General features: G+C 42.8%; 1 long non-coding RNA gene across 1 annotated transcript; it reads left to right on the top strand.

Moving 5' to 3' along the window:
- Positions 1-7,440: 7,440 nt before the first annotated feature.
- On the top strand, positions 7,441-95,357 carry LOC128339757 (uncharacterized). The gene is made up of 5 exons (XR_008313198.1): positions 7,441-7,571; positions 34,513-34,641; positions 47,195-47,307; positions 52,080-52,298; positions 95,318-95,357. It is a non-coding gene; the product is annotated as an uncharacterized LOC128339757 (long non-coding RNA).
- Positions 95,358-144,179: the final 48,822 nt, after the last annotated feature.

Below are 144,179 nucleotides of genomic sequence, written 5' to 3' on the forward strand. Positions count from 1 at the left end.
CCGGCAGCATATGTCATCTGGAGTGCCAGGAGCAGAGCTCTCCTGGCTGTTCCAGAAGTAAGGGTGTGCATGGTTCGGAGTCCCCCCCAGCACGGGGGGACGGTTACTTTAAGCGGGGGGGGGGGGGTAGTACTTCTCCCCCCCCGCCGCTCTTCCCCCTCCGGCGCTGGTCGTTTTAAACATCTTCTTGGGGTGGCAGAGTTCCTCCCTGCCGCCCCTGCCCCTGTCGTTGTTCCTTAAGGGTTGAAAGAGACTAGCGCTAGCGGCGCGCATGCGCCCTGCTCAGCACGCGCGCTCGTCTCTGACGCTAGCACTAGTCATAGATAACTGTGGGAACTGCCCCAGATATAGCTGTTACGGAGCCACAGTTCCGTTCCCCCATCCCCCCGTTCTCCCATCCGAATTCCTACATCATGGAAAGCTCCCTCTCTGCAATCAGCGAGATTACAGAGAGGAGGGGCAACTGGCAGTCTGGCCTTCCTTCTTGATTGAAGGACAGTCCCAACAGCCAATAGCAGCCAGAGTGAGGGAGGAGCTTCCTCCCTCAATGCCGGTTGGTGCTGCATTTGGATGCAACGCTGGCACTGCAGAACCGGAGGTCCAGGAGGCAAACTTCACTACAAGCCAAAAGGTACAAATTGCAGTCTGGTCAGGGAAACTGCAGGTCATTTTTTTTGTCTAAACTGTAGTTGCCCGCATTCAGATAAACACCAAATTAAAACTGGAGGCCCCTTTAGCTCTGTTTTTGTGTCATGTGTGAATGCGGCCTACAGAGTCACATATTAAGCTGGACCCTGGTACAGCAGTAGACTTCCTATCTGTGCCATGCATTTGAGGGATCTGTACATAGGATCACTTTTTAAATAAGCATAGGTACAGTCATTCACACAAAAATGTATACTAGAATACAGACATCTGTACACTTGTACAGCATATGGGCTTATGATTGTTCTGAATGTCATATTTTTAATGCTGGGTCACTCAGTCTGTTCCATAATCGACTGCTACTTCCATACTGCTTTCTTTAAAACTGTTTCTTCTTGCTGACTTCATGAGTTAAGAGAGTTGGGGTTCATGTGCCACAATGCTTAGTTCACAATACTACATAGCTAATCAGAACTGGCCACAAGGTGGTCATAAAGCCAATCCAAGGTGAAATAAATGTATACTGGCCTAACTCTGAATTAGCTTTGAAACTGCACATAATGTAATCAGATTTGTTCACAACAATAACTTCATTCAGATGTTATAACTAAGAGGCTGTACTCATCTACAGTTTCCAAAAATAAGGCAGAAGTCCCATCCATCACATCAATCACGCTCCCCTGCCAGGTCCACCATGCTTACATCCTTCATCTGAAAAGGTGAAGGCTGTATGTGTGATGGCAGCACTTCTGTGATCAGGAGGCTCTGGTGCCCATGCCTCCTGATCATGGAAGGGCCTGCCATCATACTTACAGCTTTTGTCATTTCAGACAAAGGCTGTAAACATAACTGACCTGCCCCCTAGTTATAACATCTGAATGAGGCTATATGTATGTGTTTGTAGTGCTCTTCCCTCCCCATCATCATCATCAATTACTGTCCATGACCACAGCAATTACAGTAATCAACAGTTACAGGCAGTATAACTTAAAACACTCCAATGCGAAATAATAATGAATACAGTTATTCAAAGTGAAAGTAATCATCCTCACTCTAAAGTTCTGCAAGCATTCCCTCTCCCTTCAAAAAATAATTCAAAGGAAAGGAATGTTCTAGAAGAGGTAAAATATCTGCAAAAACAAAATTCGCAAAATAAGCCTTCATTTTACTCATATTATCAGTTTACATGATAGCTGCACGTTTATTTATTTATTTCATTTCTATCCCACTCTTGCTCCAAGGAGCCCAGAGTGGTATACATGGTTATGTTTATCCTCACAACAACCCTGTGAGGTAGGTTAGGTTGAGAGAGAAGTGACTGCCCTGGGGTCACCCAGTGAGTTTTAAGGGTGAATCGGGATTTGAACTCAGGTCTCTTTGGTCCTAGTCCAACACTCTAACCACTACATCACCCTGGCTCATTATTCCATAAAGAATCTCACCTCCCATTCTAGCCTTTGAGGCCAGTGAAGGATTAGATTACAGGATAGAGAAATCTTCTAACTTCCAAAAGGAAACAGCAGCCTTCAGAAGCTTGAAGAAAGTTAGAAACATTTCAAACACTAGAAAGTTTGAAAGTGGGGAGGAGAGCTAGTCTTGTGGTAGCAAGCATGATGTCCCCTTAGCTAAGCAGGGTCTGCCCTGGTTGCATATTAATGGGAGACTAAATGTGTGAGCACTGTAAGATATTTCCCTCAGGGGATGGAGCCGCTCTGGGAAGGGCATCTAGGTTCCAAGTTCCCTCCCTGGCTTCTCCAAGATAGGGCTGAGAGAGACTCCTGCCGACAAACTTGGAGAAGCCACTGCCAATCTGTGTAGACAATACTAAGCTAGAGGGACCAATGGTCTGATTCAGTATACGGCAGCTTCCTATGTTCCTATGAAAGGGCCTTAGGCAGTGTAGGAAGGAATTATGGAGCTATGAGACAACTGCTGTGTGTCAATAAAAGTCGATGATCAGTCAGGTACTCTTGCCTGAGAAGAATAGGAGTTCTCCCCTAAAAAGGCCCAGTAGGAAAGAACTTCCCCTTTTATTAGCCTCATTCAGTTAAATTATGTAAGTCACATGCCTCAGTTAATATGGTAACCATTTTAAATCAATTCCATATCTATTTCACCCTTCCACCAGAAGTGGCAAACATCCGGTTCAGTTTGACAGGGTTCTTTGCCTTTGTGAGGCAGCTCACATCCGCATTTTTTCCAATAACCATCTTCTTACTTTGACATACAGGGCTCCTTGCCTGTTTCTCTTCTCTTTTCAAAGACTCCATCTGGGACCTGTGTGCTGCAGCAATGATAATACTACCAAGAGGCTTATAGTTCTTGGTAAATCAAATGGGGGTTACAGAAGTTAATACTGGTGGCTATGAAAGGAAATCAGGATATGCCCTCTAAACAGGAAAATAGAACATATCATGCAAAGATGAATATAGGACTGCAAGCCAGTAGGTAAGGAATAAGAATAATGTCAGAGAGAGACTTAAATATTTCTCAGCATTCTCCAAGGGGGAGCTTTAAATAAATGAGAAACATTAAATTTAGAGGCATAGATTAAAGGTAAAAGATTTCTGAGAGAATTCTGGCAGTCCCTCATTTCCCCTTTGGCAAGACTGCCTTGAGACAAGGACAAATGAGGTCATTTACTTGCCACACAGTCTATCATCAGAAATAAGGCTATTTATAGTTGCAAAGCACAGGCCTAATGAAACATCATTATTTGAGCATTTCAGATGTACAAAAATACTATCTACACTTTAATTTACAGCTGTGAAAAACAGTAACACAATGCTAATTGTCAAATAAGGAAAATCCCAAAGGGTTTGAGTGGAAATTATATTTACATAACTGTAAACTGTAACTGAGACCCTAAAGAGTCATAAAATGTGCATTTAAAATATAAAAGCATTCTTCTCCACCTATCATAAACTGCAAGTTCAAACCATCCTCAAACAGTTCCTAGAATTAGCAATTACATCTCTTGACGATGGAGCCAAATATTTGCTTATTCCAGTTATAATGTTTTCCTCTGTGAATAAGATATTGTCCAACTAATGTGGTCTAATTGTCAAAATGCTTTCTTAAGAAAACACAGGCCTGGCTCCAAAAGTGCCCTTCTACTCAGAGTCACAGAAGGCTGTTTCTGACTTAATAGAGTAATATCGCATGAGGTGGGGGGAGCTCAAAATACAGACGAGTTTGCACAAGACTTTGTACAAGCTCTTTCACAAAAATTTTATGGCCCACTAAACTAAAGTCTATCTTCTTTATTCATCATATTGCTTGTACTGTAATTCAAGTAGTGTAATGTACTAAGTTCACAGAACAGGACTACATCATTTTTTAATTTCTGCTCACAGTTCTTTGGATCCAAGCCACAGTATTCTGTAAAGAACTGTAGTTTCTTTTCCAAGTAGGGGTGTGTGCGTGTGCATGAGAGCATGTATGTACCATGCAGCTAGTTCAACCTCACAGTAACGACAGAAAATATGGATGTGCTAACCAGAAAATTCCAATACAAGAGTTGTAAAAGCTCTGTGTCACAGTTCCTTAATTTGAAAATCCAGACAGTACTACATAGTTATAGTAATTTTCTCAGATGCATGATAACTGCAGCATATATTATCAATATATTCTGTAATAAGAACATAGGGGCTGTTTCCCTAGAACAAACTGATAGTCTAGCTAGCAGTCTCAAAGAGTTGTCATTATGGAGTTCTTTGGAACATTTTAATACCCCAGCTATCTATAAATTAGAACTAGTGCTGCTACAAAATGCCCCTCCTATTTTTTTCTATCATGTACTCTCATATCCAAAATATAACTCCCATTCACTCTACCAAATTCTCACCAGTCTTCTACAGGCTTCTCTAGTGTTAAACGGATGCTCTGTTGGCAGCCATGGCCTAATTCAAAGAGTTGTGTTGTAGAAAAAATATAAGGATATATAAGTGAGAATTGTAAGGAACCTATACTAACTCCTTAGGAAAGGACGGAAAAACATTTGAACAAGTAGTAAGCACAGATGTATGAGTCTTGAAGGTATTATCTTACCTATGATTACTATTGGTTAGTCACTGAAGACTGCTTTTCATATAGAAATTTTATGAATATTATTATTATTATTATTATTATTATTATTATTAATTCAATTTCTATACTGCCCTTCCAAAAATGGCTCAGGGCGGTTTACAAAGAGAAATAAAACAAATAAGATGGCTCCCTGTCCCCAAAGGGCTCACATTCTAAAAAGAAACATAGGACACACACCATTAACTGTCACTGGAAGTACTGTGCTGGGGGTGGATAGGGCCAGTTACTCTCCCCCTGCTAAATAAAGAGAATCACCACAGTAAACGGTGCCTCTTTGCCCAGTTAGCAGGGGCTGGCCACTCTTGTGAGCAGCGATTTGGACCTCTGGTCTGATCCAACAAGACAATTCTTCTCTTCATGTAATGGCTACCATAAAGTGGGCCCAATAAGGCTAAGAGTAGCGATGTGCACATACACACCAGCCACTTCCAGTCTGATGCTGACCAGGGTAGCAAGAGGGTACACTGCCGCCCCATACCAGCACCGGTAGGGGAAACGTAGTGGTGGGGGTGGAGAGCACCCTCCCTGCTCCTTAAAGGTAAGCCCCCCACTGCCACTGAACTAGCTGTCTGCCGGTTTGTGCACATCCCTATTAACTATGTGGCTTCAGGGAAACCACTCCTTCTTAGCCTCAGCCCCCATTAGACAGCGCCGGTGGGGGAAATGTGATGGGGGGGGGAGGAGAGCACCCTCCCTGCTCCTTAAAAGGTAAATCTACCCAACACTAAAACGGCCAGACCAGTCCAGAGGTCTGGAAAAGGACCTCTGAACCTGTTCGTGCACATCTCTAATAGCTAATTCATGGAAGAGAATTCAAACTAAGAAAGTTCTGATTTGTAGCTCAGTCTCTCAGCCACTATTGAATACACCACTCCACTCCCCAAGATTAGTTTCTTGTAAGCAAATGAAACTGAACTCAGCTGGGCTTACTTTTGAGAAAACATACACTGGAGCAGGTTGCATGGCATACTTCATTGACCTATTTGTAATAAACCAAAACCTTTCAACTTGTGGTTGTAACTTTGAGATTTGATAGGTTTTCTCTTTAACCAGAAGTCAGCAGATAAACAATGGTCACTCAAACCAACAATGACCGTGAACCCAAAACAAATAAGGGAAACTAAATGGGTAACTCTCAGTGTGTGTCTGTGAGAAAGAAAATTTGGGAGCCCACGGTGTTCCTGAATTTGCTTTGAACTGCAAATGTTGACTTGAAATCATTCTCACAGCTGTCTAAAATGCACAGCTAGGTGGTGAAAAAAGGTCTCCTGTTTTTTTAAGGGTTTTTTTTAGTTTAGCTACTTACAGACACAATATTTCAAAGGATGTTGCAGCGTTTTCCCCTTCCATTCTAACCATTGTGAGCTACTGTTCTTCAGAGTCAGCTGGAGAGCTTTCAAGTATTTCCTTTCATTTAAGAAGGTAAATTAGAAGTTTCAGAAGTTCAGAGATCCATTCTGCTCTAAAGCTCTGTGGAGTGCCTCAGCCAGGAAGCAGGAAAATGACATGTTCTAGACCTGCTTTTTTGCTAAAGTCAGCAGTAGGTTTTTAAATCAGTTAAAGGACCCTGTCAGTAGGAATTGAATTTGAACTCTTTAAAGATCTATTTTTATTCTATTTTAATTCACATAATCTGCATTTAATTTTAAGCAAATAATATGGATTAAATCTTAACATCTTTTCTCTATTAAAGATAATTCTGTGAAGTGATTAAAAAAACATACTCATTAATGCAAATACAAAATTAATTTTACCTGAGTTTTTGTAATGTTCTGGGTGGTATGTTGGGGTGGATAAGTTGGACTCAGGTACAGTGCTGAATGAGAAATGAAGTTAGAGAGTCTGGAGATGGGATTTGTAGCTTTCCTCCATTCTTTAGTATGTATGAAATATGGGGATATTGGATCAGGGAGGAGAACTTGAAATTCTTACCTTTAATATCTTATATTATTTGGGCCCAGGGTATGCACCCATAGACAGCTAGATGGTGAATTGGGATAGGCTCTGCTCTCAGTTCCATTGCTGCCTGAGGCTATGTTGCTAGGTGTCTGAGCCAGGATCTTCTTGGTAGCTGCATCCAGGTTATGGATCCAGGCTCTGTTCCCAGTTCCATTGCTGCCTGAGAGTAAGTTGGTAGGTGTCTCAGACAGAGCCTTCTTGGTAGCTGTATCCAGGTTATGGAAGTCTCTTCCTAGCAGGTCCATTTGGCTTCATGCCTCATAACCTTCAAGAAGGTGGTAAAACTACAGAGGAGAAAGTGATCTGCTCTTCATTTAAGTTACTGTTAATTGCAGGGGAGGCTCTTCACTTAGGACAAAGTGGGCAGCACCCTCCCAAAATATCAATGCCACCACCATTTTTGATAACTCACTGCCTCCCTGTGTGTGGCTGCCCCCTACACTTCCCTGCCTGCAGCTTGCCTGCCCAGCAATGTTTACATAGAGTGGGTGCCGGTAGCAGGCCCCTATCAAAAAGGCTGAACAGTGTTCTCCTCTTTATTTAAATATTAATGAGGCAGCAGCCAATGAAAAGGCCTGCCTTTGTTTTCATAAAGCAGGCAGAGCTTGAAATGACATTGAAACGACCTTATAGGAGGCATCATGTGGACTGACTACCCTATCAGCCAATCAGAGTGGCCAGAGGGGAGGGCCATATATTTCAAGAAAGGCAAGACAAAAAGAGCAGGAATCACCATTTTGTTTAGCACTGCAATGGTTGTAGGAACAGTTCCTCCTGCATCGTGTGAGGAATGGACTTGAAAATAAGATGTTCAGTTCAGCAAAGAAGCAAACTTCATTGTTAATATAGCACTGGACAACATTTGACTGTTGGTGGGGGTGAGTTTCTTTGTTGTACCCTTGAAATTTGCCTCCCTGTCTGCCCTGAAAGAATGTGCTTCAACTTGTTTGTGTCTCCTGGCTTTGTAGTTTTTATAACTGCAAATACCATATTTGACATTTAGCAACTGTTGGTCTTGAGGAGTCCTACCTTTCCTAATTAATGTGTAGTAAATCTTTCAACCTGTTAGCCCAAATTTGATAGTTCCCTTCTGAAGACTAGAGGAATGTTTTCCCCCTTTGAGTTGCATATTGTTTTCTCCTGCCTCCTTAACAGTTCTGTTCTGTTTATTCAGACATCATTAAGGTCTTCTGCATTTGCATTAAAAAGGGACCACTCACCTGTTTTGTCTACCTCTCACAGTAGATCTCGAATTGATGGAGGCTTGTTAAAGAGAGATGGAGAATAATTTGGCTAGTGAATGAGAAGGCTTATATGGTGGGTTGTGCTATGGTGATCATATTCCAAAAGACCATACATTTAAACTAGTTCGAAACAGCTTTCATCATTTTGGGTCACCTGACCATAAAAAACAAAAAACCAACACCCCCCCCCCCAAAAAACCCCCACAACTCGTGGGAACTGCAATTTTGCGCAAATGCTGAGAAGCCTTTGTTAGAACCCTTTCATCAAAGAACTGCAGCTGGCAGGGCCTGGGTGGCAGGGGCGTAGCAAGGTTGGAGTGGGCCCAGAGACAAGATTTTAAAATGCCCCCCCCCAAAGTCCAGGGCCTCCGCACACCCCAGGCCCCCAAGGATTTAAGTCTGATATTCCAAAATAAGTATGCTGCCTGCAAATACATTTCACCAGGGGCGTAGCAAGGTTGGAGTGGGCCCAGAGACAAGATTTTAAAATGGCCCCCCCCCTCAAAGTCCAGGGCCTCCGCACACCCCAGGCCCCCAAGGATTTAAGTCTGGTATTCCAAAATAAGTATGCTGCCTGCAAATACATTTCACTGAATACACACACACACGTCACAATATATAGTGATATACATTGAGTACTATACATTTGTATTACTTTTAATGCCTAGAACACACTAAATAAAAGCACCACACATGCTTCACAGTTCTCACTCAGACCTTCTGGGTTGCAAAACAACTTGAACAGAAGTGCATTTATAAATCAATGAATGAATAAATAAAATTAATAAAATACTGTTCCAGAAGTTTTTGCAATTTTCTGCCATGAAACAAGCCACTTATAGGACGTTTTAGATAGTTTTTTTTTAAGTCAGCAAATTTTCCAAGCTGTTTCAAAATAAATATTCAGAGACTTCTCGGTCCCTCCCCCCCCCCATATCCAAGCCCTATGGCAAGCAGATCCCTATATATGGGGCGGGGGGCGGGAAAAGTAACCACAAAAAGGAGTTCACACTCTACCTGGCAAATGCTGGTCTGGGTTAAGCAGGACAGCAAGGGGTCTTCTGCTGCAGAGAACACTCTGGCTGCCTCCTCCTTCCTGGCTTGCTTGGGCCCTACTTGAGTTCAGGCTTCACTGCGGCCTACACGGAGGCCTCCCTGGAAGCCCCGCCCACCCACCGATCAGCTGAGAGGCGGGAGAAAAGGAGCTCTTTGCAGCTTGCCTGCTGCTTGGATTGCGGGCCAGCCGAACAAGCAGGAGAGACGGTGAACAGGGCAAGTGGCTGAGAGGCTATGGGGCTGGGCAGGGGGCAATGGGGAGTCACATGAGGTGCCTCTGGGGTGCCCCTCCAGGCAGTGGGGCCCCCAGACAACTGTCTCCCCTTGCCCTATCATTGTTACGCGCCTTCTGGGTGGTGAGGCACTATGACGATTAAGCAGGTTTGAATCTGGCTTAAAATGTGTAGTGTAGATATGCCCTTAAGTGTTGGGGGAACTGCACCTGTGGAACATTGGTTTTTATCAAAGACCTTAAGGGAACTGCCATTCCTTTTCTTTTTGGAACAGCGCTCCTCCAATTTGTGCAAATAATGTATTTGTGTGTTTTGTCTTTAGACTTTTATTTTATTGCATGAGGTGGTTGTTATTGTGAAGGGCATGTTGCTAATATACAATGTGTTGGAAATAAACATACCTAACAAGTTCATTTGTGAAATATTCCTGCACTGGTTTTGAGGAATATCCCCTTCATCTTCCTGTGTCCCATCCCAACTTGTTCCCAAGGTTCCTACAACCCCCAAAAGTAACCTTTCAGGGAGCTGGTGGGAAGAGAGGTAGAGTTGTTTTTTGGCATCCACTTCGATATGCCCAAGCCACCTAATGGCACAGCGGGGAAGTAACTTGCCTAGGGAGTAAGAGGTTGCTGGTTTGAATCCCTGCTGGTGTGTTTCCCAGAGTATGGAAAACTCCTATATTGGGCAGCAGCAATATAGGAAGATGCTGAAAGGCATCATCTCACACTGCGTGAGAGGAGGCAATGGTAAACTCCTTCTGTATTCTATCAAAGAAAACCACAGGGCTCTGTGGTTGCCAGGAGTTGACACCGACTCTAACTAAAGCCCCATTCAAAAGCTGGCCTGGATTAACCCAGTTCACCACAGTGGTATAAATGTGTTTAAATAAATAAATAGATGTAGGAAAGCCAGGAGCCACTGGGACACAACCATCACGGTTAGTGTGCTGGACTTGGACAAGATGCAGAATCAAATCCCCACTCAGCCACGAAGTTCCCTGGGTGATCTTGATCCAGGCACTTTTTCACATAGCCTAACCTACTTCATAAAAGCCACCTAATGGCACAACGGGAAAATGACTTGAATAGCAAGCCAGCGGTTGCTGGTTCAAATCCCCACTGGTATGTCTCCCAGACTATGGGAAACACCTATATCGGGCAGCAGCGATATAGGAAGATGCATCTCAAACTGTATGGGAGATGGCAATGGTAAACCCCTCCGGTGTTCTACCAAAGACAACCACAGGACTCTGTGGGCACCAGGAGTCGTCACCAACTCAATGGCACACGTTACCTTTACCCTACCTCATAGGGAAGGGGAAACCATGTAAACTCCCCTCAAGCCTTTGAAGGAAGGGCAAGAGAACAATATACTTCCCTCTGCTAGAACCTATAAATAAGATGTGAAGCAGGGCAACAATATCTATATGCATGTAAATTGCATAGGAGCAGAAAGAAGGACGTTTTCCTGGAATTTCTTGCTTATGAATAACACTGGGTTAGGAATGGGTATGAAGAGGTAGGATATGGAAAATGGTTCTCCTCGTGTTGAGGGATGGGATCATTTAAGGTAAATAACAGAAAGGTTTGAAAAGCTGGAAGTCACCCTCCTAAGTCAGGCAGATTATGTATTCATATAAATAAATACTACTGTGGATTCTTCTGTAGGTACAGATTCAGTTTTTTAAAAACCCCTTTGCTCTCCACATAAAACTAGTTCCTTCTTTATTCAAATCTTTTTTGTACAATACAATTTCCTAACCCCACTCACACTCTCATCACAGAGTGAGCTACACCATAATAATTCAACAGCTTTCAGCACTCAACAGAACACATAAGATATGAATTATAGGCATATATAGTTCACATGCTGTCTCATCGTGTTGCTTAATTATACCTTTGTTAGTCACACCCACTACTGCTAGAGTTCAAGGAACCAGCATGACAGGTTAAAAAAAGAAAAGGTACTCAAGCTACCCAAAAAATGGCATTTAGGACAAATATCCAGATATATTAGAAAAAGAGCTAGAGCTCTTTTATGTTGCATATAAGTACAACCTAAAATATAGGTAGCATGAGGCACTTGCTGAGTCTCACAGACCCAGTCCAGGCTTAAGTAAAGCTTAACCTTCTGTAGTTAGAATTTAAGAAGTTCTCACCATCTAGAGGCCAATAATTCAGTGTGATGCAAATGACCCTGGAAAACCAACCCCTCAGGCTCCAGTCTTTGCCCTGTTCCACTCACAGCAGGAGCTGGTTTTCTTCTCTCAATTTTTTTGTGTAGGCATGCTTCATTTGGATAGTCAGTCTCCTTCCCCAAGCCTTCCCTATTGTGTGCAGCCTGATTCGGGGGGGGAAGGGAGATGGTTTTGCGGCGGGCATTCCTTTTGCCGAGACGTTTTGCGTGTGATGCACCTTCACGGCTGTGTGGGCCAGCAGTAGCGAGAGAGAAGTATCTCCCTCTCTCTCTGTCTCCCTCTCTCCTTCGTTGCCTTGGCATTTGATGAGGCATGCACCCATGCAAAAGCGTCTGCCACTGCTGCCGCCATGGCACGCCGGGTAGGGGATTGATCCCCCACCCCAAGGTGGGGAAAATCAATGTCCAAGGCCGCAGGGAAGAACTGTTTCTTGAAGCGGCTGTGGCTTAGTGCCAGCAGGGCAGACAATGCCCCAGCCACAGAGAAGTGCAATGTAGCCAGTTCGCACCTGGCCCAGATCGCACAGCAGCCCTCTCTGCTCGCATTGCTAGAGTCAGCCAAAACCTTCGGATTCAAAGGTTGCTGGGACAGGTTCAGGGGGATCTGATGTGCAGCCGGGCTGATGCAGGAAAGACTGCAGAGGGCAAGGAGGCAGAGGAAGAGGGCCACAAGCGCCTGCAAACAGTATTCAGGCAGATAGTGGCCGAGGAACTCAGTGAATGCCACCCGCCCAAAGATCCCAGCTGCTTGGGATGCAAGTGGATCTCAATCCTTATCAGGGCCTGTGCCAGATCACAGCTCCCTTAGAGGACACTCCAACAAGAGGATCAAAGACAAAAATGAAGATAACAAACCTAAGCCATGATCTAGATGCTCCTCCAGTGGTTCTCCCTCTCCCTCCCCTCGTGATGAGATCAAACGTCCCACCCATCAGCCACCCAATTTATCACCCCATGTGCCTAAGCCTGAGGTTCCTGCTATGCCTGATCAATCTGAACCTACAGGCTCTGAGGTTCCAGAGTCTGACAGAGAAGAAGGGGAACTCTCCAAGGAGGAGGTGGATTTTGCCAAATCAGTGTCCCACAGGCTATTTACTCTGCAGGATTTTCCCATTCTGCTTTATAAGGCTGAAGTTGGAGGGTGCCATTCCCTTGGTCCCCAATCAAGCTAAAGGAAACCCGGAGGTTCTCCAGGTGGCTCATGCACAGGAGGTGGTAGTTTATTTTTGAACACCATTCAGGCTGAATGGGACAAGCTCTCTGAGGGCATGAGTCCCTCTCCTGCCATCAGGAGTTGCTGTTCCAAACTGGTGGTGGACAAACTCTGGTTGATGCTGAGATTGCCAACCTAGTCACAGGTGCGATTCTATTCAAAGATGGGTAAAACTCCTTAAAGAACCAAGAGGACAGGAAATGTGATGCTGCCCTTCTCAGATCACATGAGGCGACTGTTCTCTCCATGTGCACCTCCATGGCAAAATCTATTTTTGCATGCATATCTAAGCTGTGGATCAGGCATCCCCCATGCCTGGTGCCTCCAGAAGCCTCCAAGCTCAGGCAAGGGCTTAATAAGTTTAACAGGGCAGTGGCCTTTATGGTCGACTCATAGCTGGATGTGACTCAGCTATCCGCCCAAACCATGGATGTTTTATGGCTTAAAAACTGGCGGGTGGATCAGAAGTCACATATTAAATTGGCCAACTCCACCTTCAAACGAGGGAAGTTGTTTGGGGAAAATCTATAGCCTGTCCTGGTGGAGACTAAAGACAAGAAGAAGGCTGTGCCTTGGCCTTCTTTCAAGGAGAACCACAGATCTGTAAAAACAGCCCCACCTCAGTATGAAAGCCCAAACTTTTCCTTTCGAGTTTGACAGCCAAGGCAGGATCACCCTTCCTAGTTCAATCCACAGAACTCCTTTCGAGATAACAACAAAAGCTCTCAGTCCTCCCAACCCTACAAAGCTGGGTTCAGAAACAACAACAACAACCAATGGCTAGAGCCTTCCGGGGGGGAGGGGTTGGCTGCAGGAGTTTGCCCACATCTGGTCCCACATGGTCAAGGATGCTTGCATCTTGCAAACTATCTCTCAAAGGTATTCCTTGGAGCTTGTGTTCCAGCCCCCAAACAGGTTTCTAACCTCCCCCAAGTCGAGGACGAAGGGCATACATTCACCAATGTCTGCAATTCAGCATCTTTTACTGATCCAAGCTATAGAACCGGTGCCCCCCCCCCACACACACACAAACTGAACAGCGCCAGGAGGTGTACTATGTTCTCTTTCTTTCCCCAAAGAAGAACAGGAAATGGAGATGCATTCTGGATCTGAAGTTCTTGAACTGCTTCCTCTGGTTCTAGATAGAGATGCCATTCTGATGGTGGTACAAAGAGGGGATCTTCTCACCTCAATCAACCTGAAGAAGGCCTACTTGCATATCACAATTCAGCCCCTGGACAGCAGGTACCTCCAGCTCACTAACAACAGGACTCACTTTCAGTATTGGGCCCTCCTCTTTGGTCTCTCAGCTGTGCTGAGGGTGTTCACCAAGATCACAGTGGCACTCGTGGCACACTTGAGAACCAGGAGAACTTCCACCTTTACTGGGACTTCCACCTTTACTTGAGAACTTCCACCTTTACTGGGATGATATCTTGATCAGATCACCAACGATCCAGAAGAGCCTCAGGGATGTGCAGGACATGTTCCAGTGCCTCCAGGCAAATGGTTTCATTGTGAATGTCCAAAACAGTTCCCTGTCCCCTCAAACCAATATTCTCCATCAACACCATGAAAGGGAAAAGCTGATCTCAGTTTGTCGAGCTCTTCAGTGCCATCTGAGAGCCAGTTTCCTTTCCCTCAGCCAGTTGCAGGGCACCATGGTGTCCACCATAGGGCTCACCCTTGGGCAAGGTTTCACTCCCATCCCCTGGAGTGGGCACTTCTCCACGGCAGGACAAAATTTCTCAAAGGTCATGCCTCTAGTTGTTTCTGAGCAAAGAGGTAGCATAATCTCTGGCCTGGTGGATGTCTCCTGCCACCATCAAGAGGGTGTATTTCTTCCTGGTAACCCAAATTCAGGTTACCACGGATACCGGTTTGATGGAGTGGGGGGGCTCACTGCCAGCTCCTTTGGTCCAGGGAACATGGTCAATAGAGGACAGAACCCACAGCATAAACTGGCTGAACACTGGGCAATTTGGCGAGCGCTCCAGGAGTTCCTTCCCCAAGTCAATCATCAGCACATCTTGGTCTGAATGGACAACACGACTGCGAAAGCCCCTGTCAGTAGACCAGGGGGCATGAAGCCGCGGTCTCTGATGCAGGTGACGGTCCTTCTTCTCTCTTTGGCAGAGTCCAATCTGCTATCTCTGGCTGCAGAACACCTAAAAGGGGAACTAAACTTTTAGGTGACCGATTGGCTCAGTTGGTCACAGGTAGATCAGGCAGAGTGGTCCCCCAACATTCCAACCTTCAGTCATACAGTGCAAAAGATTTGGCAGCCCCCTCATAGACCTGTTCACCTCCCCAGTAAATGTGAAGCTTCCTTGCTTGATGTCCACATATCATGCTCAGGGCACGGAAGACATAGATGCCCTCTTGGCAGATTGGCCAGTTGGTCTGCTTTTTGCCTTTCCAATGATAGCAGTCTTTCCACAAACTATTCATCAAGTTCATGCTCTCCATGCAGACATCATACTAGTAGCCCCTCACTAGCTTTGCCACCCTTGCTTCTCGGACCTGGTGAAGCTTTTGTTGGAAACTCCCATGAGTCTGGAGTTGGATCTTTATCTCCTCAGCCAGGGACCAGATTGCCATCCTGATCCAGGATGGACGAATCTGTTAGCCAGAAGGTTGAACAGGATTCTGGACTACTGTTCTGGATTCAGGATTCAGTCTACTGTTCTGGCTTAAAGATAGGATTTCAGCAGCCCTGTCATTCAGCTCAAGGGGAATGGGGCCTGAGTGCATAGTGGGCACTTGGTCAGGTAGACTTTGGAGCATTAGAATGCAGACTGTGTTACCAATTTTACATTTAAACACTTGAGTATGAGTCCAAAAATATTTATAGGATTTTTCCTTTGGGGCTTTCTATTAGGGCTGTAAAGGTGGAAAAACTGGAGGGGAATAAAATACATAATTAGAAATGTTCTAGTACAGGATCTGGAGGAAATGGTCGACGCTATTCAAATGGATGTCCAGACAAAAGGGGTCTAGTTTGTCAGATCTAAATAACTGTCCTGGGACTTGCCTTGATTGCAGTTTGGGGTGTGGTTGCTCATTTTATCAGGGATCACCTTTTGTCCTAGAATCCCTATTTGCTCCATCCAAAATCAAATCAGAAGGTACCTGGAAAGGTGAGGCTCAGTCTTTTAGAAAAGTTAGACAAAGGATGATCTGCCTTTGGGAGTTTGGGTTCAGGATCTTGAGTTCTAGGCTACCAGCCTCAAGCCCAACTGATAGACTGGGTCTTTCTTTTCTTCTGGTGAAAAAGATTTGACCAGCTGCTCTTCCTCTGTGTTCAGGTCCAAGCTGTTGCTCAGGAATGAGGCCATCATAGTATGAATGAGTCAAAATGTTGTTTTGTTGTATTTTATATACTGCCTGATATAAATATCTCTAAGTGGTGTAGATAATCCAAGTTACAATATAAATTAAAACAATTAAAATACTTTCATACAATTTAAAAAAATTAAAACAATTCAGAGAATAAAACAAAACAATTTCACAGAGTAAAACAACAAAACAGTTTAAAATCAGCTGTAGCTAAAAGCCTGAGAAAACAGGTTTTTAAAAAGACCTCTTAAGGATCTTTTAAAAAGCAATCAGAGATGTAGAAGCTCTTATTTTGACAGGAAGTGTATTCCAAAGCCTTGAAGCAGCCACAGAGAAGGTCCAGCCTCAAGTCGCCACCAGACAAGCCGGCAGCAACCATAACCAGACTTCCCCAGATAATCCTAAAAGGCATCAGGGTTCATGACAAAGAAAATACCCTAGACCTACACTGTTCAGGGCTTTATAGGTAATAAACAGCACTTTGTATAGGTAATAACCAGAACTAGAACTTCACCCCACACATGCCCCAAGAAAAAACACTAGCCAAGCTAAAAACTGGCTCAGAAGCGGCTATGAGAAAGAAGCAAACAGGGGAAGCCAGAGGAATTTTGAGAAACTACAACAGTTATTACTTTGCTTTACTTCCTTAGTAATGAATTTTCTTTCCTCTCATGCACTCACACACAATGAGTTCAAGAAAAAAACGAGAGTGAAAGTCACTTTGGCGAGCTCCATTCTCCATTTCTTCCAGTAGCTGAACTAGTAGAGTACTATTGTGAAGTAGCATAGAGTTATAGATAAGTTTTCACATGAATATGTGATTGTTTTCTCAAAATACTCGCCAGATTGCAGCTCTGTGAAATTATCCTCAGAAGTAAAAGGTTTCCCCAGCAAGTAATATCAGTTCGTAGCCAACCAGCAGTTCCAGCATTAGCATGTCATTTCTATAAGTTCTTCTTTGGTTCAGTGACCTTCTTTATAAAGCAGAAGGAGCTATTCAGCACTGACCAGAAGGAATTCATCAACAGTGTTAGTGACTGTAGCTCTTAAAGTCTGAAGATTAAAAACAAAAAAAGACATATACAATACGTCCTCCACAGTTTTTTTGTGCCAAGACTTTAACTTCCTTGGCGTGTGTGACAATAACTCTTTAGGGAATGAAATTATCCTTTTAAACAGAAGTTTACAGAGACCATTATTCTAAGATTTAAACAGCCAGTAACAAAACGTTCTTTAGATTAGTTTCAGTCCAACAAATACACACCATTTATAGGTTTGGGTCCAGAGCACCGTGTGCTTTAGTACAGGGGTTCCCCTAGGGGTACTTGCAGGTCTCCAAGGGGTACTCAGCACCCTTCTGCTTCCCCACACTGCAGCCATACTATTTGTTCCCCATATGAGGATTGCTGGCTTGAAGCCGACACATCCTCAGTCATGTATCTGCTGTGGAAGGGGAAGGAGGAGGATGAAGATCCTCCTCTGCTACAACCGATTGGCTGGCTGATTGGCTGAGGCAAACCTCAACACTCCCCTCCACCTGACTGACAGGCTTTGGGAAATTAGTACTGACTACTCGCATTGAAATTAATATGACACATAAATTTGTCCCATTTATTTCAATAAGACTGCTTATGAGTAATTTAGTGTGGATGTGAGTCAGTGACTGTAATAGTCTGTCTCCCTTGTTGTAACACTTAAATTTGTCTTATGTGTAACTGTGTGTAATCCATACACAGAAATTTAAATGGGCTCAGCTACTGACTAGCTTACATCCAGATTCAGTTTCTCATAATCAGTCGTACTGAAATTAATAGGAATGGGTTACTTATCCTATTAATTTCAGTCAGAATATTCACCAGTAACTTAGTCTGGATATAAGCCAGTGACTTGGGTAGCCTGTGCCTTAAGTGTTACATTTAAGTGTGTGTGGTTGTACATGCACACAAACAGAAAAACTATCAATGGGATACCCAAGTTGAAGGCACTGGCATAGCTAGGGGAGGGTGGACCTGTGTTCACCCCCCTCCCTGGTGGCCCTGGTGACACATTGCACATGTGGCACCTCTGTCTGTGGTAACACACAATCTGTACGTGAACCCCCCTTACCAGGGACATAGGGAGCTTGGTGGTGGCCAGAGAACAAAGTCCAACTGGCAGCTCCCCTGCCCCCTGGGCAAAGCGTGCACATGCCCGAAGCCACACTCCCTGCATCTGATGTCTAACCCAGCAGAGTTTCATTTCCTCTGTCACCTGTTAGTGGAATTGCTGAAAGGATTCATCCCTCCTAGAGGGGTGTGCCTTGTGCTCACAGCCAGCAAGTGTTTTGTTCACTGGCTGGGTGCTGAAGGGGGCAAGGGCCGAGGGCGAGCCTGGAAAGGAGCTCCCTTTCAGCGATTCCACCAATTGCTGACAAGGGAAATGAAACTCTGCATACTCGACACTAACACCACCACCTTGAGTCTGAAGACAGACTCAAGGGAGGGGCCCATGCCCAGGAGAGGGCCTTTTCCTCCTCCATCAACATTTAATTGAAACTCTGCCTGGAGAGAAGAGGGGTTTGTCTCACACTCACAGCCGGCAAGTGCTTTGTCCGCTGGCTGGGTGCAGAAGGGGGCAAGGGGGAGCCCTGGGGCCTCCTCCTGACCTTGGGGGTCTGGGGACAATTGCCCCCCTCCCCAGTTCCACTGTTGCTACGCCTCTGCCCCTTACCATGGGCAGCTATAGAGATTGACTCAATTAGATTCAGAGCTGAGTGAAGATTTGAACCTGGTTCCACTCTAAATCTCTTAGCCATTGCATTACATTGGTTCTTAATCCACCACCATTTTTACACCATCTAAGATGTCAAAATCAAGCAAGCATTCAACAACATGTTTGGCTTTGAAGAATGTATTGGCATCAGGGGCAGAGCTGTGATTGTGTGGACGGGTTCAAAGAAACTGTGTGCAGCTGCTGCTGGAGCTATCACCAGTTCTTTCTGGGGCTGCCGTGCTCACCAGCAGCACCCCCTTCCCTGTGCAGTGCCCCTTTACTCCTGCTGCACACAGTGGTGGCAGCATCCCTGACAAAGCAGCCTAGGGTAGGCTGCCCCCACTATTCAGCTGGCCGCCGCACTGAATGGAAGGGGCAGGGCAGCCTACCCTGGGCTGCTTTGTCCGGGCGGCCGCCATGCACAGAGGAAGAGAAGGGGAGCTGCACAGGGAGAGGGGCTCCACCAGGTGCCCATCACGGTGAGCCAGGCACCCCTTCTCTTCTGCTGAGCACAGTGGCAGTGGCCCCCAAGTCAAAGCAAGTTGGTGCTAATCCTTAAGGGGATAAGCCTTACGGGGATAAGTCACATAAAGTCCAAAACACACTTTTTCTAGTTCCATACAGTTATCTTCTATCTGCCTGGGTTGGAAGTATTCATGATTAACCAATTCACCATGGTGCTTCCCAGACTGCAAGCTTAATAGCAATAGCAATAGCAATAGCACTTACATTTATATACCGCTCTATAGCTGGAAGCTCTCTAAGCAGTTTACAATGATTTAGCATATTGCCCCCCAACATTCTGGGTACTCATTTTACCGACCTCTTAAGCATGGGAGGAAGTGGTAAGATTGCATGACTTAGTACGATCGTATTCAAAGTGCAAATAAAAGGAAATAAACCAATTAATGCATAGTTTGGAGTAAAGCTGTGGCCGTTCATAATTTCCCATTTGTTATGAAGTTTGGCCACGAGTCCCCATGTTTGTTTGTTTTTCTCAAGCAGAGACTTTCCTGCCCTCCTCCTGCCCCATTTTTGGCCCAAGGGGTTGCAGAGGTGGTGGAGGGGCCCACCTACTCATTTCCACTTAAGCACTTGCCTCTGGGCAGGTAGCAAAGGATGATGTGTACCAGCAGCCATAGTGGAGGGCTAGCTTTCCTTCCCCCCCACTCCACTTTTTTTTAACCATTTTCTCAGTTAATGTGCACAAGGTCATCTGCAGGGGATGCAGCATGCTGTTTCTACTGTCAGCCTTGTGCAAGTTTTGCAATTCTATTGCAAAGCTTGTTGTGCACAAGACCATACAAAAAGAGATTTTTACACGTACACACACACCCCAGACTTTTAAAAACCAGCTATTTATATAGGGCTTGCTTTAGTCCCCAACCTTCTTTCTCTCTCTGGTACTTTCCACCCCCTCCCCCTCCACAAACAGTTAAAGATTTTAAAATATCTGCCAGATCTCTCATGGTCTCTAGCTCCCTTCTCCCAATGCCCTGATTATTTTATGCTGCAATCGTTAGGTTTTTTTAATGGAAATGAGCCCCATCCTTCTCAGACATATGTATTTTTCTATGCATTGCATAGACAAAGGGGCTATTCTCACGAGCAGCAAAAATCGGGCTTGGAGAGCCTAGCCCGATTTTTGCTGCTCATGTAAACCACCGGGCTTGCAGGTGAGCCCGGTGGCTTACAAACAGCTAGCCCACTTTTGTAGCCCTCCCCTAAGCCCGGGTTTGCGGAGCAAGCGCTCCGCAAACCTGGGCTTCCCAATCGTGAGTAGCCACGGTGTGGCTCTGCGCTGCAGATACTCATGAGTAGACCCCCAAAGGGGAAACGAAAAGCTGCCTCCCGGCTCTGGGGGTCTCTCCAGTATGCCCTGCACACTCGCGCAGGGCATACTAGAGCTTCTGGGGGCCATGTGGCCCCCAAGCTCCCCAGCCCCCGCCAGCTCCATCACGGAGCCGGCAATCCTGCCCTCCTCTTGCCCCATTTTTGGCCCAAGGGGTTGCAGAGGTGGTGGAGGGGCCCACCTCCTCATTCCCACTCTGGGGCCCACCTCCTCATTCCCCGCCCTCATTCCCAGGGCTCCCGCTCTGATCGTGAGCAGGGAGAGCGGGCTTAGCCTGTTCTCCCCACTCTGCTGCAGAAACCGGGCCTCACTGATTGTGAGACCCGGCTCAAAGGGTTTCTGTGTGTGGATAGGGTTTTGCAATCTTTTTTGCAATCTTTTCTGATCCAAGGTGGGGCAGGGGCGGGGGGGGGTGCTGTTTCCACCACCACTATCCCAGCCTCTCTTCTTGCAGACAGCAAATCTATGCAGCTTCTTGGGTTCAGTCGCAGTGCTGATCCATCAAAGGAGGTGGACAGTGATGCAAGCTTAAGGGTCCCCTGCCTGGGACAAGCACACCTTCACACACAGCCCCCTCTGCAACCCCATTGGCCAAAAATGGGGCAGGAGGAGGGCAGGGATACTTCGCTCAGCGGGGACATGACTCCACAGAAAATCCAGAGTAGCCCAGCAAACTGTTTTCAACATTAGGAAAATCAGCTACTATTTTCCTATGATCTTTTGTGAACTGGAAATGTCAAGATAAAACTTGGATACAGGCTGTGATTATGTGAATGGCCCTTTGCACTTCCCGTGTGCAAGTTGGTGTCAATCCTCCACTCGTACGTACACACACACACACACTAAGTCTATGCACAGTGAAGCAAATGTAAGTTGCTATCCGGAAAGGACCCATGTGGACCCAGATCAGTAGTGAACCTCTAAAGAGGTATGTAGCTCTTGCACACAGCTTAGTGTAGCACCTGACAGTGACTTGCCTTGTGGTAAACAATAAAGATTACCAATTCACTCATTAAATTCAGGCAAATGAAAAATGGCATCAAGGAATGAAAATAAGCCCAGTCTTGGATTGTGTGAATTAGCTACGTGCAGACGCAATACTGGAGGTGCTTTATGCCACATCAACTTCAACAGTCCCATGGTATGCCTTCTATATCAGGCACAGGGTAAAATATAGCAATGATTTTTCAATAAGCTCTACTCCAACATTAAGCAAAGTATAAATAAAATGGGTGAGGAGAAGCCATCCAGCAAGCACTAGAGGAAGAAGAACTTTCAAACATTTCACCCAACGTTTGATAGTAAATTTCACCTAAGTAACTGTCACTCAGAAAATCTGGTGTTCCAAGAATTGTAAATCTCTGCAGCTTGCCAACAGCTATTAAATGCTGCATATGTACACACAGACCTGTACTCGACTGATGGAGAACATAAAAGTGGCGAGCCACAGTTAAGTGAGTGTAGTTTTATTCTTTCACTCAGAATTCTTAATACCTTTTAAGAAAAATGTAAATTAACTCAAGAAAAAGGAATACACAGTCTCTTGTTACTGCTACCTTAAGGTATGTATTCCTGCAGAGGCCAAAGATATTTACTCTATAGGGGATATCTTTTCATTGAGTATATGGTATCATTTCATAGCAGGTCATGGTTTCCTGATGTCTCACATCTTAAATATTTACATGGCAGGGCTAGGATCTTTGGGGAAGCTACGCCTGTTGAATTTCTGTCTGGATATATGCTCCCCCAGCCCAATATCAACTTGGAAGATCAAGGCAAAATATGGGTGCATGGAGTCTAATTTGTAAAGCCATCTGCATAACATCAGAGACAAAAGCCTCACACAAAGTCATACAATACTTAGATGATGCAGAGGTTAATGTGACCATCTTAACTTCCGATTTTCACAAGTTTAACTTCCATCCTAAACTGAAAGATTTTTAAATATTTAATTATGTTTGGGGTCAGAATATAAATGACTTGTTAATCTTTTTAAAATAGGGCAACTTTGTAGTCCAGATACCTGGTTCTTCTCTCACCCAAAGAAGGGCACATTGAACAGGGAATCTGACATGTGTTGACCATCTTTTTGTTGACTATTAGAATTTCATCAGGGGAGGGGAGGTGTAGAATTTATTACTATTATTTTGAGCTACTGCTTCCCAATAGGCAGATTACAACAGTCAGATAATTTGCCTAATTGGCATCAAAGGAAATAAATTAGTTGCTGCAAGGGCAGATTGCAAGAAGAACTGGAAGGTCAAAATGTGAAATGCCTTCTGTGGCCAATTTGAATGCCACATCATAACTGCAACATGGCACGGCAAGCCATCTTAAATGTCACACTGAGTAATTAGGCCCTGTGAATACAAGTCTGGATTACTTCAGAAAATTATTATGTTCCACATCATTTTTACTTTCTTGATAGTTAAAAAAAAGTATATGCAGTATGGTGAGAGCAGAGGGGGAGTATGATGAAATTGTGAAAAATAAAGTGTTCAATCTTGTTACATTGTTACATAGTGCTAACAGACCACCCTAAGGCTGCTTTGTACAATTTTTTTTTTTTAAAAAAACAGGTCCTAGTTTAGCCTGCAGGGTAATGACCAGTGTGTGAACAATTTCTATGAAAAGCCAAAATACAAACAGCAGTCTCTGGCCATTTTCTAGTATCCAGCAGGCCCGGCAACATTCAGACTGAAGTACTAATCACCTTATTGTGAGCCATGTGATCAAGGAATTAGACTTCTTCAGATATAACCTTCAAATGCTGAATAGGCTCATTGAGAATGTCATTCCTCCAAGCCTGAATATCCCATCTGCAATATGTAAATAGTAGGCTGTTGTGATGTCATGTTCAAAAAAATAGACTGTAAATCACTTTTTTAAAAAAAATACAGTGTACTGTATACATTACTGGGAGCTTCCCTTTGAGCTTCCCTTTCTTCTTGCTAGTTTGAAAATGTGTTGTGTTCTTCTCTTGCTGTTTCTAAAAAGAAATTCTGTTGCAGGTGATATTTCTCAGAATTAAAAACTGAGTTGTTTTATGTCCACTTTTCCTTCTTATTCCAACCCTGAGAAAATTTGCAGCCACATCAAAATGTGCAAAATTAGTAAGTGAAGATCAGAAAGAGCAATTTTACTTTTTCTCCCTGTACCTTGTATTAGTTACACATGCCTCAAATTGTGGAATAGACTTCTCTAATGATACTCTGCAGGTTTTTGGGGATACATATCTAGCGGTCCCATGCCTATTCAGTAACCATGCAACCATGGATAATTGTCTTCTCCAAAGCAAATGGGCACCTCAGAAGAGTGCAATGCATTTTGGGGAAAGCCACAGCACATAAAATGGTATGTATGTGATTTCAGACATCTATGTTATGATTTAATGTAACTCAGAATAGGTGCAAAATTCTCTACACTTCTGTCTGTAGTGTTCTTGATTGGATCAGAAGGTAGAAGTTGCATAAGGCTTATTACTCTTCACTTGTGTTGACTGATTCATGGCCACCTCCAGAGCACAATAAAAGAAGGCAATTTCAGGACCCTAAAAGCAGCAATGGGTTCACTGCCAAAACAGGGCTGCTATCTCACTTCACACAGGCCTGAGTAAAGATAAGAGAGACTGCGATTTGTGTGTTTCATTTTCTTCTGAGGAAGAGGCCCACTGCGAGTTCTTTGCACAGTCACCCCCAAAATCATGAAAACAGGATTGAAGACTCCAAAGATCAGGAGAGCAACCCTCTGTGATGCACATCTGCTGGAATTCTTCTGGATAGTCTCTTGTAAGCCATCATAAATCCTCTGAAGAGCCATCTGGTCTTACTCCCTCCTTTTTCTTGTAATCAGCCAGTCCACAGACCTAGGTGGCTGGCTAAGAATCCCCATCCGTGGAATGTTGAGCTCCTCTATTAGTTATGCGGGTGTGTGGAGAAGGGGGCAGGTGCCCACAGTTTTGGAATGTCCACTTAGAGAGACTGAAAACTCTGGGAGTAATGGAATATTTTTTGGCACATTCTCCTATCAACTCATTGCATATTTTGTTTGCTGTAGGAGGAACCCTCCTCTGGCCATGGACACTTCTGAACTACTGTCAGAAATAAATATTCAGATCTTTCAGGGGCTGGAGCCATGCCAGGAAGGCTTAGCAAGGGTTAGAGACTGGTCCGAAGTTTGAACATCTGCCAGAGAAAGGAAAGTGTTTTTCTAAGTGAAAGCTCTTAGGAATCTATTCGCCCAGGACTAAACCAAGGCTGCAGTTTTCCGTCATCAAAATTCAGATTTACCCTCACTTTGAAAGGCAATTTGAAAAGCTGGTGTTTGGCATGAACACACAGACATTCACTTCAGTTGAGTCTCTGCCCTCTTTTTTACTTCAAAGCTTTCTGAAGGAAATTTACTTCTTCTGTATTAATTTAAGCAAACTTCTAGAATTGCTTCAAGCTCCCCTATATGCATATAACTCTCCATGAAAAAGCCTAGGATGTTCTAATAAAGAAAGCAAAGTCAGAAGCCTCTAGGACTACATAGTGTCATGTGACTATTAAATATTATCTATTTAGCAGATTTATATTCTGATCTGGCAAAGACTTTTAAGGATTGCTTTCAATTTCATGTTCATCAAGAACATGATGATGTAATAGTATTATGTTGCACTTTTCCATATTTTCATATAGTAAGAAGTTTCAAGGGGTGCTTTTACAAGGTTAGTGTGCTTGTTAGGAAACGGTATTGGAGACCCACAGTGTTCTGTTATGTGTATTTACAAAGTGAAATTAAATGGACACTGGTTCCCCTCAAAGCAAGCAGCATGCCCTGGGAGCTTTCCAGGGCTTCTTCCTGCCAACCAGAAAAAAGACTCAAGAGTTTTGCCTACTTTGTACAAATTGCCCCTTGCCACTCATATCCAAGGGAGTGGTGTGTGTCTGGCCTTTAGTAGCGTCAGAAACACACACACACACAGACGCTTATTGACTGTAAACCTTGTACAGTTATCGAACTTAATTGTCTTAAAAGTAGTATGCTTCATCAACATCTGTGATAACGCTGTGGATGTTCAACCATGTTGAAAGAGATCTTCTGATCTTTCAGACGGAACCTGCTTAGTTTCTTCAGACTTTTAAAGATAAAGTTCATCAGATTCATGGCATATTCTCAGCTCTTGAGATGCCACATTTATGTGGCATCTTACAGGCACCAAGCCTATAGAAATATGCAAGCAGAGATTCTAGGCAAGATACAAAGGCTGAAATGCAAAGAATTATTCAGAAGGCAAAACAGAGAATGGCGGAAGGGTGGAAGGCTGATTTCTGATTTTTATTTTTATTGATATACGGCTATTGAACAAAAATGTTCTCAAAATAGTTTACCTAGAAATAAACCCATAAAGGAAACAGATTATTCCCTTTCTCCAAAGGGCTCATGATACAAAAACACACACAAGGTAGAGACCAGCAATAGCCATTGGAAGAAAGCTTTGCCAAGGCTGAACAGGAATCTGATATCTCACAAGACTTTTATAATATTGCAAAGACGCTTTTTAGAAGGTCACATACAGTAACCTGTGTTTGTGAAGCTAACAGAACACAGTCTGAACTGTGTAGAGAACAATCTTAGAGAACAATGTTTGAAAACCAGGGATTTGTGAAATGTAACCCTTTATTTCCACAGATCTTTTCACTTTCCCATATGCTGGCCCTGGATGTCTGCTGATCTCAGTGCAATAGTTGAAAAAGCCTGCAGCTCTGACCATTATCACAGTTGCATGTTCTGAGATGTTCTTCCCTGCCATACCCCCCAAAAAGAAAAATCAAAACCCAAACAACAAAAATCACACAGCTGCACAGGCTGCTACCATGATTGTTTAAAAAGGACTATTAACAGAACCAGATAGACCTTACACCATAGACCTATTCATGCTTTGTAAGAGACAGCTGTGCTCACGCTTACAACTGCAAATGTGGAGACAGGGGTGTAGCAAGGTTGGAGTGGGCCCAGAGACAAGATTTTAAAATGGGCTCCCCCCCACCCCTCACTGAAGTTCAACTCATGAAGTAAAGAAATCTTAAATGAGGCTAAATAGTAGTAACAAAAAGCATAGTAATATACATAGAACCTATGTGCCACCATAGGACATCACCCTAAATTATTTTTTAAAAGGTTTTGTAAATTGTGGACGATGAAAGTCATTTAATGGTACGAGAGAAGGACATGCTGTTCTGGTAGCTCCAGGTCTTAAGACTCACATCAATTTCGAAGGATGAATACAACTGAAGGAAGCCCGGGCGGCTGCACAGCTGGGGGAGTCAGCCATGTGGCTTGTCTCTGGGGGGAGGCCCAAGGCAATGGGCCCCCAGAAAACTGTCTCCCCTTGCCCAATTATAGTTACTCCCCTGCGTGGGGAGGAGGGCCAACTCCACACTGTTACCCACCCCCACCAGCTGGCCCTTTCATGCTTACAGCCCTGGGTGTCTGAAGGGGTTGCAGGCTGCTGCTCACAGAAGCACTGGCCATCACACTTGCTGCACTTCCCCCCTCAGACAAATGGGCTATAAGCATGAACAGGCCAGCTAGAGGTGGATGAGTGACCACGTGGGGCAGGACCTCCTCCCTGCTTTTGCAGCTGAAGTGTGAGCACAGCTGGCACTCATAATGTGTGAATAGGGCACATGTGTTGTCTTTTTTTATCACTGGATTGAAGGGGTTGTTATCTTTGCTGAAATATTTCTTTTGAGGCTGTAGTTGGAAGCAAACCATTTGTTTGAGTCATTCTTGGCTGCTTTTTTCTAGTTTCCCACCAGAAACCCATGCTTATTAGATATCTCTAAGCTTTGGACCTTTGGATATTAGAAAATTGAAGAAACTGTTTTTTGAATGAGCAGATTCAGATTAGTAGTCTTCAGATATGTAGCCCCTACCCCCACCCCAAAAGTGAACCAATCTAGCAAATGACCCGCCTGCATGGCTCAGGCTAAAGACAAAGCAAGATGAGAGAGGCAGAGGTCGTCACTGCAGGGTAGAGAGACAGACAGACAGACAGGCATGCAGCCTGAAATAGTGCAGTGTGCAGACCATTCTAGGGATGTGCAAAATGTTTCCAGATCTGACTTGAAACAGGCAGTTAAAAGTGCTCCGAGCTCGAAAGAAAGTTCTGTGTTTGCCTGCCTTGCTCTCCACACCCCCCAGCCTCACTAGCTGTTCTGCATTGTTTGAGAGTGCTAATTCAGCTAGGAATCTTAGATGCGCCATTCTTCTGTTTTCCTTTTTTTGAATGTACCCTACTCTAGTTACTATGGCTCCATTCAGACATTGCACAAAACTGGAGTTACAGGTTGCTGGCAAACCTGTAAATTTGGACCTGGGATTTCTCCTCAGTTGCACCACTCTAAACCTCTGTTAGAAGGGGCTGTCAGCATGCATCCGCTGCTGTAACTGTGGTTACAGGTTACACAACCAGTGAGAGGCCAGCTCGAGCAGCACAGACAGCAGTTACACTCTAGGGCTTACCCAACACTACATAAAGTGTGTTCCCTAACCAAATGCCACACCCCTCCCCCACACACTTCCTACTTCCTCTGCCTGCCAACAGGCACACCAGGCCCTGCTGCTCTTTTAAATAAAGGGCTAGCAGCACTCCTGGGGGGGCGCTGCTTGAAGTCTCTGATTCTTGCAGCAATGGTTAGGTCCCTGCTGGATGAGTTGGACCTGTAGAAAAAGCCTCTCCCCACCCACCCCACAATCACAACTGTATCAAAAATTGCATAGATACAGTTGGAAGTTAAAGGACTTTGCGCTGTCTCTTTGCCTCAGACAGTGGAGGACAGACTAGTAAGTCAGAGGGCTAGAGAGTCAAGACATTGGTCATCCCTTCTCCACTGCTCTGATGCTATCCCTTTGAAATGTAGATTGCTACTCTTAGGGAATTCAACTTCCTTCCCCTCTCTCTCTTCCTACCTGCCCGCCTACCTTGCAGCGTGGCAAGCCTGTCTCCCTGCACCATATGTGCAGAGAGGATGCAGAATCCATCTGCATCCAGCTAGAAAGATAGATTAGAGATCCTAACTCCTCACTTTCCTATCTAGAATGGAGTTCCTTAATAAATGCCTTTTATATTGATTTGAAACTATGAATTGGCTCCAAGTTACTTTACTCTCAGCATACACACATGCCTAACTAAATCCGCTGTGTTGTGCCTCTGTGCACTCTGCTATAATGAGAAAGGGATTCTCTCACCACAGAAAATTTCCAACAGATACAAGGCTTGAGAGCAAAGGGCTGCTGCCCCTGGGAACACAGAGCTCCTTGTGTGTGCTGGGAAAGGAAGGGTTAACATTTGCTCTCACAGCCAGTAATCACACCCCCTCCAGTCTCCTGGCCAAATGTGAGTGATTTCCTGGCGCTGTGAAGCCATGTCCACAGCCTGGCACTGGCATGGCTGTACAAGTGGGCATAGCTTTCCCCTCCCTCTTTTGGATCTTCTGAGCTTGGTTCTGTACAAGTGGGTAGAACCAAGCTCAGAAGATCAGAAAGAGGGAGTGGAAACTCTAGCCTGCCTCTGAAGTTTCCCAAACTGGGGATGGGGATTGTCTGTGCTGTGATCCTCAATTTAGAATTTAAACTTCAAATTGCGGTTCTGACTTCTAAGCCAGTTCCTGCTATGTCTGAATGCTGCCTAGGTGTTGTTTTTAATGATGAACCAGCCAAATATTATGAACTTATTTACACTTTATTTACAGCTATAGTTTCCAAACTGTTCAATTCTCTTTTTATAATCCTAGAGTGTAGAGCTGCTTACATGCATTTTTCCAAGTCTAAAACTGTTGCTTCTGTCCCCATCACATATCACAATGTTTCCCTCCTGAATGTCACAGTATTTCTTAAAGTGGTATTAACTCAATATCACACTTGGGATGAAACGGGGAATTATGTCTGTTGTAATGTTGCATCATGCCCAGTGCATTCCGGGTTAAAAAAAAATTGGTGCCACCTGCAGAGCCATTCTTTTTATCTTGTGGTAACTCCTCTGCCACCACTTTAACATATTTTAATCATATACAGTGTTACAATATAGAATCTCAGACACTGTATACACCTACACACACACACACCTGTAAAAGGTACAGCAGAATGATATAGAGAGGGTTTTGTTGCATAGCATTTTCCTTTGGTTGTATATACTAGAAGTGCTAGGTTGCTAGATATAGAGGTTGTTCTCACAACAGGTTCTGGAGAGAGGTTACGGAGCAGCCCATGTCATCTGGGCCATCAGGACGCCTCCCAACCTAGCTGCTGCAGACCCAGATAGCCTAGATCCACTACCAAGGAAAAAGTGAGGTAGGAAGGAAAAGCAGTTCATCCTACTTCACTTTTTGGTTGTCTGCAGCACCACGACTCTGAAAACTGCCTCCAGCAGCAGTGGCCATAGAGTGAAAAGCCCAACCAGGATTTTGCAGTACCACTGGCTGCCTCTCCACTGCCTGTGTGGTGCATTGTGGAATGCAGGAGGACTTCCTCACCCCTATCTCTCTTTAGGAACCCACCACCACACCAGTTGTATGGATGCATAAGTGGCAAAGTCCCTAAAAGGCTCTGGTTGTCTGGGGGAAGGTAGGTAGGATCCTGCCTTCCCCCAAGCTCCCCCCACCTCAGTTTGGTGGTATTGTCACCAATATATAGTAAGGTATACATTCAGCTAACTCTTAGTGTTGCCAACATTTTTCTGGCTTGCTTCCATTCCCATTAACAGCTGCATAGGAAACAGAAATTCAGTAGGTAAAGATTTTCTTGTTACGCAGCAGTAGCAATGGGAATACCTTCCTATTGGATGTATGCATGTTACACAAATGTGAAATGCACTTTTAGAAGAAAACCTGGCATCATTAGCCAGCATATTTGATTTTTTTTTTAATCCTTTGGGTATCTGCTTGCTACTACTTACAGCTACCTTCACCTTCCATTTTTTTCTGTTTCAGAAGCAATTCCTTATTTTAGTTGACAACTCTGCTAACTGAGCAAAGAGGCATCTTTCAAATGATGATTCTCTATATATTAAGCCAGGGAAGAAGGATGGAACTACCGTTAGGCAATCTTGTGTACTGAGTATGGACTGCCCAATGGGGCCAGGGCCAGGCATCCAGTGGGGGTCAGGGCTGGGGCTGCACATAGCCTGTCCCAACATCTTCCTGCCTACCTCCTTGTGTCCCTCTTTCATCAGTGTCGGCAATGAGCCAGCATGCATGGGACTGGGACCAAGGCCAGGGAAGCCACTCACCTGCCTTTCTCCATCTCCCTTTGTGGATGTGTCTGTGTGCTAATGACATCACCACATTATAACACATACTGGGCAGGGACATCATTAGTCTGTGCATTGGCTCTTTGCTAGTGCAGGTGAGGGCGGAGGAAGAAAGCCGGGTAGGCCACTGAGAAAGCAGGAAGTGCGCAGCTCTCTAACTCTGTCTCATGCATGCCATTTCACAGCTGGTACTGACAAGAGAGAGAACCACCCATGTCACTGCCCATTGAGATCACCAGGAGAGATCTGTCTGCAGTTGCCACCTGCTCGTCTAGTGGCTACTTGGGGATGGGCCTTCTCCACTGCTGCCTGGAGGCTTTGGAATATGCTCTCTATTGAAATAAGAGCATCCCCATCTCTGACACCTTTTAAAAAGTGCATCTGTTCACCCAGACTTTTAATTAAAGATTGTTTTAATGCTGTTTTAAAATATTATTTTAAAATTTTTAAATTGTTGTAATGTTTTACACTTTTTGTTTTTTGTTTTAACTAATATTTTACTTTTTCTGTTTTTACTTTGTGGTAAACCACCCAGAGATGTAAGTTTTAGACAATATAAAAATATGTTAAATAAATAAATAGATCCACTAAGGGAGAGAGCAATTCAAGCCCAGCACTGCATCCATCCAGTGGCTGTTACTGGTGTCTAACTTTTTAGACTGTGAGCCCTTTGGGGACAGGGAACTTCATTCTTCTTCTTATTTTTCTATGTAAACTGCTTTGAGAACTTTTTTTTTGTTTAAAGCAATATATAACTACTAGTAGTATTAGTAAAGGAGACATTTGATACATTTGTACCAGAAAATTCCAGTCCATAATTTGTAAAGCCTAAAAACGCAGAGAAGAACTTCACTGAAGTTTTCAGTAAGCAATGAGTTGTGTTCTTACAAGCCGTTACACCTGTTGTTCTCTCTCTCTATAGTTTATATTCGATATATGATTTTATATATAAAATCAGTTGCTCAAATCCTGCAAGACTAACCACTATTGCAAACTAATGTAGATAAATAAAAAATTGGCTAGAAGCATAAAAAAAAACATGTGACACTTGAAATAGACGGAGGCGCTCACATTACAAGAATAATACAAGTGATGAGAAATGCATGCCACTCAGATTTTATTTGCTCCATGAAATCAATGGCATAACAGGAGTGCTAGGGAGAAATAAATGGATTGGAATTGTGAATATTATGTATAAACCATGTTAGCAGCATGAGTGGATAAATAATACATTTGCAGCCAATCTAAAAGCTTTCTATATGGAGGATTGTTGTCAGTTCATCTCCACAATAGAAAACTGACCTCCTGCATCTGTACATCAGTGACCATGAAGGAATCTTGAAGACAGGACAGGGTTGAGATATGTTGTGCCAAAGGCAGGATCTCCAGATGGTACCTCAATGTCATTTGGATCAAGAAATCCACATGCTTACTAATATGGTGTGACTGGTGTGGTAGCTATAAGGGCTATTGTTTCAGTCCAATAGGAATATCAGACCAATATGCCTACTATCAGGAATTATTTGAAGGATTTTCAATATGATTGCCAGGAGCTCTAATAGTCAGAATTCTGACTAAAATCCCTGCTTTCCTATCGGAAATCCTTCTGATAGTAATATCGGAACAAAACCTGCCCATGAACTTGGAGACACTTTCTGTCCAAGTCATTCTCAACCTGGTTTTTAAGAACTGCACCAAGGTAACTCCAGAGAGTGCCCAGTGGATGCTTCCTGGAAGGTTACTTTGACTTCCTCACCCCAAATTTTGGGGGTGCAGTCCTTTAAATCCAGGTTTGGAACTGGCTTGGAGTTACTTTCGCTCCAAGCCAGGTTCTTTTGAGGATTATTGGTAAAATATTGTGTCAATGCCCACACGATACTGATAGTGTCAGGAGGCCATATCAGTCTTCCCAGGGTTACATCATTATCAGATTGGCATGGATCCGATATTTCTGGTGGTGAACAGGCCTAACAGCTATGCCCTTTCATTGACAAAAACAAGTTATGGTAGTGGTTTCCAATGCAGGTTTCCAGAAATGCTCCTGCTGTGGTAATGTCTTGTGCCACATCCCATGTGATTGCTGAAGGTGCTTTGACACTTAGCCATGGCTTATTGGGGATTCAGGATAGGGAAGAGGGAGTGAGGAATATACCTTCTGCTAGCAAACATTGCACTAGCATTACTGTGGACACATGTAAGTATATAAATAAATACATAAATCTGTTTATTTATATAAATATAAATCCAGCATTCCCAGGATGGTTCCCAGGATGTGGTTCTACACTCTAATGGGAAATTTTCCTTCCCAAATCCAATCTAAGTATATAGCAGCTCCAATGCTCTTGCATGCTCAGAAGCACCACATAGACGAAAATATGTCTCTGCCACAAGATGCAGTGACAGCCAACAACCTGGATGGCTAAGGGGTTTGGATAACTTCATGGAGGAGAAGTTGATCAACAGCTACTAGTCGGATGGCTATAGGCCACCTCCAGCCTCAAATGCAGGATGTCTCTGAGTACCAGTTGCAGGGGAGTAACAGCAGGAGAGCGGGCATGCCCTCAATTTCTGCCTGTAGGCTTCCAGTGGCATCTGGTTGGCCACTGTGTGAAACAGGATGCTGGACTCGATGGGCCTTGGGCCTGATCCAGTAGGGCTGTTCTTATGTTCTTATGTAACTGGCTGGTCAGTCAAGTTGTGCAGGCCTCTTGCAAGTTACAGAGGCGCCATTTGCATGTAATGGGAAACCAGAGTTCAGTGGGGCAGAGGTTGCTTGTATGTCCACATGCATGGAACCTCTGCCCCATTGGAAAAGCAACATGAGGTTTCCCTCTCCAAACTCCAATTTGAGCCCTTGGTCTGTTGTACGTTTTGCTGCTCCTGCCTGAGGTTAGCAGCTGGCAAACTCAGAACTTAAACCTGGATTCTCTGAAACTGGAGTTGAAGGAGGAAGCTCTTCCCAATTGGCTGCTGTGGCTGTCTTTCATGTGAAGGAGGAAACCAGTGTCTCCGTCAGCACAGCTAGTTCCCCCTGCAGTTCAGGTCCTGGGCAATAAGTCTGAATGCAGGCAGGTAAGCTCACGGGGGTGGGGGTGGGGGTGAAGGGTGGACCACAGGTCAATTGGACCCTCAGTTCCACATTATGTGTGAATGCAACCAGAAATAAACTGTGGCTAGCACTGATGCCTCAGTAAGTATTTATTTGCTTTGCTACTTTTAGAGTGCATTCTCTGTGGATTAAAACCACATCTATTCCTTATTTCAACTCTATTATGTCTTCATTATCTTTTGTTTTTACTGTCTCTACTTTTCCTTTATATTGCAAAGATAATCTCTCACTAGGATCAAGATAATTAAGGTCTTACACACCAACCTTTTAGAAATCACATTGTATAGTATTCCCAGGTAATCATTTTAGGGCTTCTGGTTATTATTTTGATATGGAACTGGGTGCCAAGTTCCACCCCTACTGCTGAATGACATCATAAGCATTTTCCCCACCCCCTGCCCTGGATTTGTAATCATGATCCTTACTAGCAAACCAAAATTATGTCCAACCTTTGTAACTCCTGAACCCACAAACCACAAATGAATTTATGATTTGAATCTGCTGATTACTATTTTGTTCTTACCAATTACAGTGCCCCTAAATTCTGGTAAATAGCCTCTTAGCCAACTGGAGGAGCTGCAGAAAATATGACGTGCAGAAGGACTGGATATAAAGCAGGTCACAGAGCTGAAGAGAGACACAGCAGCTGCTCAGCAAACAGGTAACATATAATATAAATAGGACACTCTCAATTTCAGGAAAATTTGTTAAGACTTTTGTGTGCCAGAAATGTATCTGCTGTAACACTGAGAGAGGGGATATTACATACAAGTGGATAATTGAGAGATCTGACTAAATTTCAGTTCAGTTGTTCCCTTCTTTGTAAAATGGGAATAACAACAACCTACCCTTCAGGGAATGAGGATATGAAGATTGTGAATATGAAGCATCTTGTACACTAAAAATTGTTGAACAAATGATCCATAATCAGTTCTAAGATAATATGCACTTAATCAGGTTACAAAACAGAGCTTATGGATGACATAGGAAATAGATTAGTGGGATGATACCTGTTTCATTTATATATTTCACTCAATTACTGGTAATTTTCACAGCAGCCTGGAACTGAGTATTTTTGGACTGTGGCAAGATACTAATTAAGGTCCTTATGGTGAGAGAGTTTACATAGCTGGTGCTACTATATCTTTCAGAGGCTAGTTAAATTCTATATTGCTCTCATTCAGCTGAGGTAGAATATTGCAGCCATGTTAGTATCAAAGGCCTCTTTTTTGGATCATATTATTCTCATTTTGTTTGATTTCCTCTGACTCCCCATGAGTTTCTGGGTTCAATTCAAGGTGCTGGTTATCACTTTCAAGGACCTAAATGGTTTGGGCCTGGGGTATCTGGAGGATTGTCTGCTCCCCTAATTCTGTCTAACTATTAAGATCTTTCAGGGATGCACATTCCATATTCAATACTTTCCAAGATTTGCTAGTCCATTGCTGGGAGTGGGGGAGTGCCAGTGGGGCTTAGAAGGTCCATCGCCATGCCACAGAATCCTGGAAGGTGTCCTCTTGCTGCCCCCACCTTGGCCACCCTTACAGCACTTTTAAAGGACCCCCCAGCCCTTTTCTTCTAAAGGGGACACCTCACCAGATTCCCCTTTACAAGCATAGAAACCCAAACTGGGTTGAACTAGTCCTTATCGGACTGGGTGCAATTGGTTTGAACTTGGACTGGCTACCTTTTTGGGGGTCCTGTCTGTTTTGAGTTTGAACTGGTCAAACCAGGTTGCTTCAAATCAAAACCGGTTCAATTCAAACAGGTTCTGCCCACCCCCAGTCCACACAGGGCTTTTCATGTATTATTTGGATGTCATCCTTCCAACAATTAGTATCCCCATATTTTAGCAGAGGCCTCCTGTGGATTTGTGGCAGAGGCAAGACTCAAACCAGGAAAGTCCTGATTTGCAGCTCAGGCTGACAGCACTTCTCTACACCCTCTTGCACTGAACAGTGAATGGAAGAAATGGTTCAATCAACCAAATGACTTAATTTACCACATAACTCATTTCCACATATCTAATTTCACGAAGAATCTTATGCTGGTACATGACAAGGATTGTGTGATCTGTCCCTGACTTTAGAATCCCACACAAGTGCTGACCCATTTAATTTCTAATACAGTTTCTTTGAAACACAAGTTGGAAAGCCTATTCTTTGAACATTCATGCACTTCATGCAGCAGTTACAGCTGATGAAGTCATGGAATACTTGAAATCATTGCTGGCCAGTCATATTTTTTAAAAAGGGAGGCCCCGTTTATTAAGTTTCTTGATAGGGAAAGAATGAGAAGGCTATGTCTGTTTCTTTAGAATGATCTAAATATATTTTGAATTTAGACACCTTGGATTAACCATGTTTGTTTAATAGCTTAAAATGTTCAAAAAGCATGTCAATTTCTGGTTCCCTTTCCAAGGTCCATTCTGCAAAATGCAAACTGAGTCAGAAAATTTAGTCTTCATCAAAGCTACTTGACAATGTTCAGAAAAATTATGACATCGCTTCATTGGGGACTGGATATTTTCGCTTATTAAGAGTTATTGCACAGCAATTGTTCCATGCTGCTGCTCACATTTCAAGCAGGGTTTCTGCTAACTAGTATTCCTTGGAAAAGGTTCAAATTAGTATCTAACCCTTTTTTGGCACTGAAGCCTCCTGTCGGATGACTAATGCAGTTTAAAAGGTCAAGAAAGAATATGCTAAGGGGATACCTTTAGACTGAGAACCCCATTAATATGTACAGATATGGCATATCTTTCAAGTTATATATTAGCAGTAACTCCAGTTGTTTGCTGTTTCTGGCACAATAGATGAAAATGATGGAAACTGTAACCCCAAATGGAAAAAGAAATAATAAAGAGAGGCTGGTCTGAAATACTGGAGAGCAACTGTTAGCTGTGCCAGGGTCAATAGGCCTGCAGGAAATAAATTAATTGGCAAAGGGTTCAGGGAGCATGGTGAGCCATCCACTATGGAATCAGAGATATTGAAAGTATCTACTGTGCCAAGTGTTTAGGGTGGGGCAGGTGCCATATTTCTAATGTGGTCCATGTTGTAGTCCTAGGTGACAGGAAGCACAGGTAGGAAGGGCTATGGCCTTCATGCCCTCTTTGTGGGCTTCCAACTGGGAATATTTGGCTGATCCTTGGGGAAAATGCTGTACTAGATTATATGCTTTATTACTAGACCTTTGGTCTAATCCATCAGGGCTTTTCTCATATTCTTAGGAGCTAGCCAGTCTGGTGAAATGCCAAATAGTAATTTTTTGATGTGTACAGGTGAAACTCGAAAAATTAGAATATCGTGCAAAAGTTCATTAATTTCAGTAATGCAAATTAAAAGGTGAAACTGATATATGAGACAGACGCATTACATGCAAAGTGAGATAAGTCAAGCCTTAATTTGTTATAATTGTGATGACCATGGCGTACAGCTCATGAGAACCCCAAATCCACAATCCCAGAAAATTAGAATATTGTGAAAAGGTTCAACAGTCTAGGCTCCAGGTGTCCCACTCCAATCAGCTAATCAATCCATAACACCTGCAAAGGGTTCCTGAGCCTTTAAATGGTCTCTCAGTCTGGTTCATTGGGCATCACAATCATGGGAAAGACTGCTGACTTGACAGTTGTGCAGAAAACCATCATTGACACCCTCCATAAGGAGGGAAAGCCTCAAAAGGTAATTGCAAAAGAAGTTGGATGTTCCCAAAGTGCTGTATCAAAGCACATTAATAGAAAGTTCTGTGGAAGGGAAAAGTGTGGAAGAAAAAGGTGCACAAGCAGCAGGGATGACCGCAGCCTGGAGAGGATTGTCAGGAAAAGGCCATTCAAAAGTGTTGGGGACTTTCACAAGGAGTGGACTGAGGCTGGAGTTAGTGCATCAAGAGCCACCACACACAGACGGATCCTGGACATGGGCTTCAAATGTTGTATTCCTCTTGTCAAGCCGCTCCTGAACAACAAACAACGTCAGAAGCGTCTTACCTGGGCTCAAGAAAAAAAGAACTGGTCTGTTGCTCAGTGGTCCAAATTCCTCTTTTCTGATGAGAGCAACTTTTGCATCTCATTTGGAAACCAAGGACCCAGAGTCTGGAGGAAGAATGGAGAGGCACACAATGCAAGATGCTTGAAGTCCAGTGTGAAGTTTCCACAGTCTGTGTTGATTTTGGGAGCCATGTCATCTGCTGGTGTTGGTCTACTGTGCTTCATTAAGTCCAGGGTCAACGCAGCCGTCTATCAGGAGATTTTGGAGCACTTCATGCTTCCTTCCGCAGACGAGCTGTATGGGGATGCTGACTTCATTTTTCAGCAGGACTTGGCACCTGCCCACACTGCCAAAAGTACCAAAACCTGGTTCAATGACCATGGGATTACTGTGCTTGATTGGCCAGCAAACTCGCCTGACCTGAACCCCATAGAGAATCTATGGGGCATTGCCAAGAGAAGGATGAGAGACATGAGACCAAACAATGCAGAAGAGCTGAAGGCCGCTATTGAAGCATCCTGGTCTTCCATAACACCTCAGCAGTGCCACAGGCTGATAGCATCCATGCCACGCTGCATTGAGGCAGTAATTGCTGCAAAAGGGGCCCAAACCAAGTACTGAATACATATGCATGCTTATACTTTTCAGAGGTCCGATATTGTTCTATTTACAATCCTTGTTTTATTGGTTTCATGTAATATTCTAATTTTCTGAGATTGTGGATTTGGGGTTCTCATGAGCTGTACGCCATGATCATCACAATTATAACAAATTAAGGCTTGACTTATCTCGCTTTGCATGTAATGCGTCTATCTCATATATCAGTTTCACCTTTTAATTTGCATTAATGAAATTAATGAACTTTTGCACGATATTCTAATTTTTCGAGTTTCACCTGTATGGGAGGATAAAGGTGGGTCAAACCAGCTCCTGATAGCAGGGCACAGTGCAACAAGCAAAGGAGCTTAGACAAATTCATGGAGGACATGGCTGTCAATAGCTATTATTCTGGTGGCTATAGGCCACCTCCAGCCTCAGTGGCATGATGCCTCTCAATATCAGTTGCAGGGGAGAAACAACAGGAGAAAGGGCGTGCCCTCACCCCTTGCCTGTGGGCTTCTCGGAGGCATCTGGTGGTAGGCCACTGTGTGAAACAGGATGCTGGACTAGATGGATCTTGGGCTTGATCCAGCAGACCTGTTCTTTTGTTCTAAGCCTGAATTATATTTGTGGTATTGATACCCATATTTGGGAGAAAGGCAGGATAAAGTCCTTATAATAAATAAAATACTAAATAATAAGGCGGAGAGCCCTCCTTTGCACTGGAATCCCTTGGCTCGGTCCTATGTTCTGTGTAGCATGTTGAGCACTGTGCAGCATACAGAGCACTGGTTTGGATCTTAATTTTAAAAAGTAACCTACCAAGACATCATCATCATCATCATTAATAATAATAATTAGATTTCTATACCACCCTTCCAAAAATGCAGAGGCGTAACTATAGGGGGGGCAGGGGGGCACGTGCCCCGGGCGCCATCTTTTCTGGTCACATGGGGGGCGCCGCCATGACCAAAATTTTTCTAAATTTTTTTTAAAAATTTGTTAATAAAATGTTTCCTGCTCAGTGCAGCAGTGCTGCAGCAGTCAAGGGAGCGCGTTGGTGCCCCCTTCCCCACAAGCAGTCCCTTCCGCGCCGCCTGCGCCCCCCCCATTGCTTTGCTGGCGCCTGGCGGCCAGTCAGTGGCCTGGCTTGGCGGCAGCAGCGGGCGCTTGTGAGAAAAAACCTAAGTATAATGTAGTATGTTGGGGGGACGGGGGGGCGGGGGGCGCCATTTCAGTGCTTGCCCCGGGCGCCGTTTTCCCTAGTTACACCTCTGCAAAAATGGCTCAGGGTGGTTTAGACAGAGAAATAACAAATAAATGAGATGGAACCCTGTCCCCAAAGGGCTCACAATCTAAAACGAAACATAAGCTAGACACCAGCAACAGTCACTGGAAGCACTGTGCTGGAGGTGGATAGGGCCAGTTACTCTCCCCCTGCTAAATAAAGAGAATCACCACATTAAAAGGTGCCTCTTTGCCCAGTTAGCAGGGCTATTAACCTTATTTACTTTCTTATTGTGGGGCGGCGGGATAGAGAAGGGCAGGGGTGAATGTGCATCCACAAAAGCATATCATGACAATATAAGCAAACCAGTAATACCCACAACATGTTTCCTAAAATGAGAGCAGTGCCGCAAGTTTTCTGTGCTTCATTTGCTCCAGTTTCCTTCTTTCTTTCCTATGTGTTATCTTTCTAAGTTTCCATATCCAAGGGAAATCATTCTATACTGGTATAAATAGGTAATCAGTGCTTGCAGTCATATAACAATTCCAGCATTATGAAGCAATTTGAAAGGGAAAAGGTTTATGGGACGCAGTTCTTCCACATGCCTAGGGTTCCAGGAATGTCCATGTTCAGCCTGGTATCAGAAACCCTAAGGCTGTCATCATGCTTCTAGTGTGAGGCTTATGCAGAAGATAACTTTGTGCAGATGATTACAACTTATTTTAGGAAAGCTCCATTCCTTACCATTCCCTGAAGTTTTCCTGTGAAATGTCCTATGAAGTTTCCCTGTTGAAATTTACAGAACCTTTAGAAGACTACAGGTTTATTTCAATGGGTCTTGTTCTGGAAACATTCACATGACTTTGTGGGTTCTAGAGGAAACTCTCTCTCGCTCTCGCTCGCTCTCATATAAAAGAGATAGAGCACATGAATGTGTGTGTGTATAGTGGCACGTTTAACATAGAAATAACAGTCAAAATTTATATTTTCAGAACAGTCCTATTTCCTGTGTTTGCTGATATTAATAATCGATAGCCAACTGTACAGCTAACCTTTATGTTCAGTCAAATTTTTCTTTAAATATGTCATGCTTATTTATTGACCCTATGCCCTGATAAAACTTTCCACTATTACTCTAGAAATTCATTCATGATGTAGTCTACTAAGTCGGCTGATCATTTATACCATTATACTACACTAGGTATTTCAGAACTATCCATTCATCCCAGAATTCCAACAGAAAATACGTGGCTGATGTAATATTACTTTATTATTGCCTGACAAGTCCAAGTAGTTTATAACTATGATTAATTTCAGGAGCTAGACAAAGATTGACAGCACAAACACACTTAAAATACCCACCAAACGATGCATATAAATGATATACATAAGAACAGGGACAAAACAGTGCCCTCCCGCCATTTTTAATTAATTAATTAATTAATTAATTCTTATTGTTAGATTTATATACCGCCTTTCATTAAAAACAATCCCAAGATGGTTTACAAAAGTTAAAAAATATATATAATAAAAATGAGTTTAAAGTATTTAGCTAAAAATATAAAAACAAATCTGATATTAAAAAATATAATATACAAACACATAAAACTATACATGGATAAAAATGCACAGAAGCAGCAATAAAACAATCATGTAAAGGCCTGGATAAAAAGCCAAGATTTAACCAGCTTTCTAAAAACTGTGATGGAGTTCGAATAATTAGTAAGCAATATTCATACACACTGTTCAAAAAAACCAGAATAAGCTTCCTAAATAAAGAGATACTGGTAAGTTTTCTCAACAGATAAAAGTCCTTTCCTGGACCTTGTGGTGTTTCCAGAAGGAGGCCCATTGGTATCCCATACTTAGCCTTTCTGTCATCTGTAAACACTCTGAAAAAGACTCTAGGAAAAATTACAAACTTCTGGCATTGTCTTCAGAAATCCATAATACTATGGATCATAATAATATTCCCACCTACATAGATCACATTTTTAGCGCCAACTGAGACATTTGCATTGTCTTTTCCTATAGTGGCATAAAATGTTGATTCAACTGTCTAAGCATCTTATTTGGTTTGGACAGAAATGACTCTTTTTACTATATCATCACTGGTAAAGTTCACACATAACAGCAGCAACTAAATTTAGAAGAACTGCCAATTCCCACTAAGCACATGTTTCCGCTTCTATGGAGACTATCTGTAACCTTTAATTGTCTGCATCTCCATATACTGGCACATCCAAACTGAGAATGTATCAACAAATGGGGAAATGCAGGGTTGCCTTGTTATCTGTTACTTCTTTTTTAATTGCATCTGCATGACATTTTTTCAGAACATTAAATGTAATTTAGTTTATCTTCTGTAATAAAATTAAAGTGGTGCAATTGAGAGTTCACAAATCACCTTTATAAAGTGATAAAGTGATGATGCTCAGATGCAGGGATGATGTATAATGAATAATAGCAACATTATAGTTTAAATGGAAATTAAGTCATGATAGATTAGAGTAAAAAAACAGCTGGAGAGTAGATCAATTCATCACAATCACTGTCAAGCCAATTAATATTTACAGAATAATGGAATGCTTCATAATGATGGGATACTTCATTTGTTATTAATTTTATGATCTATACATCTACATATATAGATGTGCTCCATTCTTCTCCCTACATAAATTGTTGGCCATGTTTTATAATGGTTCAGTTAGAAAAGAGATCCAGAAGCATGTTTCTAAAATTTCAAAAATATGAAAAGTGGGACTGACTTTATATTATATCATGGCCTTTAAATAATTATCATATTATCTGACAAATATTCAGTTACATTGTACTGTTTAATTATAATAGAATTGTTCATACCTCTAACCATTTGTTCTCCAAGTGATTTCTCTTGACCATCCTAAGTAGGGGATCATATTAATGTGCGAATTGGGTACTGTGTGCTGATACACTCTGCTGATTAGGGATGATTTGTACCCAAATCTGGCTGATTTTGGTGTTTTCTAGTCAAAACAAATGATCCCTGTGCTCAGTTGCCCAGATACAAATCACCCCAGGGTACAATACAAATCACCCCAGATAAGGATCTGAACTATTCGGAGATTTGGACCTCCATTTTGTGGCCAAAGTGAGATGGATGGTAGTGCCCAATGAGTGGAAACTACCACCCAAATTTCAAAGAAATTGGGCAAAGGGGTGATTTTTAAAAAAAAAAAAAATCAAAGTTGGCACATCTGTAAGCTTTCCCCCATAGGGAATAATGAGGATTTCATCCACCTTAGTTATGGGGGGGGGCACAAGGTTGGCCCAGAGCAGGTTGTGGTGGGTGGTAGTGCCCAATGAGTGCAAGGAAGCTACCGCCCAGATTTCAAAGAAATTGGGCAAAGGGGTGTTTTGTTTGTTTTTTAATTGAAGTTGGCGTGTCTTTGTGGCAGATTTGGGGCAGAAAAAGGGTTTTGGGGGCAGAAGAGTGGGTCAGGTGGTAGTGCCCCAATGGGTGCCTGCTACCACCCAGATTTCAAATAAATTGGTGACAGAGGTGATTTCTATTTTTTTCCTGCAGTTTGCGCGTCTTTAAGCTTTTCTCCCATAGGGAATAATGAGGAATTTCAGCAGCCCCATAACTCCACTTAGGGGTTACCAGGGTGGCCCAGAGTTGGTTGTGGTGTAGTGCACATGGGGTGCCAACCACCCCCAAAACTACAAGCCCATGGAGTTTCATTGTTTTCAATCTCAATGTTTTCAATGTTGCAAGTGTTCTTCTGAGAGTAGATTCTGTTAGGAAATGAAAAAATCCACTCTCATTTCCTACCAGAGAATCAACTCTCAGAACTTGTGGGTAATACTGGGGCTGCTGGTTCCTCCTGGGAGCCGCCACCACCCTTGGTCTGCATCTGGGGCTGAGAAGGTCCAAGAAGGTCATTTTCATGACCAGGTGGGCAGGGTGGTGGGTGAGTGGGGGGAAGGCTTGATAAATTTACCTTCCCAGAGGTGTGGGGTTTGGGATGATGTGTCCCAGCCCCATAAATCCCCCCAGTGAAGGGGTAGGCACCCCCAATGACTGGCATTCCCCCATTGACTGGCAGGCGCCCATCAATGTGTTGGCACTGGATGAAAGCAGTAAATGTGGCTAAGTAAACGTGGTTCAAGGAGTGCTCGTTTCCTTAAGATCGTGGGCTCTCTAGAGGTGGGCTCTCTAGGCAGATTTGCTACCGAGGCACTGCCAGGAGCCAGTAGGCTCCTGCAGGTTCCCACAAGCAGCCAAGCCCTGGCTTAGCTGCCTTAGCCCAGTCTTGGCTGCTCATGAGAACAGCCTCTAAGTCTGGCTGTCTGGCTTTCTGGCCTCCCTCCCTCTCTCTATACACACACACTATACTACACACACACACACACACACACACACACACACACACACACACACCCCATCTATGTTTAAAAATATATAGAACTAGCTTTAAGTACCTGGCATTGCTCGGGCTTATAATAACAGTTTATAGAAACTTAGAGGGGTGGTTGTCGAGGTTCCCAGGAATCCTATGTTACTTTTAGGGTCACTGGAAGTCACTTTGCAAAGTTTGGTCCCGATAGCTCAAAGGGTGTGGGGATGTATATGGTACAGACAGACAAACAGACATTCATACACACACACACACACACACACACACACACACACACACACACACACACACACACACACTATAAAAATGCCATGACCATTTCCTCTTTCCCAACTATGAATTTGACCCTGCAATGGCCACTCCTGGAACTTCTTTCTATTTAGAGAAGTGGAGACTATGAAACGATATGTTTTGTCCTTTAAAATCCTTGGCACTGAAGCCAACTAGTGTCATAGGCAACAGCACTGAACAATGGTAATGATTTTCCTCTGTTATTTTATGTCTGCTGTGGCCATTTTCAGGTCAACAAGGAGACTATGGATTGCTGTGAAAATGGTTTCTTTAGACTTCAAAATGGCATGCTTTAAAACTTGCCCAGTTGTACCTGGACTTCAACAATTCGTAATGGGCATATATGACAGGAAAAATGTGTATGTTATCATATACTTGTTTTTGTATCTTGCTTCACACAAGGAAGATGCAGCAGGATGGATTACAGAAAATAATTTCTTTCTTTCTCTCTTTCTCTGCTACTTCTTTTTTTCTCCTTTTCTAACTGGCCCCTGTCCAGAAACTACAAAGTACTAAATCATACTACATCGTCTCCCACTGTGAAAACCTGCAAAGTCAATGAGGAGAAGGAAAAAGAAGAAAGAGGATACAAGCTTCCATTCAATCATATACATGGCATTCCAAATCCTGTGGTCACCGCTGCATCTTCCTTGTATGAAGCAAGATACAAAAACAAGTATATGATAACATATACATTCTCCCTTAAGCCACTGCCACATATTGTGAGAACAGTAGTTCAAAATTAATCTGGTTTCATTCCTTCTGATGAGCTGTTGTTCACACAAAAATCTGTATTTCCCATGATGAATTTCTGTAACGTGGGCTCCTGTGAAGCGCTGCAGCTGGATAACCATGGAAATAACAAAAAATGGATGACAGGAGAAGCAGTCCAATAGAGAGGGAGCTCATGGAGTTACTAGAGACAGCAGGATGCAGATCTTATGAGGAAACAGGATGTCAAAGATACATATGAGCAAATCTGTTCCCCATTCCTTGAATGCCTTGGGGAAGGCCGACTTAAAAATTCTCTGAAACATGTCCGCTCTGCCTTCTCTATTTCTATACAGATCATTATTCTTTGCTGCTTCTCTCCTCATTCTGTAGCAAACAACTACAATGGCTCCTGTATTCCCAAACAGAAACAGAAAAGGGGGGAAAGAGGTGTGGCATGGAGAATTTTTGTGTACAAGATACTAAAAGGGTTTATCTTTGGGAAATGCTTTTCACACTGCTGTAGTTTCAACAGAAGGCAGTATAGGTAATTTGTTATCTGTAAACAACCTATTGTTAAACCAACTAACAATATTTTTTAAAGGGAGATGTTCTGTTATTGAGCTAAAATATCATATATTGATCCAGATTTGCAAAGCATATCATTTCTCAATGCAAATTTTACTGTTCAGGTAGACAAGATTAAACTATAGCATTTGAACATTTGCCTTGATCAGAAAGTTGAATGCTTCATGTCTCTTTGGGCCATAAACTATATATTGAATTGTTATTTCACCAGTAGATTAAAATTTGGTTCAGACTGAAGTTATTTACTTGCATAAGGAAGATGAAAAAAGATTGTCTAAATATAGACGAGGCAGAAAAACAGAAAAGGATCACTGGAGAAATAAGGATTGTGCAGAAATAAGAAATACGGCAAAAAAGAGACTGTACAGTTGTACATGTTTTTGTGTGGATGAGTGTACCTGTATTCATTTTAAAAGTGAAGCTGGGTACAGGTCCCTCAAATGCATGGTACAGACAGAAAGTGCTTTGGTGTACCTGCAATAACCTGGACTTCTCCCAAGGGATTGGAATTTATCTAGAAGTAAAGAACTATGGTTATTGTCAGCACTAAATGTAGCTAAACGCCTTATACTTCAGAAATGGAAAGAAAAGGACACTCCCAAAATAAAACAGTGGATTTATGATTTATTATAATAAACTGGATATTTGGGGTGCTTCTGAAAAAAATGGCTTATTTTAAGAGTGAATTTGGAAACCATTCTTGGAACGGGGTCTCAGATTTCAGTATCAATCTCATAATGGCATTCAGTCACATAATCAGTAGGTAGAGAAACAAGAATATTCATTCATTCATTCATTCAACAGTTGTGACTTTTAGAGTTTTCAAGAAAATGTATTTAAATATATTTTAATATTAGCCTGGCAAAAGGGGAGACTGAAAATGCACCTCACTGGCTGATATGATTATGAATCGAATCATATTGGCTGATACGATTCACTTTCCTGTCTGGCTTTACTCTGCTCTTTTCTCCTAAATTTGCTGCCAGCAGGCTCAAAAATTATTAAGGTGAGCAAGCTACATGGGTAGGGTGGGGGAGTATTCCAACTTTGCTAACAACTAATTAGGAGGTTGCAGCTCTGAGTTGGGTGGGATACTGTTGAGCAGGGGAATGGATGATTTTTTTCTTTCTCTGTCACTGCAGGACTTTGCTGTTTGAGGTGGCTGAAGCTCTGATCTAGAGGGATAGTGGAGGGGGTGAGGAAATCTTTACCACTTTCTCTAGTGATCCTGAGAGTGGAGTTGGGGTGTGTGGAGCAGAGGATCAGCATGGAAGCTATGTATCTTGATCCTCTACCCTGTTCCTAAAGGGAGCCGATTCTGAGCTGGGAGGGCTAATGAAAAAGGCACTCTGCACATGTGTTGGCACCACAGTTAATTATTCTTGGGGGTTTTCTTTCTTTCAGCATTAACTGCAGAACTGTGTTTCTTGAGTTAAACGCAGAGTGTCCTCCCTCTATACATCCAGGATTAAAGAGCAGGGCTTCCAAGGCAGATGGAATCATACTTGGAAGGCATGGTGAGTGATTGTAGTAGTTGTGGGGTGGTATCCCTGCCTTAATTTAAGTGGTGCCACAGATCTGCTTGATCTCTTAAGCTGAAGTACCATCAAATCAGCCCCCCACAATAAACAAGTAAAAGGCACATCACTCTCTTTATGCACTTTAGCCAGACCCCTCCTGCCTTGCTCCTGTCTTCATCTTCCTGACTCTCCCACCTCAAGGTCTTCTCCCCGCTCCAGTTAGTTGTTAGCAAAATTGGATTTTTAAAAATTTATTGTTAAATGTATATACTGCCTTTTATTAAAGCAATCCCAAGGTGGTTTACAAAAGTTAAAAGACATATAATAATAATGACAGTTAAAAGTATTAAGCTAAAAATATGAAAACAAATCTGATTTAAAATATATAATATACAAACACAAAAACTGTAGATGGATAAAAACACCCAGAAGCAGTAATAAAACAATCATGTAAAGGCCTGGATAAAAAGCAAAGATTTAACAAGATTTCTAAAATCTGTGATGGAGTCCGAGTACCTTGAATTGGACACGGAAACACACTGGTAGCCAGTGCAACTCTTTCAAAATAGGTGTGATGTGATCACACCAGGCAGCTCCAGATAAAACCCTAGCTGCCGCATTTTGTACATGCTGCAGTTCCTGGATATTCTTCAAGGGCAGCCCCACGTAGAGTGCATTACAGTAATCCAGCCATGATGTGACTAAGGCATGAGTAACTGTGGCCAGATCTGCCTTCTCGAGAAAGGGACGCAGCTGGCGCACTAGCCGAAGCCATGCAAAGGCACCCCTGGCCACCACCTCCACCTTGAGCTGCTGAAAGCAGAGCCGAGTCCAGTAATATCCCCAAGCTACATACTTGCTCCTTCAAGGGGAGTGCAACCCCATCCAGAACCAGTAGTATCTCCTCATCGCGATTAGCTCTCCTACTGACCAACCTCCATCTTGTCTGGATTCAATTTCAGTTTATTAGCCCACATCCAACCCATCACGGCCTCCAGCCCCCGATTCAGGACATCCACCACCTCCCTAGGATCAGGTGACATGGAGAGATAGGGCTGAGTGTCATCTGCATATTGCTAACAATTCAGTCCAAGTCTCCAGATGACCTCTCCCAGCAGCTTCATGCATATGTTAAACAGCATGGGGGACAAAATTGAACCCTGCGGGACCCCACAGGCCAATGGCCACAGGGCCGAGCAGTAATCCCCCAGCACCACCTTCTGGACCCTCCCCCCAAGAAAAGAATGGAGCCACTCCAACACAGTACCTCCAATTCCCATTCTCAAGAGGCAGTCCAGAAGGATACCATGGTCGATGGTATCAAATGCCGCCGAGAGGTCCAGCAGAACCAACAGGGACACACTCCTCCTGTCTAGTTCCCGGTGAAGGTCATCCACTAGAGTGACCAAGGCAGTTTCAGTCCCATATCCAGGGCGGAAGCCAGATTGGAAAGGGTCCAGAAAATCCGTATCATCCAAGACCCTCTGCATCTGGGACGCCACCACACACTCTATCACCTTGCCCAAAAAGGGAACGTTAGATACAGGTCTATAGTTGTCCAGGTTGGAGGGATCAAGAGAGGGCTTTTTAAATAAGGTCTTATCACCGCCTCCTTGAGGCACGATGGCATCCTGCATTCCCTTAATGAAGCATTAATTATCACCTCCAACCATCTGCCTGTCCCCTCCCTGGCAGCTTTTATTAGCCATGAAGGGCAAGGGTCAAGAGCTCACGATGTCGCTTGCACACTGCACAGGATCTTGTCCACATCCTCAGACTGCACCAACTGAAAAGAATCCAACACAACAGGACCAGATGGTACCAGAGGCACGTATACTGGAACTGCCAAAACTCTGGAGTCCAGGTCAGCATGGATGCAAGCGACTTTATCTACAAAGTGGCAAGCAAACTGATCACAACAGGCTGTAGATGATTCCTCCCCTATTACCTGGGGGGAGGTGTGGAGCAATGTTTTTGCCACACAAAACAGCTCCGTTGGTCTGCACTGAGCAGATGCAATGGAGGCGGAGAAAAAACATTTCTTCACCATGCCCACCGCCACGGAGTAGTCCTTAAAATGGACTCTAGCCAGTGTTCGGTCAGATTTGGCACGGCGCCTCCTCCAGCATCATTCCAGCCATCGTCCAAGTTGTTTCATCGCCCTAAGCTTCGAGGAAAACCAAGGAGCCAAATGGGCTCCACCAGGCCGGAGAGGACATTTAGGAGCAACCGTGTCAACAGCCCAGGTCTCTCCATTCCAGAGATCAACCAGGGCCTCAACAGGGTCACCAGCTCTGGACACTGTAAGCTCCCCAAGGGCCATCTGGAATCCAAGTGGATCCATAAGTCTCCAGGGACGGACCATTCTAATCAGTCCACCACCACGGCAGAGGGCAGACGGAGCAGTCAAACTAAACCCATCCATATGATGATCTGTCCATGACAAGGAAGTTATCTCAAACTCCTCCACCTCCAGATCATTTAGTATTCCTCAGTCGGTAAAAATCAGATCCACAGTGTGTCCTGCCATGTGGGTAGGGCCCGATACCAGCTTAGACAGGCGCATGGTTGCCATGGAGGCCATGAAATCCTGAGCTGAACCTTCTAAGAGGGCTTCAGCATGGACATTGAAATCCTCCCGAACAATAAGTTTGCGAGAACCCAAGGCCACCTCCGAGACCACCCCTGCCAGCTCAGGTAGGGAGACTGACAGTACACCAGCAGAATCCCCAGCCTATCTCAGAGGCCCACCTTCAAGGACAAACACTCAAAATTCTGAGATTGCCTGACCAGGGACATGGAAAGGGGAAAGATCTCTCAATAGATGACTGCAACACCCCCTCCCCAATCCTCCAGGCAGGGCTGCTGCATGATCAGGAAACCTGGAGGGCAGAGCTGAGAGAGACCAACCCCGCCCAGCTCATCCAACCAGGTCTCTGTCACACATACCAGGTCAGCATGCTCATCCACAATCAGATTGTGGATGAGATGTTTTAGCATTAACCGACCTGGCATTCAGCAGGAGCACCCTAATATTCAAGGGAGTGTTCTCAGAGCTCCCAGGGGTCTCAGGGTTGGGAGAAGAGCTGGAAAAAGGAACAGGCCTCAGTTGCCTGGACCATTTTCCCCTGTAACGGCCAGCCTAACTCCCACCGCCATAACATAATCTGTGGTGTATCTGACCTAGAGAAGAACAGGAAAGTGATGTCATAATCATATCAGCCAATGGGGGTGAGTTTTCAGTCTCTTTCCAGGATTGCCATTATCAGCTATATTTAAAGTATTTTATTTTTTTAGGGAAACTATATCAGCGAGAGCACTTATTCTTTTTTTCCTGTGGGTATTGTATGAGTAACAGTTGCCAATACACACACTGAATTTTGAAATTTAGGACTGCATTGTATGCTTATCGAAAGATACTTTTGTAGAAATGAGCAGTCAGAGTGATTCTGTTATTGTTTTATTTTTATTTATTTTTCATTTTATTTGTTTATTCAAAAGGAGGAGGGCTTGGAGAAATGGGATGAACATTTTTATATTCTATAAAATTGAGAGATAAATATTCTACTATGATTAAAGATGTAATTTTTATTTTTGTTTCTTTATCTTAATGTGTATGCTAAAATAGTGAAAATGTGTCACAACGCATAGTGTGGATTTTTCTTAAATTTCAAAATTCAGTGTGTTGTCAACTATTAAATTATACAATAAGGAAAGGAAAGGTTGTGCTGTTGAGTCAGTGTCAACTCCTGGCGACCAAAGAGCCATGTGGTTTTCTTGGTGGAATACAGGAGTGGTTTATCATTGCCTTCTCCCACATAATATGAGATGATGCTTTTCAGCACCTTCCTGTATCGCTGCTGCCCAATATAGGAGTTTCTCATATTCTGGGAAACACACCAGTGGGGATTCGAACCAACAGCCTCCTGCTCCCGAGGCAGGTTGCTTCCTCACTGTGCCATTAGGTATTATACAATGCCTACAGAAAAAAGGATAAGTGCGATAGCGCTTATTGTTTCCCTAAAGAAAATTGTCTGGAAAATTATTAATTTTTAAAAAATGAATAACTGTACTGTACTTGTGTAGGGGTGTGCACAAAACCAGGTTGCTTGGATCATTTAGATCCAGACCAGTTAGAGTTCAGTTCATCTCCAACCAGACCAGACATGTTCAGTTTTTCCACCTCCGAACCCCACTCCCCCATCCCAGTTTGGTTCAGGTTCGGGGGGGATTCATAATTTAAAAAAAACATTTTTAAACTTACTTGAACTCACTGCCACCTGGTCTGGGGGCTTCTGCACAACCACAGGGCAGGGGTCTCCAGAGCTTCCCCTTCTCCCCGCCGGCCTCCATTTAATTCTAAATAGACCAGCTCAGGCAGTCTTCGGCCCCTTCCAGGCCTGTCCTCCATTGCAGCAACCATTTTGGAGGCCACCACACATGCTTAATGGGCAATGGCTAGGTCATGACCTGGTCCGCTTCAATGGAACTGGCTACCAATGAAGGACATACTTGTTCATGCTTCACTGGTAGCCAGTTCAAGTCAGGATCTGGATCTGGCCCATTTGTAGATTGTACAAATGTTGAATAAGATATGTGAATAGGGCAAGTATTAATTTCATACCTGGATTGTTCTGTGTTGCACACTGTCATTTTTTCTTAGCTCTGTTGCTCACAATATGTTTTGTATTTAGGCATATTGATTTAATTGTGTACTTTGATCCTGAACACCATCCCGGATTCCTCCTTTCTCTCTTCCCTTTGCCTAGGAAGAACCATGATGCAAAACTATTTCTAGAGCCTGTGTCCTGGCAAATGGGCTTGGTGCTCTGGAGTACTCAGCCTTCAGGATTTACTGGATGCTGGAGGCAGGGTCAGCTGAGGGGAGCTGCAGAGGTCTTCATGCAACAGTCAGGGAGATCCAGATGTTCAGCTTTCCCCAGGCTCTTCTTGAGAGGCACAGGGTCTCTGGAAACTGGGCAAGCAAGGTATTTCCTGGGAGCTGGGAACAGGGGTATAGAGCTATTGTTCCAGCAAAGAGCCCTTGACTCTGGGAAACTTATAAAGGCTAGGACCTGGGGCTGAGTGTGGACCTATCATCTCCTGCAGCTGGGTCTGACCTTCTCCTTGCTCCTAAGGAGACAACCTACTTCTGAGGAGCCCTTTTCTGGCAAGCCCAGACCAAGCTGCTAGCTATGTACTCATTTGCTGTTCCTGGAGTTCAGCTGTGACCTTGTGGCACTGTTGCGTAAGGAGTTTATTTCATTAAAGCAGGTGAAATTTCACACCAAAAAGTAAAAATTATGGTTCCTCTCATGAGAGAAGGTTCTAAGGAAATCCCACAAGTTCCTATAAGACGTGAATTTCTTCCAGGGATTCTGTTCTGGGCAGTCACCAAGCTGCAGACAATGGATGATTTGGATGAATTGTTATCTGTGGCAATGGATCTTGCCAGTAGGGGTGTACAAACCATCTCAAAGTCAAGCTGGTTCACCATCTAACTGTGCCAGCTTGAGGGGTTGCCCTCAAGCCAGACCAGGTCTGGTTGGGCTCAACCTTGAACCAACCCACCACTCTGGGCCAGCTTGGAGCTGGTTTGAAACATTATTTTAAAAATAAATAAATTTGAAACTCATCGCTGGGCCAGAGTCATTCTGTCGCTTCTGAGGGTTGCTGACATGGAGAGGTCTCTGAAGTTTCCCCCTCCCCCTACCAGCCTCCCCCTGGTCTTTTCTGGGCTGAGTTGGACCATTTTCAGGCCATTCCGGTGAGAGAGAGAGAGAGAGAGAGAGAGAGAGAGAGAGAGAGAGAGAGAGAGAGAGAGATTACTGGTGTTGCCTCTCCACCCTCTGGCTTTCTAAGAAACCTGGCTTGCGAAGACTTGTGTCAAAACCCTATGCAAGAACTTTTTCTTCAGCTCTCCCTTCTTTAACTTTCATTCTTCATGAATGTGTATAATGGAATAAAGAAATAGTGCAACTGCAAAAGCATTTTGAGATTTCATAACCAGAGGTGCTCCTTTTGCGCTCAGCAGTGAGATGTGCTACTGTAGCTAATGTTTAAATTTGATGGGATATTTGCAGAAATTGTAGAAAGGTTCTTGCTGTCTCTTTTTCCAGTGGCCGTTGAGTGGCCCCACATAATGATGGAGAATGAAAACTGTAAGTGAGCAGGTCTCTTCTCAACATTTCCGTCTGTCCCTTCACATTGGTTCTTGTTTACTATAGCTCAGCAATGTCATGACCAGAACTAAATACCTCATTTCAGATTGTGATTGTTTGACCAGGTTTTGCACTTTTCTATTTTTCAATATTGATGAAGGTTCTGAATGCCTGGTGAGTCTTTAATGTGAAGTATCAGTTTTTCTGACCTTTCTCAAACTCTTCGTCATTTCTTTTAAAGAGCTCTGCCTTTCGTGGAAATGTTCTCTATTAATAGTTCCTTTTCCTTTCAGGATTTATTGTATTGACATTACTTGGGCTTCATTATGATTGGAACTCATGCTTTCTTTCGTAAGACACAAATGACTGAGGTTATGGGAATGCAGCATTTTAGACTTAAGGAATATTTTTGTTTGTATTAGAAGGAAACATCAGTTCGTTTTTCATCATGCAGATGTCCTTAGAACATATCTGTATAATATGTTTCTGTGGTTTTTCTGGACAGCTTCTGAGCAGACCAGAAAGCAGGGGGGACCTTTTTCCCCTCAATGCTTATTACAAGGATAAAATTTCCACAGAAATAATACAGACAGAAACAAGAGTAAAGGTGTTTAAAAAAATACAATGGGGGTATGGTTTAATTAATGTAAAGCAGGCACATATTTTGTCAATTCTTTCTGACTAATTCCCCTCTCTAATGCAAGGCACATAAATCTTGAGAATTTCATTGTACCGAATGTTGGATCAAGAGACACCACCCTTGTTGTGCTTAAGCTTCTTTTGGTAGAAAATGTTGTTTTAACACATGTCTAGACAGCACCTTGTTAAAAAGCTTTTAATCCTTGACCTGGGCTCCAAAAAGCATTACTGCCGCACACAATTAATACTATTTTTAAATTACTTTCAACAATAGATAGAAAAGCTCACATCATGTTCCAGGAATTGCTAAGGTGGGAGCAATCATTAAACTAATTCAGAATTCTTTATATTATGTAATAAGAGGGTGTTAATTAAAATTTGAGCATTCAGCATTCAAATCTATTATACAGGAACAAAAGAAGAAATGTTAAATATAACCTGCCAGGCAGAAACTCCAAAAATAATAGTAATAATTAGGTCTAAAAATGAAGATTAAAAATTGATATGGCTTTTTAAAAAATCAAACATTCTCTTTTAATTCAATTATGTGAAGGAATAGTACTGGCTATCCATATAATAACACATTTTATTTAATGTAAGAGTTAGATATAGCCTTAATGCTCATTCAGGCAATTATAGACTGTGTTATATTCTGGCACTGTTTGTGCACCACCCAGGAACTGGTGTCCTAAGCAACCACCTGGATCTGCCCACTGGATGGGCAAGCCCTGGCAAGGCATTTCCTTTACTTATTAGCTTTAGTCCCTGATTGCTTGGAAGTTCTGTACTCTGTGTTCACACAGATGACTCCCACTCTTTGCAACTTTGTTTTGCTTGCCTTTTGTCTGCAAATTCTTTATTCTTGGGACACTTATTCAGCATGTGTTTGGGGCTTCCACAAGTAAAGCATTTCTTATTTCTTTGCGAGGTTCAAGATGTGTTTTCTTTACTTGCCTTTGGTTGCCTATCATCCCTTCTACACAAATCGAAGTCCTCTAGACGGTTAATTACAAATGGTAAGTCTGCATCCTCCTTGACTTCCAAGGCACTAGTTACACTATCAAAGTTATGTGGGGAACTATTCAACAACAGTCCTATCAAAACTACATCTGAAAGGATTACTTCTTGAGCTTGCAGTTGCCTAGATATTTCTAACATTTCATTAATGTGCTTGGAAAGACTTTCTCTAAAATAATCTTTTATTGCTCAGTTTTCTTACTAGATGCTCTTTGGAAACCACAGACTTCTTTTTATACACTCCCTTCAGAGTTTCCCACATATTCTTGGCATTTTCTTTGTCTCTTAGATCCACTAAGATTAGGTCACTCACTGCCAAGATAATCATTCCTGATGCCTTTTCATCTGCTCTGTCCCATTCTTTCTGCTCCTTTCCTGCATCTGCAGGATGCTGGGTGTGCAGAACCCTGCCAAGTCCATGACTCTTGAGGAGCATCTTCATCTTGAAAGACCAGAACTTGTACTCAGAACCTTGCAACTTTGCAATCATCTGGAATCCTTGTGCTGTCTCCATTTTCAAAGATTTTCTCTTTGCTTTGCTTTCTATTTAACTCTCTAGGCTTTTCTCTTTTATTTACTGGCTTCTGGGCCCATAACCCTTTGTAGGGGAAGAATAGCAGTTCAATCTCCAAATAGCAGAGCAAAACCAGTTTTTTGAGAAAGCAGGAAAGCAAGAGGTCTTGAGACAGTACTTTAGTAATGAAGAACTACAAGGATTTATTTAAAGAAAAGGTTACAAACGAATGTGATAAAGCCTGCAGCTTAATTTTAACTGTAGCTCATGGCTGAAGAGAGAGACCAAAACAAACAAACATCTCTGGAGAGACAAAATGGAGACTAACACTGGAAGAACAAAGAGGAGAGGGGTCCAGCACTTTTATCCATGACCTAACCACACCAATGAGAGCTGAGTGCTGAAAGCTGATGCTTCCAGAGTCCTAGCTCCAACAAATACACAACCTGAAAGGAAATGTGTTACTAAGAATATGCTATTGCGCTCCTTATTACAACACTGACAGTGACTGGGAGTTGCAGAAGGAAATCAGGGACCTGTCAAAGAGAGTCAGAGATGTAATAATGGGTGACTTCAATTACCCACACATAGACTGGGAAAATTCACAGTCAGGTAATGACAATGAGACTGAATTTGTATATACGCTGAATGTCTGTGCCCTAGAACAGTTGGTCATGGAGCCAGCCAGAAAATAGGTGAACTTGGACTTAATCCTGAGTGGTGTTCAGGACCTGGTACAATATGTCAGTGTCATAGAATCTTTAGGGAACAGTGACCATAGTGTGATCAAATTCAGCATACATGATAGGAGAGAATTGCCAAGGAAGTCTAACACAAGAACTTTGGACTTCAGAAGAGGAAATTTCTCTAAAATGAAGTGTTTGATGAAAATAAAACTGAAAGGGAAAATCAGGAGAGTTACTTCGCTTCAGAATACATGAAGTTTATTTAAAACCACAATATCAGAAGTCCAGTTAGAATGTATACCAAAAAAGGAGGAATGGTACCACCAAGTCCAGGAGGATGCCAGCATGGCTAACAATTAAAGTCAATGAAGTTATAAAGGGGAAGAAGACTTCCTTCAGAAATTGGAAGGCCTGCCCTAATGAAGAGAACAGAAAGCATCAAAAGGAATAACAAAAACTCCTTAAATACATCTGAAGGAGGAAACCTGCCAGGGAGGTGGTTGGTCTACCAGATGATGTCATGAAAGGGATTATTAAGGAGGATATGGAGATTGCAGAGAAGCAAAATGAGATATTTGAATCTGTCTTCACAGCAGAATATACTGAGCATATACCTGTGCCTGAACCAAATTAACAAACCACCAGGGCCAGATAGCATTCACCTGAGAGTCCTTAGAGAACTCAAATGTCAAACTCAAATTGCCAACCTACTTGCAAAAATATATAACTTATCCCTTCAATCAGGCTCTGTGCCAGAGTACTGGAAAGTAGCCAGTGTAACACCAATATTCAAAAAGGGATCCAGAGGGTGGGATTCAGGAAATTACAGTTTAATTAGCTCAACGTCTCTGCCAAGTAAATTGATGGAAAGCATTGTCAAGGATAAAAGTATTAAGCATATAGAAGAACAGGCCCTGCTTAAGAAGAACCAGCATGGCTTCTGCAAAGGTAAATCTTGCCTCACCAACCTTTTGGAGTTCTTTCAGAGTGTCAACAGGCACGTGGATAAAGATGATCCCATTTACATAGTATACTTGGACTTTCATAAAGCTTTCAAAAAAGGCCCTCATCAAAGACTCTTGAGAAAACCTAGCAGTCATAGTAAGAAAATATAGTCTGTGGGGGCTTCCAGATGCTGAGTGGTCTGCCTGTGCCATGCTGGATGGCCAGGCCAGCTGGTGCAGTTCACACAAGCGACAGCCAGGCAGGAAGTGAGGGCTGGCTGCAGTGCTGACTGTCCTATCCAATACAGCCAGGCTTGACGAGCACTGTGGCAGTGGGGCCAGGCGGTGGGGACGAGAAGGCTGTTGAGCAAGCAGAGACAGCCCAGCTGTTTCTTCCCACCCAGCGATTCAACTGTGCCTGTGTGCATACTTGCACACATGAAGCCATTGTCTCTCCTTCTTGAAGGAGCTGGTACTCCTTCAGCAATAAAAGAAGCTGTTTCCTCCTTTGTCTCCAACTCTTACCCCTCCCCCTTCTTTGTCCTGTACCTTCCACTGGTTCCTTTATTGGGTCATCTTCTTCCCAGGTTGTGGGATGGTCTGCTTAGTAGGAAACCAGTTTGCTCTGTTCCCGCTTCCTCCACCAGTTCTTTTACCGGCTTCCCTCCTGGTTTCTCCCATACCAGTTTCTCTTGGTGTTCTCTCTTGTTCACCCCCACCCCTGCACTCTCTCTGCACTCTTCATCCCACCTCTGCACTCTCTTTTTTTCTGTCCCACTCTCTATCACATCTTTCCCCACTCACCAACCAGGTTGTCCCACTAAGCAGACCACCCCACTGTTTCCTGTCCCCATCAGCATCAACACTAGTGAGGAGCGATGAGAGGGAGGACAAGCGTGGGTCAAGGCAGCAGGAGTTGTGGTTTATTCAAGCCAGCAGGCTCAGCATCTGCCATATGAGGAGGAGGGGATGGGGTAGCTGTGGTGTGTGGTGTGGTGAGAAGAAATGTGGTGGTGGCGGTGGCAGCAGCAGAAAATCAGGGGACTGAGAAGATTTGCTGCCTGGTAAGCTGGTTCCCGCCACCTCCAGCACATTCTCCCCCACTTCCCCCACTGCCCCTGACTCCTTAAGAGTGTATTTACTGTATTTCTTCCCCGCCACACACACCCTTTGCTGGAATGGAGGTGAAGGAGGAAGAAGGTAGAGTGGAAGTCTGGAAAGACTCATTCCCTTCAAAATGTGGTATGTACAGCACAGGTAGTCAATGGGAAGTTGGCTGTTCAAAACTCCTTCTACAAATACAAAATGAAATTTTTAAAAGTCCACCTTTTCCTGAGCGTATTCTGGTTTAAAAAGTAATGCATTCAGCTAATTTAAGTGGTGTAAAAAATAGTTCATTGGTTCTGGTGTTTAAAAATTAGTGCATTGCAGTTTATCTGGTGGTAGTGGCCAGAGGCGGGGTGGGGTTCAGGTACAGACTCAAAAATTACCTATATGCACCACTGCTGTGCACACCCCTAACCAAAGGGTTCTGAGTTGTCAGTGATTGACCAGGAGAGTGATCTTGGGATCATGGTGGACAGCTCATTGAAAGTGTCAATTCAATGCACAGCAGCTGTGGAAAAGGCTTAGAATCATTAGGAAGGGGATTGAAAATAAAACTGCTACTATTATAATGCCTTTATACAAAACTCTGGTGCAGCCACATTTGGAGTATTGTGTACAGTTCTGGTCACTATATCTTAAGAAGGACATTGTAGAACTGGAGAAGGTGCAGAAGATGGCAACCAAGATGCTCAGGGGCCTAGAGCACCTTCCTTATGAAATAAGGCTACAACACCTGTTGTTTACTTTCGAAAATAGACAACAGATGAAAATAGACAACAGATGAGGGGACAGATGATAGCGGCCTATAAAATCATGCATGGTTTGGAGGAACCAGATAGAGAGAATCCCCCCACCTCTCTCATAACACTAGAACCAGTGGACATCTCATGAAAATGATTGCTAAGAAATTTGGGACCGACAAAAGGAATTACTTTTTCACATAATGCATAATTAACCCATAGAATTTTCTGCCACACGTTGTGGTGACAGCCACCAGCCTGGATGGCTTTAAGAGGCGTTTAGATAAATTCATGGAGCACAGGTCTATCAATGGCTACTAGTCTGAGGGCTATAGGCCACCTCCAGCCTCAGAGGCAAGATGCCTCTCAATGCTAGTTACAAGGGAGTATCAGCAGGAAAGTGGGCATGCCATCAGCTCTTGCCTGTTGACTACCGCGAGGCATCTGGTGGATGCTAGACTAGATAGGTCTTGGGCCTGATCCAGCAGGGCTGTTCTTATGCCCTTTTCACATCCTGGTATATGTCAGTGAAGTCTATGCAGCCCTTGTGGGTTTTGCAGGGAAGGGAAAAAAGCAAAAATCCCTGTCGCCCTCTGCCTACCCAGCACTGTGAAGTAAGCCTCACACACTGTTAGTTTTGTCACTCCTAGTGAGGGCGGAGCTCTTGCTCTGCCCTCATAGGCCTGTTCAGCATGTCAAGCGTATTGAGGATTACTTTCTAATTATTCAAACATTTACAAGTTAACGTACATTATTATACCATTTTTTAAATTCATTTGACATGAAATATGTGTTTTGAATTTTTTATTTATTTGAACTGTTCAAATTAAAAATTAGAAAGAAAAATCATGCTAATATATAATAATTATTATATTTCTTATGCAAAATTGTAATCGTATTAGTTTCATAATAAGACAACCAAGCTTGGAAAATGCATTTAGTACAATATTAATATTTTAATATGTTATTATTTTTGACAGATTCTATGTCATACTACTAAAACCAAAATACCTTTAAAACTTGGTAATAAAAATTTGACAGCCTCATTGTACTAGTAATTTTCCCTCTCACCATGCTATTTAATTCCATGTGATATTAACAACCTTCTATTCTGTTAATAAACTAATTAATTAATGTGACACAAGATTCTCTAATTTGATAGGAATTTGATACTGTGCTGCATTCAACTGATGTCTTATTAGTAAATCTCATACTTTATTAAAAATGATACATTCCAAAGTTCACTTGAACTAGAAATGACAGCCAGTACCTGTTAGGAATTAAAGCTGTCTAAGCGGTTGGTATAGGATGGGTAGCATTTTCTCCCCAGATGATTTAATGAGTCTCAGCAACACTTGATATTAAGTTATATACTTTAGTCTTTATCTAAATCAGTAATATGTTGTCCCATTTTGCATTTTCTGAGGGGGTTTTGAGTGGACTTGAGAGCCACTGACTATTTTTTTTTAAAAAAAAATTGGAACGTCACATGATTTAATATTTTAGAACTACGGCTGACATGCCTCGCAGCCTTGTGAGGATGGAGCAAGTGTTCTGTGTTGTATACTACCAGAGGTGCAACCAGGTAATTTTGGAGCCTAGAACTAAAGGCATTTGGAGCCCTCCGCCCCTGCTGCAAGTTCAGCATACTTTTTTTTTTTAACATGTAGGTTCTTGAGGGCACAAACCACACCACCTAGGACAGACTGAAGAGGATTTGGGGGGCCCCAGGGGGTGTGGAGGCCCTGGACTTTGGCCCCAAAGTCGAGGGGTAAGAGCACCTCTGTATACTACAGTCTAAACAAGAGTAGGTATAGATCCACGATACATCCAGCAGCACACCTTGGGCACACAAAGGGTCCTCCAAATCCTCCATGGCTCCCCTTCTTGTTCACATGTGCTGCTTACTGTATCGTTTCAATGATACAGAGCAATCAACGATGAACCCTAGAGCAATCAACAATGTAGAGGTAATTGTTTGAAAGGCCAGGGCCCAAGACTTATGATGAAAGAAGCAGAGGTGTTAGGTTTGGAATATGATATATAAAAATTAATTAAAGCTTGGGTTCCACAAAGTAGCATTCTTAATCAATGGAAGATTATCTGGAAGTCCTAGTCAATACTTTCATCTTCTTTCAATATTAAAGAAGAGCATTACCAAATATTAACCAGATGGCACCTTACCCCTTAGCTGCGACAAATCTACATTTGTTGGAAAGGCTTCAGAAAAAAAAGATTCATCTTTTCACCAAAGGTACTCTTGTCCATATATACACTAGCTCCCAGTCCGTTTCTGGGCCCAATTCAAAGTGCTGGTTTTTACCTTTAAAGCCCTAAATGCGTTGGGACAAGGCTTCCTTAGAGTGCTTTGCCCCATATATCCCAACTCGGACTTTAAGTTCTTCTTTGGAGGCCCTCTTCCAAATGCTCCTGCCCAATGAGGTGAGGCAGGTGGCTACTAGGGAGAGGGCCTCTTTGGTGGTTACCCCCCATTTATGCAATAGCCTCCCCAGTGAGGTTTACCTGGCTTCATCACAGTGGTGGAGGGAGGCCAGTGGCAGCCTGGGTTCAGCCCACCACTGCAGCCCTCTAGCCCCACCCCTGCCTCAGACGTCATCGTCTGACATCAGATGCATGAGGTGAAGGTTAGTTATGCCTGCATCTGACATCAGATGCAGGAGGCATAGTTTTAAAACGGCCAGTGCCGCATTTGCAGTGGACTGGAGCGGGACCCCCTACCTAAAAGGCCACGCGGCAAACACAGCACTGGATGGATTTAGTTCACAAACAGGGCCACACAGCCCCATTTGCGAGCTAAGCCACAGCCCCCACATCTAGCATCAGATACGGGGCATAACTGGGGCACAAGGTACGGCCCCTGAAGGGCAGTGGCCCAGGTTCTTTGAAACTATTTGTGCAATGGCAGGTCTGCCCGATTCATCACTTTGTTCTTTTAGACACCAGATAAAGATCCTTTTGTTCATTATAAAATATAAATATAAATGGCTATTGCCTGAAGGGATGTCTTTTTAAAATAAATCTAAGAAATTTAGTTCTTAGAAATTTAAGTTCTTAGAAATCTAAGAAATTTAGATTGTTTGGAATTAGAAAAATTTTGGCAAAGATACAAAAAAGATTTTGATTCAGATCCAGCCATTATTTCAGAAGAGAATTAAAGTTAGAAAAATTATCAAATTAATAATTATATCAAGAAATGGAGTATTATTAAAGATGTTATATTTATTTTAAATGATACTTGCAACTAATACTCAGACATGTTGTAAATGTTGGTGTTGGCATGTGTATTTATCCTATGATAAGATCAAAGTAGAAGAAGTTTGACAATAGTTGGGGAAATTATTGAAATGTATAATTTGTTATTATGTGAAGAAATGAGAGGAAGTGGTAAAATTAATAATGGTAAAGTGGGTACATGAAGTAGGTTATAATATTAATTTAGAGGTTTGGGAGAAGCAGTGGAAGAAAGATTTCAAATCACAGTGTGATATAATGTAAAAGAGAACTTGATAAAATTGATCGGTGGCATTTAATACATAAGAAATTGGCTCTAATTTTTAAAAATGTATCTAATAAGTGTTGGAGATATAGAGAAAGCAAGGGGTCATTTTATCATATGTGGCAGTTTTGTAGAGAAGTAAAGAGGCCTTAGGATATGATTTATGAGGAATTTAAAAAGATTCTCAAATGTATGTCACAAGAGATTTGAACTCTTTCTGTTGGGCTTAATCAATGAAGAAATCCCGAAAGAAAACAGAAAATTCTAAATTTATTGTATTAGTAAGAGATGGAAACATCCAGGAAGTTTTTTAGAAGACTGGAAACCCTCTTTGTGGTATAGGAAAAAAATAATGTAGACTTGGATTTATCAATGGGGCTTGAAATGTAAAAATAACAGTTGGGGAATTTGTTTGAGTAATGAAACTAAAGGATTACGATGGTAAAATATGAAGAAAATAGTCATAAAAGAGCAAATATAGATGTTACAGTATAACTATGTTGAAAGATGAACTGGAAGTCACATTGGTATATAGAAAACTAATAAAAATCTTATTTATTTATTATTTATTTTTATTTAACTAATAAAAATCTTATTTATTTATTATTTCTCTGTGTAAACCACCCTGAGCCATTTTGGGAAGGGTGATATAGAAATTGAATTATTATTGTTAATAATAATAATAATAATAATGATGATGATGATGATGATGATATAACCTAGAAACACCAAATAAAGAAGAAACAGTGCAATTCTGGGGGAAATTATGGGACAATCCAATAGATTATAATAAAAAAGCAGGCTGGATGAAAGAGGTCAAAAAATGTAACCAACAAATGCAAAATCTAATAATAACACCAGAATTAATAAGTGAAAGAGCAAAGAAAATTAAAAATTGGACTGCTCCAGGCAACGATGAACTGCATGGCTTTTGGCTTAAACACCTAACAAGCCTTCATAAACAACTATCAAAACAGTTCAATCACATTATGAAAGGTGGTGATATTGAACAATGGCTAACAACTGGGAAAACTCATCTCATCGTGAAAGACCCAGCAAAAGGTGCACTTCCAAGTAATTATAGACCGATAACCTGTCTGCCAACCATGTTCAAATTATTAACTGGAATAATAGCAGATGAAGTGATGCAACACTTATTAACTAACAAACAGCTTCCAGTTGAACAGAAAGGAAATTGCCCGAACACCAGAGGCACAAAAGACCAGCTGCTGATTGACAAAATGATTTTAGAAAACTGCAAGAGAAGAAAAACCAATCTAAGTGTTGCATGGATTGACTACAAGAAAGCCTTCGATTCATTGCCTCACACATGGATACTAAAATGTTTAGAAACAACTGGTGTCAGAAAAAACATTCAGATATTTATTTAAAAAGCAATGAGCATGTGGAGTACACAATTAACAATCAATGGCGAGGCACTTGGACAGGTTAGCATTAGAAGAGGCATTTTCCAAGGGGACTCACTATCCCCTCTGTTGTTTGTAATCGCCATGACCCCACTTTCACAAATACTAAACAAAACAGGCCTCGGATACCAAACATCTAAAACATTAAGTAAAATCAACCATCTGCTGTACATGGGTGATCTGAAGTTGTATGGAAAGTCCCAGTCAGAAATCGAATCACTGCTAAACACTGTCCGTATATTCAGTAGCAATATAGCAATAGAGTTTGGACTAGACAAGTGTGCTGCATTAATAAGGAACAGAGGAAACATAACAAAAACAGAAGGAATAGAACTGCCCAATGGAAGCAACATCAAGAACCTGGAAGAGAAAGAACATTACAAATACTTGGGCATTCTCTAGGCTGATAACATCGCACACACTGAAGTTAAAAGAAAAATTGGAAGTGAATACATCAGGAGAGTTAGAAAAATCCTCAAGTCCAAACTCAATGGCGGGAACACCATACAAGCCATAAACACCTGGGCTATACCTGTTATCAGATACACTGCAGGAATAATAGACTGGACCCAGGCAGAGCTAGAGATGCTAGATCGTAAGACCAGGAAAATCATGACCATCAATCATGCTCTGCACCCCTGCAGTGATGTAGATAGGCTCTACCTCCTTCGCAGCTCAGGTGGAAGAGGAATGCTGCAAGTCCATCAAACAGTAGAGGAGGAGAAAAGAGGCCTTGAAGAATATATCAAGGACAGTGAAGAAGATGCACTTAAAATGGTCAAGAACGAGAAACTATTCAACACCAAGGAAACAAAGCAGGCCTACAAGAAAGAACAAGTTAAGAACCGAGCAGAAAAATGGAGAAATAAGCCCCTGCATGGTCAATATTTGCACAATATAAGTGGAAAATCAGACATCACCAGGTATAGTATGTATACATAGGGGCCACAGAAATCACCATCAGCCAATTACAAAAAGCAACTTTATTTGGAACAACCTATATTTTGCGATGATATCTATAATAATAGCAACAACATTGATAAAATCCATCCGTCGCAGGTCCTTGGGAAGGACTCGATGTCTGGATAAAACAAACCAGTCAATAACACCTGTCTGACTGTGTAAATAAATAAATAAATAAATAAATAAATAAGATCTAGGCAAATTGATGGAAAGCATCCTCAAGTATAAAATTGTAAAGCACCTAGAAGAACAGGCCCTGCTGGGAGTGAGCCAGCATGGCTTCCACAAAGGTAAATCTTGCCTCACCAAACTTTTGGAGTTCTTTGAGAGTGTCAGGAAGTGTGTGGATCAAGGTGATCCAGTTGACATAGTATACCTGGACTTCCAAAAAGCTTTAAACAAAGTTCCTCATCAAAGGCTCCTGAGGAAACTTAGCAGTCATGGGATAAGGGGACAAGTACATGTGTGGATTGCTAACTGGTTGAAAGACAGGAAACAGAAGGTAGGTATAAATAGAGAGTTTTCACAATGGTGGGAAGTAAGAAGTAGGGTCTCCCAGGGATCTGTACTGAGACCGGTGCTTTTTAATTTATTCATAAATGATCTAGAAGCAGGGGTAAGCAGCAAGGTGGCCAAATTTGCAGATGATACCAAACTCTTTTGGGTAGTGAAATGCAAAATGGATTGTGAGGAGCTCTAAAAGGATCTCTCCAGACTGGAGGAGTCGGCGACAAAGTGGCAAATGCGGTTCAGTGTTAACAAGTGTAAGGTGATGCACACTGGGACGAAACCCCCCAACTTCAAGTATACCTGTATGCTGATGGGATCTGAGCTGTCGGTGATTGACCAGGAGAGAGGGATCCTGTGGTTGTGGTGGACAGCTCATTGAATGTGTCGACTCAATGTGTGGCAGCTGTGAAAAAGGCCAATTCCAAGCTAGGGATCATTAGGAAGGGGATCATTGGAAAGATTGTATTTCAATAGCCATTATATTTTATATTTATAAAAAAATATAGCCTTTAAATGGCTATTGCCTGAAGGGATGTCTTTTTTTAATAAATCTTTTTTGATTTATAAAACTTTGATTTCAAAAATTGATTTTAAAAACTGATTTTTTTAAAAAAAAGTTTTAAAATTGCTTTATATTTTTTGTATATCCCCCCCCTTTGGGTTGTGATTTAATTTATGTGTTTTTATTTCATGTCTTAATGCTGGGTTGTGAGCTGCCCAGAGAACAATTTCTTATGGGGTGGCTAACAAATACAGTGTGTCAGACAGGTGTCAGACAGTTGTTGTTGACTGGTTTGTTTTATCCAGACATCGAGTCCTTCCCAAGGACCTGGGATGGCTGGATTTTATCATCAATACTGTTGGTTATTATAGATATCGTCGCAAAATATAGGCTGTTCCCAGTAAAGCTGCTTTTTGTAATTGGCTGCTGGTGATTTCTGTGGCCCCTGTGGTGTTGAGGTGCACTTCAAGGTCTTTTGGGACTGCACCCAGGGCGCCAATTACCACTGGGATTATTGTGGTCTTTTTCTGCCACAGCCTTTCAATTTCAATTTGTAGATCTTTGTATTTGGTGATTTTTTTCTATTTCTTTTTCTTCTATTCTGCTATCTCCTGGTATTGCGATGTCGATTATTTTAACTTGTTTTTCTTTCTTCTTGACTACAGTTATATCTGGTGTATTGTGTGGCAGATGTTTGTCTGTTTGTAGTTGGAAGTCCCATAATATTTTTACATCTTCGTTTTCTTCAACTTTTTCAATTTTATGGTCCCACCAATTCTTGGCTACAGGTAGCTTGTATTTTTTGCAGATGTTCCAGTGTATCATCCCTGCTACCTTGTCATGCCTTTGTTTGTAGTCAGTCTGTGCGATCTTTTTACAACAGCTGATCAGGTGGTCCACTGTTTCATCTGCTTCTTTACAAAGGCGTTAAAAGAAACTTGCTGTTTGTTGTGGATTTTTTGACTTTTGCTCTTATTGCATTTGTTCTTAGTGCCTCTTCCTGTGCATCGAGTATTAAACCCTTCTTTCTTCAAGTTGCCATTCTTAAGCCATTGCCATGTCTTGGTGATGTCTGATTTTCCACTTATATTGTGCAAATATTGACCATGCAGGGGCTTCCATTTTTCTGCTTAGTTCTTTAGGCCTGCTTTGTTTCATTGGTGTTGAATAGTTTCCCGTTATTGACCATTTTAAGTGCATCTTCTTCACTGTCCTTGATCTATTCTTCAAGGCCTCTTTTCTCCTCCTCTACTCTTTGATGGACTTGCAGCATTCCTCTTCCACCTGAGCTGCGAGGGAGGTATAGCCTATCTACATTACTGTGGGGGTGCAGAGTACGATGGATGGTCATTATTTTCCTGGTCTTACGATCTAGCGTCTCTAGCTCTACCTGGGTCCAGTCTATTATTCCTGCAGTGTATCTGATAACAGGTATAGCCCAGGTGTTTATGGCATGTATGGTGTTCCCGCCATTGAGTTTGGACTTGAGGATTTTTCTAACTCTCCTGATGTATTCATGTCCAATTTTTCTTTTAACTTCAGCGTGTGCAATGTTATCAGCCTAGAGAATGCCCAAGTATTTGTAATGTTCTTTCTCTTCCAGGTTCTTGATGTTGCTTCCATTGGGCAGTTCTATTCCTTCTGTTTTTGTTATGTTTCCTCTGTTCCTTATTAATGCAGCACACTTGTCTACTCCAAACTGCAGTGCTATATTGCTACTGAATATATGGACAGTGTTTAGCAATGATTCGATTTCCGACTGGGACTTTCCATACAACTTCAGATCGTCCATGGATAGCTGGTGGTGGTGGTGGTGGTGGTGGTGATGATGATTATATAATTTCGACTATGTGCACATAAACATGGTAGAGCAATACTAAATATGGACCTGGACTTAAACTCATTGAATTATTTATTAGACTGACTGTTACAGATCCAATGCACTATGTCAAATAAAAAACTCTTTAGCCTTTTAACTGTGTCAGCAAAATTTGTCTTTGCCTCACAGTAGGGAGAAAAATCCAAGTTTGAAATAGAACATTGATCAACAAAATATTTTCTACAGTGGGTTATGCACAAAGCTTCTTTATTATTGAAAAATATCCATCAAAACCAAAGTACATTATACTATGCCAGATGGAGACCCTTCTGGAGATAGGGATGTGCAGAACCGGTTCAATCACAAACCAGGCCCATATGAGAGGTTCAACCATGAACCACTATGAACTGGTTCAAGCTGGTTCATCAACCCAATGTCCCAGCCAGTTGGTTCAATAAAACTGATTCAGGGACCTTGGTTCAGTCTGAATTAGGTTCAAATTCAGACCAAATTGCAACAAATGATCCATGCACACCCCTATCTAGAGATATATAGAAGAGGGTAAAGATCCAATACATGCCCCTTAATTCAATTAAGCGGGGGGAACCTATGCTATAATTATAAGTCATCATTACTCCATAATATGATTCTTGATACTTACCTATCATATTTTGATCTCTCTCTCTCTCTCTCTCTCTCTCTCTCTCTCTCTCTCTCTCTCTCTCTCTCTCAGTTATTTATTTATTTTACAGTGGGAAAGCTAAACGATCTTGGCATCTTTTAGACTGACTTCAGACACAGGACTTCAAACACCAGAAAAAGCCCATTTCCTACTGAAGAAAAAATTAGTGTGAAAGCAGAAGCTTTCCCCACTCACACACTTTAAACCTATTTTTGTGTAGGTTAAAGAATGTTATAGCCTGACAGGTTGCTATTGACACCGACATATTTTGGAATCTCTAATCAGTCAGGCTTCCTGAAAGCAACTATTACAGAATATGATAGGAAAGTCACAGTGGGTGATATGGACTGTCCAAATTCCTGTACAAATGGACACATTCTAAGAGCATCCATTTCCCATCTATTTGGAAATGAGCTGAGAAGTACAGCATTTGAATGCTTGGATGATCAAAAAGGTGCAAAACATCTCATATCTATCATACTAACAATCTATTATTAGATTGGAAACTCTTGGGACAGGAACCTGTCCTCTTATCTTATAACCATGCACAGTGATAGTAATAATAACAACGTCACAATATTACACATGAAGAACTGCCATTCACCAGAAAAGCCTAAACCAGTACTTGACAGAAAGCAAGAGAGGGCCAGCATGATCCTGCTAAGACCTTGCTGTGCATATAGACAAGGGCCGGGTTCAGACAAAATATGAAACCAGAGGTCCCTTCACCTCTGGTTTTACTAACCAAACATCTGAACCTAGGGAACTACAGTTAAAGGGGGGAAATGGACCCATGGTTTCCCTCCCTAAACTCCATTTGTCACCTTTGGTTATCTTTAGGTTTTGTTGTCCCAACCTCCGGTTTGCCTGTGGCAGCAGTACATTTGAATGTGGCACCGCTGTTAACCTTCTCCTAAGCCAGAGTTGAGGGAGGAAGCTCTTATCTTGCTCTGGCAGCTATTGGTTGTGTGTGCTGTCCTTCAGTGGAGCCTGCACAGCCAGCTCCCCTGCCTCTCTGCAGTCTTACTGAGACACCCCCCCTCCAGAGAGTGGGGGGAGGGCACCGTATTTCATCTGAACTTAGCCAGAATGTGGATTCCCAGTGCCTAAGACTATAGAAGCCTGTTGGTGTGTGTTAAAAGTAGAAAAAGCACTTGGAAAAGCATTGTTGAACTGTTTTTTTAATTGCTGGCTGGAAGTGCTCTATATGTATAAATAGCTAAATTCTCACTCTCTACAGCGGTAATGGGGAAAGGGCCAGCCATATCCTGAAGCACAGAAAGACAGTTGCCTTAATCAGGTAGATCCTGTTGCTATTAAAGCAGTTAGACCTGCGCAAGTTGAGACTGACTAAGCTGAAAGTAACCTCCTGCTGTGTAGGTTACAGCTATAACATAAGCTCTCCTGTGTACAGGAAAGGAGAGCTGGTCTTGTGGTAGCAAGCATGAATTGTCCCCTTTGCTAAGCATGGTCTGCCTCTGTTTGTGTTTGGATGAGAGACTAACTCAGTGGAAAACCATTTGCATGTTTCCATGCAGACATTCCCAGGTCTCGGGGTGGAGCTGAGAGAGAGTCCTACCTATAAACATGGAGAGCTGCCATCCATCAGTGTAGACAATACTGAGCTAGATGAAACAATGGTCTGACTTGGTAGAAGGCAGCTTCCTGTTTTCCTGTGCATTGCTAGGGCCTTGACACAACCTGGCCCTGATTCTTTGTCGTTATAGCCAAGATAGAAATAACACAGAGGTTAGCAATATCTTGGTTTATCAAGATACTTGTCTCATAGGCTGTATTCAGCCTGACATGTCACAAGTTATACTGGTCTGCATTAAATGATAAAAAATGTTAATTATTTATTTATTCAGGATTTGTTTTGTGTCATTTTGTTGTTTTACAGGAAGGGTGGCACCATTTCAGTATTTCTGCTTCAGTTACCCAAAGAAATCAACCCAGGCTGACAACAATCTCCCTCCTACCCTCCCTCTCTCTATAGATATAAATATAGATATATAGCCATTGTTCAGATGATGGCAAAAGTAAGCCAATACAAGTGTGAGATTTGGTTTGTTCATAAATAATAACATAAAATAATGTTTAAGATTATTTTACATATATATTTTGTGCTATGTTCATGTCTGTGTGTGTTCAGCACAATGTCACCCAGCCAAAAATTAACATCAGCTCTTCTACAAGAAAAAAAAAGATGTTTATTGCTGTTATACACACTGTTTCATTTTTGCACTATTGCTTCATGCTGAAACACCAGTAGTGGAATCAGTGTTTATTTACATACACAAAAATGCAGCCTGCATAGAACAGACTGGTTAATTGGTCATTGATGTTACAACATTCCAATGTTCTCCGCTTGTCAGACCATGATCAGTTTTGGAGCTGGACCAAAAAGTCTTTTATTAGAATTAAAGGACTACTAATTATTAGAATTAGTAGTCTGTTCTAATATCTGTGAAAACAACAGAAAATTAACACCCATAAGAAAATTCAGGTATTTCACAATGCTTTCCCAAAGTTCAGTGCCTTAAGGAATGAGTATATTTCATTTTCCTAGATTCCAGCAGTCAATTTGTTTCTTATTGAGTTCAATGGCCTCTTTTGCAAGAAGTGCTAATTTTGAAGGGGGGAAAGGTTATACATTCCTTTTTTTTAATTAAAGGTTTTTATTTATATAAAGGTTATATATTCCTAACAGGACCTCATGCAGACACATAAGAAATATGTTCAGTTTTGTTATGATACTGCTTTAAAATACCATACATAACAGGGTTTCCTTTTAATTTTGGGAGAGGCCACACATGCAGATAATCACCTGGCCTGGCATTTGGTAGCAATAGGGCCTTCCAAAATTACCTATAATAGCATCGGATCTGCTGGAACTTGACTCACATTCATCTACCCAGGAAGGTCAAAAGTCCAAATCATGTGGGAAAAGCCTTCACCATGGCTCCTTCCCATGTCAACATAGATCCTCCGAAAAATGGAACAATCTTGGTATGAGAAGGAGCAATGGCATGTGATCAATGTTATTGAACTGAACAGAAAGGGGGCAAATTCCAACAAACTCCCTTTCACCAGAAGCACTCTGTGCTAGGGCGGTGCACAAACCACAATTCATGCACTGGTTAGAATATGAACCAGTTTGTGGTTTGGCGAACTGGTTCTTTCCAGTTCGGCTGCCCCACAAACCGGTTTGGCGGTTTGATTGCAGCACCGGGGGAGGCAGGACAGTGAGCAGCACCTTTAAAAGTGAGTAGCGCAGGTCCTTACCTGCATGCTTAGCACTCAATGCAGTTTCCTGCGGCGGCAGCACTGCCCCCGGCAACATGGCCTCCACACATACGCGCAAGTCATTTGTGTGGTCAGTATGATGTAGTCAGTATAATGTTAGTATGGAGTGGTGGGCACACAGGTAAGGACCTGCGCTACTCACTGTATAAAGTGCTGCTCACCATCCCCACCCCGGTGCCACAATCGAACCGCTGAACTGGTTCATGGGTTGGGTGAACCAGTTCACTGAACTATGAACAATTTCATATTTGAACTAGTGCACAAATCATGGTTCATACACATCCCTAGTCTGTTGCACCCAAAAATATGTCTCTGAAGGTTATGCAGGCTTCAAGGACATATTTTCAGGTGGCACAGAGTGCTTCTGGGGGAAGGTGATGTTGTTGAAGTCTCCCTGCCCATACAAGCACAAGTGCAGCATTAGTCTGGAGGTCTTCAGATGCATTGGTTCTACAGCAGTTTTTGTCTGGATGTCAGCCACTATGTGGCAGCTTTAAAAGGTCTGTGCATGGTAGCTGTAGTGTACCTTAGGGATGTCTGAACAGGTTCAATTCTGAATCTGTTTAGAATTCAATTCAGGTTCAGTTCTGAATCTGTTTGAAATTGAACCAGTTCAGTCTGACAGCTCAATGTTGAGCCGAACCCACCCACCGCAGCTCAAATCAACATCAGACAGAAATCCCCAGCTGTTTTGTGGGGGTTCACAAATATATATATTTTAAATTTTGTACTTACTCCCTCCAGGGGGCTTCTCCAAGGCCATTGGGGAGGGGGGTTCCTGTGGATTTTCCCTCTCCTTCCACTGGCCTCTATTTTCCTAAAAAGCACCCATTTGGGGAGATCTTTGGCCCTTTCCGGGCCTTGCCCTGACTCGGTGGCCATTTAAAGGCTGCCTCACATATTTAGTGCATTTGTAAATACTTATTTAGTGCATTTTTATACCGCCCTAACCCAAGGTCTCAGGGCAGTATGCAATGGGCCCCTGCATGGCCTGGATAAGTACAAAAAAATCTAGGGTGTAAGTACACCTATATATATATATATATATATATATATATATATATATATATATATATTCGCAAATCCCCAAGCCGAACCGAGCCGGGGGGGGGGGTTCGAGGGGGAAAAATTGAACTGGCCCAGTCTGGTTCGAGGCCAACTCAGCCTCGAACCAAATTGGGCTAGCTGGTTTTGTGCACACCCCAGTGTACCTTATTGTACAGACCATCCCTGTTGCATGGAAAGCCTCAAAACTATATTTCAAGGAATTTTTTTATGAAGCTGGTGTGGGTGTGGAATAGTGGGTGTGGAAACAGCATGTAATGCTGGTGAACTGCATTGTGTATGATAACAGCTGTGTAGAACAGGAATTGTTTCAAAGCCCCTCCACATCACAAACATAGCATGAAGAGTGAGGAACAGAAGCAGGATAACATTGATCTTTCTGTTTACTCTCTAATAGTTCTAGGGACTATTAATAAAATTAAAAGATGGCACTTAATTTTTTTAATACTGCAGTTACTGCTTTCACCAGATTTTTTTAAATTTAAGACATCTTAACTGAAAAGGCATTCTTGGTGTTTCTTGTGAGAGAGAGGCCAAGGTCTGAAAGACTTACATTACTGTTTGCATCCAACCATTTATCATATTGATCAATCAAATAAGACTGTCTGTCCATTGTAGGGTATTGTACTGTGAACACGGTATCACTGCTCCCTGAGGTAATCACATCTTCTCTTTAGATTCTTGTTCTGCAAATCATTTAGGAAAAGCAGATCTTTTCTGACCAAAGGAGTGCAATGCTACTCAGATGTCCATGAGCACACAGATCAATCCTCTATATCCCTCTGAATCTAAAGCCACAGGGGATTGTGAGGAATGGCTAGCTAAGAACTCTTTTGCTCAGTAAATCCCATCTACAGTGTGCATGCCGAAAGAAACAGGCTTGGCATGAGCTTCCCACTGTTGTTGTTGTTTATTTACGATCTTAGATCAAACGTCAATATACACAGAATATACACAGTAAAAAGAAAATAATGGAAACAAAGTCTAAAATGTCATCAAATATATAAAATCAGGAATCTTTGACAGTAACCAATTGCTGTGCTCTAGCTTCTCTTAGTTTGGTCAATGTGTAACAAAATTTAGCAACCGCCAGGGATATTGTTGGGTCCCTGTCTTCTAATAAGCATATAAGAATTGTCTCCACTGAGTGGCTTTGGAGATCTTTCAGATATTGAGATAAAAATAAATGTCTTTCATCTGTATAAAGTGGGCAGTGTAACAGTAAATGCGTCAGTGTTTCGGGAGCAGCTCCGCAAAGGCATAGTCTCTCCTCATAGGGTTTTATCTCAAATTTCCCTACTAGCATCGCTGAGGGTAAAGCATTCAAGCGAGCTCTTGTAAACGCCCAGCGCAGCTTTGGTGAATAGATTGTATAGAAATAGGAGGCTGTGACCCAGTCTTTCTTAGTGCTTAGGAATTGTAGCGGCCTATTTACGGAGGCCCTTTCCTCCTGGAAATTTATGTCCCTAAGCCTTTGTTTGACTAGGGATCTTGCTGTTGACTCGCCCTGTTCTAACAATTGTACTGGGCAGAAGCCCATCTTCCGGAGTCTTTCCTCAACCATCATACACCAACGGGGTTGTGGGGTAGCGGCAAGGAGATGAGGTATAAGTCCTGTCGGGTAAAGATAAGTCTTAATCCAATACAGGATTATGAGCAGCCAGGCCCTGGTCTCCAATTTCCATAGCCCAATCTCCAGCCGTATTAAGTAGTTCGGGACACATTTTGGTACCCCCAATAGTGATCTCAGAAAGCCCGATTGTACTTTTTCTAAAGCTTGTAAGTCTTTTGGTGGTCTAACCTGAATCCCATATAGCAGCTGAGGTATCACTTTAGCCTGAAAGGCTTTATTAGCTGCCGGAATATAGCCACCACCTTGTGCCCAGAAAAAATTCCTGATTGCCATGGAAGATCGAGTGGCATTCAATTTAGCGGCACTGGTGTGCGTAGAGGTACCACCATTAAACTGGAACACCACCCCCAGGTATCTGTAAGACTTCACCTGCTATACTCTGGCACCAGCTATGGACCATCTAAAAACCCGTTGCTTCTTTGCAAATCTCACGATTTTAGTTTTGGTGTAGTTAATTTCCAGAAATTCCTCATTGCAGAACAAACTCAAGCATTCTAACGCTCTTTTTAGACCAACTCTGGTCTGTGACAATAAGGCTGTGTCATCTGCATACATCAGGATAGGTAGACACCTGTCCCCTATCTTTGGCGCGTGAGTTTCAACTTGCCGCAGACGGGTGATTAGACCATTTACATAGAAATTGAAAAGAGCTGGGGCTAGTATGCATCCCTGCCGGACCCCCCTTTCTACAGGGATCTCTCTGGATAATTGGCCATTGTGGTCACATTTTACTCTCAGACTCGTGTTCTCGTAGAGTTTATATATTAGAGATAGCAATCTCTTGTCGATAGAAGAGTTTGCAAATTTCTCCCACAGAGCATCCCTGGATATTGAGTCAAAGGCACTCTTAAAATCTATAAAGGCGACATATAACGGCGCCTTTCTGCCCTCAACGTATTTCTCTATTAAACTCTGGAGGACCAAACAGTGATCCATCACAGATCTTCCTTTTCTGAATCCCGCTTGTTCTTGTTCTAGGATGTTTTCTTTCTCCATCCAGTCCAACAATTTTGAGTTTAGATGTTTAGCGTATAGCTTACCAATTACGCTTAATAGACTTATGGGTCTATAATTCGACGGGTCATCAGACGGGCCTTTTTTGTGAATTGGAATGACAATTGCCTGTCCCCAGCCATTGGGCATATTTGTTGTTCGGTCTATATGAGTGAATATGGAGGCTAAGAGCAGAGCCCACCAGCTAACATTGGCCCTTAAGAAATCGGGGGGAATGTAGTCTTTACCTGGAGATTTGCCTCTCTTTAGCTGTCCAATCAGATTCTCCACTTCTTCAGTGGTAACTGGAGGCCATACAGGCAATTCCTCCGGGGGGATGCTGGGCCGAGATGGAAAGGTTAAGTGTGCTTGTGGGGCAGCATAGATTTTGGTGAAATGATTTACCCATCTTTCCTCTGGCACTGGAATTTGTCTGGGGAACGAATTAACCCCGGATACTAAGCGCCAAAAACTGGCTTCATCCTTTTTATTAAGGGCCGTTATAAGTTCTGACCATTGTCTTTCTTTCAGGGCCTCCTTTTTGGCTTTAATCAGAGACTTGTAACTTCCCTTATATTGTTTGAATTTCGTGTCTAGAGATAAGGTATTATTTATTTTGCGGTCAGCCGAGAGTTGTAACAGTACTTTTTTCGCCTTTTTACAGTCCTGGTCAAACCAGGGTTTGTTATAAGATATGTGTGAGGTGGCCCTGACCCTGGCTTGAGTGCCTCTGACCAGAAAAGGGATAAGTAAGCTTCCCACTGAATGTTCTTTCTTTGTCTGAAAACAACAAAATGCAAATGCAAATTTTGCATTAAGAAAAAAAATAGTATTTTGGTATTTGCTGCTGCTTGTACGCACATACTGTTCTGCATTTCTTTTATTTCTTTTTTTTCAGGAATTCACTCCAAGACCTGGCTAAATATGGAAATCCAGAATATAGAGTGGCAAAAAGTCCAGGGGGGGGAAACCTCTTTTATACATTATTTTGTTTCACTGGAAAGATGTAAAGAGCAAACTGGAGATTTTACATTGCAAACAGTGGATTTCACTTATTCAGATTTGTTAAAATAAATAATACTGCTATCTTATTACCAACCATCCTAATTGCTAGGCCTGTGAGTGTTCAGAAAATTCAGATTCAGATTCAGATCTGACAAGATCTGACTTCAACAATGTTGGATTCAGATTCTACGGGCTCTGGGGATATCAGATTTCGGATATTGGGGATATCGGAATTTGAATCCAAATTCTGACTTAAATTCAGATCCCCCCCCCTCCCCAGTGGTCAATGAGAAAAAAATTAAATCACGAAAATGCACCTGTTGGTCTTAGAATATTGAAATTTGCCACACGTGGGGGAAGTGATCAGGGGGGCCTGTAGTCTATTTGAAGAGATTTTTTTTTAATTTTGTGATTATGAAATTCATGGTGAATTCTTGAAATTTTTGAAGATAAAAATTAATATAAAATCAAAGGAATATCCTTTCCCCTCAAAATATTGGGGTGGCTTCAGATCCAGAATGTTTTGTAAAGTTTTGGCTTGAAACAACTCAGTTTTAGCCTTTTATTCTATTTTTATCCCCCCCCCGCAAAAAAAATCCCTCCAAATCAGAGGAGTTACCCATAGCCCTGAAAAAAATAACACAGTCCTACCAATGTGGACTTCATGTGTGCCAGATTTAATAACTGGATGCCCATCTATCCCAGAAATATAAAAGGGAACAAAGAGGGCATGCTATTACCACTTTTCATGAAGGAAAAGGGAAGATTCCTCCACATGGGTGTGTGCACAATGATAGTACCAGGAAGGGTTTTAGATCCAGGACTTCATGTAAAATTCCAGCTTGAAACAGCCAGATTTCAGTTTTTAGCTATTTTTACAAAAAAAATAAATAAATTAAAAAATCACCATAAATCAGGGAATTGACCAAATCTCTTCAAATGCACTACATGGGTCCCTTAACTCCTCCCCCATGTGTGTGGCATGCTCCAAGGCTCTAGGACCATCCAGAGAGTTTTAGTGGGTTTTTTTAGATTTCCCCATTCACCTCTATGGGGGAAATCCTAATTTTTGAAGGTTTTAAAATGATGGTTTCCACCATTTTGTACTTCCAACCTCCCAAAATGACTCCCAACAGGAATTCTGACATCATACCTGATAGTTCTAATCCAATATTAGAAAGTCAATATCAGATCGGAAATGTTGGGATTTTCTATGGATTTTACAAATATCAGATGAATTTCGGCATTTCCAATACAACTCTGCGCAGGCCTAGCATGAGGCCATTTGATAAAATGCTCCCTGGTTGGCCACTGCTCTCTATCACTTGAGAATGCTCTCCCTCTGAAATCACTCCCATCAGACTTCTCTCTTTAGATTTAATGGAACACAGGATAAAAGCACTGAATCTTTAAACTTCTCCATTTTTCTAGGGCTCCCCATCCTAAAAAACATGAAAAATCTCCCAAGGAGCATGATTTTAGCCACTTTATTGAAGTCTGAGAGACAGTCCTGCGAAAACGCGTAGCAGGTGCCATTTTGCGAATTCCAAAATTCTGACATATTTCCGACATTAATTTTGTGATTTTAGAATTAATTCCAACTTTGCCAATCCAATTTTTTTTTTGGAGGGGGGGGGATGCAATTTGGATTTTACCAAATTTGTATGAAAGCCAACTTTTCTAATCTGACTATGCAGGGGCCTGCTCTTTACTCTAGGCCAGTCATGTATCTCTCAGCCTAACCTACCTCACAGGGTTGTTGTAAGGATAAAAATAAGCATGTACACTGCTCTGAACTCCTCAGAGGAAGGGTGGGATATAAATGTAAATACATAAATAAATTAAACAAACAAAATAGTCTCAATATGCATGGCAGGGGGCACTGTAAGTAATTCACAGCTGTGGGTCATTCCCACTCTGTCCCCCCAACCCAGCTACCTCTCCTTCCCCTCCCTCTCCTTGTTAACCTCAGGCATTCAGGCTGCTCATTCGTCCAGTTCCATTTTGCTCCCACCTTCCTAGAAGCTAACACACTGTGGTATTGCCAATTGCTGCATGTTTCTGAGGCAAGATCAACCATTTTGCTCAGCATTCCATAAATAATGTGCCTACAGAGTAGATAACTCCAGGAAGTAAGTCAAGGCACAGAGGAAGGAAAAAGAGGATCAAACCGACCTCAGGAGACTTTGCTTCCTGATCTCAATAATCCTGTTTGTGAGGAAACTTAAAATATTTGATATCAAAATGACAGCACTGTCTGTAGTTCATATGATGGAAATTTCAAGATCTCATGCAACATGAAGGCCTACGTCTATAGCCCGTACAACTATAGAGTACTTACAGCCCGCTGAATTTCATTGCATTTCATTTATTCCTTGAATATAGACTTTTAACACTTTCTGTTCCGTTCCATTCCATCATTCTTTGTAGTCACACTCACATTTAGACACCAAAACAAAAGCAGTCTCAGCATTTTAAACCCACTGAGCACTTTTGCAGCAAGTCTTATTGAAATCAATTATATTAGGATTATAAAAATGTGGAGGAAACTATTGACTCATACAGGAAATAAAATGCAAAGAAAATATCTATCTTGACAGTTTAATGAGCCTTCAGTTCACTGTCATTGGAGCTGCAGGGGGTTCAGCAAGCAGCACAATAATATTTTATTTTAGGTGGCTAGAGATATAATTGGAATATCTCTGATTAAAAATATATTTCTTAGCATTTGATGGTCTTTTAACTCTCGCTCACAGTACTGGTTTGACCAGAAATGCCATAATGCTAAACAATCACTTGTCAATGCATATGCTGATTATTTTATATTTATTTATTTATTAAATTTATATACCGCCTTTCATTAAAACAATCCCAAGGCGGTTTACAGCAAAATTTAAAAACAAGATTGTAAAAAAAGACACAATTAAAATATTAAGCTAAAAATATAAAACAAATCTGATTAAAAATTTAAAACAAAAGCATAAAAGCAATACAGAGTACAAGAGCAGCAGCAGAGAATAAAAAAAAAAGCCTGGGCAAAAAGCCAAGATTTTACACTCTTTCTAAAAGCTGTGCACAATATAACCATACAAAATGCAAAGAAGCAGCTGCAGATACAATCATATAAAAGCTTGGGTAAAAAGCCAAAATTTAACACGCTTTCCAAAAACTGTGATGGAGACCGGGCAGCGAATAGCCACCGGGAGAGCATTCCAGAGTCTGGGGGCAGCAACAGAGAAGGCCCTGTCCCATGTGCACAACAACCAAGCCTCCCTCATTGTTGGCACCCGGAGCAGAGCCCCCTCAGATGACCTTGTCAAGCAGGCAGCAACCCTTGGGAGCAGGCGGTCCCTCAGGTATCCCGGACCCAAACCATTATATATTATAGAGAGAACCCCTCGTCAGCCCCCTCTCAGAACCTTTTACATTTAAAAAAGCAATATAAATTGTTTCTGAAATCCAAAAAGAGCAATGCTCAGAGAGATGCATGACAGCAACTGATAGCTGCTGCCTGGTCCAGAGATTCTACTCTTTTCTGGCGCTATGTTGCCCAGAATTTTGTTCGTAGTCCATCACGACTGGATTGCCTTATTCCAGCCACAATGTGGGAGGATAATTTGCGTACGCTTTATGCAGGAAGAGGACCAAGATTTTGACTTGTAGCTAACTACTGATTCCCCTCCAGAATGCCCCTGGTAAGATGCACTGAGGCTTCTAATTTAGTTATATAACTTAAAGCTGGGAAGGCCCCTGGAAATGATTTGGTACCTTCCGAATTCATAAAGAACAACCTCGAATGGTTGGCACCAGTTTTAGCTTAGATGTTTATATATAAAGACCAGACGACAGGCATACCCAAAGACTGGGGCACAGCTGTCGCAATCCATGGACCAGGTCTCACGATCAGTGAGACCCGGTTCAGGGTGCTGAGTGGGAAGAGCTGGCTAAGCCCACTCTCCCCACTCACGAGCGGGCAGGGAGCCCTGGGTGGCTGGATCAGTTGCCCACACGATGGCCTGCTCCGAGACGGAACCGGAGGGGGCTGAGGAGCTTGGGGGCCGCGCGGCCCCCGGAAGCCCCAGTATGCCTTGCGCGAGTGCGCAGGGCATACTGGGGAGAATCCCGAGCCAGGAGGCTGCTTTTAAGCCTCCCGGCTAGGGGTCAACTCACAAGTAGCCGCGGTGCGGCGCCACACCACAGGTACTCACGAGCAGATAGCCCGGGTTTGCGGAGCACTCGTTCCACAAACCTGGGCTAAGGGGCGGGCTACAGGAGCGGGTTAGCCGCTCCAGAACCACCGGGCTTGGCTGCGAGCCCGGTGGTTCTTATGATCACAAAAATCGGGCTAGGATTTTCCTAGCCCGATTTTTGTGATCGTAAGAATAGCCCCCATATCTATAAAAAGGAGCTACCTGCAAATTATCACTCTATAAATCTCCTGAACATTATAAGTAAGATTTATGCAAGACATCTATATGGGAAGCTGTTAGACTGGTTTGACTGAAGATATTCTTGCACTGGAGCAGGCAGGTTTCAGAGCTGGCCACTCTCCTATAGCCCAGGCTCTGGTTTTGCAACATTTGGCAGAAAAATACACCTCAAGATCTAAGATGGCCCTTTATGTAGCAAACCTAAAACTTATAATTTTAAGTTTGCCTTCGATCTCATATCAAGGGGAAAGTTATGGTGTAAAGTGAAAGCTTCCACAGTTGATTGCCGTTTACTTCTTCTCATATAGAGTCTCTATCAGAATACCTGGTTGAAAATAAGGTACTCTGCCGCAGGCCATTTCTCCAAGGTAATTTTAACATATAGAGGCATTAAACAAGGTTGTATTTTAGCACTACTCTTGTTTAATTTTAATATACATTATCTTGTTGCCTTCTTAGCTAATTCTGATTTCCACCCTCCAAAATTGGCCTCCAAACCTGTATCCTTTCTGCAGATGATGCCGTAATTCTATCCCTAACATTAATTGGCCTGAGAACTTAATTCTCTTGCCTAGGATCATGCCTACAGATTAACTATACCAAACCCAAACTCCCAAGGACATTGGCTTGGTCTGTCGGTGGATGCAGGATTGAGCAAGTAAGTTGTTTCAAGTATGTAGGTATAGTTTTTCAATCTTCCGGCAGCCCTAAGTCCCAATCTGAGAGTATGTGCTTCAAGATGCACATACACCTACATCAGTCCATTTGGTTTTTTTTTCTATTCTAGAAGGGCCTGTTTTATTCCTGCTGCAATAAGGCTATTTGAATCCAAAGCCCTCGCTCAACTGCTATATGGTGCCCAACGTAGTCCATACTCCAATTTTTCAATATTAGAAGCAGTACAATCTAAATTCCTTAGGAAATTATTCCAAACAACTCACAGTGTCTCCAGCGCAGTCTTTCAGCTGGAGGCCAGTCTTTTCAGGGTAGAATATAAGATTTCGCTTTCCATATTTAAATTCTGTCTTAAGACAAATCTCTATGCCCTGGGCCTAGCACAATTGATGCTGGTGGTCTCATTCACTTCTAAATGGGAATGCTTACTTAAGCAGAAGTTGCTTACTTATGGCCTATTAATAGCGATGGCAATCATTACTTACGGCAAGCATTAATAGCGATGAACTTTGTTCAGTCCAAGTTTACCAAAGAGTATTGGATGTAGAACAGCGGACTGAGTAAAGCCTTTTCCCAAGGGGAATAGTATTGGGAAACCAAATCTTGAATACATACCCTGCCAGATAACTTAACCACATCACAATAGCTAAGTATCGCAGGGTGTTTACTCAGGCACAGTTCAACGTTCTGCACACTGCGGTGCTTGAAGGCAGATTTAACAAGGTCCCATTCGTGGAACGATTCTGCCCCTTCCACTCAGGAGCCATTGAAACAACAGTGCATGTGTTATTATATTGTAGCTTTTACAGGGACATTTGCAATGTGTATATTACCCTACATTTATCAAATCTTCTGGGCTGTTTTGATTATTTTTATATATGTTATCTTTTATCAGACCACGATAATAAGATTTCTTATGTAGTCACCAGGTTCTGCCTAATTGCCATTAGAATTCGTAAGACCATGTTATGTAGTTGAATAGTCGTGCATTTTTATCTTCTGAAGACATTTATTATAAACCAACTTGAGCTTTTTTTCTTTAAAAAAAGTGACTGAAAATAAACTACTACTACTACTACTACTACTACTACTATTCCCCATATGGCCAATTTATCACAGTATTATACCCATGCGCACATGCACGCACATCTGATTAAACGCGAGCTGCCATACTTTAAGTCATGTCCAGCCTATTTAGAAACAGTACATATTAGGGGTGTGCAATTTGGATTTTCAGTGTTTCGATTCGGATCCGAACTGAAACACCCCTGTTCTGTTTTGTATCCGAATATTGCCCATCCAAATCACCCCTTATTCGATTTGGATCCAAATTAATCCGAATCCGAAACCAAATTGATTTGGATTAAAAAAGGTCCTGGGGCCAAAAGAGTGGGGTGGGGTGGTAGTGCCCAATGGGTGGAGGCTACCACCCAAATTGCAGAGGGATTGGCCAAAGGGCTGATTTTTGGTGAATTTCTGAAGTTTTAGTGTCTTTGGGGCAGATTTGGGGCATAACGTGGGATCTGGGCCAAAAGAGTGGGGTGGGGTGGTAGTGCCTAATGGGTGGAGGCTACCACCCCAATTGCAGAGTGATTGTGCAGAGGGCTGATTTTTGGTAAAATTCTGAAGTTTACGTGTTTTTAAGGTTTTCCCCTTTAGGTATAATGAAGGGTATATCGCTTCACGTCGGGGGGAAAGGGGTGGCCTAGAGTTGTGTGGGGTTGGTGGTAGTGCTGGGTAGGGGCAAGGAAGCTACCTGAATTTTTTCAAAGGATTTGTGCAGAGGGCTGATTTTTGGTTTTTCCTCATAAGGTGGTATAATGGAGCTTTCAGCAGCCCCATAAATGCACTTGGGGGGTGCTGGGGTGGCCCAGAGAGAGTGGTGGTGTAGTTAACATAGGGTGCCAACCACCCCCATGGGTTTCTAACCCATGAGGTACAGGGTTCTGTTGTTTCTGAGGTATACTGAGTGTGGATTCTATGATAGGAAATTAGAGTGGATTCATGGTGTCTCATAGAAAATCTCATTGAAAATCTCAGCCCTTTGAAAAAATTCAGGTAGCTTCCTTGCCCCTACCCGGCACTACCACCAACCCCACACCACTCTAGGCCACCCCTTTCCCCCTGACGTGAAGCGATAAACCCTTCATTATACCTAAAGGGGAAAACCTTAAAAACGCATAAACTTCAGAAATTCACCAAAAATCAGCCCTCTGCCCAATCACTCTGCAATTGGGGTGGTAGCCTCCACCCATTAGGCACTACCACCCCACCCCACTCTTTTGGCCCAGATCCCACGTTATGCCCCCAATCTGCCCCAAAGACACTAAAACTTCAGAAATTCACCAAAAATCAGCCCTTTTGCCAATCCTTCTGCAATTTGGGTGGTAGCCTCCACCCATTGGGCACTACCATCCCACCCCACTCTTTTGCCCCTGGGACCCAAAATCTGAGAAATGTCACATCAGACCTTTTTACATTGAAGTCAATGGGATGCAAAAAGGCGGGAAATTCAAATAGACATCATTGCTCAAAATGTGGGGGAGGGGGAAGAAGGCCACAAAATTGAGCTCCGAAACATCCAAATATTTCGGATCCGAAACAGGGGTGATTTGTTTCAGATCCGAAATTATTCTGATTTCTTTGAGGGTGATTCGGTTCAGATCCAAATCACCCGAAATTCGCTGTTTTGGGTACAGATCGTTCTGTACCTGAAACGTTTTGCACATCCCTAGTACATATGCTTACTTGCTGTTAGTCTCTAACAGCCCACTGTGCATTATGAAACTATGTCCCTAAGGATCCCATGATCTTCAGGGACATATTTTGTCATTCAACTGGGCTTCAGAGGGAAGGGGAAGACATTAAAAATCAGGCCATACCTCACTCATGCCAGAGTGCAGCATTACACTCAAAGTCAGTACTGTTTCACCAGCACTGGGCTTGCCTGGGTGTCAGACAGGGTATTTTTCTTTGTACTTTTGGCTGTATTTGTAATAGAATCATTCTTTGAAGAAGATTATGTGATATATTACAGTAAATATTTGTTGCTGCTTTGAAATGGTTCCTACGTATTTTGAATTCTGCAATATACAGGAGGCCCTCCTTTTTTGCGGGGGTTCTGTACTGAGATACTCCTGCAAATGGTGAATCAACGATATCTGAGTGCTTAATTTATGCAGGCAGGGGGCCCATGTATAGGTGAATCTGTGATGTGAGAACCCACGGAAAACAAAGTCCTCCTGTATATACCTGTTTTTCCTAACTGATTTGATAGCTTTTGCAAGGCAGTGCTATTTAAGCAGATGTTTAATTTTCAGATGATTCTTGATCAAGATTTCAAAAGTACAAGATGAACTGCGGCCCTTTGAGAAAGACAGATATTTTTTCTTTCTTTCATTACTGAGATAATTGTTCTTCCCTGGCAAAGCCTGTGTTTCATTCTAATTAGAGAGAATGGTTTGAGAGGAGAAATTGCTATGGTGCTTTTCAGACATTACATTTACATTATTGTGAAATAGTGCTAAATTACAATTTGGTGTTCTCTTCAAGGGCTTTTGGGGAGCAAAATATACACAAATAGAGCAGTAAACGTATTGCAGCTTTTGCTTGGCAATATTATTTCAGACTGCAGATGGAAGCTGTATGTGTGAAAGCATCTCCATATCAATGGTAGCTCATGTATGAGTCAGAACATTGTATATGGTCCCTTCCCCCTCAGTCACCACTTAGCATGAACTGCTCCATATAAAACATTTTTTGAAACTACAAAACTAGCATGGTTTGGAGAAGATTCTAGCCCTATTCACACATTACAGTCAACATTCATACAATGCAGACAAAGAGCTAGTTCCCCTGCTAACTGGGCAAAGAGGCACCTTTTATTATAGAGTAAGTGGCCCTATCCACCCCCAGCACAGTACTTCCAGTGACTGTTGCTGGTGTGTGTCTTATGTTTCTTTTTAGAATGTGAGCCCTTTGGGGACAGGGAGCCATCTTATTTGTTTTATTTCTCTTTGTAAACCGCCCTGAGCCATTTTTGGAAGGGCGGTATAGAAATCGAATTAATAATAATAATAATTCACCTATAGCCCTGCTGCATATATTCTGTATATGGTCAGACATAGAATGTACATACCAGGACGGTGGGTGATACAGCTGTGAGTCTGAACTCTGTTATGATTTGTGCACATTGTTGTAAGTCTACAGCAAACCACATTATATGTATGGTTTTTAAATTTTGTTTATTAAATTTAATGGCCCGCCTTTTAGACACAATGAGACTGTTCTCTCACACACACTAACCCAGGCTAGGGAAGCCCAGCCTGGGTTAGGCTGCATGTGAGAACTGCTGGGATTGGGCCCGATACTGGTTGGGCAGTGCTGCTTAGCCCATCTTTTCAACCTGACTCTTAGCTGGGGTTAAAGACTTGAGTGAACCCTTTTTGCTTTTTAAAATTTTTATTGGTTTTTACAATATCTTAACAATCCCGTTACATCTAATTAAGTAAATATTGACTTCCCGCTCACCAATCTGCACGATTCGTTAACTATACCAGTCAACCATTGCTATAGTAATTCAAAACATATATCCTACACATTGCAGACTCGATTTTACTCAACCCAACCTGCTATTATTACTAAATTTCAAACCCTGCTGAAAAATCGATATTAAAAAAATAGTTCTTTAAGTATAGTAAGACTTGAGTGAACCCTTAACCCAGTTCCAGGATCACATGTTCGCTGGGGCTGCATTGATTCCCAGCAGACACAGAGTCAGGCACCCAGAGCGCCCATTTCCTGGGGGAATCACCAATGCATCGTGCATGCCACATAGTTGCATTGTGGGATATCCAGAGGCTGGGACGCGTCGTCCTGGCCTCTGGAGTGCCGCAGTGTGCCACACGCTCCCAGCAACATCCAAGCGCTCATCTGGCAAGGAGAGAGTGAGCTGAAACAACAGCTTTTCCCCTACCCATTCCCCAGCTGCCCCCCACCCATCCTGTTGTGCGAATGGCCTCAATGTCTCACAAGGAGCTTACAGTAAAAATAAAGTAAGCTTGTTCTATATAGACATATAAAACTAAGCCAAAAATTTGATCTTGTTGCAATAAAGGTGAAACAACAGATCTCAGTGAGTAAACTTCTCATTACCTTGCAATGAAATAATGTATAAAATCTAACAGGTATCTCTTCCTGGGAGAATATTTGTGTGATATGTGGGCATTAAATTGTGCAGTACTCAGGGGTGTTCACTCTGTTGTAGACTATATGCCAGTCAGCTTTGGAGTGCTCTCTTCCATGACCCTTCATCTCTACATTAAGCTCTCTTTCAATAGGAAGGGAGTTGTTTCATTTCAAAGGGTTTCCACATACTCAAGAATCTAATTAATTAGTTAATAATATATGAAGCCTGTACTAGATTATCAGTGCAATCACCCAGATGGAAAAGAAGTAATATTGATGAAGTTAAGGTTTAATTTGGGTGTCTGCTTTTTCCTGAAGTGTGCAGGTGGCTCCGAAATTTTCATCAATTCTTCACTAGACATCATTGTTTCTCTCCATTGCCCTGATTTTATTTTTTATTTTAATTAATTAATTAATTAAATTTAATCAGCAAATTAAATTCAGGTAGCCTGACTCCAGAGGCTCCAGATGGTTCACAAAATGGCCTTATAGATCTGAGTTCATAGATAGATAGATAGATAGATGTAATCTGCTTTATGCCTTGTATTTATTTTCTGTCTAATTATTATTGTTAGTTTCTGCAGTTGACAAAATTGTTTATAGTCTTGTACAACCTTTCTTCTAACAACACATATGATATGATCATGTTACTACTCTGCTTATTGTGTCTTTCACCCAAGCAGTTTGGAGAAGCTGACATTCTTAAGACCATTTTGTCCACCTGTGAAGTGGGTTAGGTTGAAAGAATGTGTCTGGTTCAGCTTACCCACTGATAACCCAGTGTTCATGGCTGAAGAGGTAACTGAACCGGGTGTCCTTGATTTATGTCCAACACTGGGATGATAGCAGGACTGTGACTACTACTAATCATTAAAATGTGTTAGCTATTTTACCACGACACCATATACCACACCATGGTGATGTTGGCTCACCATCACCAGCATCACTGCCCCATTAATGTACATGGCTCTTTACAGCATACACAAGAAGTACAAGTCTTGCTCTAAGGAGCTTCTAATAGAATTGAAAGGGTTATTCAAGAACTGAATATGGAAGACAAGGGTAACAATAGGCAAATGCAGATAGATGTATTTCATTCATTCATTCATTCCTTCGTTCATTGTAACATTTTTATATTGCCCCATTTAGAGGCTCTGGGCAGTACACAACAGAACAAAAGCTAACAATCAATCATCTAAAACAATCATCTTAAAACAATATAAAAACAAATTTAAAACAGTTTAAACCCAATAAAAACAGAAACATTGAAGAGCAATTTAAAACCTCTGGAAGGCCAGACCAAACAAATAAGTTTTAAGGGCTCGCTTGAAGGCCAACAATTCTTCCAAACCATGAATTTCTTCCAAGAGTGCATTCCACAGCCTAGGACCAGCTACAGAGAATTCCTAGTTTCACTGGATGTACCGGAGGCAACTAGAGACAGACGTCTCCAGATTACCTTAATGTGTGGTAGGGATCATACAGAAGAAGACGCTCTCTAAGGTAACACAGACCTAAGCCATTTAGGGCTTTAAAGGTAATAACAAGCACTTTGTATTTTGCCCGGAAACATATGAGCAGGCAGTGCAACTGTTTATGTACAGGCATAGTATAGTCTCTCTGGGTTACCCCACAGACCAATCTGGCTGCCACATTTTTGACCAACTGAAGTTTCTGAACTTAAAATTTGATGTTATAACAGTTTGGAATGAAAACCAAGGTTCAAGCAAGTGCTTCACAGAGAAAGTCAGTTTTGTTAGGCTTACAAATGATACAAGACACTCTTCTAATGTGAATTTTAAAAATCTTGGGTTCTTTTCAATTATGCATTCCCTGGCCTGCAGAATCATGGGGTGGGGGAGGAGCATGTGCATGGATATCTCACCCAACACACCATTTGACATGGGGAATTGTTTGCCCCCAAACTCCTCACCGCGCATGTAGATAGAATGACAATACATCTGGTGGGGAGAGATGTTCATACAGACACAACATCTTACCTCATACAATTCCAAAAAGCTAACAAATGTATTGACTAATTGGCAATGTTTTTCCTTGCATAAATCAGCTTTGGCTGATACCCCAGCTATATTAGTTTCTTGAGATAAATGACTTCAAAACAGTGGCACATATGCTGGTAACCTCCAGACTTGACTAATGCCATGCACTCTACACGCTCAAAAGGGCTGCCTTTGCATGTAGTTCAGAAACTGCAGTTGGTACAGACTGTGGCAGCCAGGTTGGTCATTTCAGAAGGACCATATTACCCCTGTACTGAAATAACTACACTGGCTACCGATAGGTTTCCAGGCAAAATACAAGGTGCTGGTTATAACCTATAAAGCCCTGAATGATTTTGATTGATCCCTCATGCAGCATCAGCACATAAATGGCATCGGTGCATGCGTCGATGCCATTTACATGCCAGAGCCGCATGAAGGATGCCGAAGGATGCATCCCATCACTGCAATGCGGTGTTTTAAAGGAGCAAGAGGCACAAGCTGCTGCTTGCATGGAGGTATTTCCATTGCAACAGCACTGTGGTGGGGCAGCGTGCACTCGAAGGATGGACAGGTAGGACCTGCCCACCTCCCCTTAAGGGAACCCCTCACCCCATGCCAAAACATTTGTGTGCCTCTCCAAAGAGGCACCAAAACGCTTCGGGCGCATCACTAAAGAGAACATCATTTTTGCCATGATTCCCACCAGCCATTAAGATCAGCTGCAGAGGTTCATTTACAGTTGCCACTGGTTCTTCTGATAGCTGTTCAGGGACAGGCCTTCTCCATTGCTGCCCCAAGTCTTTAGAATGCGCTCCCTGTTGAAATAAGAACCTCCCCATCTCTGACAACTTTTAAAAAGTCACACAATTGGTGTGAAGCGCCAGAGGGGGTATGTGTGGAGAGAGCGGGCTTAATCCACTTTCCTCGTACACGAGCCGTCTCTCATTGCTGGGCAGCTGGATCAGCTGCCCAGACAAGCGGCTGCTTCGGTTGGGGTTTCCGGGGGTAGGGGGAAGGGGAGCACTGCCATGCGGCACCTTGGCACCCCAAACCCCAGGAAGGCACTGAGCGAGTGCATGGTCCCTTCCTGGGGTCCCCCTCTCCCCCCCACCCCAGTGTGTCAGCCACGGCTACAGGCAGCCATGGCTGACACACAATCAAATAAACAAGTTTAACAGAGTGCTTGCTCCATTAACCTCATTTACGGTGAGGGGAAGTTAGGCGGACTAGCTGTCAGAGAGCCATTGGGCTCGCCCATGAGCCTGGTGGTTCTCATAATTGCTCAAAACCGAGCTAAAAGAGCCCAGCCCGGTTTTGAGCAATCGTATGAATAGCTTCTTACTGTTTTAATACTTTTAACCTTGTTTTAAGTTTTAAATAGTTTTAATGTTTAAATTTTATTTTATTTGTGTTTTATTGTAAATCGCCCAGAGACGTAAGTTTTGGGCAGTATAGTAATTTGTTAAATGAATGAATGAATGACACATCTAAAGAACTCACTATGGCTGCAATCCAAAAAGCCTTTCATGTGTTGCCGAGGGCTTAGTAGGGATGCGCACGAAATGAATTTTGCATTTTGTTTTGAGCTCAAATCAAAACGCAGATGGCCGAAACTTTTCATTGAAACAGTGGTCAAACCAGTTGTTTCGACAGAACTGAACTCAAAATGTTTCAAGTGTTCCAGCCATAGGGAACAATGGGGAAACCTGAAACACCTGAACAATGGGGAAACCTGAAAAAACAAAAAAATGCTTTTCAAACTTTCCGAAGTAGCATGACGGGATGCTCCTCAGACACAAGTCCAAAAGCAGACCATGGGTTCTTTGGGTCCTGGCCTTTTCTTTTCGCTCTCCTGTAATGCATACTGCAAGGTGATGAATGGACTCTCCAAGTGCCATGAAGAAGGCTGCTGATCTGTTCCTACATTCCCACCCACCTCAAATTCACTGAGTTATGACTTATGAAAAGCATTATTTTTCCACTTCTATTTAGCATAAGGCTGATGAATTCCCAATAGGTTTTAAAAAACCTATTTTTAAGAGTTTGAGAAGTATTAGTAAGGAGAAAAGCAGTAGCAAGACAGCCTTGTATTACAAGCAGGATATGTGGGTAGATTACTTAGGGAGGGTATATCCAAGAGGGTTTTGCTTCTTGAACACATTGATATGAAGAAACCAATGAGCTCTGCATGAGACAGAAGGCCAGCTGAGACTAGAAAGCCTATACAAGGAGTTTCAGCTCAGCATGCCATTCTCAAAAGGAGCAAGCAGTGCCATCATGCATGCTTTGTTTATGATATCCTGAGGGTATCCGTCTGCTTTCCCTGAAACCAATTTGGACACCCCATTAATATGCCCAACCTAGTTACTGAGAAGAGCAGCAACACACAATGCCATTAGGTTCCTCTTAATAATATAACCAATTTTAAATTCTAATTCTGGAAACAGAGCAAATGAGGCCGTTATGCCCCCCCCCCCCCCGTTAAAAGACCAGATCAAAAAACAACATTATACGTACATAGGGATTGGGCTGTACAGTAACATAATGGTCTGAATAGCAGAAGATGAATATTGCAAGATGCTTCCAGAAAGCCTTATTTACTAAGAAAGACCTCTTTAAACATTAAAATACGTAGAGTATAAACAAAGCCTCATTAGCATTGCATAGGTTTAGCACTGTAATGATACCAACTTTGTTTATATCAGGAACTGATAAGACATTTATTCAGAGATGTCTTTCTTATTATTGTAAACAGCGTTATTACATTCTGGGTAAATACACTTTCATGATCAGAGCACCTGGAACCTTTCAGGTTCATATTCAAAACATGAATAACTTCAATAAATTATTCACTCCATTTTATTTAAATGCATGCAAAAATTCATAAATTCTTGCACAGCACATTGAACTGGTTTTCTTCCTAGGTTCAGCAATACAGGGGCACGAGTTGGAGACGGGGTTTTGACTCCATACAGCATTGTTGTTGTTGTTGTTCAAGGATGGCCTAGTCCAGAAGGCAGTCTGAGAGCAGAAAGTATTTCTGTGTACAGATTATCAGCACACCCCAGCTTTGTACTGGGGCTGGTGGCTTGCCCTACCAGACATTGGGGAAAGGCATAAGGATGTCCCTGAAGAGATCAGCTGGGCATTTGGTGGGAGATGTGGCCAGTCAAGCCCTTCAAGGAGCACCTCCTTGCCAATAACTCAGTTTCTGCTTCAGCAGCTCCCCTCCCTCACACCCAGGAACAGGAGGGCTTCACTGGTTGTACTGTTGGGGTCAAATAGGAATTTTTGCTTCTTGGCCAGGTCTGGAAGTTTTTTCGCCTACTCCATTATGTTCCCTTTTTTGTAGTTAGGTAATGAAGTCACAACTAGCAGGTTCAGTGCAGACAAAGAGTAGGTGTGGGACTGACTGTTTGGTAAGCACTCTTGGCTGGTTTGAGAAAAAGAGAGAATGTTCAATCAATCTTTTGAGGCTTAGTAGTGTAAGAGCTATGATTGGGACTCATCCTTCTTTCGGTTCCATCAACTTCAGTCTGAATGGCTTGGGGGAGTGAAGCCCTTGAAGGAACCATGATCCCTTTGGAATTGGCAAAGAGTAGTAGTGGTGTAGTCCACTGCTCTGGGACATCCTGCCTAAGGTAGGTCTGCACTTATAGGGTCAGGAGTGGAGAATTTTACCTGTTGTTGTCATATTAATTTAATAAAGTTCTGACTCTCTCCCATATTGTGATTCAGTGTCTTTAGGAACATAGAAAGGTGCCTTATATCGAGTCAGGCCATTGGTCTATCTAGCACAGTATTGTTTACACAGACTGGCAGCAGCTTCTCCAAGGTTTCAGGAAGGAGTCCTCTCAGTGCTATTTTGGAGGTGCCAGGAGGGAACTTGGAACCTTTTGCATCCAAGCATGCAGATGCTCTTTCCAGAGCAGCACCTTCCCCTAAAGGAATATCTTATAGTGCTTACATCTAGTCTCCCATTCAAATGCAACCAGGGTGGACACTGTTTAGCAAAGGGGACAATTTATGCCTGCTACCACAAGACTAGCTCTCCTCCCTTGATTCATGTCTTCTGATGTGGGGGCAATGCACTTCCTGGATCAGATAAAGGTTTTGAGGGTGTTGGGTTTTTTGTCCCCCCCCCCCCCCAGTTTATCAGCCTGAACAAAGTGACTAGACAGAAGTTAGGTTATACTCAAGGAAGCTCCTTTCTCTGCAAAGGTTGGAATTTTCCTATGAAATCTCTTTCTGCCTAAATATGCATGCCAGGCACTAGGCCATGACAGAGGCAGAAAAGGGAACAGAGGACAAGACAGAATGCAAAAACTAAAGCTGAACAGTCTCTGAAGGATGAATGCATAAAGAACAGTAGATGATTCACTTTTGCTAAAATGCGACGATGACCAGTACCAGACTTCTACAAGGGGCAAGGAGAGGCTTATTTCCAGTATGCACAAGGGACCAAAGATAAGAGCATGTTTGAGTTGATGGAGATGGAGGAGTTATGTGCTATGCAGAGCAGTGATAGTACCACATATTCTCTAACATAATATATTTCCAGAATCCTAAACCTTCCAGTTTTCCCCTTCCTCAGTTTTTATTTTTGTACCCGTGCTTCTATGCTCACTTCATAAAGAAGATGGAAGGACTCTTGCATCTTCTGTAGATGTCCCTCTTATGACATATATGCAGGCCTGCACTAGCAAAGAAATCCTGGGATTTTCACCTTATCAACAAAGATAGTGGGCAGAAGGAATACACTGCATGGCCTAATTCAGAGAATTGTGCTGAGAGAGAGCTATTTTCCCGAATACTAACCAAGAATCTTTATTAGAATTAAAAGAGTGATGTCCCTAAGGCACTCTAATCCTTTCTATACAGAATAGTGTAATTAATAGCATCAACTCAACTAAATTAAAAGTATCAACCTGTGAAAAGGGCATACCTAGGCTCAGCTCAATAAAAAATACTTCCCACTGTGTATAGAAAGAGGTTCTACCTATGATAGGCTAGAGAACAATGTATCAGAAAAGTCAAATGCAAAAATGCTTGATTTCCTCTTACATAGAAATTCTTTCACGTAATATGGTGAGTTCAACCAGTGAAACTTGATTACATAAAATAAAGAAAATAGTGTTATCTATTAAAAAATAATCAGGATCCCATAGGAAGCTTCTTTTGTGTGCTCATGCTAAACAAAACAAAAAAGGGAGAAGTTGAGGTTGATGATGATGATGATGATAAAGATGATAAATATTAGTTATTGAATGCCTGTATACAAATCTGTAATTAGGTTTGAAATTCAATAGAGGAAAAATAAAAAAGAGACATAAGAATCAGAATGACGCTTTTGCATTACAATCCCTGTTTCACACTGTGCCATCTGCACTGATCTTTCTAGCTGCAACCTTGTATATGTTTTAGAAGAAATTGGTACAAGAACAAGCAAGTTCCTTATGTAGCCTGTGGCCTTGAATAGAGTGAATCAGCTAGTCAGAAACAAAACAAAAAAACAACCCAACCCTTTATCTAGACTCCCCTTCTAACTGAGCAAAGAGGCACCTTTTAAAAGTGGTGATTCTCTTTATTGAGCAGGGAGAGAGCAACTTGCCCTATCCATCTGCAGCACTGCATCCCTCCAGTGGCTGTTGCTGGTGTCTAATGTTTCTTTTTATACTGTGAGCCCTTTGGGGACAGGGAGCCATTTTTTGTTTTTATTTTTATTTCTCTATGTAAACTGTTTTGAGAACTTTTGTTGAAAAGCGGTATATAAGTAGTAGTAGGTGTTATAGTAGTGGTAGTAGATGTGCCTGAAGAAAGGGTGGCTGACATACTGTGCGAGAGTACATCCGGCTGCTCAAGAGTACAATCAGTAATGCATTTGCACAATTTGTGTAAGTTGCTCAAGTTGCACAAACAAATGCTTCATATACAATCTGCATTTCATAAGAGTAAACCCACTTGGAGATAATGGGGTAAGAATTTTCACAAATTTGTGAAACATGCACAACTTCTGCAAATTGCACAAACACAACATTACTAGGCTTATGTTCCCTTGTGCAGTATGTCACTAAGTAATCAAAAATGGTCCAGAAGTAAAACAGTTCACATACATTTCCTGTTATAAAGTTTAAGATATTGTGATAAAATGATAGGTGCAAATGCTGTCTTAGCAAAGTCCCTTATCTAAAGAGCATACATCAATCATAATGTTTTAATATTGGTTTATGGCACATCACTCTCCCTGCAACATCTATGTGGTATTTATTTTAACTTTATTATAATGGAAATTTGTGGAGACAGGCAATGTCTTGGAATATTTGTATACCTGATGTGCAACGCTGTTTATCATCTCCATAATAAGAAATAATAGAAGGATTTGTTTTTCTTTACTAGAGCAGTTCTGAAAAGACAAGAAATGATTCACCCAACTGACTTATTTGTTTTTCCAAATTGCATTTTTCTTTTCTTTTTGTTTTTAGAAACCATGGAAATAAATATGCTTTGCAAAGACTGTGCACCTACGTAATAATCTGTATGATGAGCAATGGCTCAGTGTTTGAATGGCAGTTCGTTATGGCATCAAGGTGACTGGCTAGACCTATCAACATGTCCAGCATTTCTGTTTGGTCTCTTAGCAGCAACAAAGCAGACTGTTTTTTCTTCTAGTTTCTGTGTCTGGAAAATTGATAGATGACAGGAAGATGATAAAGCCTTGTACCACAAAGTTATGGGATTTATTGATCTTTGCCAAAGCTTCTGGAATCTCCAAACAACCGGAAATTCAACGACCAGTCCATCCTCTTACATAGGGTAAACATTAAGGCTTGCACTAAGAGTACAATGAAAAATTTATAACTCAGTTACAAATCCCCAACAGCTAAGTGAACAGAGCCCAAGTTAAGTGATTACCTAATGGAAGATATATGGAAATATTCTGACATATCTATCTGAGGCGGCTCATTATTCACACTTACAGTGAACTACCCACATGTACTTAGTATAAACAGTACATACATGCATAGATTATTCAGCAGTGGCAATTACTCAAACTAAAGACAGATGTAGTACTTGTAAAAGTGAAGAAATCTTGTCCCCAGTGGCCAAAAGCAGTAGCTTTAACTCTGTGGAAGAATATGAGGTATTAAGAGAACATAGGCCACATTTGCACATAATGCAGAACTGCAGGTTCCGCTCCCCTCTCCCCGCACTCTCTCATCCGAATTTGGACACTACGGAGAGCTCCCTCTCTGCAGTCAGTGAGACTGCAGAGAGGAGGGGGAAATGGAAGTGTGGGCTTCTTTCTTCCATGAAGGACAGCCCGCATAGCCAATCATGGCCAGAGTTGAGGGAGGAGCTTCCTCCCTCAACTCTGGTTTCAGGGGACACAGCTTGCAGTTCTGAATTTGGACATACTGCAGGCTGTGTCCAACCTCGGGTTGTGGCGATGAAACTCACTATAATCCAAGTATTCAGAATGGAGTTACAAATCTGAAACCTCGGGTTTCATGTGGTGCCAAACTGCATTTCCATGCATTCGGACAAAATGCTCATGGAACTGCTGGCCCATTCAATTGCAGTTCCACGTTATGTGTGAATGCGGCCATAGGATTGGATACAAATGTTCCCTTCTCCTGACACAAGGAGTCATCTTTTGTTAGAATGAGTCATACTCCAATGAAGGAAGACTCCTTTCTTCAGAGAAAAGGAACCTTTGGATGCAACCAAAATACTCCTATTTATTTAAGACAACTCCCTGTTAAGCATAGCAAACATCAATAAATAAAAGAAAAGCGATTATGTTTAAGATGGGGATGAGTAATTAAGACAAGATAGTATAGTTTCATGTGATAATTAATGAATGCAGCCATTGCAGGCAATGTGTCTAACTAGTCCCATTCACAGATAAATAGGAATGTGTGCATGCATATTAGAGATGTGCACGGATTGCTTTTTGCTATTCAATTCAAGCTTGAATCAAAATGCAAATACACAAATTAATTGGTTGAAACATCTGGCCACTGCTGGCTGTTTTGATGAATCAGCTTGAAAGATTCAAGTAATTTGAGTGATTCAACCATAGGGAACAATGGGAAACATGAATCACCACATTGTTCTCCATGGGAAGGTCCTAGGGATACCAAAGTGGGTTGGGTGAAAGGGCATGATGGGTGCTACCTACCACCCAACCAACAAAAGAAAAGGGCAAGGAGGCATTTTTTGTAATTAACCTTTCCCCGAAAATCCCATAGGATCCTAGGTTTTTTGGGTGGTGGGGGGAAACTAAAAGATATTTTTTTAATCACCCAGTTGAAGAGCAGACCAGAGCAGTGAGTAAAGGACTAGCTAGTCTCAAGGCCAGACATCACAGCAGTCACTAAGAAATATTACACAGAGATATGTGTGTAATAAATAAATTATTCTGCCAGTGTCCATTTTTCACCACAACACCATCTCACAAACAGACCAAACTACAACTCATGAAAGGCAGGCAGGCACCCAAGTTCTGCCTTTGTCAATTTGAGATCCAGTAAAACCAGATAGCTAACAGATAGCAACAGCACAGCAAGGATATTATAATTAGTTACTCAGTGCTGAGAAAACCACAAATTCAAATGTTCTTTCATCCCATCCTACCTGCCACAGAGAAACAGGTGGACAGAGCAGTCATGGCTAGGGGTGTGCACAAAACCAGATTGCCCAGTTTGCTTCAAGTCCGGACTGGGCATGTATAGTTTTATGCACTTTGAACCTCCCCCCACCCCCCGTTCAGTTCAGGGGGGGTTGTGAGTTTTAAAAAAATTAAACTCATGAACCCCGAAACAGACCGTGGTGGGTGGGTTTGGCTCAATAACAAACCAAACCGATGGAGTTCAGTCTGATATTGAGCCATCAAATTAAACTGGTTCGATGTTGAACAGGTTCATTTCTGAACTTGTTTTCATATCCCTAGTCATGACCTGATGGGCTAATGGCCTTACAAGGAAAAATGTTTCTAGACTCTTACCATGAGAAGAACTCTTTTTTCTGCTCTTCTTCTCCTGCCTATGTCTGGATAACACCCCTAGCTAGGTGTCTAGACAACCCAATATGAACCACTGGGTTCATATTGAACCCAGGCGGAACTTCTGGATGCATTGGTGCTGCCAGGGACAGCATGCTTCTGGCCTGGGAAGTGGTGTTAATGCTGCTGCTGGGAGTGGAGTGTGCAGAAATATGCACTCCAGCATCCTCCTTTTGTTTGTGCCCCAGCCTCCTCTCCTCAGCCTGCCTAACCTCTTGAACCAGGAAGTCTCTCCACCAGGGCAGATGGTCAGCGATGACTGCTTTGCCCTTCATCCTTGGGTCACAGAGCAAGGACAACCCATGTGCTGATAATGCACCTAAGGGGTTTCTGAGCCGATTTATCACTTCAGCAATGATGCAGGGGAAACCACACACAAAAATAAATTCCGAACAGCCAGCACCCAGTTCAAGCCACTGGGACTGTTGTTTTAAAAAATAAAAATAAAATAGAAGAAAATATAAGCAGTTGTTGGCACTGCAAATAAAAATGATTTTTAAAAATGCAGGTGGACTTCGCTATATGCAGTGTCATTATTCATGTTTTCGTGTAACCACAGTCCGTAAATAGTCACCTGACCTTGGCATATGCACATACCAGAAGAATTAATACCCATGTATTTGTGGTTCCTAGGTAGCTGGAAGTTACTTCTGAGTAGGGGTCTGCATGGAACCAGCTTGTCTACTTCAGTTAGAGTCCAAACTGGACCGGAACCAGACTGGGCCAGTTCAGTCCGGCACCCCCTCGAACCCCTCCACCAGTTTGGTCTGGTCTAGGGGGGTTTGCAAATAATTTTTTTAAAAAAATTTAAACTTGCCCCCTCCAAAGGGGTTTTCCGAGGCAGTAGGGGGTCTGTGGAAGTTCCCCCTCCCCCCACTGGCCTTCTTGCCTTCAAAAACAGCCCATTTGGCCATTCTTCAGCCCATTCAGGCCTTTCCCCCCACTGGTGCAGCGTCCATTTTGGAGGCCGCTGCACCTGCACAATGCGCCTCTGCATGGCCTGGGTTATGCTGGACAGTTGGAGACCTGAGGAGCATGGTATAGCTTTTTTTGTTTGTTTGTTTGCTTCTATTTCTGTCATTTGTCACTGTTTTGTGCCCTTTTTTGCCCTTCAGGAACTAAGCCCCAATCCCCATAGATTCAATGTCTTGTTATCTGCGGTTTTGTTATCCATGGAAAACAGTGGGACTGGGTAATGGGTAATGAGGTGCCCCTGCAGAGAGAGTCAGATAAGCCCGACAGGCAATCTATCTATCTCTCCACTAACTGGGCCAGGCAGGCAGGCCCAGGCCACTGCTAGTCTCTGTTCTTTTCTCAGTGCTGTTGCAGTCTCTCTCTTTCTGATCCTTCTCTCCTGAAGCAAAAATGGCTCTCTGTCTCTCTGCCTCCAAGCAGCCCCTTAAATATATTTTGATAATCCCTCCTTTATCCTTCCCCCTTCCTGCTCTTTGCCCCCAGCCAATGGAGACATAGCCCATGCCAACACTTGATTTGAATAGCATGCCAACCAATAAGCAAGGAGATCTCAAGCCAATTGGAAACCAGTGCCAGAAAACCAATCAGCAAGGGGAAAACATGGAGACAAAATGGTGCCTGCCTGCAACTTGAATCTCTCGAATCAATTTGAGCTTGAATCAGGGGTGATTTGAAACAAACTTGAATCATGCTCTTCATTTTAGGGGTCATTCAATATAAGATTGAGTCACTTGAATCACCCAATTCGAACTCGAATCAATTTGAGTCAAAGCAAATTGCACAACTCTAATGCATACATCCCACTCTTTTTCCAGCACACCTTCTGCTTTTCATAGTTTCATGGGGAGTAGTTTGTTGCATTGTATCTTTTACAGTCTTCTTGTTCCTTCTAATTAAGGGTAAGTGCCAATGTGAGGTTTGCACATGGAACACAGTATGGTACCCTTAACATGGTTTTCTCACCCCACTAACTAGTCAAAGAGCTACTTTTTAAAGTGGTGATTCACTTATATTTAGCAGTGGGAGAGCAAGTGACCCTATCCAATCCCAGAACAACATCCCTCCAGTGGTTTTGTGAGGACTTTGGGGGCAGGAAACCATTCCCCCCACTTTCCACTTTCTATGTTAACCACTTTGAGAACTTAGGTTGAAAAGTGATATATAAATATTTGAAGGAGAAGGAGAAGGAGAAGGAGAAGGAGAAGGAGAAGGAGAAGGAGAAGGAGAAGAAGAAGAAGAAGAAGAAGAAGAAGAAGAAGAAGAAGAAGAAGAAGAAGAAGAAGAAGAAGAAGAAGAAGAAGAAAGTGATTGTCTCTATTCAGGCCAGCACATCTAACCAGTGGCTAGAGTTTGTGTCTGCTCTGGCTTTTGTTTGGTCGTTTGTTAGATTGTATGCTCCCTTTGAGAACAAAGAACTGTTTTCTCATACTTTTTGTTGTGTAAACTGCTTTAAGGGTTTTTTTAACTGAAAAGTGGTATATAAATATAAATATTTTTATAACAATAAATATTGAATCAATTTTGCAAAGTGGATCATGCAAAGTAGAGATGTATGAACCAGCTCAACCTTGAGCTGGTTTGCCAACAAACTGGTCTGGCTCGAGGGCTCGCCCTTGAGCAGGACTGGCCCTGGTTGGGCTCGAGGTTGAGCAACCCCCCCCCCCGGCCAGCTCAGGGCCAGTTTGGGGGTTCTATGGGTAGTTTTTTTAAAAAAAAGAACAACTCACTGCCTCCAGGGGGTGCTGCCGCAGCCATGTAGAGGGGGTCTATGGTGGTTCCCCCTCCTCACACTGGCCTCCCCCTGGTCTCTGTAGGGTGGTTTATGCCTGTTTTCTGGCAATTGCAGACCTTTCTGATGTGGTGGTGGCCATTTTAGAGGTCGCTGCACATGCACCCTGGCCATTTGCATGGCTGCGTAATGACCCAGGCCACACAAATGGCCAGGGCAAATGCACTGTGGACTCCAAAATGGCCACTGCCATGTCAGAAAGTGCACAAACAGTCTGAAATGACCCCATGGAGACTGGGGGGGGGGCAGCAGAGAGCGGGAGAACTACTGGAGATTCGCCTTGCCCATGGCTGAAGCAGAACCCACCAGAAGCAGTGAGTGTTTTTTAAAAAATTAAACTGTAGAACCCCTGAACTGGCTCAAATTCGAGCTGAGCAGATGGGGTGTTGTTGGTTCAAGTAGAACTTGAACCGAACTGGGCAAACCAGTTTTGTGCACATCCCTAATGCAAGGATAGGAGTCAGCTTGGATTTTTGTGAGAAAGCAGGGTATAAAATTTTAATTCAAATGTATTTTATTTGTATTTTATTTAACATATTTGTATACTGCCCAGAATTCAAGTCTCTGGGCAGTTTACAACAATTCAATAAAAACAACAAATAAAAAGGTTAAAACATTACAACAATTTAAAATGTAAAACAACGTTAAAACTATTAAAAACCATCAAACTATTAAAACAGTATCTAATTAAAAGCCTGGTACTTTTATTTATTTTATTTAAATAAAATGTACATGCTCACATCCCTAGTTGCATGGTTGGTGGGACTGGTTAGATGTATCTTTCAGGCTGTCCCATGGACATTGTGAGACTATGGCTCTAGTCTTCCTACATAAGGCTACTCTACTGGCAACGGAAACTTCAGTTTTCATTACCTTGACTTTGTCATTCAATTGCCATTGAAAATATATTTTGATGGGTCATTCAATAACCATTTCAAATGAACCTCCCTTTTAATCAGTGAAAACAGTTTAATCACAAGGGAAGAGACAATGTTACTATTTCCATTAATTCCCTCATTCTCTTTCATTCTCTTTTGTATTGATTAAAGGAAAATGAAAGAGTTTTAAACAAAGGTAGACTCATTTTCACTGTCCCCTATTCTAAGATGGACATATCAAATGAACCAACAACAAGGAGACTGGAAACAGAACAAAATGTATGACCCTCAGAGACATATTTTTGTGAGGCTTCAGAGGGAACAGATCTGCATGAAAGAATTGTCCTTTCCTACCTCGCACAATGGCACAGCGTTAGTGTGGATGACAGCACTCAGGTGTGTAACTAGAGGAGAGGGTGCCCATGTTCACCCCTCTCCCTGGTGGCCACTCAGAGTGAGGAAGATAATGAAGAAAATAGGGATGGGTGGAACTCAGAGGCCCTCAGGAGCAGCAGGGGGGCCTGGGTTCTTTGAACCCATCTGCTCAGTTATAGCTACACCCCTGACAGCACCATTTCACCAGCACAGTGCTAGTTCAGAAGTCAATCAATGAATCTTGCTTCTGTCTGTCCGTGAGAACTGGATTGGAAACCATATTTTAAACACATTTATTGATTTCCTTCTGTTATGTTTACTGATTTGTTAATTATTCCTTTTACTAATGCTCTGTCAAACCTATGTAGCCATGATTGTTTACATCACCATTTAGCCCATCCTAGGATTTTCCAGTACTAACAACATGTTAAAATAGGAGGTATATTATTAGCATTGCCTCGTTCTCTATCACTTTCTCCCTTCATAATGACAATGGCAATACTATGCTCAGTTGCAGGGAGTAAAGGGATACAGAAGATCCTGGATTTGATAAACAGAGTTCCAGGCCCTTAGATGCCCTGGAAGACAAAAGCAATTCATTTGCATGATGGAACCATCCACTCTATTCCTTTAATGCTAGTTCTCGTGAGACTTCCACCTGCTGATAAATCTCCCAGCGATGATGAGCAAATTAGACTCAATAAAGCACCTGTAGGGAAGTATGAACTGGTAAAAGAGCATTTTAGTGGTAGATAGCAATAGCAATAGCAATAGCAATAGCAATAGCACTTACATTTATATACCGCTCTATAGCCGAAGCTCTCTAAGCGGTTTACAATGATTTAGCATATTGCCCCCAACATTCTGGGTACTCATTTTACCGACCTCGGAGGGATGGAAGGCTGAGTCAACCTTGAGCCCCTGGTCAGGATCGAACTTGTAACCTTCTGGTTACAGGGCGGCAGTTTTACCACTGCGCCACCAGGGGCTCTCAGAAGTATACACCCTTACTCAAATCAGTCTTCCTAACAAAAGATGTGATCCAGCCAAAGCATTCATTCATCTCACATTTTGAATGGGAGAAAGTTAAACACATGCTTAACTATTTCATTGAACTCCCTGAACTCAAACTGTGTAAATTTGGTTAGATTCCCCCAAGAGATATTTGGCTTTTCAACATTTCTTCCAGTTTTCAATTATGTAGCAAGGAGCCATAATACTTTAGAAATTTGCTGGAATAGCCATAATACTTTAGAAATTTGCTGGAAGTCCCAGCCTTCTCAAACCAAACTAAGAATTTTAGTGCTGAAAAAAAGGAAAACTTCCAATTCATAGTTAAAATCAAAAGTGTGATGCACAACCCATTCTTTACCAAGACATTTTGGGAGAATTACAAAATTGCATGAAACTCTAAAAGCATTTTCTGGGTGTTTAAGAATTCATTCAAATCACAGATTCCCCCCGCCCCCCGAAAGAAACACATCTAAAGCATGTTCAAATACCATAAAAACAAACTCCTAGTATCATGGACCAGTTTGTTTTTTTTAAGCTTTGATAAATAATCTACTTTCATACTACTGAACAAAAAATGAATCATTTCCCACCAGATAGGTATGTGCGCAGATAAGATTGTAGAAAGGAACCTCAATATTTAAATTATTTCATTGATAAAGTAATGTATTGATCTTTGAAGAATAATGCAGAGTGAAAGCTTAAATCTATAATGCTGACAACAGCAGAGGAAATCAATAACTGACAAGAGACTTGATGCAAAAATCTGCTAAAACACTAGTGTTAAACTAAGCATCATGGCTGAATATTCACAACTTATAGACAAAGAGATAAGGACTAAATACAACCTGGTTATGTCAATGAGACTTTATTTCCTACTTCCTGCATTATCAACACTAATACTACTCACACCTGTCAAAAGTGCTCTGGAAAATAAAAATGACAATGTACGCATTCAGCCTGAAAGACATATGAGCGCCTTCCCAAGTTACACTTTTAAAACAGTGCAAAACAAGCTTGCAGGTCTCAGGAGGAAATGGGTAGCTCATGAATAATATTATGATTTCAAAAGTTTGTTGTAAAAGCAGACTCACATAACCACTTGAAAGAGCCAGGTCCTTCCAGGTAGAAACTGGAGAACCACCATAGCTTGGCATCTCCTTGGGGAAAACCAGTAAGATGGATCATGTGTTGTCTCACAAGCTTAGGTGAACTAAAAGTGTAGTTTTGAACTAAAGAAGTGGGGAGGAATGTCTGTGTATCCAAAGAATGCAGACAACTATTTGCTCCAATCAGTGAGGTCTGCTTAGTTTTACAGCGCCGTAGATATACGTATATTAGCATTTCTGGATTGTATTACCTATGTGATCATTTGATCATTTGGCTTGAGGAACAAACAGATAAGGCCCATGGCATTCAAAACTGGTCAGACCTGGAGGCTGGAGTGAAACTTCCAGAGCTGGGTCTCTTTGATCCAAGTTCAATGCAATAATAAGCTGTTCTCCCCATTTCCATGTTTGCAAAAGGCCTGCCTTTCACAACCTTCATTACAAAAATAATTTTAGGAAGGTAGCCTGTCACCTCCTCTAACACTATAATTAAAGCACATGGCCGGACAGAATCAAACTGAGGAAAGCAGCAGTGAAAAGGGATCAAAAACCAATTGCCTATTATCAATATGGCTCTTAAAAAGTGTTCAGAAGGAGAACTTTATTGATGTCATTGATTATAACGGGGGGGTGGAGTGGCTGTGGTCCATAAAAATACTATCTCCCTTACCAGGGCCCCTGTGAGACAGTTGACCTATATTGAGTGTGTATTTTTGAGGCTGGGAACTAGGGATAGATTGGGGATTCTGTTGGTGTACCGTTCACCCCGCTGCCCAACTGACTCCCTAACTGAGCTGTCGGAGCTGGTCGCGGAGTTGGTGATGGAGTCTCCCAGGCTTTTGGTGCTGGGGGACTTCAATATCCACTTTGGGGCTGGCTTGTCTGGTGCTGCTCAGGAGTTCATAGCGGCCATGACAACTATGGGCCTATCCCAATTAATCTTTGAACCAACTCATGTTGCCGGCCACACACTGGATTTGGTCTTCTGTTCGGATCAGGGGGGTGTTCCGTGGGTGGGGAATCCGTTGGTTACCCCATTGTCATGGACGGATCACCACCTGGTTAAGGTTGGTATCGCGGACGCAACCCACCCCTGCAGGGGTGATGGACCTATTAGGATGGTCCGTCCAAAAAGGCTGCTGGACCCAGCAGGTTTCCAAAAGGCCTTGGAGGGTTTCGATGTTGGTGCGGCCGGTGATTCTATCGAGGCCATGGTGGGAACATGGAACAGAGAACTCACCAGGGCAGTAGATATTATTGCTCCTAAGCGTCCCTCCAGGCCTGCTTCTAAGATGGCCCCCTGGTATACAGAAGAGTTGCGGGGGATGAAGCGGCTTGGTAGGCGACTGGAACGCAGGTGGAGGAGAACTCGGCTCGAATCTGACAGGATGCAGCATAGAACCCATTTGAAGACCTATGCAATGGCGGTGCGTGTGGCAAAAAAACAATTTTGGTCGGCGCGAATTGCGTCTGCGGGCTCACGTACGGCAGAATTATCCCGGGTGGTGAGGAGTATAATTTCTGCTCCTTCTGCCTCAAATCAGTTCCCGGAGACACTCTGCTGTGACGCCTTTAGTGGGTTCTTTGCAAATAAAATATCCTGTATTCGGGCCGACTTGGACTCCACTATTTCTGCAGGGTCCGGGAGGGAGGTATCTAGCAATCCCTCTTGCAGTGTTAGGATGGATCAGTTTCAATCTGTGACTCTTGATGACGTGGACAGACTGCTTGGAGCGGTGCGGCCTACCACTTGTTCTCTGGATCCTTGCCCGACCTGGCTGCTTCGATCTAGCGGAGAGATTGTTGGAGATGGCCTGGTTAATATCATAAATGCATCTCTGGGGGAGGGGAGGGTGCCTTCTTGTTTGAAGGAGGCAATAGTTAGACCTCTTCTTAAGAAGCCTACCCTGGATCCCTCAGTGATGGATAGTTATAGGCCAATCTCCAATCTCCCCTGGCTGGGCAAGGTAATCGAGAGGGTGGTGGCTAACCAGCTCCAGGCGGTTTTGGAGGAATCTGATTATCTGGACCCATTTCAAACTGGCTTTAGAACGGGCTATGGGGTTGAGTCAGCCTTGGTCGGCCTGATGGATGACCTTTACCGGGGAATCGACAGAGGGAGTGTGACTCTGTTGGTCCTCCTGGATCTTTCGGCGGCGTTCGATACCATCGACCATGGTATCCTTCTGGGTCGCCTGGAGGGGTTGGGAATAGGGGGCACCGCTTTGCGGTGGTTCCGTTCCTATCTCTCGGGCAGATCCCAGATGGTGGAGCTTGGTGACAGTCGCTCCTCAAAGCAGGAGCTGTTATATGGAGTCCCTCAGGGCTCCATTCTGTCACCAATGCTTTTTAATATCTACATGAAACCGCTGGGTGAAGTCATCAGGGGATTTGGTGCTGGGTGTTATCAGTATGCTGATGACACCCAAATCTACTTCTCCTTTTCATCTTCAGGAAATGGCACTCAGTCTTTAAATGCCTGCCTACAGGCAGTAATGGGCTGGATGAGGGAGAACAAATTGAAGCTGAATCCAAGCAAGACGGAGGTGCTCATTGTGGGGGCTCAGAATCTGAGGAGTGAGTTAGATCTCCCTGTGCTGGATGGGGTTACACTCCCCCGAAGGGAGCAGGTGCGCAGCTTGGGAGTACTCCTGGACCCAGGCCTCACCCTGGTCTCTCAGGTGGAGGCCGTGGCCAGGGGTGCTTTCTATCAGCTTCGGCTGATTCGACAGCTGCGTCCATTCCTTGGGGAGGATGACCTCAAAACAGTGGTGCACCAGCTGGTAACCTCCCGGCTTGACTATTGCAATGCGCTCTACGTGGGGCTGCCTTTGTACGTTGTTCGGAAACTTCAGTTAGTTCAGAATGCGGCAGCCAGATTGGTCTCTGGGGTAACCCGGAGAGACCATATTACATCTATTTTGAAACAATTACACTGGCTGCCGATATGTTTCCGGGCAAGGTACAAAGTGCTGGTGATTACCTTTAAGGCTCTGAACGGCTTAGGTCCAAGTTACCTTGGAGAGCGCCTTCTTCTGCACGATTCCCACCGCACATTAAGGTCATCTGGGGAGGTTCGTCTCCAGTTGCCACCGGCTCGTCTGGTGGCGACTCGGAGGCGGGCCTTCTCTGTGGCTGCTCCGGAGCTGTGGAATGCGCTCCCTGCGGAAATCCGTAATTCGAGTTCTCTGTTGGCCTTCAGGAGGGCCCTTAAAACATATTTGTTTGGCCTGGCCTTTCAGGGCTTTTAAAATGTATATATGTGTGTATGTGTATATGTGTATATATATATATGTATATGTGTGTGTGTATATATATATATATGTATATATATGTGTATGTGTGTTTGTGTGTATGTATGTATATGTATGTATATATATATATTTTAATCTTTTAATTTTTTAATTTTTAACTTGATTTAGTGTTTTTAATGACTTAATAACCCCCCCCCCGCCTTGTGCAGATGGGAGGGAGTTTGTCACAGCCTGTCCTGCGCGAAGCCCAGGAAGGGTTCCGTTTGACCTCTTTGGTCAAGGGCCGGGCTTCGGCCAGGATTGACCGATCCCAGCCCCATCCTCCATTTTCCATTCTCTCTTCAGTTGGGGTCGGGCAACCACAGGAGAAGCGGCTTTCCCCTCCCTCCCTCCCCGGTGCAGAGCGGGTCTAGCGACTGGCCGCCTGACGGGGCCGAGTAGGAATTTTTTGCTCCCAACGCATTGGCCACTGTTGGGGGTTTTTTCGCCTACTCCGTTCTGTGTCCTGGGTGCGTATTTAGAGTTAGGTCAACCACAATGGCAGGAACAGTGCGGGCGGGGTGGCAATTTGAGGGTTAGAACATCGGTGAGCACCCTTGGATATGTAAAAGGGGTGTTTGGTTAATCGCTCCTTTGTAGCCTGTGCGGCACGGGGAGAATGATTGCCATGAACCCTGCTTCAGGACTTCTCTAACCTTTGGGCTGTGCGGTCCGGGGTGGACGAATGCCTAGAAGTATCCAGACCCTCTCTTACAGAAGGGGGGGTTGGCTTTGAAGGAATTGGGTGGGATGTACCTGCCCATTCCCGAGCCAGGGTGTCTCCCCCCCAGTAGGGTGCTGGGTAGGATTTCAGAGTTCTGACCTGCTTCTATTGGCCCGCACTGTTCTTTAAGGGTGATTAATCACCTGGTGTTCCAGTCTGCCATGCTGTGTGTAATAGTTAACAAAGTTGTGGCCCTTTTCCTCTATACTGAGTCTATGTTTTCTTGAGCTGGGGTCTGGGGATAATGTTTTATTTTTGTTTAAAATGTTTTAAATTGTTAGCTGTTTTATTGTTTTAATTTGTTTTAGCTTTTTACTGTTTTATAAGTTGTTTTAATTGTGAACCGCCCTGAGCCATTTCGGAAGGGCGGTATATAAATCAAATAAATAAATAAATAAATAAATAAATTAATACTCTAAGGGGCTTAGGACAGACTATATTGCTCTCAGAGTCACCTAATGGCACAGCGGGAAATGGCTTGACTACCAAGTCAGAGGTTGCCAGTTTGAATCCCTGCTGGTATATCAGGCAGCAGTGAGATAGGAAGATGCTGAAAGGCATCATTTCATACTGCGTGGGAGATGGCAATAGTAAACCCTTCCTGTATTCTACCAAAGATAACCACAGAGCTCTGTGGTCGCCACGAGTCAACACCGACTTGACGGCAAACTTTACTTTACTTTATATTGCTCTCAGGGTGCCTAACCCTTCATGGCTGAGTGGGGATTTTAACCTTGGACTTCCCAGTTCTAGTTCAACACCCTAACCACTGCACTACATTGGCTTCTATTTGAGCTCCGGCTTTCTAGCAATGCAGAAAATATTTGTGATTTGTTTCTCCTGAAGTGAAAATGTTGAATCTGTAGTTGCAGAGGATTGATCCAAAGAACACAGGATTGTGGATAGTTAGTCTTAACACATCTGAGGTAACAGGAAGGGGCACTCATTGTGAAATAGACCAATGACAATACTCTACCCAAGTGCTGATGTGCTCTTTAACCCTGTCCCCAGTCTCCACTATTACAGAATTTGTCTGAAGAGACAAACATGGCATTCATTGAGATGATTTCCCCCCCATGATTAGAATGCTGGGGACTGGGGAAGCATTCTAATTACAAGGAGAACCTCTCCACAACACAGCATTTGTCTGTGCAAACACTGTAACTAGTAGGGAGAGTGTGGGCAGCGGAGCTCCATCACACATTATAGCAGTGGCAGAGCTTACAGGCACATTATCATGGACGCTGTAGCAATGAACAGCATCCCCACTTTCATAACCCCTAATAGGCTTAGAATCTAATCCTATACGCACCAAAGTGGTGGCACAATATCAACAGGACACACAATACAAAACTGTAGCTTATGTTAAACATAGTTAGGAACTCACACCATGGAACGTGCAACAAGCAAATGAGTCTAGAGCGGTTTGTCTGCTTTTCCCCCACCTACTCAGGAATCAGCTTTAACTTCAGAAGTTCATAAATTCAGTCTCCATGGTGTAGCCTCTTGAGAGCAATGACCTAACCGTTTATCAATGGTCAGTCAGAACATGAAAGCTCAGTTAGCACAACTATAGTACAGTTTTTAAACCAACCAGTTTTCACAACCAGTTTGGGAGTTGTTGGCCCCAAGCAAACCATGATCGATGGGCACGCTCATGTTCAGAAATAAGGCAAAACCTCATTTTAGCTATGGAAACTGTAATTAGTGCTAACTGTGATTTCATGTTACGTCTGCATTCACAGATTATTGATAAACCATACATTGTACCACCTCAGCAATCTGCTGCACTACAGAGACCATAGTTTCACGTTATGTCTGATCCTAGCCAATGTGGAAGAGAATTGTGGAAATTACATGTTAACAAAAGCATACAGTGCTAACGTTTCTGTTTAGACAAGGTGAAATATCCATATCTAAAACATCCTGGAAGCTCCTGTCAGGTCCTTCTGTGGAACTTATTCTCCCCAATCTTTTCCTCACCAAACCCACTACCCACTAGTTGTGTGCATGGAACCAGTGTCGTAACATGCACGCGAGTGAGCGTGATGCGCACATGAGTGAGCATGATGTGCTCACTCATGTGCACATCATGAGTGATGTGCTCACACAGCGGGAACTTCCAGTTACTTCCAGTCCGAGGAGGCAATGGGGTGGCAAGGAGGTTCACTGCTGCCCCACCGGACCATTTTAAAAGGCAGCACCAGCAGGGGCAATGTGGTGGGAGGGGTAAGAGCACCCTCCCCCATCCTTAAAGAGATCCCCCCCACCTTCAAACTGGACGAACCACCATTCTTTCAAACTGGTTTGGAAGCCCATAAAGGGCCTCCGAACGGGTTTTGTGTACGTACCTACCACCCACCCACAGGCAGACATTTGGTATTATGAGAAAATGGCTTTAACTGGTGAATTTCAGGGGAGTGTCTCATATGATAATGTTAAATAGCTTAGTGTTCTTATGATATCCCTAGAGTCACAGTATGAAATTATTCCAAGAAGGCAGAATTTGACTTATTTGCATATTCAATTAAAATATTCTTGAGACCTTCCATAGTCAGTTATACCTGAGACCTCTCAGATTAGAAATTTGACACTGGTTACATGGCAGACAGAGAACATTTAGACTGATATAAGCCAGGTATTGAGTAAATTTGACTTTCATTTCACCTAGTAAGTTGCTTCCTCTCTTGTGGCTTCTGGGAAGTCTAGTTTTCTTTTAAGCTTAAATGCGTTGGCAGCTTGAAGCAATAGAAACTAATATAGAAACTAAGCTTATGAACGTGTAATTGTATCTGTGCACATTTTCCTCCATTATATTAGTCTCTGTGTTTTGTCTCCATCCCTCTCCCTCTCCTCCCCTCCTTGTGGTTGTCCCCTTGGTAAACTCCTAAGGCTAGATGTCTGCTTTTTTTGTTTATGTTGTTATTGTTAATATATCACTTTTCAACTGAAAATTCACAAATCAGATTACACAGCAGGAAGAACGGAGGGAAAATCAGAAGAGGAATGAGGGCATTGCTCCCTGTCTCAAAATCCCTTGTGCACTTATGAGGTTAAATAAATATATAATGAAGAGCGAGTTATCACTGTTGGCAAATTTTAGTCCTACAAGCTAAGAACAGCAATAGTCACAACTAAGGCTGGGTCTCCACAGACGGGCAGCAGAATGAAACAGCATTAAAGTGGTAGAATGCTCAGCTGGTAGAATAGACTGTACCTTTTTGTAACATAGCTGAGGAGAATCCCTTCCGATTTCTCCCCCATATTCAGGAACTGCCTGCAAGAAAAATAGAGCAACCTGGCAAGGGTTTGTCTACAGGGGGGTAGAATTGATGCAAGTCATTCAAGCACCATTCTGGCAGACATTCCTCCCCTTGCTAATTGGTTTTCTGGCACTGGCTTCCAATTGACTTGAGATCTTGCTTATTGGTTGGCTTATTATCATACAAATCATGTGTTGCCATGGGTAACTGTGCCCCCATTGGCAGGGTGGAGGGAGGGGGAAACAAAAAATGAGGGAATTTCAAAATGTTTTCAAGGGGCCGGGGAGGGGAGGCCGAGAAAGCTCTAATGTTCCCTAGAATAGGATTCATCAGGAGAGGAGGAAGGAAGGAATCAAGGAACGTTTGATTTTGTGGTTTTCTTTTCTCAGAACTGATTAAAAATGCTGTGCTATGGTTGCTATGTTATTAATTTATTTATTTGGCATATTTGTATACTACCCACTACCGAAGTTTCTAGGCAGTTTACAACATCTGTTTTTGCTGGATATCAGATTGATAAAGTGATATAAACTTGGATGCCTGCCTGCCTGCCTACCTTGAGTAGTGGTTTGGTCTGTTTGTGAGATGGTGTTGTGGTGAGAAATTGACAGTGTGGCAGCTAGCTGTGTGCGTGCGTGTGTGTTTGTGTTTGTGTGTTTGTGTGTGCTGTGAGATGATCCCTGTGGCTGGCCCTGAGACTAACTTGTGCTTCAATCACTGCTCTGCAACTTGCATTCTACATTGCAAGGTGTACTCAGTCAAAATGTGGTTGAAGACGTTCTAGTTGAGCTTACGGCTTTATGCTTGCAGCGATGAGTGCTGCTGTGGCAGCTGTTGCAATGTTGAAGTAAGGAGTCATAATTGTTTGCGAGAGAGCTACTTGTGCCAATGATGTTACTGCAGTGCAGACACTGTGGCCAGCAGTGAATTCTGGATCGGTGTCATGGCTCTGACTCAGAAGAGTCAGAGCAGCAGGACTCGCCTGCTAGTGAGGACTCAGAGGCACAGCAACAGGATTTGGCAGGGAGACCAGACTCTGGAGCTGAGGTTTCGCAACAGCTGCCAGACATGATTTTTGATGGGGAGGAGCCTGGAATTTCACCTGTCTTGAGAAGGCGTCTTGAGGCAAGCTTGCCTGTCTTGAGGCAAGCTCAGTGGCAGTCATGCAGGCTCAGGAGATCACAAGAGAGGAAGCCGAAGTGCTGACTCAGGGAAGCCTGGTTGGCAGCTGGTTCTCTCGAGCCACATATATTTAGCAGTCTCACTTGCTCAGATGCTGTTTGCAACTTTTCGCTGGCTGCAGACAGTGTGCTATTTGAATTCCAAAACTTTGTCCAAGTTCCAGTTTGCCTTGTTTATGCTTTCCTGCTTTGTTCTGTTAATTCCTTGCTTCTGTCGTTCTTCGCTATTTTCATTCCTTGCTCTGTGTTTTCTTTTCATTTATTACTCAGTTATTGTTAAAGCGGGGTACCTAATTCAGTTCAGGGGACTTAATTCATTTACTATTTTTCTTTCTGAGCTTTTTATTTTCATGTGCAGTTCCACTGCCGCTTTCTGTTAACTCACCAGGGAGTGCTGAAGGGGGTTGTAAATCCTGTTGGGTTAGCCGAGCGAACAGTTTTACGACAGTCAATGATTCTTTTTTGGTTATGTTTGAAAAAATGTGAGTTGTTCTGTGTCGGGAGATACAGATTCCTTTAACTGTGTGCTTCTAATCAGCTGTGTTTTGCTAGGCAGAGATGCAAAATGCATTGCAAATTGCAATGCAAAACTTGTGTGCACTCTGTGAGTGCAGTTTGTTTTGGCCATAGGGAACAATGAAGAACATGAAATACACAATTGTTCCCCATGGTTAGGTCCTAGGGATACCGAAGTGGGTTGGGTGGGTCATTGTGATGGATGCTACCTACCAACCAACCCACAAAAGAAATGGGCAAGTGGGCAATTTAATCTTTTTTAACCTTTAAAAAACAACACAAAACCATAGGTTCCGGGGTGGGGGGTGGGGAAAGATTGAAAAATGTTTTTAAAAATGTTTAAAAAAAAAAAAAAACCCTCTTGGCCATTTCTTTTATGGGTTGGTAGGTAGGTAGCATCCATCATGCTCTACCACCCAACCCCCTTTGGTGCTCCTGGGACCTACCCATGGGGGACAATGGTATGATTTGAGTTTCCTATTGTTCCCTATGGCCAAATCACTCAAATTGATTTGATTTGTCAAAACAGCCACCAATGGCCTCACTCTTTCAACAAATCAATTCGAGGTCAAATCAATTGAGCTCAAATTGAATTGCAAAATCCAAAACTGAATTCGTACACATATCTAGTTCATCTTTACACTTTGCCCCAGCTCACTCCAACTTGTTACATCCCTGCATATTGGATAAATATTCTAGCCCAGCCCTTTGGCTGGTGTGCTGATTTTTTATACAATTATTTGCATATAATTTTGAATGAATTGAAAAATCTATTCCAGCACCTTAGCATGCTCTCACACATTGTGATGCATGTCTATACTAGGTCCAAGTCCCATTGAAATCAATGGCTTAGGTTAATCATTATTTTGGTGAAGCTCTGTTCTGTTTGCTTTGAATGGGAGTTAGCCATGTGTTACTCACTCTGTATTTCTCTGAATACTGAACACCAAATTGTTTTCTCAGAGAAAAGTAAGAAGTTCACTCATGTTATTCAAATTATTCCTCAAAGAAGAATTTTATTTAATTGCATATTCAGCTATACTTTTTAAAATCTCACAGCATGTACTTTGGACCCCCACCCCACCCCCAATATGACAGGACTGACCAAAACAGTACACTAATAAATACTTAAAAGTGAAGTTCAAATTGTTGTTGAAACTCTTCCATTTAATTTCATAAATTACTGTAACGTAAACTGTTTAACAATGTATAATAATGTTCACAATTTAAATGAATTACATACTGGAAATTGCTGGTGAGATGAGTTCAGTTACCTTAAGAAGACTGGGAGAATAGTAGGAATGATTAATAATAACGTTGTTGTTTTTTCAGAACAAAAACTGCCCAGAGCAATAGTGAACCAGAAATAGTGAACCAGAGAAATAGTGAACCAGAAGTATAGAAATAGAAAAAAGCTAATAGACATCTGAAGTTCTCCAAATTCAAGGAAGGCAGGGGGGAGGGAAGAGTAGGGAAAATAGTAACTTGCAATTACACAGCAAAAAAAAAAAAAAAAAAATCTATAAAGATAACTCTTGATCTGTTTTTCAGCATGCAATCTGCTTTGCCTACTTTCACTTCATTTACTTTGGGCTATAGAAAGAAGAGAGAGATCATGAGGAATACCTTGTCACGACTCATCCAGGCAGGTAACGTGAAGAACCCGTCCACATTTTGGTGTATCGTGGCTAACTTTACCCACAATGGCCCGGCCCTGACAGACTCTCATATCCCCCCAGCAACCTGGGAATTGCACTTTCAGAACCTATAGGAAGATACCACTGCAAACACAGGCCCCCCTCTAAAGGATTAAAAAAAGACTTGTCTAGCTGGCCTCCAGTCATGATATCAGGGACTGAGTCCACAATCCAAAGTGAGTAAGGCCCCAGGGGAAGACCTCATTCCCATGGTCCTTATAAAAAGTAATTGGGAGTGGTGGGCCCCAGTTCTGGCCTCGTTATTTATGTATATTGACTCTCAGGGCTGCATTCCAGGGACTGGGGGTTGGCGATCATCGTCCCCATATTCAAAAAGGGACACAGGGATGACCCTGCCAACTATAGACCCATTAGCCTGATCAACACCATCAGCAAATTGTTTGCCAGACATATATATGGGAAATTCAAGGACTGGCTAGAACAAGAAGAAATGCTGGCAGACAAAGAAGCGGGGTTTAGAGAAGGCAGATCCACAACTGATCAGTGCCTGGCACTTCAACATCTCATTCAAAAATATTCCTCCAACAACTCCTTTTTCCTGTACACTGCCTTCATAGACCTTAACGTCGCATTTGACTCTATCTCCCATGTCAAGCTATAGGGAAAGCTTGAATCCACTACAATTGATCAGTGTCTGCTTTTACTGATCTGTGCCCTCCACACAGATACAAAACTCAGAGTGAGAAGCAGCCCTCAAGGACAGCTTAAGAACCCTGTATCAACCCAGAAGGGAGTCAAACGGGGCTGTATCCTGGCCCCACTTCTGTTCAATTTCTACATCAATGCCATGGTGAACCACCTAACCAACCCTGACTTCCACCCTCCCAAGTTGGCTGAAAGACCCATCTCCATCTTACTCGATGCAGATGCTGCAGCAATCCTCCCAAGGACCCCTGTAGGCCTCAGAAGGGGTGGTTCTCCATGCCTCTGGCTCAAGAAAAGCCCATTGTGAACACGTTGCCCTAGCAGCACAGCGGAGCTCTGCTGCTATCTTGAGGTTCCTTCAGACTAGAGGTTCATTACATACCTGCAGCACTCAAACTATATGAGGCCAAACCGCTGGCACAGTTAATTTATGGTGCCCACCCAAGACCACCCTCTAATTATATCATACTGGAACGTGTCCAATCTAAATTCCTAAGAGCGACTTTACAAGTGCTCTGCTGTATCTCCAATGCCACTCTGGATCTGGAAACTGGCATGATAAAAGTTGAGGTCAAAATTTGGATGTCTGTCCTTAACCACTGGCTCAAATTAGCCCTTTGCCCTAGGGACTTGGCCCCGTACACTGCAGGACAATTTCCAATCCTCTTGGAAGCGGGCAGTCTATGACAGCGTGTGGGTATCGGGTTTCTCTCCATCTCTCCTCCTTGCTATGGGCTGTGATAAGACAAAAGTGGCCATTAAACAGAAGATCCTGGATATGGAACTCCAGGTAGATCTAAGTAGGGTACCTGGTTTCCTGGCCTCAGACAGCTCCAGGTTCACAGTCTCCACCCCCCTCCCCGCATATTTGACACAGTTGGAAATACCAAGCCTCAGAAGGGCGTTCACCCTTGCCCAATGTCATGCCCTTCCATCAGCAGTTTTGGAGGAAAAATACAGGAAGATTCCATTTGCAGAAAAGCTTTGCCCCTGTGCTTCTGGGGAGGTGGAAACTACTGAGCATGTACTCCTTTCTTGCAATTTCTATAAAGATAGTCATGATAAACTCATACTCCCTCTGCTACTCAGCTGCCCTGGTCACCCCTGTCAAGTCTACACTATGTCCTTGGGTGAAAAGCTGACTTTCATGTACAATGCTGCTAGGTTCTGTGCGGCAGCATGCAAGATCCATTGGACCCCGACTGTAGCCCATAATTCATGAAGCTGATTTTAACTACTTGACTAGATTGTCCTATTTTTGTTAGTAACTTTATTTCCCTTTTTATCATATAGTCTCTCTCTCTCTCTCTCTCTCTCTCTCTCTCTCTCTCTCTCTCTCTCTCTCTCTTAACATGGTAGATGTCTGTTATTCATTGAGAGTTGTATTTTGTAATTGTTTAATTTTATGTAGCAGATTTTAAAATAGCCATTTTAGTTCGTTGCCTTACTATTTTAATTAGATGCTAAATTTATGTTATATTTTTATATTTTAGCTACCTCGCTTGTATTCCATAGTATACTTTAAATATCTTGTATTTTTAGACCCTTATTCTATTAGTCTTAACTGTAATACAGATCTCAGTCTTATAGTTTATAGTGGTAATACATGTAACATTTATTCTCATAATAATCTGATTGCCTTATCTATCTTACTGTATTACTGTGTTATAACCTGTAATGGTCTTTGACCGTAATAAAGATGATTGATTGATTGATTGATTGATTGATTGATACTTCAGGCTATGGTGTTCTCATGTGTTATAGATAAGAGAGTGGGTGTCCCTCTTCTCCACCATGCTCCTAAACAAATGTATAATTCAGGTGCTGCCAAATCTGCATGATCAGCCCGCCTCCCCCCTTTTTTGGAAGCAGATAGATTGTAGGGGTGTGCACGGAACCGGCTGGTCTGGTTCGGTTTGAGTCCATTCCAGACACGAACCAGACCAGGCCAGTTCGGTGTGGCATCGCCTCGAACTCCCCTGGTCCAATTTGGTCCAGGGAGGGTTCACGAATGGAACTCAATTCAGCTCTGGTCATGCCCAGGCCATGCAGAAGCCACGCTGAGGTGTCCAAAGGCTCAAACGGGCCAAAGAACAGCTGAACGGGGCCGTTTTTAAAGACAGGAAGGCTGGCGGAGGGGAGAACCTCCACGAACATCCACCCCCCGCCTTGGAGAATCCCCCCCAAAGGGGGTACGTTTTTTGGGTTTTTTAAACATTTTTTAAAAAATTGTTCACAACCCCCCCAAACAGGCCAGAGGGTTCAGTCCAGGGTCAAGCCAAATCCCGAGCCTTCGAACCAAACCAGTTCAACTTCAAACCGGTTCAGTTTCGAGCTTGGTTGGACATCCCTAATAGATTGCCCAAGTAATAACATTGTATGTGAAGGTCTCTTTGTGAAACACTCACATCCCATGCTTTTTTAGTTGGGAAAAACCCTGCACATCTTCTGCCAAGACATATAGAAGTTAAGGTTAAAATTTACTGCAGTCATGCTTTATATGTTATTTGCCCTATTCATATGTTTGTCGAGCACAGCATTGAATTAGCAGTTACAGCTCTGAAGCAAGGACATCCATGGCCGGGGCGAGGGGACGGGACTCTTCCAACCAAACACTCTCAATTACTCTGCTGTTTGTTGGAAGGGAGAAGCGCCATAACCATGAGATCCAGTGCTTCAGTGAGTGGCAACCTAGGTTACTGCTCACAGAAGCACTACCCATCATTAAATCAATCAATATCTTTACGATGGTCTTTGACCAGCATCAGCCAAACATAGAAACTGTCATAAAAAGCAGAAGATTGAAACTATAAAATTATAGTTTAAAAACAGTCTATGCCTATGAGGGCTGTGAAGTCAGTGACTGTAGAATCAGGAGATGATAATACTAAAATCATATTGCTATCAAACTATGAAAAGCTATAAAACTGGTTAAAAATTAAATGTGATATGGCAAAAACATAAAAGCTAAGAGATTAACAGCTATATTGTTACAAACAGCCGATGAGGTCGGTCTCACGATCCGTGAGACTTGCTTTTTTAAAAACTGCGGGGAGAGCGGGCTAAGTATTGTGGCTGTCTCTATAAAATAGGCAGTGCTCAGTGGTTTCAACTTGCCAGGTGTTGGAGGGGCACAAGTGTTCTGGGAAGGGGATCTTCCTATATCTTCCATCTAACACAGTTGAGTCCTCCAGGCAGACCAGTCCTCCGAGGTGGGCTGACACACTATGTCCAGAGTGGAGGGCTGGTCTACATGCCAAGTAGACCATAAGTAGACCAGCTCTCCCCAGAAAAATGGCTGTTTTTCTGGGGAGAGCAGGTCTTCCAAGTGTTTTGTATATTTTGAGCTTGAAACAACACTCTTAAAATAAAAGGTTTGTTTCATGCTTGAAATGAAAGAGCCCCGTTTTGATTCAAAACATGTTAAGTGTTTTGAGTGCCATTTTGTGGCCTGTTTTTCTGAGGAGAGCTGGTCTACCAATTGGGGTTGGTAGATAGACAGTCCTCTGAGGCAGGTCAATGTGCCAAGCCCAGAAAGGAGGACTGGTCTGCCCTCCAAACCCAATCAATACACTAGCAGTCCCCAGAAAAACATAACTATTTTTCTGGGGATAGCTGGTCTATCAATTGGGGTCAGTGGATAGACCAGGCATGCACTCCAGACTTGGCATATTGGCTTGCCTTGGAATCCTCTGAGGCGGGCTGACATGCCAGGTCTGGAGCAGAGGGCTGGCATACCCACGAACCCCAATTGACAGACCAGCTCTATTAAATTCCGGGTGGGGTCGAGAAGGTAAGGAGCTCCTTACTGGCTCCTTAAGGGAACAGCTCCCTGCCCCCTTGAGCTGGTTCGACCACCGGCTCCTGAGCCGGTTTGTCACTTTCCAGAGGAGATGCCAAACTGGCTCTTGCACATCCCTAGTAAGTGCCAGCCTTGCAGTGGGGCCCAGCATGGCCATACCACTGACACTGGAAGGCCTGACTGGAGCCAAGGTAATAAAACACACAAAGAGGCACATTGCATCCCTTCTCCCCAAGTCCCTACCACAGATGTTGCCTCACCTCACACACTTTCTGCCCATTATAAAGGCAGGCATTAATAATAGTGGCTTACATACATTGGTAATGATCACAACTGCATTTACACACTGGCAGGGAGAAGCCCTGACTCTGCAAGCAGTGTGGGCATGCTTTAGGGTTCAACACAGCAGCAAGCACACCTCTCTCTTCGAGCCACAGATCTCAGCACAGCATGGAAACCACTATTAGGAATTGTAATTCTAGAAATATACCTGTCACCTAATGGCACAGTGGGAAATGACTTGCCTAGCAAGCATGAAGTTGCCAGTTTGAATCCCCACTGGTATGTTTCCCAGGCTATGGGAACCAGACTAAGGGAAACATCGATATCAGGCAGCAGAGATATAGGAAGATGCTTAAAGGCATCATCTCATACTGCATGGGAGATGGCAATGGTAAACCCCTCCTGTATTCTATCAAAGAAAAACCACAGGGCTCTGTGGTTGCCAAGAGTCGACACCTACTCAACGGCACACTTTACTTTACCTGCTTGTAGGAAGATAGGTTGTTTCACTTTTTAGTATTCTCCCCTTCTAGCCAATTCATTTTTGCATCAGGTGAGAAAGGGGATATTCTGTCATAGCAAAATATAAATTAGAAGATAATATTTATACCTTACGAGGGGTGTGGATGAACCAGTTGGCGCAGTTCGATCTGAATTCAGTCTGAATGTGGACTGAACTGCAGGTATGCAGACCAGTTCAGTCAAACTGATTGGCTTGGCCAGTCGGTTTAACAAACCAGCCCAAACTGGTTCAGAGTGGTTCATGATTGAACCACTAGAACCAGCTTGGTTCATGGCAGTCCAGTTTGATCATGAACCAGTTCTACACATCCCTGCACCTTACATTGTTCTGACATCTGCTCCAGTTTGTGATAAAGCTAAATCCCAGCCTACCCAGTCCAAGGAACAATTTTAGCTGGGCTGAACTTACTTTTGTGTATCCTACAGTATGGCTTGCAGTCCATTTCAGCGGAATGATAGGAAGTCAAAAAGGTAGATCAACCTTGCTGCTTTCAGTATATCCTTTCTTAAGAGATGACCTTTCCGTTAGACATGGTATAGTGACCCACACTGCGGGAAGCTGTTCAAAGAGAGTTTGTCTTGTTTTTCCCCCCAAAATGGATTTATTTGTCTGGAAAGCAAATCATTAGCTGTCTACTAGGTTGTTCGGTGTTGTTCCTATCAAAAGCTTCAGACCTTTTGAAACACTGGAAGTAAGCCAGCTAAATACACATTCTTTTTCCAAAGCTCAGATCTAAAATCTTTATGGGAAGGTTACATATATCTCAAGTTTTCAGTCTCTGTGGGAATAAGATTGATCTGTTGCAAGGAAGGAAGAGAGAAGACAATCCCTAAGTAAGCTCGGTGTGCTCATTCAAGGGGAAAATATATGAGTTTTGTTGCATTGCCATATAATATTTTAATGAGGATCATTTTCACTTACTTTTAACTTTATAATTTAGCTGTCTTTTATCCTTTCCAAGATTTCTTTCTCTCTTTTTTACTTGAGAAGCAATATGCACTGCTAGTATTACAATTAAAAAGTATGATGTTACAAGTTTGCATGTCATGTTTCAAGTTATTTCCTCTTGGGGCACATTGATACCTATGGCACTTCAGTGACCATAAAAGGGAACCAGGATTGCAGTTTCTGACAGTTGCCCCCTCCCCCTCTCTCTTTAGCATTGAATAAATATTTAATAATGTATCCGATACTTCATAATTCCAATCTTCACTTTGGAAGCATAAGCAAATATTACATATATGACAAGTTGACAACAAACCACCACTCTGTGTAAATTACAGAAAGCAAAATTGTTATATTGGGTGGGGGGGGGAATTTAAAAAAATGCACAGTGTTATTTGCCTCAGGGACAAGATTCTCGAATGTACCTCCTCCATTTGCCTTAAGGATCTGTTGGCTTGATTCCTATCAAAATAAAGCTGGAGGGCCAGCAGCAGTGCATGGATGGGTATATTTATATTTTCGTAATTGGGTTGCACTGAATGTTGATAGTCAGGTCACTTGGTACAGTTTTATACTTGGTATAGCTGTCTGCTCTCAACAACTGTCACCACTCAATATCATTCAGTTCATTCACTCAATAGCATACCCCTCCTTATCTCTACTGAAATGCAGCAGCCTGCATCAATGCACAGAGACTGAGTAGCTACCATGGACATGTCACCCACTGCAAATGCCTCTCTTTGGGACTCAAAGAAGCCGAGTTCACACATAACACAGCACCCCAGGTTTGTGTGAGGTCTATGCGCAGCCCCAGGTGTACATGCTGCTACTTCTGGTGCAGGTTTTGATAAAAGTTCACCTGCAAAGGACTTATAATATGTCTGAATACTTTTTTGTAGTCTTTTAGTCAAAGTATGCTGTTGGAAATAAACATTTTGCACATGCGCTTTTACAAATGATGGATGTTGTCATGCAGAAACATTGGACTTGAGTGTGGCAAGCTCATGGAATTCAAGCATCTCCTTATGGGTGCTAGAATCCAGATACGTTTTCCCAAGTCCACATGCACTAAATATTCACAACAAGTATATAGTATATTAATCTATTTTCTTCGGCCTTTTAAATTATATAGTTCCAAAGCTAGTTATCTCAGATATCAAACCAGTTGGTTTTTATCACCTTAAAAAATCATGGTCATGTGGCACACATAATTACCAGTTTGATTGCCTCATCTAACAGTACTTCAAAACTACCTTTCTGCAAACAGTGTGCTTATGGTATGTAGGTTCTAAACATTAACTCAACTGGAAAAGAATGAAGGGTTGTTGTTGTTTTTTTATTTTAACTGTCAATGTCTTGTCCTTATCGAGCAGCTTTATTTTGTTCTTCCATGCATCTTACACAATCTTGCTGTTTGGGCTGTAGAAATACAAGGCTTGAAGTCTGTTTAATCAGCTTTGGAAGTGTGTTGACAGTATGATTCTGCAGTGTGACTAACGTGTATGGCACATGTCATCACTCACAACTACTGATGGGCAAACTCAATTTGGAACTGGGCTCAGAAAATGGCAGAGTTTTTTCCGTGCCCAGTTCTTAAACTGAATACCAGGTCACAGTGCCTTAACATTATTGCTTAGAACCCTCTGCACCTGCCTTTCCAACCCTATGATCCTGCAAACTCCACCTCCTTTAACTGTCTAATTGCTGGTGAGACGGTGGTGGGGCAGTGGGGTAATAGCAGCAAACAAATCACTTCTGATGGTCTCTGTGCAGCTCCTCCCTCATCCCTTTCTGAAACCGGAAACTCTGGAACAACAGCATCCCAAGCACCTGGGAGCCTAGAAAATATAGCTATCCTGAGTGCCTGGCTCTACACTATGGACTCAAAACACTAGAATTCCCAAGACCTTCACTTCCCAGCATGCTGGTGTTGCACAAAAGACTCCAGAAGAGCCCTGCCCCTGCTGCTGCCTATCTACTACTTACAGGACCTTTTGAGGAAATAAAAGGGGGCAGGGAGGAGGACTGTCACAGTGGCAGAGGTGAAAACCAGTACAAATTCTGGTTGAGTTGATATTCCACACTACCAGTTCCACATTAACCTCCATTTTCTATTGAGATTCTAGGCTTGCCAGCAGTTCCCCCCAAATCATTTCTCAGCCAAGATGACTTTAAAGCAAAGTAAAGTTGTGCCATTGAGTCGGTGTTGACTCCTGGTGACCACAAATCCATAGGGTTTTCTTTGGGAGAATACCAGAGAGATTTAACATTGCCATCTCCCGAGCAGTATGAGATGATGCCTTTCAGCATCTTCCTATATTGTTGCCGCCCGATATAGGTGTTTTCCATAGTCAGGGAAACATACCAGCGGGGATTCAAACCAGCAACCGCTTGCTCGCTAGTGAAGTCATTTCCCTCCTGTGCCATCAGGTGGCACAAGATGACTCTATGCCACAGCTAAACATCGACAGTAAAACTAGTGGACTGCTAAAGGGATTCTGCAAAGCTGCTATGCACAACTAGCACAGTTGCTCAGCTAGTAGTGGCCCATACTAGCAAGCTGGAGGGGCAGAAAACAAGGCAATGACCAGGGTTGGGGCTTTCTCTCCCCTACTGGATGGATGAACAACCTGCATGGCTCAATTACAACTAGGGTGGAGCCAGAAGGCTGCTGGTACCCAAACAACTGGAGCTATTTTCCATCCCTCTGGCTTGTTAGTACAAGTCGCTACTATGCTCAGCAACCAGCTAGCAAGTAACCAATCCACATACTTCTAAGAACTTTTTGGCTTTGAAGATTGGGACAAGCTGCCCAGGGGAGCACCCAGAAAGCTATAGTCTTTCCTTGGATTGCAAAAACTTGCCACTGCTCATAACTCTGTCTGTATTGTTTCTGTTATAGCATAAAGCAGTATATTGACTCTGCAAACATTTTTACTATGTACTCATTCTTCACGGTATCAATTGGCATCAAAGAAGCAAAAAACTTAAGAAATCGTGGATTTCCTGGATGATACAGATAATAAAAAGAGCAAGGTATTATTTGTCACTTAGTTAGGACTTATATATATCTGTTATCTGAATCCATTCTTTCCTTAGTCTCTCCAGAGAAACCTACAGGGGGATGCTAATTAAAACTTTTTTTAAAAGCCCTTCCATTGTCGATACCCTGCAAACAGTATATTAAATGATGCATTCACTCCACCAGGCCTCTGAAAAGATATCGACTCCTTCTGTTTGGATTATAACATTTCCTGATAAACGACTCCTGATGAGAATATCCAGAAATCAGAGTCACTGGTTTCTTAAGACATCCTTACCATGCTGTTATAACCCAAACAGAAGCCACCGATTGACTTACCTAACTTCTTACAAACAGCAATAACTTGTATCCTTAATTTGCAGTTGTGCCCTCTGTGATGGCTTGAGGTACAATGCCCCAAAATAATTGTTGAAAGTGTAGCAAATGGCATTGTTAGGAATATGAAGTTACCTAACTTCTCCTTCTCATATTATCTTTAACAGAAGAGCTTCCTCCACCATAAACGTGTCATAGATTACATGGGAAGAATCGATGATATGCACTCTTCTCATACAAGCATTGCATCAGCAAGACTCCTGTGGTGAAAGAACTATTATATGGACTTCTCTGATGTGACTCAGGGCTTCTGCAGATCCTTCACAATTCAGGAAAGAGCAGCACCCATACTGTGAAGGTGATGCCTGAATAGGTCCTGACAGCCTAGATACTGAAAAATGAAAGTAGGTGGATCGCTGCCTTTTGCTGTGGCCTTCTCTGCTGCCATAGAGATTCACATCATCACACTCATTGTGCTAAGCACATTGCCTAGGCAGCTGCTGGGCTAGTATCTGCCCCTGATTTTGACTAGATTTGCAAGTTTTGCACAAGATAGATCACCTCCACGTGATTGGTCATCATAATTCCAAGGATCATTCAAGCATCTGTAGTTTATCTGCAATAAAAGTATTCTATCCGCTTGACAGAATAATTCAAATGAGCAACTTAAGACAAAAGAGTTGATTAGCTTAAGGTTCCTTGATTGCAAGTTTCCTTGATCCTATTCAGGTGCTCCCAAAGGACAATAGGCAGGCATATAGCTCCATTTGTTTGTTTATTTGTTTGTTTGTTTGTTTATTGTTGTTGTTCCTGTATTAATGCTGGACAGTGATTCTCACACATTACTCAAGGGTTATGTTCAGAGGTGGACCTAGGTAATTTTGAAGCGTGGACCTGAAGGCATTTTGCCTCGCCCCACCCACCCACCCCTCCATTGCTGTGAGATAAGCATGATCCCCCCCCCCCCAAGCACACATATTTTATACACCACAATTTTAAATACAGTATTTTCACACCACAATTTGCTCAAGGAAATTTATGTGCTCAACCCAATGACCTGCAGATACCATATTTTGCATTGACAATCCTGCTAATCCTGGCCTCACAAAGTGGGAGGGAGATTGGGTGAGCTGCGGGTGGCCGCAGAACTCAGACGCTGCCCTTGCTACAGTTATGCTTGGCCACCTGGCACATCGTGGTCTGGTGTGGTAAGGGTGTACATGGAACCAGCTAGTACAGTTTGATTCAAGTCTAAACCGGACCGGGCCAGTTCGGTCTGGCACCCCCTCAAACCCTTCCCCCAGTTCAATTTGATCCAGGGTGCTTCGTGAGCGCCCCCCCTTTTTTAAAAAAATTGAACTTACCCCCTCTGTAGGGTTCTCTGAGGTCCTTGCGGGGTCCACGGAGGTTCTCCCTCCCCCCGCTGGCTTCCTGTGCATCCCAAACCGGTCCATTTGGCTGTTCTTCGGCCCTCCTTCCCCCGGCACGGTGGCCATTTTGAAGGCCATTGTGCCTGGCTTTTTAATTTTTAATTTTTTTTAAAGCTCACAAACCCCCCAAATAGGCTGGTGTGTGTGTGTTGGACTGAACAGGGGGTGGTTCAGTTCAAATTCGAACTGTCGAACTGAACTGCTTTGATATCAAACACATACTAAAGAGGATTTGGGGGCTCCAGGGGCTGCAGAGGCCCTGGACCTCCCCCTGGAAGTCCAAGGGTAAGAGTGCCTCTGGTTATGTTTGTAGCTTCAATGAAAAAAGAGGGTTCAGAGTGTCCTTGACTGTTCCCAGATATTCTGATTATGCTAGGCTCTGGAAGCACCCTGAACAGAGATGCAGGGAGCTCCTGAACAGACTAATATCAATAATCAGTATTGATATGCTTACCTTGTTATGCAGCTAGCTATACCTTCAGACTGCCATCATATTGGTATGGTCCTTCCTGCCCCATTCCAATTCTTACTATGTCTAGGGTGCCACAAATGCCAATTCAATTATATTGATTGCATTCCTATGTCTGGGAACCAAATCATGGCCACAATGGGGGTTTGTGAGAAGGGCAAAATAAGGGTTGCATATGCCTTCAACATTTCATAGTTCATTTTTGTCCTGCCATACTTTTGGTGATTGCTTTCCCTTCAATGAATCAAATAAAACAAATTAAATATATTTCTTCACATTCCCTCAGTGCTTTTAAGACTTGTCTCAAAGTCAGGGAATATGTGTCACATTGTCCTCAATCTGTTTTTCTGAAATGTCACCAAGTTCGTTTCACTCAAGAGGGATTGAACCCATAAGGAACTGAAAAAGAAAAAGAAGAGTCTACAATGTTAATAATAATGACATACAGCTGAAAAATGTGTGCTATTTTGACCTTAATGACTTTAATGGAAAATTAAGCTTCCCTAGCCATCAACAGCAACCATTATCTGTTCCTTCTAAAACAATGAATATTACCTCAGTCCCACTACTTCTGCAGCACATCTGGAATCTAAAATAATTGCTCTCTCAGTTGTACACACAGATGCACAGAAAAGCACACAGATACACACATGCATATTCATTGGGTCAGTTCCAATGTTCCCTCTAACAGGGATTCCCAGATGTTGTTGACTACAACTCCCAGAATCCCCAGCTGCCATGGCTTTTGGGGATTCTGGGAGTTGTAATCAACAACATCTGGGAATCCCTGTTAGAGGGAACACTGGTCAGTTCTCACAATCAAAGTTGTCATCCAATGTTGGGCTGTGGATGGAGGAACAGGCATGTGTGCTCCTGATTCCTGGTCATGTGTGCAGTGAAAATGGCTGGGATGTGATCGTATGTGAGGGATCAATTGTACCAACATAGACCACCCAACTTCAGATCTAAGATTGCCAATGTCAGTTGCTCCTGCTGACCAACTACAATGGATTACACTGCTGGCCAACATTTGGTGGTAGCTTTGATCATGAGAACTGGCTCATCGACCTACTTACCATTGAGTGAGAACCGACATAAGGGTATCAAAATTGTTAGGGTGTTCAAAATTGTGAACTTCCACAGAGGAGAGAAAAGGCTGATTTAGTCTGCATATGATATGATTCACACATAGCCCAGTGGATTACTAGAAATATTTGGAAATCGCAAGCTTTAAAATACCTGTTGTAGAATGTGTACTATTTAATAGTGGCCAGTACATTGAAGACAAAACCAAAACCATATGGATAGAATCCCAATATGTGAGTGTTTCTGCTTCACATGAATTTTAGATTTAGAGAGAGTAATTTTCTATGGTACTCATGTATCTATAATCTTGAGACGTGAAAATATCCTCTTCCTACCTTCAACAATCTGTATATTAGCAGTGGTAGTCAAGAATGTATCTATGAAAGCTGATTGGGCACACAGCTGTTCCTACAGCCAATGGAACAACCTGATGGAAGAAGACAACTATGGAACCGTACATTAGATGTTGCTGTGTGTTATGTGTTCCCAAATAGCATACACCAGTTGTTACTTAGAGAATGCTGGACACTGCCATTGATCTTGAAAGCTGACATTGTGGTGGAAGAAAAGGTAGCCATGGTTCCTCCTGCCCATTCCCTCCCTAATCCTGGCATCCAACCCTCCCCACCCGCCACAACCTACTGGCAATAATCCCCATAGCAGCCAAATTGCTATCTGCTCCTGTGGGTGATAGAAATCCCTGGCCTTACAGTCAAGTGCTGAGAAATGGTGGAGGAACCAGCAACCAGCCCTATACAAGCACACAATTACTGAGTGGACTGGTGCCCAAGAGCAGGCATTGGTCATTGATGTCGGTAGAGTGCCTGCCCACTCAATATTGGTGCACTTGTATTGTTTCTATTCTGTCAGAAGCTGAGAAATGCATAGAGACTTCATTCCTGGTGAAATGATCTCTTTTGCACCTCATAACCTCTCTTACCAGGCCATCTAATTTGCTCCATCAGGTTGAAGATAATGATGATAAGCTTGGAATTAACATCTGCTATAAAATCAGGTCTGGCCCAGTACTATCAACTGTAGTAGGCACTTTGCAAAATCATCAGACATTTACCCAAGTAAAAATAATGTTGGAGATGAGTTATGCTTAATAATATCCAAACATATTAAGCAAACGATTACAAGTTATACACAAGCCATAAAATCTAGGCTTTATGGATGAAATACACTCCCTGAGTGGCATATCTCACATTATCAGATGCATGAAATGAAATTTAGGAGGAAACATTTTACCTTTAATTAGCTCTAATTTCTTTAATCAGCTTTCCACTTAGTGTTCAAATGGCATCGATTAACCTCACAATATTCATTCATTCATCTTAACGTCATTCTTCCTTTCACAAACACTAAAAGAGAAAGTAAAAATATGTTTAAAACCAGGTCTCCTTTCTTCCGTACAGATAAGCTGTAAAATGCATTATTTGGCTTTGCTATTAAGATGTTCATGAAACATCTTAACAGCTCTCTATATTATCGCAACAGGGGTTCTAGCCTTCATCATTAATGCCCTAAACGTTCCAAACTGACAGGGACAAACAATCAAAGAGTTGTCACTGTTCTTGGAAAATATATCCTTATTCCCAACTCCTAGCTAACAGTGCAATTGGATCACTGTTGGATATGGTCAGGGCAGTCCCTAGAGGGGCACGGGCCGGGGAATGAATCAGCATGTGCAGGACCCCCTTAACATGTGCAGGGCCCCCTTAACATTTCAGTCTAATATGCATAGTATGTAAAACACAGACACAAACATACACAATTTAACACAGTTGCATTCCAAACGTGAATTCCAAAACTGAATTCTCTTGCAATAAAAATCTCATTGGAAGGAAGACACCTGGATTCCCAACACTTGACTCAAAGTTGGATGGTGGTCACTGAGTGTAGGTTATCATCAAACAATCCATTATATCTGTTGGATAATTTGTGGAAAATGCAGTCATACTTCCCAATGACCTACAGATACCAAATTTTGCATGAACTATCCTGCCAATGAAATTAGCTGAATGCACTAATTACACTTTTACATCAGAATATGCTGGGGGGGAGGTTTAAATATCATTTTGCTTGTACTTGTTTAGAAGAAATCCTCAAGATAAATAGCAGATTTTAACTGTCATTGTTCTCAACAGAGGTTCACCACTCAATCAGATCAATAATTCCATAACCACATCATGGCCCAAAGAAGCAGATCTTTCTCAGATTCTCATTTAACATATATAACCATTATTTAATAAAATGAAAAACATTTGAAGTTGAATCCTACACATTTCAAACTGTTTTTACTTCTCTTTTGCAAGCACATTAATTAAAACAATCTATTACCTATATTTAAATCCTCTATCAGTGCAATCTACGCAAAATGACTTTGCCAAATCAACAACAGGAATCACCTATGAGCTGAATATATTGGAGAGAAACCCAAATATGATAGTTGCTCCTATCTTTAAGCTGATAGTAAAACACTTTGTAAAGCATACAAGTGTATTGCTTTGCTTCTACCACAAAAGCAGGAATACCATGAAGAAAATTGGGCATGATTAATCAAAACCTATACTTTGTGCAATGAAATTCTTTGTGTTTACCATTTTTGTTTGTTAAATAAAAATAAACAAATAACAAATAACATACAATAATATCAACCACAGCTTGATCCTGTTGCTTCCCCTCCCACTTCCCCCAGCCCTTCTTCAATCTGTCCCTCTTGCCTCACTCCTAAAAGTTTACTGCAACTTAACAACACCAACACCTGCTTCTTGCTTCAACCCACCGAAGGTGGTGTTTTATTTCCCCTTTTCCTTTGAAAATATATTTTAATGTGCATCAAGAAATATGTGTAGCACTGCAGAAATGCTCACAGTACTTAAGTCCATTACAAACATTAAAAATACAATATGTCAGTTATTTATATATGTGCTACTGTTACAAGCACAAAGCAAAATAAAATAGCAATGATTATAAGGAGAAACATGTTGAGAAAACAATTTTCTCATATTTTACCATTTAAACCACTTTGAGAACTTTGTTGCTAAAATGCAGCATATAGATATTTTTAATAAGCAGGGGATGGGGGAAGAGAGAGAGAAAAACCTACACACAGATTAGAGCGATAAGCAGTTTATTATCCTCAGGAACAAAACCCAAACCAGATCCATTTTGTTAGGGCGTTTTTCTTCCCTCTTATTCTCTTTTAATCATTTAATACTTTTGAACTGACTAATTTCCTCACAAGAAGGCATATTGTTGGGATGGGGAGGGTTTTTCTTAGAAGTTTGTACTAGAACAGTTTTGGCATACTTTGATAATGATTTTTTTAAAGTATAAAATTCTCTCTCTCTCACACACACACACACACACACGCGCGCGCGCACACACACACACAGACGGAAGAAACACACGTGCACAAATTGAAATTACTTCTCTCACACAAACAGTTCATGGGGTGGGTGGGAAGAGAAACACACTGGCTTAAGCAAGGGGGACAAATCACTCACACACACAAAACAAACAGATGAGGATTAGGGTTTTTGTTTTACTTTCCTGGGGGGAGACAAGCCCAACAGCCAACTTCCCATTCACTTGTGGCAAATTACATTTAAATGCCAGCCAGAGCAGGGATGGGGGAGAGGCACAAGACCCCAGGAGAAGAAATCAGGCAGCTCCTTCTGGGAGATGGCAAGACTAGCAGAGCAGAGTGTTAACCCTTTCTTGATTCTACTACTAATGAGGAAATGCCACTCTTGATCCAAATTCACAGGGAGTGCAACTGCACACTTGCACACACACACCAGATCCACCTCTGGAATAATGAGATGAGCTTCTGCCTCTCTGCCTGCTGCTCCTGCTCCTGCAATGACTGCAGAGAGAGTGAGCAGCATGGCAGTGAGCAGGGGCAGGCTGTTTAGTCTTGGAGCCTCTCAGGACTTGGATCCTCAGTCAGCCATGTGCCCACTGGTGCGGGGCCTCTCCTGGTGCAAGGCTCAGGGGGACTACCCCACTTGACACACCCTAAGGGTGGCCCTGGATATGGTGTTCCAATCAATCAGCTATGGATCTGGTGATTTTCTTTAAAGTGATGATTCTCTTTATTTGGCAGGGGGAGAGCAACTGGCCCTATCCATTTTCAGCACAGCATCCCTCCAGTGTCACATAGGTGGTATAGAACCACCCACACCACTTCAGGGCTCTAAATCACCCAGTGATGATGCTGAAAAAGAGGATGGTATTGGTACCGGTACTAGTGCTGACTCTTTCACATTGCACAACTTCTGTTATTCCCATTGGAAGTTGCAATATGCGATTGTGTGAACAATGTGTGATCACACAAGAGGCAGCAGTAACAGTACTACCCCCTTGCACATTACCATCACCGGGTGATTTAGAGCAGTGGCATGGGCGGTTCTGTACCACATCAGTTACACTGCAGGACATGTCAACCATTTAATGCAGTGGCTGACATCCTGACTAAAACAGTATCAATGCAGTGGAGAAGCTCCAGAGTGGCAGCAATGCTTCTGAAGAGTTCTAGACTAACTCAGCACCAGTATTAGTGTTAGTGTTAGTGTTAGTGTTAGTGTGTGTGTGTGTGTGTGTGTGTGTGTGTGTGTGTAGGAATTCTCACATCTTCCCCTTCCAGAAGTCCTCTTTGTCACCCAAAAGTATGTCCCTGAAATCTGCACAAGCCTAAGGGACATACTTTTGGGTGACACAGAGGACTTCCTGGGGAACAGGAGGTTAGCAAAAATTGCTCCCAGTGAAGCCAGCAGTTACACCAGTGCTTCCTTAGTCAAGATGTACTTTTAAACTAATGAAACGTATTCCCAATAAGTGTGCATTGAACTGCAGACTTAATAATCAGGCATTGGCCATTATTCTAAATATATTGCATAGAAATAAAAGCTGATTCATACATTCCTATATCCTAGTCAGTATCCCACTACTCAGGACTAAACTAGCTGAACATGCAAGCAGCTTCTATGGAAAAGTCTTGTGAATTGATAGGAAAGCTCTATATGTAGTTTTTGAATACATGCAGCTGTATATGTATGTCTGTTCCATAAATGCTCCCTCCAGAGACATTTTAAAATGGCTTATATTGCAGAGAGGTGGGGGGGTGATTTGCATCCACTTTGAATCACAGCCCCTTTTGCTCTCATGTGTGCATTGGCTGTGCAGTTCATTTAAGCTCCTTTCCAGGCAATATATCCAGATGATCACAGCAGCAGCTGGTGAGGGCAGTGCTGGGTAAGGAGGAGCAAGAGGTACCTCTAAAAGCCATTACGGATGATACTGCCAGCACCTGGAAGCAGCTGGGAGCAGCAGTGCCCCACCTGGTATCCCATGTTTATTTATTTATTCATTCATTCATTCATTCATTCATTCAATTTTTAGACCGCCCTCACATAATAGCTCAGGGCAGCACACAAACATCAAAGAAACTTTAAAACAATTTAAGAGCACTGGGAGGCCAGGCCGAACAGGTAGGTCTTTAGGGCTCTCCTATCCAATAAAGAATTCAAATTACGGATGTCTGCAGGGAGCAAATTCCACAGTCCAGGAGCAGCTACAGAGAAGGCCCGCCTCAGGGTCACCACCAGACAAGCTGGTGGCACCTCCTCAGATGATCTTTGCGTGCGGTGGGGATCAGACCAAAGAAGGTGCTCTCTAAGGTAACCTGGACCGAAGCCGTTCAGGGCTTTAAAGGTAATAACCAGCACTTTGTATTTTTTTCGGAAACATATCGGCATCCAGTGCAGCTGTTTCAAAACAGGCATAATATGGTCTCTCCGGGTTGCCCCGGAGACCAGACTTGTTGCCGCATTATGAACTATATGGCAATCACCTGGCTGCTACTCATGCCACATTTCTTTCCAGAAACCTCAAAAAATGTTGCTAACTAGGTTGCTTGAAGGATGATATCAGTTTCTTCCATGTGGTAGACTCTTCAGATAACCTAAATTTCATGAGGATCCCACTATAGTTAATGACAAATGTGACTCCATAATGCATTAGAAATAATATTATGGAGGATAGCTCAGAACTCCTTCCTTCCTTCCTTCCTTTATTTGATTGATATACTACCCTTCCAAAAATAGCTCAGGGCAGTTTACATCAAAATAAAACCAATTAAAACCAATGAACAATTAAAATCAAAACTAAATCAATTGAACAATTAAAGTCATTTAAACATTAAAATCATTAACATTAAAATCATTTAAAACCAACATGAAAAACTTAAAACCATAAATCTAATTAAAAGCCTGGGTGAATAAATGTGTCTTCAGCACCTTTTTAAAAGCTGCCAGAGATGGGGAGGCTCTTATTTCAACAGGAAGCGCATTCCAAAGTCCAGGGGCAGCAACGGAGAAGGCCCATTCCCAAGTAGCCAATAAACGAGTTGGCGGCAACCGCAGATGAACCTCTCCAGATTATATTAACAGGCAGTGGGGCACATGGTGAAGAAGACGTTCTCTTAAATACCCAGGGCCTAAGCTGTTTAGGGTTTTATAGCTGTTTAGGGTTTTAATAACCTAAGCTGTTTAGGGTTTTAATAACCAGCACCTTGTATTTTGCTGGGAAACGTATTGGCGGAAAGTGTAGTTCTTTCAACACAGGAGTAATATGGTCTCTTCTAGATGCCCCAGAGACAATCCTGGCTGCCGCATTCTGGAAAAACTGCAGTTTCCAGACTACATACGAAGGCACCCCCACATAGAGCGCATTGCAGTAATCCAGCCTTATTTTGCTATTACTTCTTATTTTCTTGTAACTTGGCTGGTTTCTTTGTCTTTTTCAACATTTGCATTTTTGTCAGCTCAGAATCAAGGATATATGTGGTGAAATGGTAATCTGGGCACTCCATCATGAAATAAATATAGAAGAGAATTGGTCAATGAGTCCATGAAGAGCAAGGCACATGGAGAGCTGTATGTGAATTATACCTTGGCCTCTGGTTCCCTCTCTCTCTCTCCCTCCCCTGCCCCTTTATATATAAGTAAGTGTGTGTGTGTGTGTGTGTGTGTGTGTGTGTGTGTAAATAAATAATAAATATAATATACATATACAGTATATACACTCTGGCACTAGGCAAAGGGTTTCTAAAAACAACTGCACAAAACAATATTTATTTATTTATTTATTTATTTATTTATTGTTTTATTGTTTTATCCTGTTTTTGTTTTTTTTACAAAACACTTGATAAAAAAATTAAAACATAAAGCGGGGGGACTACATTGTTTTTATTTTTAAAAAACCATAAAACCCAACTTCAGAGCAGTAGGATGAAGCAACTAGGAGCATAATTATAACAACCAAATATCAAGCATGCATTAAAAACACCTTGTGGAACAATCATGTTTCATGCAGGCTTCAGGAGGTCGACAGTGCCGGGGACAGACAGGAGAGGCATTACATAATATTGGTGCCAATACTGAAAAGGTCCCATCTCTTGGGGCTAGCTGCCACAGTCAATGGGGGGCCATGGAGCAGGCTTTCAGTTATACAATTATATAATATGTTGAACTGAGCAACAAACACCAGCTTCAGTTAATACCAGTCCTCATTCTCTGGAGAACAATGTGTCTTCTTTGATTATCCATCCCTTTCCCCCACTGTTCAAAAATGGTGTGGTAACAGAGCTTACTTCATGCTCATTCTTATTAGTCAAAATGTTATTTTTAGACCATTCCATGCATAAGTAGAAGACTTGAGATTATTCCCATCCAAGTATAGGCATGGTAAAGAGCCTTGCATACCAGTAGTACAAGCTGTGCCTTCCCATCTTCCAACACTTCTTCCTCAATATGCAAACACTTGACCACCTTTGAAAGCCAAGCCGCAATGCTGCCTATCAAGCATGTGATATGGAATGTCACTCACTCTTCTCCAATTCACTGCATTGCTAGTGCCTACTAACCTGATCAGTATTGCTTGAAAAATCCATGTGAAATACCGGGAATTTCGTGCAAGCTCTTTGCTTATAACATATTATACAGAAGTTAAGCGTATGTTAACACCGCAACATTTTTGGCACGCTGCAGTACGTGCTGCGTGTGCCAATTACAATTTGTTAGCCAAAGAGCCTTTAAATAGTGCCATTAATTTCTTCAGCATTAAAATAAATTATTAAGAAGGCTTTCCTAATGCTCAGAAATATATTTAATAAGATTACTCAGAACAGTTTTATGTGAATTACAGTTTAATAATGTTGGCCTTACAAAGATAATCTTTATCAGAAGAATAATCTGACCACCCTTTTTTAATGATAAAATTATCCTCCTGAGTTCATATTTCTTATAGCATTAACTGTTCACCTCAGACAAGGCTCGACTGAAGCGAACAAGCACACCAATAAGATTTCTCTCTTTTTTTTCTGGCATACAAAATTGTATTAATAGAGAACTCTCTAATCGCTGCCACTTTACTACTATCATTTGTAGTTTGGTGTGATGTAGTTAAAGAGCTGTTAAGGATGCATTAAAGTGCAGGCCAATGTCCTAAGGGCAAATATTTGCAGGTTTAGCCACACCAGTCATAGCCGCTTAGCTGTGAGATTCATGTTTCATGGCTCAGATTTATTAACTGCTCCTTGTGTTAACAAGCCTAAATCAACTATTTGTGACACATGCCTGGCTGGTTCTCATTCTTTCTGCCCCTGTGTTCTACTACATTTCCTCAAATCTGGCTCTTATAAAGATTCCTATGAAAAATACAATCTTTTATGGTTGCCTTTCTGTTTGGAAGCTCCATCCCCTCTCCTGTGCTCACTCACACTCTATGACCTTCTTCTCACATAATGGCAAACCACGGCCAGGTCCAACAGACCCACAGTTTGCCCCCATCCCCGCCGCCGCACTCACAGATGATGCCAATCTGCAGGCTGGGAGACTGCAAGTGGGTGGGGGCGGAGGATCTGGCTGCACGGGCTTCCTCTTTCACATGAAGGAAAGCCATGGCAGCCAATTGGAGACAGAGAGAGGGAGGAGCTTCCTACCCTCAACTCCGGTTTTACATAGTGGCAGCCTTTGGATGACATGTTGCTGCTTTCTGACCCGAGGTTTAGGCGGCAAAAATCAAGTGGAACCCAAGGTTCCAATTCAGGTTGAAAACCTCAGTTCACTTTTGTGACGGAACCATGTGTTCCCACATTCGGACAACCTCTGGTGGCCTATCTTTTGCATTTAGCCACTGCCATAAAGCATCCTAGGTTGTGTAGTTGTGCATGACTTTTCTGAGGTCCAAGTCCTGAGAGAGCGCCTATATTCTTAAACGTTCTATCTCAAGCTAGAACTAAATGCAATGGCAGATGCAGACTTCTGCCAAAAATAGTCTTGCATATCCATCCTCTCCGTATTATATCTAATGATACAAAACAGGTCATCATACAGTGAATTTCCCTGCCCCACTTCATGGGGTGGACAAACTCTCCACATAATATTATATCATGCATATAATATCATTTTCTATAACATTTTGGGCCCATGGCATGGCCCAAGTTCCAGCCACCTTGCTGAAGTCAAATGGGTCCAGTCTGTGTTTGGATAGGTGGCCATCTGGGAATCCTGTGTGTGCCTCCTTGAGTTCTATGACATAAGAAAGATGATGGTGGTGGTGGTGGTGGTGGTGGTGGTGGTGTGTGTGTGTGTGTGTGTGTGTGTAAACATCAAACAGATGCTCAGACAAGTAGATTCTAGTTCCTAGAAAAGTGCAGTTAATCACACAAAAATCTCATTTATTATTAATATAACAGAAGTATAGATTATATGAAGCAAAATCTATCAGCTTTTGCCTTCCTCAGTTGCTCTGATAAGAACAGAAGATACTGGGCTTTACTGAGAGTTGTAGCACAGGGGATGGAATGTATATGCAGTTGCTGGGAGTTATAAGGCTTGTCCTCCAGATTTAGGCCATGTGGTATTAATGTATCAAGGATACATATTCAGGAATTTTCTCTTGCTTCAAGATTTTTTTAAAGATCAGATTGTATTTCTATGGTACTAGTGATTAAATAAGAAAGTTGTGATGATCAGAATTAAAACTGGTTACTCTGTATCAATATTGTTGGGGTTTCTGATTATTTAGCAAAGCACCAAAGAAGCTACCACTCCAGTTACACAGTTTAGTTGTTGCTAATTCTTGAGTGCAGAGTTTAGTTGTTTCAGTAACACACATGGAGATCACTGTAGAGTCTAAACTAAATTGATGTATTGGTGAAATACATTTGAGATAGGAAAGACCTATCCTATCTATCAGCTACATAATAAATAGGGAGGGAGGGAGGGAGAGAGAGAGAGATGTTTTCATCTTCTCTCTAGGAGGAAAGGAAGACGACTGACTCACCACAGGAAGTACCTGAGGAGTCAAGGCAGGGGTCATCGAGTGGAGGCAAGAAGGGACAGGTAAGGAGACCCTCACTAGCTACCTCTGCTCCCAATGCCCCTAGTGGTCATTAGGATAGTTGGTGCAAAAGGTCAACGCACTGGCACCCCATCGCCAACAAATGTTGCAGATTTGTGTTTTCTAAAGCAAGTACCAAAGGTGGATCTGATGAAAATTCCATGAACACAAGCCATTCAAGAAGAGGGGCTGTGCTGCAGATGCCAAAGCTTAGCAAGCCAGCCGTGGCCACTATAGGCTTAGAGGAGCCCCCCTCCCCTAGGTGGTGGCAGGTGAGTTGAGGGAGGTGACAGGTCAGCAGTGGCAGTGGCTGTGGCAGCAGCAGCAGCAGCCCACCGAAAAATTTGAACATGGGCCACTGCCAACATCACTACACTACTGGTGAGTTAGTGGTGATTTTGCCTATGTTTTGAATATGGCATGCTGGCCATTTAGATTCAGTGGTGTACATTACACTGTAGGATCTGCAGCGGATTGTCTTGCTAGTGCTCCTGAAGCTGACTGCCTATTTAAGGTAAGTACAAGTGATGCAGCATTTGGAATCATAGCGATATGACCCCTGACCCTTGATGGGTAGTTTATATCTTTCTATCTATTTGTCCACCTAACTATCTGTCTATTAGCCCATATGTTGCACAGTGCTAAACGGGTGACAGAAGAGTTCTGACCTTGGAAAGCAGCTGAAGAACAGCTATTCTGAAGGCTTCTTCTGCAGCCATAGGAGAATAGGAAGCTGCCTTGTAACGTCAGACCATCGGTCCATCTACGCAGACTGGCAGCTGCACTTCTGCAACGTTACAGGCAGGAGTCTCTCTCTCTCTCTCTCTCTCTCTCTCTCTCTCTCTCCCTATCTTGGAGATGCCAGAGAGGGAACTTGGAACCCAGACTAGCATGAGTGGAGGGGAAGAAGAGGGCTGCAGAATGTATTTCTGCAAGCAAAAAGGCTTTGGAGGGAGTGGTCCTCCACCTCTTCCTGCACTGGGTTGTAGGAAAAATCTTCGTCACAGCTGTTCTCCAGCTGTTCTGTGAGCATGCTGCCCTTCTTTTGCCCTTGTAGCACTGCAGAAGATGTGGACACCATTTATACACCTCTTTTCAACAAAAGGATATAAATAATAAAGCATAAAATGGGAATATGAATGTAATGAATGCAGCTTGCTCGCCCACTCGCCCCCCTTTCTGCCACTTGCTTTCTCACCCCGTGCTCACCCCCTCCCCATCACACACTCACTCACTCGCCCCCTCCCCACCGCTCATTCACTCACTCACCCCCTCTCTGCTGCTCACTCACTAACTTGCCCCCCTCCACCACTTGCCCCCTCCCCGCTGCTCACTCTCTTGCCCCTCCCCGCCACTCATTCACTTGCCCCATCCCCACTCGCTCACCCCTTCTCCGCTCACTCGCTTGCCTCCTCCCCACCCACTCACTCACTCACCCCTCCCCGTCACATGCTCCCTCCCTCGCTCCCTCCCACAACTCATTTGCTCACTCATCCACCCCCATCGCTCTCGCTCACTTGCCCCTTCCCCACCGCCCAACCCCTGCCTGCCGCTTGCTCAGCTGCTTGCCCCCTCCCCACTCACTCACTCACTCACTCACTCCTACCCCCTCCTCTTCCCTATCTGCATAAGGAATCCCCTATCCAATCACCACGGTGCTTCTGTTCTGTTACCTCCAATTGGTAAAGCACTGTGTGGGTGGGACTTGCCACGTAAAACCTAGTGTATTATAGTGTATATAGTGTATTATATAGATAGATATTATTTTCCATTTGGTGGCACTATAGTAAGTCAGCAGCAGAATCATCCTCCATCTAGAATAAATATAAAGATTTTAAATCTGTATTTCATTCCTAACAAAAGGCAAAATGAATATAATGTTCTCACTTAAGGACACAGTTACAGACATCATCAACACAGAACACATTTGAAGATTTATGCTCTGGCAGTGCAGGTGGCAAAGAGGCTGTTCTTTTTTGCCGGTGTTGCTTCCACAAATTCACGACCAGCTGATTTGTCTAGGGTTGTGAAGAGGCTTGTATGTACCCCTCCCCCTTGAATTTAAACTTGGAACCAACAGTCACTTGCTGTGACATTTTAAATGACTTTTAAAATGGATAAAATATCTCATATTCAGGCCAAGCCCGAGCTGGATTCCACAGTTACTGCAGAGTCTACTTTGGTGGTGTCCAGCAACTCCTCTTATGAGATTAGATTGGATCATTTTCAGTTTGTGACTCCTGAGGAAGTGGACAAACTGCTTTCTCTGTGGCTGCCCCAGGGCTTAGGAATATGCTCCCTGCTGAACTAAGAGCATCTCCTTCTCTGTTTGTTTTCAGGAAGACCCTCAAGACTCTCCTGTTCTCACAAGCTTTTCATTAGAATTAATTTTAATAATTTTAATAATTTGTTTTGATAACTGTTTCATACTATTGTTTTTATTGTGTCTTGTGTATTGTAATCTGTGTTAACTTTTAAATATTATTTTAAATTGTGTACACGGCCTAGAGATGGACATATCAGGCGGTATAAAAATATGATAAATAAATAAATGCAAAATATCTACTAATGATATAAAATATCTACTAAGTATTTCTTGGTTTTATCTTTATGGTGGGTCAAGCAGTGGGTAGGGATGTGCATGGTCCGGCCCAGTCCAGACCGGCACCGACGGGGGCCCCTTTCTTTTAGGGCGGGAGGGCTTGCTTACCCCTCCCACCTCTTCGGCCCCCTCCAGCGCCTGTATTTAACTTAAAAGCGGGGCGCTGGAAACCAGCCGCCCCCGCCGCCGCTACCGCCGCCCCCCCGAGCAGATTAACAATTAAGGGTGCCCCTGCCGTCGCCCGCCCGCCAGCCAGCCAGCCAGCCCTCCCTCCCAGCTGCCCGCCCGCCCGAGTGTGTCCTTACCCAATGCTTGAAGTAAACGAGAGGAGCTACCGAACGGAGCTCCTCTCGTTAGCAAGGCCTCCAGAAGACTGAAGGCGCTTTGCGCACGCGCGCATGCGCGCGCCGCAAAGGATGCCGGAGGCCCGGTCTACCCGCCGGGAAAAGGCTGGGTAGACCAGGCCTCCGATCGCCGGAGGCCCGGTCTACCCTGCCGGGCCGGGTAGACCGGGCCTCCGGTGATCGGAGGCCCGGTCTACCCGGCCTTTTCCCGGCGGGTAGACCGGGCCTCCGGCATCCTTTGCGGCGCGCGCATGTGCGCGCGCGCAAAGCGCCTTCAGTCTTCTGGAGGCCTTGCTAACGAGAGGAGCTCCGTTCGGTAACTCCTCTCGTTTACTTCAAGCATTGGGTAAGGACACACTCGGGCGGGCGGGCAGCTGGGAGGGAGGGCTGGCTGGATGGCTGGCGGGCGACGGCAGGGGCACCCTTAATTGTTAATCTGCTCGGGAGGGTGGCGGTAGCGGCGGCGGGGGCGGCTGGTTTCCAGCGCCCCGCTTTTAAGTTAAATACGGGCGCTGGAGGGGGCCGAAGAGGCGGGAGGGGTAAGCAAGCCCTCCCGCCCTTAAAGTCATACCCCCCACCCGGACCCGAACCACCAAGAGCCGAACCGGTCCGGCAGTTCGGCTATTCCTTAGAATGGCCGCCGGACCGGTTCGGACTCACCACTAGCAGTGGGGCCAGAAGACTGGGGCCTTCACGATCATGGGGGAACAACCTGGCATTCATATTGGGAGGTTGTAAAAGTTGGGAGATCTGATCAGTGACATTTAGTGTGAGCATTTTAGCCCAGGAATGGATCAGACATAGCTGAGCTGCTGCTGTAGCTTTCGGTATGTATTCCAGCCAGGCAATATCAAAAAATGTGATAAAGTGTGTTTAGATGAAATATCGTGCAGCTCAGATCTTTTAACTGCTACTGGAGAGTCAATTTTAAAAGTCATATAGAAAAGAATTCCAAGGCTAAAATTGAAATTTTGCAATCAATATGAGTGAATAACATCACAGGCCAACTCATAGAGCAGCAGACCTCCCAGCCAGTTTTTAATTTTTTCCATCGAAAGTAGAAAAATTGGATTGTTGAACTGATTTTCCTTAGTTGCTTTTGTTTCCAAAGTTGTTCCATGTTAAAAAAACAACAACTATTTGTCCTCTTTAGGCGAGCCATGCAATGCAGCCCTGCCTAGCTTTTTATTTTCATTATATTTGTTTTCTTTATGCTTGGTTGCGCCATACAATGCTGTTCCCTATAATACTGAGCAATCTAGCTTGCAATTTTAAAAGCATCATTCACAGTAAATAAATGTATCTGTCAGATCTGAGAAAGGAGTATAAATGTGCTGCATCTTCTCACTCAATAGGAAAACTCTCCAAAGTAATTTTCTCCACTTCTGTCATGAACACATATTTAATGGGCATTTTGGCCCAAAATTACTATAGTTAAAGGTTTGATTGGTGGGGTAGGGGGTGGTGGTAGTGGTATTACAATACGAAAGGCTCACCAGAAGAAAGACATAAATTTGGACCAAAATGCACAATACAGTTACTGTGAGAGTTGTTTCGCATTCTTCAAAATGTATTCTTTGACCCACATGTGGAAATCAAAATCCACATTAGTTGGACAATCCTATACTCCACTTAGGCATGCTAAGACAGTCAGTCCCCCACTGCCCATGTCAGCTTTGCCAGCACACATAAATCACAGGGCAAACATGCTGATAATGTCCCCATATGGGTCAGGCATGGAAGCAGTCAATCCACAAATGGAACATAGGAAGCTGCCGTGTACTGAGGCAGACTATTGGTCCATCTTGTTCAGTATTGTCTACTCTGACTAGCCATGGCTCTCCAGGCCTACAGGCAGGAATTTTTCTCAGCTCTACCTGGAGATACCAGGGATTGAACCTGGGACCTTCTACAAGCTAAGCAGATACTCTGTTACTGAAACCTGGCACCATCCTGTGTCCATGGGGACACCCCATGACATCAGCATATCAGTCCACTCACACAACACAAGCAAACCTGGCAGACCACTGTGTGTCAGCCAAGCAGAGAAGGTCATCTGGCTTTCACATCATATAGGCTGTCCTTTGCTCCAGACATTCCATCCAGCTACACACATGCCAATAATTCCCTGACCATCAGACTCCTAGCAGCCCTACTGCTCTCCTCCCCAGCTCAATCACCATGGCAACAGTTACCCAGCTGCTTCTAATCCCTGAGGAACCTGACTACAGAAGCCATGGAGCCCATGGTTCAGAGACTGTCCTTCATGTAAAGGAAGAAGTCCATGCAGTCAGTTCCTCCCTGCTTTCAGTCTCCTAGAATGCAGATCAAGATAGTCTGGGAGCACAGTGGGGGCAATGGAGGAAAACTGCGTGTCTGTTAGACCCACGGTTTGCCATTTTGTCCAAAGGTGGCCAATGTCTCTGGCCTGACAGCATGGTCAATGTCTGTGAGGGAAGGTTGGGAATGTTAGCACCAAAGCGGAGATACCCTTGCTTGCTGCAGTTCCTAGTCACTCTGCCCTCTATTGAAAGAGAAAGTGAACTGATGCTTTTCACACCAGTGTGAACAGCTGCAGAATTGCACTCTGTGTACAGGGTACATGTGGCCAGGCTACAATCCTGAAACATAGAAGACAAACGTATAAACTTTCCTAACACTTGTCTCTTCTATGTAGAGTGGGAGCACATCTAATGGAGGCAGCTCCCATTTGCACGTTGCCACCACGCAGAGGCTGCAGGGGGACAGCACCACAGCCTCATGCAGCCGCTGGTGGGAAAACAGCAAGTACGGATCTCCTTCTCTGCCTTTTAAGGGAAACGCTCCCTACCCAGCCAGCGGGTACACCAACGGCTCCTGCACATCCCTACCAGTAGAAACCCCAAGCTATAGACTTGACCTTTCAGAGGCAGTGAAAATGAAAAGGAAAACTCTCCAGATTTACCTCACTACTGATCACAGGTTTTACTGACCCAAAGTATAGGATTGTGCCCAAGTGTTAACTTAAATTCTGCAGAGAGCCATCATAAGGATAGGTGGGAAATCAGTCCTATTGAATTTAGTGGAATTTACTTCTAAGTAAATATGATCAGTCTAGACTTTGGATTCTAATTCTTTATTTATATTCTACTACTAGGGACCACTAGACAAATTAAAAACTACCTGCTGAGGATTATGGAGACAAATCCTTATTGCTGCTTATAACAATGTACAACCTTCTGCTGTCTCTGATGTGCAAGTTATACAGGTGTTCTCTGACACTTTAACTGTTTCCCTTGATTATAAGCATCCCATATATTACCAATGCATACTTTGTCAAGACCATTTTCTTTTTCTTTCTTTTTCTAAATAAAAGGATTAAATTCAACAGAAATAAAAAAAAGCAAACTTTCTTTCTCTCTTTTCAAAAATAAAACATCACAGTAAAGGTAAAACCTGCAGGGATTCAAATGCACTTGAAAGGCTACTTTAAAACCATACTTGATCTATGCAATCTAAAGGGATTTGGGGAACTAATGAATACTGCATTTCAGACTGGGGCAGATAAAG

This window comes from Hemicordylus capensis, chromosome 1 (genome assembly GCF_027244095.1).
Source record: "Hemicordylus capensis ecotype Gifberg chromosome 1, rHemCap1.1.pri, whole genome shotgun sequence".
Taxonomy (NCBI): Eukaryota; Metazoa; Chordata; class Lepidosauria; order Squamata; family Cordylidae; genus Hemicordylus; species Hemicordylus capensis.